Source organism: Amblyomma americanum, chromosome 11 (assembly GCF_052857255.1).
Source record: "Amblyomma americanum isolate KBUSLIRL-KWMA chromosome 11, ASM5285725v1, whole genome shotgun sequence".
In the NCBI taxonomy this organism is placed as follows: domain Eukaryota; kingdom Metazoa; phylum Arthropoda; class Arachnida; order Ixodida; family Ixodidae; genus Amblyomma; species Amblyomma americanum.
Window position 1 is genome coordinate 8,905,696 of NC_135507.1, and position 120,285 is coordinate 9,025,980.

A 120,285-nucleotide genomic window follows, 5' to 3' on the forward strand; every position below is an offset into this window, starting at 1 on the left:
GTCACGCCAAGGACAAGCTTCAGCGTGAAATTATCGAAGCCTTTTTTATTAGGAAAGCCAGTAACAATTGCGTCTGCACGCCTTCACTGTCAATGCTAGGGAATGAAATGGCTTGTTTGGACGATTGTGATTAGGTTTCACCTCATGATAACTGAATGCATTTAAACGCCCAGATTTTTCAAATAAAATCAGTTGGAAGTGCAGCACAGTCCTGTCTTCGTTGTTCCTTGTCTTTTGTGTGCGTTTTATTCATGCTGCGAAACTTGTCTCCATTATGAATAGCAACCAACTAGCCCAAACCACAGTGTTACTATTACAGTTCCGGCCATTGCGAAAAAATCGAACTTATCGACGCCGGCCATTCAACAGTTGACGCTCTACCTACTCCACGCCGAGTATAGTGACCGCACTAATGCGTATGCTGATGGTTCGGGCTCAGCTAAAAGTTCTACTTGCACCATGGTCATTCCTGCGCGACAGTCCAGTATTAACAAGCTAACTTCGCATCGGACAAACTTCGCCGGGTCTTAATTGGCCGCTCTTCGTGCGGCTGTGCAGTACATCGGTGCACAAACACCCCACAAAAGGGCTGTGTTCTGCCACTCAAAAACAGCCCTACAATGTCTTAATTACGCTCTACGTCATGGCGATCACGTACAACTCGTAACTGAATTTAGACATCTTCAACATCAGGCACAGGAAGCGGGTCATGACATCGTCTTCCAGTGGATACCGGGACGGCATCGTCGGAAACGACGCAGCTGACGCCGCAGCTCGATCGGCTCACGGCAGTGACAACATTGTTCAGATACCGTTGACAAGTGCCGAAGCAGCAAGACATCTGCGAATGCTTGGGCGAAAAGAGATTTCAGCGTCATGGTCGTCTCCTGGAAACTCCGCATGCCGTCTGCACAGCCTCGACCCCTTACTTCACCTCAAACATCTGTCAGGCCTCTTAGCGTCTCCTTTGAAACGGGGTGATGGCAGTTGCCACAATGCTCACCTTGTTTTATCCTTTATTTTTGTTTAACTGTGCTGTAAGTCATTAAAAAATCTCCCCGTTTTCTTTAAATACGTCTTCCTACACTTCTAACATTATTTCACCTCTCTGCTTTTCAGTCACCAATGTTCCAATCGCTTTTTGCTCATTTTCCCCGCAGATTTATTTACACGGCTATAGTTACCTCTAAACCCTAGGGCCACAGGAAGAGTGACTGTGCCTGCATGGACATCGAGATGGATACCATCACATTTGAGTATGACGTGTTCTATTCTATTCTTTCTACAGATTTACTACACACAGCACATGTGTAGTCTTCGTTAAATTTCTTTTTGTAGCTGCGCGTTCTAACACACCCTTACCTAGCTTCAAAGAGTAGGGCCCTGCCTCTTGAGTTATCATAAAACGCTTTCTTTCCGATCTGCCTTTTTCAGCATCGATATAGTTATACAATTTGCTTCTTTTACACTGAATTTATCCAATTTTTACCTTCCGCGTTTTTAACCTGTCGTTTAATGCTCTTTCTTTCTCCGTCCTCGTGTATGGCATACCTCCTGGTTAGCTTCCTAGTTCTTTTCTGCCATTGTGAGTCAACGCTCTTTCTGTATAGGTATTTAAATAACTTAGCTGCCCTCGCGGGCGGCGTTGCTTGCCAATGGGGCCCCGGAATAGGGGCTCCACCTAGTACTGTGAGGGGAAAGGGCCAATAGGGTCCTACCCCAATCACCTTTCTGTAAACATTTAATTGCTTATAAATGTTTTTCACCACCACCACCTGTTACCATTCAATTTTCTCGGGCGTTCTTCATACAGTACTTTACTTTGAGCTTCCCGTGCTTCGAACGATGCATAGCCCATATCCCACTGTACTGCCTCGTTTGTGCTTTTCCCGTGGGCACCTAGTGCTAACCTTCCAACAGCTCTCTGATTTACTTCTAATCTCGACTGAACTTCTGCCCTTAAGCACAGAACCGCATTCCCGAAAGTAAGCCCCGACACCATGATTACTTTCTAAATACCTCTCAGTACTTCATATTTGTTGTACCCGCATAATGCCCTATGCTTCATTATCCCGGCGTCTCTTCGCCCTTTTGCAATAAGAGACTGTTTGTGCTTTTCCGTGTACGTCTGCCCTTCGTTTACCTATTCCCCGAGATATTTGTATTCGGATACTCGGGGTATTTCATTGTCTTGTATTGTAAGCACCTGATCAGTTGTATCGTTGAAAATCAGCACACCTGACTTCGTTGCGCTAAAACTTAAACCTAGAGCGTCTCCTTCGTCTCCACAGCAATTAACCAGAGTTTGCAAATCGTCCTGGCTATCTGCTAATAGTACAATATCGGCGTACATTAAACCCGGTAGTCGTTGCTCAGCAACCTTTACGCCTAATCTCTACGACAGATTAAACCGAGATTGCTTCGTTCTAGCCTTATTTTCATAATAATCATGTAAATCATGAACAACAGCGGTGATAGAGAACATCCTTGCCTTAATCCTTTGTCTATCTCGACAGCTCTCTTACTCTTAATTCCTTCCCATGTTATTTCAACTTTAATTTCTCGATATATATCATGTACAAAATCAATTACGTCGTGACCGATACCTTCATCTTTTAATATGCTCCACAGGAGTTTCTTGTTAACGTTGTCGTGTGCACCGCTTATGTCCATGGAGGCGAAATACAGAGGTCTGTTTTACGCCTTAGCTATTTCTATGCATTGGGTAAGCATGAACAGGCTGTCATCTAAGCGCCTACCCTTCCTGAACCCGTTCTGAAGTTCTCCAAGTAATCTATTACTTCCTACCCAAGACTGCATTTTTAATTTCACCGCCTGCATCGGCAGCCTGTATATAACTGATGTTATCGTAATCGGTCGAAAGAATTTTATGTTCACCTTATCGCCTTTCACTTTATAAATCAAATTCATTTTACGCTGTTTCCAGCTGTGCGGAATTTGCTTATTCGTTATGACTTGCTCCAATGCTTTTTTATTAGAGTTTTCTTGCCTCTTGGGCCAAATTAATTAATCAGCCTGCTTGGAATTTCGCCTATCACTGCGATGTGCATTTCGGAATATTTGCTTCCGCGTTTTTCCAGTTAAGACTGGCCAGTTCTAAGCTGTTTTCTATTGTGCTCCCCTGTGTTGCTCTCTCATTCGGGGAGATTACCTATCGTCACTCCTATATGACTCAGCTATAACTGATGCAATGTACTTCACATCATCGTCTCCCTCTAAACATTTTCCCTCAGGATCGTGAATATGTTCCTGCTTTCTTTGATGAGTTTTACCCAGCTAGCTTAGATGGTTCCAGAATTTTCTTGGTCCCCCTTTAGGTGCACCTCGAACTTATGCCAGCCAGCGATCAGAGGACTGCTTTATTTTAGCCTGGACGAGGACCTGCACTTGTTGTTTCTTTTGTCGATAATATTCGCATTTTTGGCCTATTTTCTCATCAGATAACTGCGCCCTCTTTGCTTCTCTGTGTTCCCTTGAAGCCAACCGTCGTTGCTCGATGGCCTTCCTAATTTCCTTATTCCACCAACTTCGTGGCTTCCTCTTTCCTCTCCAGCTGTTTACTCCTTTTACTTGTTTTATTTTTGTACTAATGAGTAGTTCTATCTGATTATAATCCCACTTTTCCAAGAGGCGTTTCTCTATTGCTTCCTCTATGCCGGCCGCTATTAGCGCTATTTGTTCGTCATTCAATTTTGCGTTATCTTTTTGACTTCTCTGCATTTCTCTTTTTATCAGGGCTCCCAACCGTAGACTAATATGCTTATGATCACTTCCCAGGCTGTGCTTCGCCTTTTCGTCTATATTCATTATTGCGAGCTTGCTATGCATCTCCTGCGGCATTAAGCAGTAGCCAATGGTCTTCTGCCTGTTACGGGATTCCCTAGTGATTTGTCCCTCACACTCAGTTTTGCTACAAAAACTAGGTTGTGTCGCTCACAGAAGTCTAGCATTAACTTACCGTTACAATCTGTGTATACATCCAGATCCTCGAAGTGGCCATTCATGTCACCCATCAGAATTATATCACCGTCTCCAAACTGCTTGATATCTTCATTGAGACACTTAACTAGATCCTTGTTTTCTTGCCGGTATTTGTTCCCTGTTCCTTAATAAACTACTCCTAGCCATGTCCTTTTACCGGCAATTGTACCTGATACCGAAACATGTTCTTTGCAAGTTGACTTTATTCTTTGTCAATTTGTTCCTTAATGCATCAGCATACCTACCCCTCCTCTTTTCCTTTCCGTTGTTCTGTTGCTCTCATCCCAGACGTAGCCATCCATAAACGGTGGATCTTCTTGTTCCCTGAGATGTGTCTCGCATTGCGCGTATACACCGACTTCGTCCTTTAACTGGTGTTCTATATCTAACCATTTCGCTCCCTTTCTACCGCCTTGCATCTTTATGTAACTGATCCTGGTGTTAAATTTCTTTTTAGTAGCTTTCTTCCTGGACCTCCCAGTGGTAATTTTGTTAGGCTCAGCCGCCATTGTTAAACTTTCTGCTTCGCTTCTACCTACCCCTACGCTCTGAGCAGCAGTGGACCCCATAGGAAAGCTACTGCCCGGCCTGCCAAGGCGATATCTGCTCCTAGCCTTCCAATGAAATGTATGCCATCTCGTGTAAAGCCCCGCCAAAGCATGCTCTATACACTTCGCTGTTTACGGCTGCCACTTTAAAGCCCTTCTCCTGGCTTAACTTCCGTATCTCACGATTAACAGGTACAACGTCCTCGGCAACCTCTCCGTTCCATCCTTGCACCTCCGGCACTGTGCACACCACAATCTGAACTTGCTGCGCTGTCGCCCTTATATTGTCAACTCCCTCCGCTAATCTTTCCACTATTTGTGCAGTTTCACCATTCAGGACATAATTTATCCCCGCCGCTGCAGCTATAAAATAGCGCTCTGCAACACTCTCAGAAAGTTTATTTTTTGTTTCTCTCAGTACTGCGTCCATTGTCCTGCCTGGGAATGACACGACTGCTACCCGCGTATCAAATTTTGCACGCTCTATTATAGTTGTTCTGCACCTCTCCATGTTTGGGTCACCAGTGATAAGCACTAGGGTATTCTCTCCCTCCCTCCCTCCCTCCCTCCCTCCCTCCCTCCCTCCCTCCCTCCCTCCCAACTTCCAGATTCTGCTGCCCCTTATCAGTGAGTATATGACCTCATTCCTTGTGGTTAGCTCGTTCCCTTTCTCTCCATCGCCTCCAGACTTCCTAGCCGCCACGTGTGCGTAGCTGCTCCTGCCTGACCTACTTTCCTATTGCTGTTCATGCCAGTGCAGGACTCATCCACGTGGCTGGCGCTGAAATGTCCGCAGACGTGACCTCGCATGGCGGTGTCAGCCATTTTTGCGTGCAATAAAATAAGCTGCTCTTGGAGTTTGCGCTTCCCTGCCCTCTCTACCCGTAGCTCTCTTTCTAGAGCATCGATACGTAACGCTAGGTTGGTGTTCACTTCGTCAGCCCTGTCCAGGCGTCCGCTTAATACGCAGCATTTGCAAGTAAAATCCGCGCCTTCGGCCTCCTCTACAGATTCGAACCGCGTTTCCTTCGAATTCACCGACGCCTCCCACTCCTTGCATTTAACCTTCATTTGCTTGACCACCTTAGCAGCCCCCTATTATTGATTGCTACCACGAAATACAAGGACAAAATATTAGAAGAACGCTAGAAAAAGTCCACTTTAAAACATATGCTCAAATAAAATTTGCCTACCGTAAAAGCCGATCACCCAGAAAAGGAATAACTACCTGTCTAAACTAGTTAACTCACAAATGAGCGCTGCAAACCTATAGCTGCCGGCCAGAATAGACCAGGCCGTTAGGCCGCTGACCTGTTATTCTGCCTGCAATTCAACTAACTAGCCTAAATCTAATAACTAGCTTAACTAAATATAATCTCTCAAAATATTAAAACGAAGAACTCATCTGTTTGTCGTAGTCACGGCACTCTCGCAGTCGTCAGTCCGTCCGGTCCCGGCCACCACGAGTAATCCGAAGAGCACTGAAACATACATCCGCACAGCACGGCTGTCAAACTCATGCGATGCTACGTTATTGTGTCGTCTGTGGCTGGGAGCGGCGTTTACAAGTGCTCCCACTTAATCGCAATGGCAGACTCTCCTGCGAGTGAGAACTGCGGGTGCGACGAAACAATAGAGCACCTACTCTGTGACTGCCCTCGGTTTCAGCGTGGGCTTGTTCTCCTGGCTGCTATACTCTGTCGCTTAGATCATCGGCCCCTTACTGAAGCCAAGATTCTGTGTCCTTGGAGTAAACTTTCATCGCAGAGGAGAGCTGTGAAAGCACCTTTCAAGTTCTTGAAGGACTCAGGTCTGAGTGCAAGGTTGTGAACTTAAGTGTGTGCCCTGCGAGTATAACGGCCAACGGACGCGTGGAAAAGGTATCTCCCTTTCCTCTCTTCACTTTCTATCTCTCCGTATGTTCCCGTTTCCTGTAGGGTAGCATACGGGGCGTCGCCTAGTTAACCTCACTGCCTTTCCGTTCGTCTTTCTCTCTCTTAACGTCTCTCCTTCACTTTTATATCCCTTCTCCAATGTAGAGTAGCAAATCGGTCTCTTCATCCTGTAAACCCCGCGCTTTCCTACTCTCTATTTTACCGGGAGATACTTGATTATACAATGTTTGGCCTCGGTACACTGCAGTAGCGGGGGAAGAGCACTGCCTTGAAACTCATAACCTGTAGTACTCGTCATGACAGTCACGACACGGCGCTTACACCTTTATGAAAATGGTTGTAGAATTAACTAAGCAATTACTAACTGGATACTTTTCCTAGAGACGATTACCTTCTTAGCAACTGGAAGTAGCCAAAGTATAACTAGTGAAACTTACTACGTTAAGATGATAGTGAAGTGCATTACATTCACGAACACAAACGTAGTAGTAATTACTGAGACAATGAGTACAAACCGTTTTCGCATGTGTTGCTAGCTTTTAGATCGGTTTTGGCTTGGCTGGTTAATTTCTGTACACACACAAAAATAATAAAAAGCTGTATGTTCAATGAAACTAGTGCCCAACACCAATTAAAGCCACCAGGCTTTGTTGGTCATAAATTATACTCTATGGCTTAGATATACCGGGGGGTTACGTACCATCGGCAACAAATGAAATGCGAGCAGCGGAGCGCGTGGCAAAAGGTCCATTTTACGCCGTGTGTCTGGCGCCATCAGAGACAGGGGCGCACTTCCTGTCTGCGAGAGTTTTACTTCTGTTTTCTTTGACGTTCGTTTTCTCGCTTTGCCACCGGAGCACCTCATTTCTGGTGGCAGTAAGGCGATGAAGCGTTGCTCAGTGCCAGAAGCAAGTGATTCAACAACGGCCACGTCGGACATCAGCCGCTACCCAACCGGTCTTTTTCACTGTTAGCATCGCAACCAGACGCTGATAACCGGGCAATGATACCCAGAAGCAAAATCAAAGCGCTGCAGGCCAGGGAGACGAGAGCGCTCGCTTCACCCACGCGGTCTACAGACGCCGCCGCCAGCCAACAAGCGCTACGCAAGTTGAGATCGGTGGAAAGTACGAATGTGGCGCTCCATTGGCAAACCGAGAAAACGAACGTCAAAGAAAACAGAAGGAAAACAATCGCAAATCGGACGAGCGCGATCATCTCTGATTACGATAGGCAGACAGCGTAAAATGGACCTTTGGCCACGCGTTCTGCTGTTCGCATTTCAGTTGTTGCCGACACGAGACGGCGGCATCACAATAACCCTACCAGGCACACACAAAAGATTTAGAAAGCAAGAAAAGCACATATCAGAAACAGTTGCACAAGCGCGACACGCGTACTGCACGTTGCACGGGTAAATTTTTGTCGATCTTTCATACTCCGTAAATCTGCCTCAGTTACGGGCTAATGACTCTTACTCGTTGAGCTAAGATATACCAGCCTTGAGCATGAGGTCTCGATTGCAGAAAGTGGTTAGTCGGCCTAACCGCCCCACGCTGCATAAATTCTTAATTACAAAACCATTTTATTCACAGAACAGTATGTCAACAATCTTCTACTTTATTTTAGAGTTGGAACAGTTACTAAACAGGTACTAACTAGCGACCTTAAGTAGTTAAAAGGTAGGAAGGGCTGAATTTTACTACATACCTTGAAGGGGAAGTAAATATGTAGTGAAAAATAGTAAAATGCAGCATAATTTAGTAACTGCTGCACCTATTGTTACTGCCGTTTTTTTTTTCTTAAAAGTGTTGCCTAACTACAATCCAGAAACAGGCGGTCCGCGATCGTGTCTGGGCTTCTCTTCTACTTGCACAGGGTGCACCACTCTTACGCCAGCGCGTGGCCCCAATCTTTAGAGATTCATTAAGTGCAACACAGCCGCTCATCGAAGCAAAATGACGCAGGAGAAGATAGAACTTGATGTGGTGCCTCGCGTCATCTGTCAGTTCGCTTCGATGAGCGTCAATATCAGATGCAGTGGCCCTCCAAAGAGCACGGCCATGCGCTCGCGTGTTCGTGCTAAGAGTGGTCGAACCTGAACATGTGCGTGCAAGTACGAGCAATATGGAAGAGGGAGCTACCGAACCCATGCAGATGCGAGCCGATTGCGTGCCTGTGGCTGATCTAAAAATGGAAGGCTTCTTCGGTGCTATGGATGAGAGCGGCTCTAGAAAAAAACAGTTCTAGAAACAACAACCCTTTCCCCTTGACCTGTGTGCAGGATAGCAAAGCGGTTTATTCACCCGGTTAAATGCTGTTTCAAAGGCAGGCGAAAACGCTCGGGCCGTGGCGCAAACACCTTTTTCAGAGTGGCCAGAGCGACGAGGTTCCAACAAGTCGGAAATGTTTCGCCGCACTACTCCCACATCGCGGAAGCTGCGCTATTGCCCAGTAACCGCCTTGACCTCCCCGGGTAAACCATTGGGAAAAACGTTGCGTCTAAACCAAAAACCTTTAGTGCTCGTTGAGTGGCAACTAGCCGCTTACTTCCCTCCAAGCTTTCTAAAACAGGCGGATCCGATCGCGCAACGACGTGTTTTTCACTTCTACATCGGCTACGCTATCACCCTCAGCGACACAAGACTGCATCTGCCACTGCTTCCACCTGTGGCATCTTTTCACGAGTTTCAACTCAATTTTGATGCTAATAAAGACTCGAGGGTTGCAACACTCGCGTATTCATCAATGCGAGTTGCTGAACTGACCCGCCGTAATCGCACTCACCCTTGGTGCTGGGGCTGAAGTTCTGGGAAGGCTCCGTCCACGCAAGCAGAGTTCACTCACTGAAGAGGTGACGCCGAAAACACCGCACTTCGAACACAAGCCAGCAGCGGCACTTTGGCAGTTCTTTCTGCCGCGGTAAACGCGAACAGCCACCGCGGTTGGCGAAGGTCACGCCCACAGCACGCACGAACACGACGCTGTCAGGCGCCGGTAGTAGCCACAGCCTTGGATTTTCTGTCACACCATAACTTCACACAAGAACAAGAAACAGGGCTTCAGCTGACGTTACATTGCGACGCAGGAGGCAAAAAGGCCTCAGTAGACTAATTAGTGAAGGTCATTTTCGAACAACATCACAATTAACTAACGAAATGCCATAACGAAAGAGAGGCCGTGCCGCTTCCGCCTCGTTGCAGTCCGTTAGGGTTAGGTCCAGTCTCGCTAATTCTCGTCCGCTGGCACGCACGAAGCGGGCGGCCGTATCTCGCACGTGCTCCAACTAAGACCATATCGTTTTTTGCTTATTTTTCTTTAATGGTGAACCGCAATGTTTTATCTCTTCTTTAGGCTCTCGTCCTGCCGCGCTTGACTGCTTTGCTTTTTATTTCACGCGCATGCAAGTGCAACGTCACCTGTTCGTAGCGATAGGAAAGACGGAGACAGAGTGTGCTTGCCTATCGCCGAAACTGCTCGGTTACGTGAATGAGCATTCTATAACTTTACAGTTCTATGTCATTACTAGCGTGAAGATCACTTTCCTGAAACGGTGTAACGAAGGTGATGGGTACGAAAGGGCTAGCTTTGATCATGTATTTTTTTTGCCCACCTTATTCGCATAAATGAACTGCTGGGGACCCCTTGATCATGTTAAGCTCAAGAGAGAGAGAGAGAGAAGATTGTTTTGCAGCAGCACGCGGGCTGCACTTCTTAGCGAGATCTTGACGGGGTGCGGGCCTTGCACAAAAGTGGCATTTTAGAGAGCTCGCAGGTGCCCGTTTCTGGCTTGCGTGTTGCCGTCGTCGGCGTAACCAGCACAGATGTTTAGCAACGCAAACAGCATGGCGAACCGGCAAAACTATAACAAGGTGAAGAGCACTGCTAGGGATGAAAGTAGGGCGATAACGAAGGAGGGCGAGAATGAAAAGGCGGAGGATGGGGTAGCGGTGGAAAAGAAAAAGGTGGAAGCGTAAGGTGGAAATTGGAGGAGGGTGTGGTGAGGGTAGGCGAGAGAGGCCGCGCAGTTTGCACCGACTCTTGCGTAATGACTTCCTAAACGCGTTTACAGATAGCCATCATGATTAGAAGGTACACAACGCACAATCACCTGCTCAAAAGCAACTGCGGTGGATTAAAGAGAAGTTCATTTAAACGAGCAAACAAGGTGATATGAGAGTGGAAGAAACAAAGTGTGTCACGAAAAAAAATCGATGAACTGCGCCTTCAGTGTATGAGGCGATAGCGTAATGGGTTAATTCCTACATACGACGAAAGTCATTCTCTACATTCACAGATCCCTCATACCCCTCCTGGCGCAGTGGTGCAGCGGTTAAGCGATGCTCCACTACGCTGCCATGGCAGGTGCTCCCAGTGATGGGCCTTGTGCGACCTACGTTACTCTTCCCAAGCAAGCAATCATTAACTCAACTGCCACGGTGAGCAGGCTGTAATAACGCCGGAGGTCACGTGACTTAGGCGGCTTACCTGACTCTTAGGTTGCTCTCTGGGCACCACCTGCCAGGCTCCTGATTTTTCGCTCAAAACGGGGCCTCACAACGGGTAACAGGGCCTTTAACGCTATCGCGTTAGAACATACTGATCTTGGTGCTGTACCTGAAAATCGGATCTACGAGACTGCACACGGATGAGTTTCAGGTTGAGCTCCACGAATTCGCAAATACCCGCTAGCTTGCGTCCAAGTGGTGGATGCGGTAGCAAGCAGATATCCCCGAAACCTCTCCGTTTCAGGTGGCACACAATGCAGTATTTGCGAAAAATGACCCACTGCCTTATTGAAGTGAAGCCATTGCTTGCGCAAAGAATGTGGGCCCCTTAACTGTCGCACCTGCAGTGTGCATGGCTGATTATGTTCGAATCAGTGCAAGGTCTACCACAATACTGCTAGTCGCAACTTGATTCAGCCATAAATCGGCAATCGAACCGCCAACCATCACATACAGGCATGGGTGTGTATTGGGGCCGTTTGTGGAGTTACCATGGGAAACTGCACGCGCTACTCAGAATGTGTGGGCCATGCGCCCTGTGTCGCTCTCCAAACGAAGACGCATCCTTTTTGGTTTCAGCGTTCCTCCTTAAAGCAATGAGACAAGCACAATGCAACAGTTCTCGCAGGGAGCAGCAAACGCGGGAGTGGACGCAGCAACCGGGCAAGGGTGGTAGCGGGGCACTCTACATCATGCATTGAGGAACGTTCGTTCAGCGCGATAGTGAAGAGGCCTTGCGCGACAGAGGCAATGCTCCACATTGTCTCTTCTCTCAAAGGTAGCTTAAGCGTCGCACCAGCTGTCTGCCTCAATGTATCGCAAAATCAAGCTCCACACAAATTTCGCATTAGAGACTACCGTAATCTCTGGTCACGTTTTATTTCAAATTTTCGGGTGCCAGATGGAGGGGCCGCGGCCCTTACACGGCTGTATACGGTATTCTGCACGACACTCACCAAGCGATCACCTTCACACGGATCCTTACTCTACAGCGACCACTGAAATCTTTTCCTAACACTATAGCGTTGGGTCACCAGTTTTATGATTAGCTATAGCACGACCAACGTCCCATTGTTTGAAAAGCGAGAGTTAGCTCCGTCTGATGCTCGTCAAAACGTGCCCAAGGTGGGCTAACGGCGTGCAAGCTAGGAAAACAGAACGGTGAGCGCCTCATTTCAGCGGCATTCCACGCATAGCCGAGCGTAGAGAAAAAGAGGAAGACGAGGGCAAGGAGATTAAGTTACTGAGCTAAGGAAGAAGAAGGTTAAGTTCCTATTGGCTACCCTGCATGAGGTAAAGGAATGAAAGGGCTCTCAATGAGGACCTTGACGGGGGTTGTTAAGGTTCAGGAGTCCTGCCGGTAGGCTGGGAGCCGTCTTTCGTTACTGAAAATCTTGGCAGGTTTGTATATAACGTGCAACATCAGCAGATAGTCGGGGCCAGAAATACTTGTCTTGAATGCGGCGGAGGGCGCGAGAAAACCCGAGATGCCCAGTTGTCGGCTTGTCGTGTGACGCTTGTAGAACTTCCTCGAAGGCTTGCAGCTACAACAAGGAAGTAAATGGTTTTGTACGATGCGAAGTTCTTCACGAGGGCATCATTCTGTACGCAGAACGATGACAATCCCCGCTTGAACGAGGCTGGGGGTAAAGAAGCCTCCCCTTCCAAGCACTCGATGAGGTGTTGTAGGTCGGGGTCCAAGCGTTGCTGCTGCGCGAAAGTTCTACAGAGCTGATAGGTCCTTGGAAGGAGTCGTCTTGCGCAGATGCATCGACATGAGTCCGTAACAGACAATCAGCGTCCCAATGCCAATTGCGTCCAGACTTGTAAACGACCGCTTCAAATATGGTAATTACTCGTGCGTTGAAGTGAAACTTCGTGCGTACTTGTAATTCTTTTTGTGCACCGCGGCAATCCGTCTTCGATGCTGGCCAAACACACCACGGATGCAGAGCTCTTGACACACGACGTGTACATTACACATGGCGCTGAAGAACCGAGCTGCTTCTTTTCCTGTGGTAGCTACCTTATCCGTATACAAAGCTGTGTGCCTAGAAGAACTTTTGTACTTCCATGAAAATGACATCGACATGTTAAAGCATTTACAGAGGTTATAAAGCCCACTTGTCTTGCATGGCGCAAAGGCACTTCGTAGCGTCCTGGCCCTTTTAGCAGCCTGGCGAAACATGGCGCCTATGTCTGCGTTTGAGAGTACACGTGTGAGCCTGTCTTGATGTGAGAGTATCCTATTTATGTCTGTAAAGGCAAACTGAGCACCTATAGACTTCAGCAACTCATGCAGCTTGGCGACGAAGTGAAGAGAGAGGACTTCACCAGGAAAAAAAAATCTTTATTAACGTCTTCCTTATTAGTTCGTGCTTATACAAACAAACAAACAAAAAAGAAACGGTATCACACGAGGAATTTGCAAAACAAAGGATCGCGCAGAATGGTGGCTGCCATTCTTCTGAGAACACGTGAAGACAACGCAACATATGCACACTACGTCTTGTAGGTGTATCTTAATACACTTCTGTGCATGCCACACAAAAACACACCTCTTTTGACATCCGCCTACTCATATGGTGAATCATAAAGCTCACAGGCTTAGCGCACTTATACACTTTTTCTCTCCCACTTCTCTTTACATTTGCAACAAGTCACATAAATCAGAGTACGAAGCTACACAACAAACTGTGCTTCTTCTTTCAGTTCTTATGCAGTGTCAAATATGGTACAGGGACTCAACTCAATGCTTGGTGCAGTATTTGATAATGACCACAAGCAGCTTGTAATGTGATGTTATGGATTCCACACTGGAAAATTACAGTTTTTGCAAGGATGTTTGATGGCGTGAATTTGCCTGGCAAGCTGTTATTGGTGCCTTTGATGTTGCTATGGTTCACCAAAATGGAGACCACAATGACGCCATCTCCACATCATAAATTCTGGACACCATACAGAACGATTTGATGGAATTGGGGACCTTTGCTCCTCTTAGGAGACGAGTTATAGTTGATAGTGGCGAGTATAGGTGACGCAAACGCATTCTCACGGCTTCAAGAACATGATGAATTGAGACATCAGTGCCCTGTGAGACAATATAGAATAAGGTAAGAATAGTCTCGCCAGTGGCCAGCAATAATGTCAATCACCTCTCGTAGCGAAAGACTAAGCACAGTCTGCAGTGGCTTTCTACTTTTAAAATTTTTACTTTTATGATTAAGACTCCAGCCCTTGCACTGCTTAAGTCATGAAGAATGAAGTGCACAAATACGGTCCAGCATTCATTGTAAACTTCAGTTTTCCTTCTTTTCTGTGTGACTGCAAAGTATTAGAGTGAAAATGAAGGGTACAAAGTAAGCAATTATATAGATATGTGGCTGTAAAACTGATATACCAGCAGGACTTTTCAATTTATTGCAATTCTGCCAGAACATTACCATTTCAGTATTTTACTAGATTTTGCTCTCAATGATGAATGAGGACCATTACTAAGAACAGTGCTAAAAACCAAGAAGTTTCAGATAGTAAAAAGAAAAATTTCTGCCTGTGTGCTCAGGTTTATATTCGTGGCCCGTGTGAGTGCCGACATGTTTGACTTCAAACACATTCATTTTAACATGGTCAAAGACTACATTCAAGTTTTCTGAGGACACCTTTCCATGGCAAAAGAAGCAAACTAATATAGTACAATGGCTGCATATGCAGAGCATATAGCAGAATGAACAAGCAATAAAATCGTGGTGATAATTAAGTAAGACAAAATATTCTTTTCATGTGACAGAAGCACAAAAATGGCACAAAATATAGAAGAGACATATTCTGTATAGAAAGTTTCTCACAGAAATGCAAATTTAAGAACCATGCAACATCTCTATCCATCAGAAAACCAAATGAAGTAGTACTGCATTGCAATTCAAGTGAAGTCACTGACTTAAGGTGGTTCTGCTCAAATCATATGACAGGACGCTAGTGGCATGTGCAACATCAACAAATCTGGTCCCAGAAGCTATGCTTTTCCCTCATTGCTCAGTAATGTCGGCACTGCAACGGATACTTCGAACAGCACCTGAACACCCGAATGCTTTGTCATTTCAATACATTTAAGCACGGACAGTTTGTCATCTTGACTACAATAAAAATTCAGGGCTTAGATAATAAAAAAAATTCTCCTCTCAGAACTAAAGGAATTTCTTAAAGAGTGCACGTGTAAGACAGGACTCAGTAGAAGAAAGATATATTAAATTAAAAAACGTATTCCTAGATACACTTTCAGAGGGAGCACATTGCTGACAAAGTTCATATGCTAGTGTCATACTCTCTTCTCACTTTTATACAATTATATAACCAAAACTTGTGCTGACACAAATGCACCATAAACAAAAATCAACTTTCTCCCCCATTGTTGTGGCGGGTAGAAGAACGAGTACGGCATGCTTGACAGTCGTGGCTTAGCGCTTCTATAAGATAAGCCACAAGGCCTGCCTGAAAAATTGTGAAAAAAATTCAGCCAATCAAGAATTTTACTGGATGTCGAAGCAATTTTATGCAATAGTAACATCTCAAACATGTCAATTTCGTTAGCACCAGCTTTGTATGAAAAACATCATTTATGAGGCGGTGTGTGAAAATAAGTGCCATTGAAGTGCCCTGAGACTATGGTTCTTGACTTTAGTGCAAGATAAAACAACATATACACAATGCAGTAGTAGACAGCAATCTATATTAGAGCCAAATGCAAGTGCAACAGATAGAAAATTGATCACTACAGTACTGATACAGAAAGTGAACTGAGAATGTCAGGACCATCTTTTGTACATCTGTAATGAGCATGAATTTTACACAACTGCAAGCTGGTTTCAAGCGGTAGGCCAAAAGAGTTTAAAACTGCTGCTGGTTTTGGGAAACTTGACATGCTTTACGTTGCTTCAGATTGCTTCAAAAGGGTTCCAGCGCAAAAGACCACAGCAGTGAAGCACACTGAATCGAGATCTGAAGAAATCTGCCACTCACACATGCACATGCATTCACATGGCATCCCAGCACACTCGTTATACCATTCAGTCCTGTTGACACATGCGTTCCCAAGGTGCGAGAACACACTTCCGAATGTATATATTAACATCGCACGAACCCACATCTCAGTGTGAAAATAACCACGCTCTGTCACTTTTCACCACTGAAAGCAACCTTACTTACATTAATAAGAGAAAGGGGCAGCTGCATCAGAACGCGGCCATTAAAGCATCGAGCTTGCTGAGAAAGGAGTACATCCCTGATGGCATCAGGAAGATCATCAGTTAAGCTTGCCCTTATTAAAAGCAGGTCAGGATGCAATGCTGTGAAAATGGCTCTTGAAGACAGCTTTCATGGAGTGCATGTATATGAAATTCCAGACTGCTGTAAAACTTTTTGAACATGGCTACAAGGACCAACATATGTGACAAGACATGCAATACAAATGAGAGCATGTTGAGTACTTGGTCATGTCACCGTTGTTACCAAATCCCAAGAAAATAATAGTCTTGAAACCTAAATTTATTAGCATTAGGCCAGGCTTTATAGCTGCCAGAAAAATAGCTTCAGCCATTACTGCATTTGCAGAGCTTATTTGGCAAAAATAAAGCCTTCCTTCGTTAATGCCAAATTGACTTTCATTTTGGCAAACTGCAGGCTACAAAAAGTAAATGCTGGCGTCTCAAATTTTGCTGGTGTGGCTGGGCAATATGCTGAAAGGATTTAGTACCTCTTAAGATGAATTTTTAGCATAAGAATTTATTTTTGTGAGAGTAACATTACAAGCTTACAGCTCTAAGATTAACTGCCTAATGAAATAGCTTAGGTGACATTTCAAAAAACAGAGACACTGACCAGTAAAATGAAATTATACTGGTCGGCGTCTCAGTTTTCTGAAATGTATCCCCCCGGCCAGACGAGATTATGTCACACTCTCGACTTCATCAGCTTAAGTGACATTTGTTAGATTATAAACGATAATTGAGAGGCGACTAGCTAGATGCGAGGTCATTTTTACTTGATAGCATGATGCGCTAAATGGCATTAATTGGTTTCCTTGACTTAAGCTTGGTAAGAATAAAAAATCTAGAGAGCATAATTTTGCTTTGAAGCCAGGCCAAACACTAGTAAAAAAATATGTTCCAAAGAGAGCCACTGAAGTAAGATTTGCAGACAACGAACAGTCCCCACAGCTCAGATTCTAGTTGCTTACTCGTTGGTCTGAACTAAAAGGTCGCTTAGCTTTGATGCACGTCGGAAAAGAAGGAATAATCCAACAGTGTAAGGAGCAGAAGTTTTCAGAGAGTGTACGTCTCTGTTGCTTCAAACGTATTAAAAATCACTACAGGCTATCTACCTAATCTAGGACAAAGTGCATTTACACAACTTCATGCATTCAGCAATGGTCCACAAAGCTCAGTTAAGTTGCAGCCAAAAACAAAGACCAAGCAAGTTGAAGCTCAGTAAAGAATTTCTGGTGATGATCTAAAACTCACCACAAGTAGCAATCGAGACCTTTACATGTCTGCAAGTGTTTTTCTACCTGAAGGAGTGAGCTTTCCAGATGTGGTTAGATAAAATACGGTTGAAGCACTGACACTTAGAGATGCTAAGGACAATTCAGTGCAATTTTCATACTCAATAAAAGTCACTGTTAGATTATTTGTCCCCATTCTGATTTTTGTTATCTGTATCTCATTTTTTGACCTGCTCTTGCTTAAAGAAGCCTAATTTTCAGCAAAAGCAATATCTTCTTAGAATGTGGCACCTTTTAGTAGATACTGACTTCAAGTAGTCCTCAAAGCCCCCAAACTGCCTCCAAAGTTCACCCTTTCATAATCTTGTACTGATTGTGGTTAGGGTGCATTGTTTGAAGCTAACACTGACCAATTGCATGTATCTGTCACAGTGATAGTGGATGCAACTATTATTATGAGAAGTTAGAAAAGTGTAGTGCAAGATAGCGCACTCACGGATTACTAGTATTGCGGTTGGGAATTTATATTAATGAAGTGTTGTTACATCTGCTTTGAATTTACGCATTCCTTTCCAATCCCTAAACCTCTGTCTAGCCTGGAAAAAATAAGCATGGTAGCCATCGAAGACAGTAGTAGCTGCTGTCCAAGCAAGAAGCTCTGCTGCGACTGGCACTGTCATTTTATGCGGTGTAAGGCACTTCACAAACATTAAAAATATGTGCTCTGTCAAATGCAATTACTGGTTGGCTACCAGTAGTCCACTACAGCTACTTTTGGCACTGCGCTTTTAACACAAGCATATGGTCCACTTTCATAAAAGTTCTATGTATGGCTTCGTGTTCTTCGAAGCAAAATATGTGGTAGCAGTTGCAGCATGGCATAAACAGAGCTCTGCATTCAAGCAGTCTATGCAAAAGTTTCACTGTACGACCTATGCCTAGATACCCAGCTGAGGACTCTGAGGATGCGGTGTGCATACACAGGCTATTGACAAAGACACCTGGTACTGCCATTTGTAATGAAACAAAAAGAAGGAAAGTTTTGTGATGGTTGGGTGGGTATTGAAGGGCTTTTGTTTCACATAAAGGGGCATCGACAGCCACATTACAGTGGGCAAGAACATGCGTGCAGTGCATGGAAACACTGAAAACTCTGCTCTCTACAACATTGGAACTTCCTAATAAGAAAAGGCAGGCTTTCCTTTTCACCTTGTTTCTGTTGCAAACCTTGTTCCTTAAATGCATTGTTTCTTTATGCCATACAGTAGTTCCAGACCTGACCAACTGTTTTCTGCTGTCAACTCGCGCTCTCGTCGAACTATAAAACAATTGATGAATGTGATCATCTTCCTCTCTCACTCAGTCGATTCACTAACACGAGTTTCTCTATGTGCAGATGTATACCAAACATTGACACCAAGTGCTAACTGCCACTGGAAATATTGATGCGGTGCTCCTCGCCTGCAATGTTCTGCTTTTGTTTCCCAGCGGAGAATTCAAATACAATTCCGTTTCAAAGCCTCCATCCGCTGGCTTCGATGGGCATGCAGATAAGACCTCTTTCGCTCCTTCTGAAGTCAACATGCCAAGCTATAGCATCTGAGAAGCCCGCACAACAAGTTTTTCAGGCGTTCTGGGTCCCAACCCAAATATTTTGAGGCAAAGAGCAGAGGGAGAGTGCTGACAAAAACATGCCAGAGACATACCTCGACAGGCAGAAGGAAAAAAAGAAAATGTAATGAAGAGTCAATCCTTTTCAGACACAAGACACAAAATGGCCGCTAAGTATATGGCACTGCCATGAGTGCACCACTGTTCTTCGGTCACAGGTAGCTCACTGTCACACAAGTTGCCGGACGACAGCGTTGAGTTGCAGATGACCCACATGGGAAATGTCTAGTGCTTTAAGCCGCGTGCAACACTGGCATCCCTGCAGCAGGCAAGCCGTTGGTGTTTGTTCCCATAAACACAAGAAAACACATTAACTGATCACATGATGTTGAAGACCATAGATGGTACTTCAGTGCTTCAAAGTCCAAGCCTGCAGTGCTGTGTCTCAATGAAAATGCAAGCAGCCACAGACTGTTAAGCCTAACACAATGAAAAATAAAAATAAGGATAACAATCTCTTTGGTGCATAGCATGTAGTGTGGGCAATGCAGGATACAGCAGTGCTTGCTGTTTCTAAGCAGGTGACTGCCGCTGCCATTTGTTGGTCTGCCAGCTCACTTCTCCAGTCCGTGGTGGCAGTGGCTAAGCAGAGTGTTGGCCTAAACGCGTTCACATCACAGTGTGGACAACGATGCGAAGTACTGACTGTTTCATCTTGTTCTCGTCAGAATGATGTTGAAGCGCACGGCCAGCAGGGCGGTCAGTGCAACGACCCACCGCACTGACGCCAGTGATGAGGCACTGTTCACCAGCTCCTCATTCTTAGGCCTTGTCTCGTTTGGCGATTTGTCTCGGTTCTCTGCAAAAGAAAGTGGAGATGAACAATATTTATAGGTAAATACACACCATTGTCATACAAAAAGCACGTTAGAATATATGGTTGTCAAAGCACAGAAGCAATCACTGTGGGCAGAGCTTGTAAAGAGCGCCTGCATGTGGTGCATAGAGGAACACAAGTGCAGCAGAAGCACTGATGCAGAAGTTGGATACAGCATGGGTCACCTTTACTGTGGTGGCCTAAGTACTTGTGATAAATACAGTATACTGCATTACATTAGAGCCACACAGCAAAAGTGAAATCCAGCTATAGTCTTCCAGTGAAGGCACCTTATAATATAGAAATACAAAATCTGTCAGCAGCACTGAAGGAATTATTGCAGTCAGCCGAGTTCAGCACAGAGATGGATAGTGGCCCCGCTCAGCAGTCTCCAATAACCTCTCTCCTGAACTTGCTACTGCTACCATCTCACACCTGCAAATTGATTACACCACCTGATCTACTGCTGTTTGCTGCTTTCCTCTCTTAATTGGTTCCCTGACTGTCACCTCAAGAGTATACTGGTCATCTCTTGTACATATCACATTTGCCTAAAGTTGACTTCTTTACAATGGATAACACACTGACTCAGAACAACAACAAAAGAAGTTCAGCTCACATTAAAGCTCCTGTCCGTAATTTACTGCTACTAATTTCTATGAATCACAGACTAGCGTGAACCCACACCTGGTTAACTCTATACTTTCCCTTTACTTCCAAGATAATACAATCAGTTAATGTTTGGTGCTTCCTCCTCCATCTGTAGCACCTGATGGAAAATAAAGATTTGATTGATTTATTAATGCTCCTCGCTACTCATCTCTCAGGGTCACTAGTCTCATGCCCTTTCCACTGCTCGCTGCAGTCTTTGGCCTCTCAGCTCGTCCTTTGTTCATAGGGCATCAACGAGCAGTACAATTTAGTACAAAGCTATCTGCTAAAACTTGCCCTAACAGTCCTAACAGTGTAGTGACTGGGGACTGAAGACGAGTGGAGTATATATTTCCAACTATTTTCATTAGTAGAGTAATGGGAAGGAATACTCATTGTTAGTTCACGGGCTTCAATGTCCCAAAGAGACTCTCGCTATGAGGGACACTGTAGTGGAGGGCTCCAGATAATTTCGACTATACCTGGGGTTCTTTTAGATTTCATAGTACACAGGCCTCTAGCATTTCGGTTCTACCAAAATGCGACCGCCACGAACACAGAACCAAAACTGCGTATTTCGGGTTGGTAGCCCGGCACCAACCACTCAGCCATCGCGGTAGCTTTTCAGAACTATAGTTGGTTACAAATAAAAAGCGCAGAGGCCGATGCCCCTCAAGGAAAGACATCCAGCCAATGGTGTGGAACGATTGCCTTGACTTTGTGGTTAATCCCCCTATTCCTGCTAGGGCGACATCACAGGGGGCTGGCAGAAGTAAATGAATTAACAATGATGTCATGAAAGCCGGTTGATGCCATTAACTGGAAGGCCTCTATACAGAGGTACTGGCCACTTCATTCTTATATCCGACTATATATTGTACGACTCTATGTGAGAAACTCGCAGCCGCTGAGCAATCACGAATCAGTACACCGCGCAGAGCGAGTGGGCGCCTGCGACGCGAAAAGGCACCCACTGGCGGTCTTCTTGGAAGACTGCTTCCCGTCGGCCACAGGCACATCCTACGTCTTGATGGGCGGCCTAGCTGTTGGGCGGCGGTCGTGGCGGGAACACGGGCCAGCGCCGGGGCGGGGGTATCGCCGGGTCCTCGCCCGGCAGCGGTGCCGGTACGGCCGTCGGTTGGAGCCACGGTGCCCGAGGCCTTGCCGGGGGGGAGCGCGGGCCGCGTCGCGTTGCTGCCGGCGCCACTTGGCCATGGCCGTCGCCGGTCCGAGGGCAGAAGGTCGTCGCGTGGCACCGACGAGGGCACGGCTGGCGGCAGCGCAGTGCTCGTAGATGTCGACCGCGGCCGGGAGGTCGTCGCGCCTGCGGGCACAAGACCATGGCTCAGCGCTTCGTTCGCTCTCGAGGGCCAGCATGCTATGGGCTAGGCTGGCGGACGCGCATAGACGGCCCACGTGTAGGCGCTTACGGCGAACTTTCCAGTTGCTTTCACTTGGTCACCGAGACCTACTGGACATTTATTCGCAAACTGTGTACGCTCGCACTTATTAGCACGTTTAAATACAGTTTCTTTCCTCTAACTATACGAGGTATGCTCTGAAGCCATAGTGACCTCCAAATTGGCGTACATGGAGCACGGCAAAAGGCTTAACTCATGTCTGATCATCATATCGCCACTTGGCACGGCATGCACCGCTGTAGCTCTGCGTCATACAACAGGATGAGGCCTGTAACGTCCCATGAATACACCGCCTATACCGAGTGTTTCAAATTACTTATTCTATAAGGATTTTATACTGCGAAAACCGTGCTACAGCACCCTCCCCCACCCCCTTGCCCTTCGCCACGAATCTGATGTCTGTTGAAGTGAAGCCTCCAGCTCAACAGCCCTACGGCCACCTTCCGCTAGAAACACCACCCACCCATCGACAGCTTCGATCCACCTCCTACCTCTGCCCATGTTCACCCTCCAGAAGCGCTATTCACCCCCCACCCAACTCTACATTAATTTATCCCCCACAACGCCTCCATCCACTAAATTCGTAGTTACCAGATGCCCCCGGACACGAATTCTGAGTTAGCCAGACGCACTAAGGTGATTGCATTACACGCAAACCACTACAACAAAGACTAGGGCACGTATACTGAAAGATCTGTGCACTTAAACAAGCAAGCCCATAGCACAGACGGCTAGGTTTCTGGTGGAGGCTCCAGTGGTCTAAACTGCACGCACCAATAAACGCATCAATGACAGGTACGAAAAAGCAGCGCAGTGCTCACCTTTGCTAGGGTCGCAGCAGACCTTGAAGATGACCTTCATGTTGTGGGTGGCACACCATCCGCCGATGCGCTGGTTCAGGCCCTCTATGTTTCCCGCTGCATGGGAACGAAGGCGGCGACGTCAGAGGAAGACAGGAAATGCTCTGAAAAAAAAAATGTACCGCAGAGGTCAGGACGCCTATATCTATAGACAGTCCCAACTGCCAGAAGCTGGTGCGCTGTTTTTTAGCGAAAGCTTCATTGGCCAGGAACTTGCGATTTTGCTGTGGCACTCCTGAGGAGGAGGCACAGAGCCGTTGCCTAGCAACGGGTGCAGAAACCACCGCACACTCACTGAATAAAAAAAAGAAACCTGTGTCAAGGCTGGGAATCAAACCAAGGCCTTGGGGGTTTGAGGCGGAGACGCTACCAGTCCGCCATGACGGAACAGGGTTTCATCATGAATAAAGGCGCAGCTAGTGGATGCACGGGTTTCATATATTAACTCTTCCGATCTAGAAGTCGCCGCGCTTTCGCAACGTATATCCTGGCCTAACAGAGCTAGGCCATCAGCAATTTTTTTTTCTTTTTACGGCGGTTACACAGCGACCCATGGGAAAAGGCTAGCGAACCTGCTCACGGAGGTCTGTGGTATCGCGAAGCTGTATCAAAGCCGCGTGACCACGTTGCCTCGTTCGTGCTCTCTCCGTTTTCCCTCGCCCACTGTGATAATGTGGCTTATCAAAGCGCGTTGCACCAGCCACCGGCGAGCATTTCTTCGTTTCCGTTGTCACGGAATAAAGCCGTCCCGTCTGACCTATGCCGCTTTAGCTGTCTAGCTTCAAACACAACACAATGGCGACGAGGATGTCGAGCCGGCGCCGGTGTTACACCCATTGAAGACTTTCGTCACAAGAGCAAGACCTGCAGCATCCACAACAGCCGGAACGCCATCGCGATGACCACTCGTGGGCAAGTTGAACCTTTTGATGATTCTACGACTGATTGGATTTTTTTATGAACAGCGATATTAGAAGCTTATCTGCGTGCTAACAAGGTTTCGAAAGACTTCCGGAAGGTTACGGATGTTTGATCGGTCCGAAAACTTACGCACTCCTCAAGTCACTGACTGTTCTGGATAAGTCGTCGTCTGAACCGTATGCAACGCTTGTAACGCAACTATATACGCAATCGCTTGTCTCCGAAGCCGTCAGTCATTAGCGAAAGAGCAAAATTTCACCGCCGGTCACAGAATGAAACTGAAACCATAACGGAGTTCGTGGCCGAGATAAAATGCCTTGCTCAGACATGCGATTGCAGCGTAGTTTTTGGATCAGTCACTGCGCGACCGGTTTGTGTGTGGCTTGCAGCGCGTAGACATCCAGCGGCATTTGTTTGCCGAAGACAATGCCCTCACTTTCCAAAAAGCTATCGAGCGTGCGTTGTCTTGCGAAGCAGCAGTGCGAAAGGCGACAGAAGTGCACGAAAGGAATGCTGGCATACATAAAATGCCCAGCTTAAGGTCAAAGCTGTCAAGGTCAATGGTGTGCTATCGCTGTGACTCGCCAAAGCACGGAGCTTCAACCTGTCCACTATCGCAAGCAACTTGTTATAAGTGCAAAACAAAAATAGCAGTGGCTTAGCTCGGCTATGCCAGGATATACCTAGCGTAAGCTACGCTGAGCCGCTGAGCAGCAATTTCGCTCTCCTTCTCCATGGCTACACCGCACTGGCAAACGCCCCGCTATATGTATACCCACCTCTGCGCATGCGCACAAAATGAGAGGCGCTATCAATCTGCTCCGATGCAGCGTCAGACTTGGCTACTGCGCAACGGAGGCGCACAGCTGGGCACGTGCCGGCGCCACTGCGTCTGCCACGGCTATGAAGTCACTCCTTTGAAATGCGCCAACCAGCGAGGCGCGCGCGGCGGATGAATGGATGGATCAATGGATGGATAAGGCTGAAACCTTTAAATCGGGCGGTGGTTCAAGCCACGTAGCCATGACTTGCGAAATTTTACTCTTGTCTTGATTTTAGCCGCCAATCAGATATCCTTCGCTTGGTTACTTTTACCAGCTTAAAATCTACTTTCCCTTCACTGTACTTAAACCCCAATGCCTTGGATAAATCAGCCCCGCTGCTTTCCACTGCAAGGTGTAGCCCTTTACAGAAAAGTATGTGTTCAGCCGTTTCCTCCACCTGTCTGCACGCAACGCACAACGTGTCTATCCCGTGGTACCTGACTATACGTCTTAGTCCGCAATCCCGTCCTGGCCTCAAGCAACAAAGAGCTTCCCTTACAATTGTCATAGATATTTTCTTTGGTAATTTCCTGCTTAAATATCCTGTATGTTCCCAGTGCGGCGGCGGCTCCGGCGCGCCAGCTGTGCGCCGTGTGACGTCACTGCACCTCGCGCATGCGCAGCACGGCCTTCCAGGAGCCACGCGACGAAACTGCTCAACCTCGGCCAGTGTAGCTCACGCTACAAAAGGAGGACATTCAACGAGCTTGCAAAAGTCGCCCTCGACGTGGGAAAACGCTCACAGTAAGCCCCGTCAACAAGCAAAAAGAACTTGCACTGAATGACGTAACTTTAGCCGCACGTGAAGCGCCTTTTATGGTAACAGCCAAAGTTAACAGTGTACCGTTACAGATGGAGCTGGGACCGGAGCTGCTGTCTCGATAATTTAGTGGAACCACTGCACGAGGCTTTTTTCCAGACCTGCATCCGCAACGCACCAGTCTTCGACTGCGCACGCACGCGGGCGAAGTAATGAACCCCATTGGAGCACGTGGAAACAAACGGTCAAAAGCAGTTTCTACCGCTCTACGAGGTGCCACAAGACGTACACTCGCCTCTGGGATGAGAATGGCTGCAAAAGATTCAGCTTGACTGGAGCCGAATCTGGGAACTGAACGCCGTTACGAGTTCGCCGCCTGCGACCGAGAAGTCGTCGGAGAAACTTCAGGCCCTGCTGCAAAAGTACGCGCAACTATTCAGCGAACACTTGGGAAAGATAAATGGTGAGAAAGCTGCTCTTTATTTCAAAGACAATCAAGAGCCAAGATTTATGAAGGCGAGGACAGTGCCGTATGCGTTACGACCGGCAGTATAATGTTCTTGTTTTTTTTTTCGGGAGGGGGAATATTGCCATCAGGTGGCCCGACGTAATAATAATAATAATAATAATAATAATAATAATAATAATAATAATAATAATAATAATAATAATAATTGGTTTTTTGGGGAAGGAAATGGCGCAGTATCTGTCTCATATATCGTTGGACACCTGAACCGCGCCGTAAGGGAAGGGTAAAGGAGGGAGTGAAAGAAGAAAGGAAGAGAGAGGTGCCGTAGTGGAGGGCTCCGGAATAATTTCGACCCCCTGGGTATCTTTAACGTGCACTGACATCGCACAGCACACGGGCGCCTTAGCATTTTTCCTCCATAAGAACGCAGCCGCCGCAGTCGGGTTCGAACCCGGGAACTCCGGATCAATAGTCGAGCGCCCTAACCACTGAGCCACCGCGGCGGGGCGCCCGAGGTAGCACCAAAACGGAGACACGTTCACCATCACCAAATCAGGGAGGTCACATAAAGTTAAAAGTGTAGGAAGACGTATTTAAAGAAAATGAAGAATTTTAATAACGTACAACACGTTAAACAAAAAATAAAGGAAAATAAAAGCTGAGCATGGTGGCCACTGCCATCACCGCGTTTCAATAGGGACGCTCCTACCTTCCATGCATCCAACACAAGGAGGTGAAAATTTTGCACGCGCGCCCTGAGTGTTTTTCTGAAAACGCTGACGGTGGCTCGGTATTTTACCTTAATCTGTTCAGTCGTCTTCTTTTTTTCTCCACGCTCGCATAATCCATAGCTCACTGCTTCGTCCGCTATATAGACCTGGGCAAGCATGGACCAAACAGCTAGAGAGGAACTGCAACGGAAATCTTTAGTACAGGCGAAGAGTAAAGCGTCGCGACGGCGTCTACGACAACTGCAAGCTCTCCAGTAAATAACAAAGAGCAACGACGCCACGAAGTGGACGCGTGATCAGCCGCAAACGTTCGTGTGCTCGCCGAAGAGAGACTTTGCGCCGATCGTTAAGTGCTATGTCGTGTTGAAGGTTACTTCAAGGCCCTTAGGATACATCAAAGCATTGTGTCAATTTTCCTTATAAGGATGCATTTTGTTAACGCCGTGAAAGCGACATCAAACTGCAGAAGAGAATGCAGAAGCCTCGTAGCATTTTTCCCTTCGGCACGCGATTCTGCGTAGTCTCTGAACAAAAATCTTAAATAATAATATAATAATTGGTTTTGGGGGAAAGGAAATAGCGCAGTATCCGTCTCATATATCGTTGGACACCCGAACCGCGCCGTAAGGGAAGGGATAAAGGAGGAAGTGAAAGCAGAAAGGAAGAAAGAGGTGTCGTAGTGGAGGGCTCCGGAATAATTTCGACCACATGGGGATCTTTAACGTGCGCTGACATCGCACAGCACACGGGCGCCTTAGCGTCCGTGTGCTTTGCGATGTCAGCGCACGTTAAATGTTATTTTATTTCTATATAGTTGGGATGCAGGTAGCGTGGTCGGGTCGGAGAAGGCACGAAGAGGATCGGAGACGTGGTTACGAAGGAAAAGGGAAGGAAAACTTCATAAAAAGACTATTTACATAATGTACAAGTATGACCAACTGTGAATGCCTCTCAGTAAAAGGGAGCTTCTTAGCAGACGGGATTCTCTTAGGAAGCGAATCTCTCTCTCCGCCAACGGGTCTCTCTCGGTACCAAACCAGCAGTTCGTTAAATACCCTTCGTATTCTTCAGATCCCTGACTGGGGAATACGGTGCGTAGAACGATGTCCAAGCAAACGAGCTGACGTACACACTGGTGGTACCTCCCACAGCAGGTGACGGTGCAGATGCTCTCACAGTTCGCCGAAGAAAAGGGAAAAAACATTCCCCAAACACTGTCACGTCGGAATGTCAAGGTGTTTCCCAGCAGGAGGGTGAACGACGTTCCGTTCCTCGCGTGTTGTCCGAAACGCGGGAAATCTGACGAAGTCGCAGCCTTCCGTCAATTATCCTCCCCAGCCTGACTGATGAAAGCAATGCTCCGTCCGGCGACCCGATGGCATACTCGGCCATGTGGCGCCGCCGTTGTCGCCGCTGCTTCCGCGAATGCAAGTCCAGGCAGCAGCGTTTCTTCAGAAGACTCATTCGCTTTCACATTGATTTTCTTGAAATTCTGGCCGAGAGAGTCCGCGTCTTAAACCATTTGGGCATGAAACGCATATAACAATATCAAGTAACCTACGGCAGCTACAGCTTTGGATGCGGTAAAGTGAGTTCCTGGTTGTGACATGCTCTTTCCCCGTTGTAAACTGATGACTTCTCCCATTTTCGTTAGTCCCTTTATTCTACTTGATTTATTCTACTCGATATTCTACTCGAGCTCAGGCTGTGATGACATCGCAATGTCACGTCACCTCTGTCAACCAGTCAGAGAATTTCGTGACAGAGAACACAAAATTTCTTCGTGAGACGACAACAAAGATACCATAGCATTAAAAAGAAAATATTTTATGAACCCTATATTTACCACGCAAGGGCTCGCAATGTTGCCTGTAAACAAAAAGCTATGTGTATAGTGAGGGCAGCACGTTGCACGCTTATAAAAGGGCGCCATGTTGTGGCATACCTATTTGTATAGAACAGTGCAATGGGAAAAGAACAAGCACTGAAATCGTCCCGGAACGATTCTTTCTGCGGCAGTGACGACAAAAATGAGTAGAGAAATGAGTTAGCGGGAAACTTACAAGTAAATACACATCACTCATATAACCTAAAAGACAAGACCAATCGTAAAATAAGAAACAATGGCGGTCGGCAAATAAACTGAATTGACGCGCAATAATATAAGGATAATCGGTTGTGCATTATGTGGGCATAAAATTAACCGCGCATCAATCTGTCCCACATAAAAGTGGCGTCTTTCACATTTGCAGGTGTTCGCGCCAGCATGTTCTTCATTCGTCATCATTTCTCGTCGCGGTGTATTTCAGATTTTCCAGCGTTTGGTTGGCTCTTATACCCTCCGCAGCGGTTCAGCGGTTACAGCATTCGGCTACTAAGCCGGAGTATCCGGGTTCAAATCTGATTGCAGCAGGGCGAAACGCAAAAGGCTCCCGTTGGCTGTACGGTGTCAGTGCACGTTAAAGATCCCAAGGCGGTCGAAATTATTCCGGAGCCCTCTACTGCGGCGCCTCTTTCTTTCGTTCTTTTCTTATTTCACTCCCTCCTTCATCCCTTCCTTACGGCGCGGTTCAGGTGTCCGCCGAGGTATGTCAGACAGATACTGCGTCATTTCCTTTTCTCAAAAAGCAATTTTCAGTTTTTTCCACACCTGGAACGTGCGACACTACTGGAAGAAAATGAACGGCCGAGGATTGCCGAGGACTCTCTGTCGACCAAAAGTAAACCCTACGGCACCGTTTTCGCCATGACCACGCACTGCATACTGAGCAATGAAAGTTTCACAGATGCTTGTTTCTTGGCAACTGCTCGGTGAGAGTGCACTACTATAAAACATAGCGCGGCACGCACGCGTTTTTACACTCAGGCAATATAGGTGTAACGCGGATTAGACTGCAGTTTTAAGAGCGATAACTCTTTCGTCACAGATGGGCACTGCTTTTTAAAACGCGCCTTAAGTTTTCTAGGTTTCCGCGAAGAATCAGCTACTATGTCCTGTAAGTCAGCTTCACCTCAGGCCTCACTAAGAGTGCTTTGCCGCAATGCATAATATGGTAAATGGTTCATTACTCTAAAGTAAGGCCGCGATTTTGTTGATTTGTGACATGAAACGGCGATTCGATATGTTCTTTCATATTTTATTGCAACGTTCCGAGTGCAGTTATCGTGTTTCAAGAAGATTTTTTAACGTAGGCCGCCCATTGAAAACGCATAGCCCTCCGAAGCAAGTATCAATAGACCGGGCATGCTGTCGATGTACCAAATTCCTGGGCATGTTTAATGCAATGGCATTAGAGGTCGCGCTCTCGGGAGAAGCCGTCGTTACAATGTCGCGAAATTCTTACTGGTAGAGAAGGTCGTGAAGTCATACAACCACCATTACGAAATTTCTCCGAAGAAAGTAGGATGTTCTTGCGGGCGAGTTGGTTCATAGCTCAAAGAATGTTAAAACTGTGCAGTTAAAACGAATCATTGGCCGAATTTAAACATATTTTTACCATGATTTTTTGTGCCCACACTCGCGCCCTTTTTGCCTTTTCATGCGTTTTTCCATTTTTGCAATTCCCGTTTTGAACTTCGTCATTTTCACCTTTACTTTGGTTGACTGTTGGTTTTAGGCTTTTACTCTGGTTGTCTGTTGCTTTGTTTTTCGCCTTCATGTTTTTATTCCCTCACTTTTCGCCCTTTCACCTGTTAATTGTTGAATGACATATGCATCCCTTCCACTTAGCCTTTACTCTGGTTAATTGTTGAATGACATTTGCCTGGTATTCTTATTTGTCATGCTCACTTAATATTCCTTTTATATTTTTTTAAATAAGCGCAGTGTGCCTTTGGCTCAAGTTCTTATATTGTCCTTATATTGTTCTTTAGTATTCAGCAGTATTACACGGTTAGTCAGCTGTGCTCTCACATCTATTTCGTGTGTACATGTGCAAGTGACGAGGCGGTCTTGGGATTGGGTTTTCGCTTGATATAGACGGTGTTGCATTTTCATGAACAAACAGGTGTTTTGTGTGTTCCTCGTTAACTATATCCTCGTATTTTGCGCAGTTTTAACATTTCTTGAGCTCCGAAGAAAGAAAGCAGTTTCCCTTAAAAGAAAGAAGGGGGGGGGGGGGGGGGTCGAGCAGGGATTAGAACCGCTCTCGTTCGGGCCTCGAACTAAGCGCGCTACCTCGACAGCACTGAGGAGTTTTCTTTGCTCTGCTCCATGGAAGTACAACGACACTGACGGGCCTTAATTACTTACTTAATCTTACTTAAGCAGGCCGCATCCCGGAAACCTTCTATACATTGTCACTCCAGCATCCTGCTATCTCTCTGCCCGCAGATCAAAATTCCGGGAGACCCACATATGGATCAAGAGAAGGCAGCCAGACAGGAGGCAGATCATAGCCAACACGTACTCCACAAAACTTCTGAATGGTACGCAAAAACCTCAATCAAACTGATTTGATCAGAACAGAAAAGGGCAACGTCATCAACAAACCAAAGATTTAGTTAGCTTTACGCACAGGTAGCGTTGCACCTGATGAAGTCTAGACGCCACTGGTGAACGCAGATTAAGTGTGGTTGTTTATAGGCATTATGCGACCGCCTAATACCACAAAGTAGACAGCAACCACACAGTGTATTACAGCAAACCTTAATTACGGTCAGAAATAACGAAAGGGGTAAACGCAGAGAAGGGACCTCTAATGCTGACACCCTGTACTCTTAGGGCAGCTTAAGTGTCTCAGTGTTTATTGCCTCGCCCGGCGTTTAAGGCCGCCCAACGAGGGTGCGCTTGCCTGACACTTCTACGTTTTCTTTCACTCCTTTCCTGTAAGTCTCCTCTGCAGGTGTTTTGTTTCCACAGAGCCTGTGATTCATTACTGTAGCCAGTATCTGTTTTCACAGAAACTTCACAGAAGTTTGCGAGGGACAAAAGAAATACTAACACTCATACTTTTCCCTCTGATTCACTGACAGCGCATCATCATCTACAAGATAAACATGACTACGATGCGTCCTCAATCATCAGAAGCTAGTCATGTGGTCCAGGAGTAACTTTGTAAGTTTCCTGTTACTGGTGACTTCCTACCACTGCTACTGCCAAGAAGAAGCCATAGAGATTTGGGCAAATCCCAGCCTTCCCCAAAAGCCTTCAACAAAAGATTGAGCGAACACCAGCCACACACACACCCGTGGCTGTTACGCGAAGTGGGGGCACTCCCCGTTGCGCTGGCGGCTCGTCTGCTCTGGGAAAAAAGGGACGCCATAGCGCTCAACGGAAAACAAATAAAGCTCACGCCGAGAACTGCAAATGCGTGGCAATGATCTCGATCAGTCGATCCGTGCATAGCCTTGAGTAAACCGCCCCCTCTCAGCACTTCCCACGCGCTAGGCTCGAAGGCAAAGAAATGCACGTTACCCTAACGGCAGAAGCCCTTTTCATCTCAAATGGCCACGTAGGCCAAAATCACGTTGTTCAAATCAGACCCTGCCTGTTCGGACTGCTTCTGAGAACTTTATTTAGGGCGATGAAGAAATGAACAGTGCTGCAAGTTACTCTGTTTTATATTTTTACCGTCGTTTCGCCCGACCTCTTTTGTGTTTGATATCCCTCACGTGCTGGACGCTCTTTTGCTTTTTTTGTGTGTGTGTGTTTGTGTGTATTCCTTTTTTTCTGTTAGGACGTGTGGAGTAATACTAACTTAATATTGCCGAAGTCTGGAAGAGGCTATTTGCAGCGCGCTGAGATTTATGCAGAGTGGTTCGCCACCATAAAACCACTCTTCAGCGCGGCGAACGTTTTGTATTTTACGGGCTCAAGGTATTTCTTCCTTTCTGATTTATCCGTAGACTAGCTTTTTTTTTGCGAGGCAGGCGTAGTTTTGAGGGGCTCCGTTTTCGGCTGCGCCGTTCCAATGGCAACGAAGCGTGACTCCATTACTGCGCCGTGCCCATTTCACAGCCTGCGTTTAGATTTCGTCGTTGGCCGTGATAAATGTTGCGAAAGGGGCTTATCGGCATTTCTGTTTTTCGCGATGTTAAGTGCGCACGTGTGCACTTCTCAGCATATTGCGAACTGTAATCAGCACCTAAAATACTGCGCAAAGAATACTCTGGAAAGAGACAAATGAATGCGAAGGCAGGGTCGTTTACGGTATTATTAATGCGAAAGCATTAGATGGCCTATCGACACGAAAATCAGGCGTCGACAAAAATGTGGCGGCGTTAAAAAGTTCGCTATTGGTTGGGACCGTGTGACGCCATTTAAGGCGGGAAAATACGAAATAACAATCAGTAATACTCCGTACTATTACTTAGAGCTTGACCAGCTACAAAGGAATAACATGGGATTGGAATAGAATTAAGCAAAATGCATTTGAATGTTGGGAGAAGCCTCCAACGATGACCAGGGGCCGTTCCCCGACAGACTTTGCGCAGCATCGCTTACATATATGTATGTACTCCTATAGTGACGCATGAGCTTGTCCAGTAATGTGGCTTCGGGTGAAAGACTGCGACTCCGTTGATTGGCGCCCAAATACGGGGCCGGGTGCGTTCGAATCTGCGTGATGTGTAGAGCAGAACTGCTAGTCGTAGTCTGAGTCAACCGTCAAACGGGAGTCGAACCGTCGACCAATAACTGCAAGGGTGAACATGGGAGCAGGTTGGGCTCATAACTTAATATATTTGGTGGACGAAAACCGGTGCTATAGAATTGTAACAAGTAGTTAGCGATTAAGTGCCCCCTGAATAACGTTATGAGCAAACACTTAGGGCGCTAGAGAAATAGAACAAAAAACCGAAATCGGAAAGCATAACCTAAGCCGCTACCGAGAAATATGCACCCGTCCCACCATGAGCAACGCCGCAGAACCCGTGCAAAGGCACCCTATCGAGAGTACGGCCCCGAGCCGAACGCCGTGTGGGCGGACGCTGCTGCACGGCTGAGGGAGCGACCGCAGCCGTGATGGACTCCTCTTCATCGGCCCTCCTCACACTCTACCTCTCCCCCCACACTTCCCCAGAGGCTGCAGGGGAAGCCGCCATTGCAATTGCCATCACCCGCACGCGAGCCCCGTACATATGAACAGACTTTAAAACTGCGATTCTAAATTTTGCGCGAGGCCGAATTCATGTCCCTCTTTTGGCATACTAGGCTCGCCCGGTACACCCCCATCTCGCCAAGTGGAGCTGATATCGGTGCCTGCGCACTCTGGGAGTTCCGAAAGTGAGGCAGCCAACCTTTTAGCCTGGGGTTCTTTAAACCAGGCTCAGGTGGCCTACCACTCCCTAGATAACACCCAGCACTCTGGCGCATACTACAGACACACACTTTCCCCTCACTCTTTACTTTAGTCCACTATCATCGCTCCTTCCCCACTCCTGCCTACACCCTGTGCCCAGAACCCTTCGCCTCTTCCCTTCACATTGTCTCCCTCTGCCCGGCGGACCCTCCCCCGCAAGGGCTAGAGTACTTGAAGACCTGGGAGGACTGAGGGACCCTGCTGCGCTCGCAGAACCCGGCCGTGCAGGCAAGAACTTTAGTAACATAAACACTTGAGTGCAGTGGGGTCGTGCGGTGGCCGAGGGGCATACCCGGAATTCCTTCGTAATAACGATGTTTTTCTCTCTCTTTCAGCGCAGTGTCACTGATCCTGGAATGCGAGAGAATGAATCGTTGAATCGCATGCGCTGAAGGACACCAACAGGAAAGGAGAACATAAGGAGCACACAATCCACGGAGCAGCCAGGCAATTACATAAACGTCAAAACAAAACACAAGCATGTGAGGACCGAACATGCTCTAAAGAACGGAGGTAGCCTAAAGCTGTGAAGAGGAAGCTAGACATAGGTAAAAACCAGATGGATGCATCTATACAGTAGCCAATGTCATCATCATCATCATCATCATCATAATCATCAGCCTGACTACACCCACTGCAGGGCAAATGCCTCTCCCATGTCTCTCCAATTGACCCGGTCCTTTTCCAGCTGCGCCCACCTTATGCCTGAAAACTTCCTGATCTCATCGGCCAACCTAACCTTCTGCTGCCCCCTGATACGCTTGCCTTCTCTTGGAATCCACTCCGTTACCCTTAAGGACCAGCGGTTGTCTTGCCTTCGCATCACATGCCCTGCCCAAGCCCATTTCTTCCTCTTGATTTCGACTAGGATGTCATTAACCCGCGTTTGTTCCCTCAACCACTCTGCCCGCTTCCGGTCTCTTAACGTTACACCTATCATTTTTCTTTCAATAGCTCGCTGCGTTGTCCTTAACTTAATTACGCTGAACTCTTTTCGTCAGCCTCCATGTTTCTACCCCGTAGGTGAGTACCGGCAAGATACAGCTGTTGTACACTTTTGTTTTGAGGGGTATTGGTAAACTGCTATTCATGATCTGAGAGAACCTGCCATATGCGCTCCATGCCATTTTTCCTTCTAGTTATTTCCCTCTCATGATCCGGATAAGCTGTCACTACCTGCCCTAAGTAGACGTATTATTTTACCACTTCCAGCACCCCGCTTCCAATTATGAACTTCTGTTCCCTTGTTAAACTATTGAACATTACTTTGGTTTTCTGCATGTTAATTTTTAGACCCACCATTAGACCCACCCTTCTTAAAAAGGGTAATCTCGACCGTTTGCGCGAGTCCGTAAAGAACTCGGAACGTAGCACGCTTCAAATATTTTTTTATGGTTAAAACCCACAAAATAGGCTTTCCGTTTCGGTGCATAATTTTGGAGAAGGAACCTTGGCAGCTTGTTGTTTCCAGCTACTTACAGAAGGCACTCGCTTCCCTTGCTTTTGAAGACCCTTTCCGAACGCGAAACTTACGTCGTTTTGGAGTACCTTCAGAAGAATAATCCTGTTGACTGTCATGTGTTCAGCGTGGATGTCGAGGATTTGTACTATTCGATTCCTCATGAGTGTTTGAATCGCTTTGTAAGGGAATGTATAAGTGAGGACAATGACGAAGTGCGCTTCCGCAATGTTTGCGGTGTATCTGTTGATGCTTTCCTTGAAGTGCTGTGTATGCGCCTCCGGTCTACCATTGTTGCATGGAATGACAGTGTGTTTATACAGCGTTCCTGAATATGCATTGGGTCTCGCGTGGCTACGCTGCTAAGTGACTTGTTCCTTAGCAGAATCGACAAAGCAATTGCAGGAGAGTTACCGGACGGTGTACTGAAAGTGCACAGATGCGTGGGCGATTACCTCGTTTTTGTAGAAAACGAAGGATGCACGCAGGATGTCGTGAACACATTTGTCAGAAATGGCCAAGGACTTGCTTTCAACATGGAGACCGTTAACCAAGGTAGGATACAGTTCTTGGGTGTGGAGCTGAAACTTGAGTCCGGACATGTTTGCTGGCTGTATTCGCCTCGTTCCGTCAAGCCCTTACTCAGCTTTCAGTCTGGGCATTCTAAGCTGGTAAAGGATGGCATCGCCCTGTTTTGTGTTCGCGCCGCCCTCACAAAGTCATGTGTCCATCTTATTGAGGAAGGCGTGCAAGGCCAAATTTGCAGGCTTAAGGACGCTGGTTTTCCTGAGGCAGCTATCGGAAGGTTATGCGAAAGGCTGATGGCCAAAATCAAATCGGACCATAAGCGTCTTCCTCAGGAAAATTATGTCCCGAAGCGCCGGAAGATTGCTGTCATCCCTTACGCCCACGCATTATCACACCGTCTGAAGAAAGTGGGGCGAAAATTTCAAGTTTATGTTGTATTTTTGTCCCGAAGAAAATTAAGCAACATTTGCCGAGCTGTGCAGCGGTAGCGAGAGTCCCTACAAGGAAGGACGATTGGTGATGGTTGTACCACAGCACAGGTAGAGAGGAGGGTTGAGTGCGTCAAAGGTGTAGTATACAAGATCCCCCTTTCATGCGGTGGAAGGTATGTTGGCCAGACTGGGCGATGTCTTAACGAACGCCTGAGGGAGCATCACAATTCTTTGGACAGGGCAGCCGGCTCGAATTTGGTGCTGAACAGCACGCAACCTAAGCACAAGTGTGCCCCATTGCTTCATCAGACATCCGTCATCTTCAAACATAAAGATCAGATAGTAAGGGAACTAGTAGAGGCATATCACATTGACAAGGGAGGTGAAGCATGCATTAGCAAGCCCTCATTATCAATGGCTAACCGCGAAATCACCTTTTTGGAGCATGCATTTGCAGAAAGGGAATTTAAGATGTTCAGTGATGACGCAATGTTTCTTGAATATTTTTTGTTCTGTTTAGTGTTTGGCGGGAACAGTATATGTACACACGTGCGTAATAAACCACCAGTTGAAAGTCAGCTTTCGTGTCATCGTGTTTGTTTCGTCCTCGTGTTTTTCCGCGCTCTTTTACCATTAATAGTAGTAACCAGCTTGCCCAGCTTTCCGTACTTCTATATCTCCAACTTTGGTTTTCACATTTGCTTTCTAAAGTCAATATTTACGCCTTTAGAAAAATTATCATAATTGCTAATTAGTTAATTGCAAAACAAAAAATTGCCTATGATGCGCAAGCCGACTGGTAGCTGTATGTAAGTGGTTTCCCTGGCCTACCTCAAATATCTTATTTTTTAACCCTTAGCTAAAGTTTGCGTGGACACCCTGTATATGAACGCCAGGTTCCCATACACAATGTAGCAGGAGAAGAAGAAGCGGGCGGTGACGGGGAGAAAACCGCTCGCGCTAGGTCCGTCGGCCATTTAATCATTCCTTCACAATCATCCATGTTTTCATGTTCTTCGGCTTGACGCCCCATTACATTTTGTAGCGAGGTGCTTCTCGTGTGCGATCTGCATTCGCTGCTCAGTCCTGTTTGTTGCAACGCTGATATTTGCATGGGTTGCAGAAATGTTGAATTCTGTGTCTCATCCCTAATGATTTTTAAATGACACACAAGAGATTGTTACAATGCAATATATTAACGATACGTTAAGCAACCATTTGATGCAAATGCTAAATTGTTCTTCGAGACAGATCTGGTAGATTCCACTGTACAGACCGCCGTGAAATATGGCTAGAATGGCGGCTCGCTTTTTCGGGCAGTATGCACCCCATGGGCCCAAGCATTGCCTAGCAAAAACAAATGAGGAGTCTACCAAGCAGGCTGCCCTCGCCGCCCATGTGACTTGGTGGAGCGGTTAGGATAAAAGGTGAAAAGCAACCTGAACGACCCCATTGACCCCCCGAGTCGCACAGTTTAGTTCTTATCTCTTGTACCGGTTCGACCCATCCCCGCCTTGCCGATGAAGAACCCCCCCCCCCCCCCCTTCCTCCTCCCGCCCCTCATCAGAAATAAAAAAATCCATTCAGGTTTAACCCGGGAAGTAATTCGTGGGCCAACGAAATCGAGCCTCCAATTGCCATGGCTGAAAGTGTGTAAATGGAGCCGCCCACCAGGCATCCAAATTAAGGAGTGGCCCATTGTAGACTTTTCTCATTGATGATTTTCGACGTATAATGGCGTTGGCGAGGAGTTCGGAGCTCTCCGCGTCTGGTGAAAGCCTCCGTGAAAGGAAACGAAGTTCTTGCGCAGGCCAACTCCAGTTCAATGGAGTTGGCCGCCTAACTGAATACGCAGAATTAATACGGGCCTTCGAAATGTTGACAGGAATACGGGAGCACGTGGCTGAAGGAATTAATTGTAAGAACTTCCCCTCTGAAACTGGGCGGGGGGGGGGGGGGGGGGATGCTACTGCGCTTAATTTTTGCTCCTGGTTTTTATAACACTACAAAAGCCCTAATAGATACTATATCAAACTATCAGAATGCTTCTTAATTTCAAAATACAAATTTCAATCACATTTTGGTGGAACTAATTTGACTCTTGCAATCTCATCCTTAGGTCACTTCCTTGACATTAAGCCACCCATCCTCAAACAAATTTTTACTCATCAATATATTGATCGACAAACTAATCAATTCATCGCTCACTAATTCACTCATCCATAGACTCATTCAGTCAATCAAGCATTTATTTAGGCAAATACCTTTCTAGGTTTGATGTAAGAGATGCCCCTGCCTAATTTATGCGTGCGTTAATTACAGCACCTGGGTGACACTTGCAGAGGGCACAGTTCCTATTTTTTTCTTCCCTCCCTCCGACATGCAGCTTCTATCGCGGTCAGCCCACTGACAAGTTAGATTCTGGGTTTCGGACGGATAATTCATATATTATAATCACAAAATTTCTGAATCGGTTTAAACGGGTGTCAAAACAGTTTGTCAATGGCTGGGGCCGATGTATTGATCAACGGGAATATTTGATGCGGTGGACAATCACGCATTGCCTATGCGTATGCAAGCAGCTGTCCTCTACCACGGAGCAGCCTTCGTTACAAGGCCATGTCCAGTTTTTTCTGGTTACACCGTGCTTTCGGTGGTCGCATTATCATACCGAAGAGTAAACATTTCTTGAATTGCAACTCAACGGCCTCTGCACAATGCATGTGTTTCTATTTCGTCGCTTGGAGCACTCCAGCCTCCAAACTAATCAGAAGAGAGCAACTTGCAGAAAATTCTTAACCTACAAGGGTGAGGGAGACAGTGAAGAAGTGACAGTGGTCGACATACATCCCTCTCTTAGTTTTAAAATGGCGTATTTCAGATACAACTCCCCTAATTTTATTGTCACTGATGGTGAATTTTTATTGCTCAGAGGTTTAAGAGGACTCATTAGACTCCGTCTCCTTAGATTCAGGTTCCCTGCTATAGTGCTTCTTCTTCAGTTACCCTAACCACCGATGGATGTCCCCTGCGTCGCCCCGCAGAAGCAGGGTGTGCAACGGTGCTGGGAGAGAGGTTTCTCTCAGTTCGACCTCGGCAAATACTCGCGTTCAGACGTTCCAGGGCGGCTTCACTTCTAGACAGCGGGGCTTGGGTAAGGCTTGTAATGCGAAGGCAAGATAGCCGCTGGTCCTTAAGCGTAACAGAGTGGATTCCAAGAGAAGGCAAGCTCAGAATGGGACGGCAGAAAGTTATGAGGGTGGATGACAAAGAAATTTGCGGGGATGCACTGGCCGCAGCTGGTAAAGGACACAGTTAATTGGAGAGGCATGGAAGAGGCTTTTTCCCTGCAGTGGGCGTAGCCAAGCTAATGATGATGATGAATTAAACGCTCGAATTCACGAGCCCTATAATTATGTGTTTTCTATATGGCTCATAAGAAGTACACATGGAACATACGGCGTCAGTATGAACTACATACGGTATGAACGGTCGGCATATAACACATTGTGGTTTATGGTTTATGGGGGTTTAACGTCCCAAAGCGACTCAGGCTATGAGCGAAGCCGTAGGGAAGGGCTCCAGGAATTTCGACCACCTGGGTTTCTTTTACATGCACTGACATCGCACAGCACACGGGCCTCTAGAATTTCGCCTCCATCGAAATTCGACCGCCGTGGCCGGGATCGAACCCGCGTCTTTCGGGCCAGCAGCCAAGTGCTGGTAGCTATGTATACCATCCATATAGCTGGTAGCTATATGGAGGATATGCTAAGCACATACGAAAAGAATATTTAATTTTCATACATTTTACTACATCATACGGACTTCATGTTCCTCTAATTCCCATGAACAGCTCATATGGAACATTTCAGTACTTCCTTCTTGCACGTTACAGTGCAGTTATACGTTAATAAATAAATAGAATACAACTGCCTATTATCAGAGCTCTATGTACTAACACGCATTGTCGTTTTGCACACACAGTTCGATGTAAATTTTTTTCGCGTTCCCTGATGCCACGTACGCCCTCACATTAGAAGCCCTTGGACACTTGAGTAGGCCACTCCACTACGTCATTAGTATAGACATTTCCGGCCACTTTTTAGACTCCCCTAACCCCCTGCTCTTTGTAGACGTTTTCAGCGTGTACGCTGCCAACAAACTGGGCCATTGTTGAAGCGAGCGGGGCTGCGTCGGACAGCAACCGCTCCACGCCAAGCGATGTCGGACGAAAGCGGTCGCTTTTCTTTTCACCAAGCACTTTCCCTCATTGTTAGCGTCTTCCGCGACAACAGTCCCTGTTGCGCAAATGGAGAAAGAGAGAGAGGGCGCTCGACGTTTTTGTACGACATGGGGCTAATCAACTGCCACTACAGGCGCCAGTCAAAAAAGGTGCAAAAATAAACAGAACAAGAACAATCCCAATGCCGCCCATCACGTTCTGGCTGGCTGATTTCGCCTTCTACGGTGGGAACAGATAGCCACAAACACTGCGGGCGGGAAGAATGACAACGATGGCTGGTAAGAATAAACCCAAACGAAGAAAGTGCGAAGAGGCGAGGTAGTAGAAAGCTTGCTTCGATGGGCGCTTTTCTCGGTATACCTTTGCCCTCATGTGTGCACTGAGCCTCAGCCCTTCCCACTCTTCTTGTTGCCGACTGCGCAACACAGCCCTCAGGATCACCGTTGTCGATGTCATCATTATTTTCTGCTTTTGATGTTTTTTGCTTTACCATTATGAGGGCGCGAGTACTAAGACCAAGAATTTAGTCTTGAATGGCTGCCTTAATTAGTCATTGATCTATTTATTGCCTTGATTGAGTGACCTAATTGAGGGAGCGATTGACTTGTCTGTCTGTCTTGACTCACTTGATGTGCTGACTGAATGATCCACTTAAATGAATGCTTAAGAACAGAAGCTTTCTTTCTCCCATCCCTCTATGTGCGCGGTGTGCACGAAATACCGATTTGATCTTATTTTACTTTAAAGATTTAATCATTGACTTTATTAATAGACTGGTTGATCAGTTGGTTAAATTATCTACTTGACTGACCAATTTATCATGATATTCGTCATCACCAAATCATATCAAACTAGATACGTTCACTGCGGCACGAAGACTCCTACTCATCTCCATTTAACATGTCCCACGCCACACGCAAACCAACGAATCCGCGCAAGTTTTCAGGTTTCACCTGCCAAGCTAAGTCTCTGCCGCATACTCTTGCGTTAATCCTCACTTGACATCACTTAGTTAACTATCATCCGCTGGATGTCTGTTCCCAATATTACATGTCCTGGCCATGTCCATTTGCTCTTTATGATTGCACCTTGGATAAAAAATGGATGCTGATTAGCTCAGCTAATCCAGGATATACAAAGCGAGAACTATCGGCGTTCATTGTGTTCATTGGCGTTGACAACTTTCTAGGCGCCGATGTTTTTTTTAGGAAAGGAAGCGTGCATGCGCTATGCTGTTAGCGGCTGCTTCGCGGCGGAGGATATAAGCCGCGGCGCGGCGGCTCGCCTTGGCAGAAGGCGCAATGGAAGAAGGCCACGCGGCTGGTGTCCGCGTGTATAGCAAGCGGCATCTTCAAAGCCTACGGGAAGCTGCTGCTACCGACCCCGAAGTAATTGCCTGGCTTGAGGCTGCCCGTCTACGTAAGAATGAAGAGCGGAGAGCTAAACGCGTGTCGGAGACGCCCGAGGTACGTGAAGAACGTCTCGCCAAGCGTCTTAACCTACCACCAGCCGCGTCGTCTTTTCCATTGCGCCTTCTGCCAAGGCGAGCGGCTGCTCCGCGGCTTATATCTTCCACCGCGGCACAGCCGCTAAGAGGATAGCGCATGCGCAGAGAGGCGCATAGCTAAGATATGACGTCACGCGTGGCAGTGGCTTAGCTTGCTTAGCCTTGGTTAATCTTGACTGCAAGTCCAGGTTAGTCTGGTTGTCTAGCTATGTTGTTGCAGCATTAAAGACGACACATAACGTGCCCGTCTCGCGGCGGCATATTCACGGCGTTTAGCCAGTCGTTCGGCGCGATGTTCCTCTGTTTCCTGGGCGATTCGTTTCCTCTTCATCTCGTTCCGATGTCGATTCCAGGCCTCCTCCTGCTTAGCAGACTTGTCGCCGTCCATACTGCCGCCTCAACTGTGGTTGCAGCACACGCGAGCTCTCCTTTTCAATCCGCCGACATGTTATCAGGCATGCGACACAGCTGGCGAAGCGAGCGGAGGCGAGCGCAACGAGGAAAGCGGTGTGACGTCATGCCAGATGGCGCGGCGAGCGCGCGGCGTCCGCCCAGCTGCGGCGGTTGCTAGGCAACGGCTCAAGGTCTGTCTCTGTGCCTCCTCGGAGCACCGCCCCAGCGAAAACGCAAGTTCGCGGCCAGTAAAGCGTTCGCTTTGAAATAACTCACGTTTGTTGCCTCGCTCGCTCCTGTTTCTTTCTGAATTAAGTTTAACATTACCCCCGTATTTTATTTTAGTGGCACACTCTGTTGCCCTCAATTTATTTTAAGATTCTTTTCTTACCTTACAAGCTTCTTCTAATTAGGCGAGTAAAGGCAAGATGCAGCTATTACATTTTCTTCTAAGAAAGATTGATGCAGGATTTGCGGGATTTATGGAGGATGCAGGGTTGATGCAGACGTTTTACGCTGCGTTCTTCGCATCCCCCGATAGCCAACGTGTTCGCATGATTGAAAAAACAAACACTGATGGAGCTGGAGCAAGTGCATGTCGGGAGAGAGCGGTCCTGTGAAAACCATCTCCTTGCCTATTGCAGCTCAAAACCCTTGCTTGAAAGGCTATCCACCAATCTGATGTTGGGCCAGAATGCCTGCGTCGGTTGTCAAAAGCCCGCCGCATTTTAGCGACCCACACCGCAAAGCCCACAAAGGGAAAGGCTCTGAGAGTGCCAGAAAGAGAGACTCCTTATTGAAAAAAATAAATGTTAGCCTGCGTATAAAAGCTGTCGACGAGCGACTCCATCCGCCGCTCAACGCCACGCACGACGCATCAGTATCCGGTCAGGCTTTTATGTGTTTCGTGTTTGGGCGTCCCAACAGCGTTACCATAAGGCTGCGCCGTACATAGAATACAGCGAGCCGCCTTGCTTTGAATTCTCGCTGCGATTGCGGTTTCGTTGAACGAAACCAAGAAGATGACGAAGTGCCCCAAGATGCGGAACCCATTCCAGTGGCTGACAGCGCTTTGAAAATGGAGAGGGGGTGAAGGGAGTGAAAGAAAGACGGTTGCCGTGGTAGCTTGTTAGTTCAGTCGCCGGTGCATTGTGACCTAAATCCGACTGCCACTCTAAAAAGGGCATTGGAGAGCGCCATTTATCGCGGAGATATTCCCGTTCCTCGTGTGTCTGTTTTTCCGCCCAGTTCTAGCTGTGCGCGCGATTCTCCCTTCCTGCGTTCTCGAGCGATTCTGTACGGTACCACGAAGGCGTCCTGGTCTCTAAAGTCGCACCAGACGTCAGACAAAACGCGACGCGCTGTATGACGTCAGAGTGACATCAACCACTTTACTGCTATTGTCACCACTACAGCTATTATTACCCGGTGAGTTTTAAAAATCTTCGCAAATTTTTATCGCAGGAACCGTAAGAAAGATGTCGGTGCAGTGTGTGCAAATGGACTGAAAACAAGCCGGGCACTATATACGAAATACAGATCGATTCAAAGACGATTAGTTAATTAGGATTCACCACTTAAAACTTTATTTATTGCCTTTAGGGCGAAAGATTAGATTGGGAGATTAACGACAGTCAACATGGAAGGCGAGTCCAGCTTTTAATTTCGGAGTCGTCATTGTGGCTCAAAGTACGAGCGTAAAAAATACGCTTTTGAAGCCTTGTTGAGCTGGCTTTCCGACATTGTCCATTTTTGAAATAGTGGAGCTGCTTGCTGTGTCGTCGCTAAAAGAATTTTTTTCACTTTTACATCATAAAAACACAAGTTGGGCCTATTTTCTGCATTACAATAAGCAATACGCTGCACAGAAAGGCCAACTTCGATATTTGGAACCGCGACGCCGATTCAAAAGATATGAAAACTGGGCTCGCCTTCGATGTTGATGGCCTTGAATTTCTTAATATATCTTGGTCCATGAAAAATTAAAAATGTAATTAGTTCATCTCAATTAACGAATTGTCTTTTAATTTAACACTATCATGATATCCGCCTTACTGCACTGTTCACATGCATATACAGCACCGACACATCTGTCACTGGTTTTAAAATAAATAAACAGAGATAAACATTACCCATATATTACTATGCATATCTCTACCACCACCGTTACTACCACCGGCGCCAGCACCACTGCCACTGCAATCCCCCACATTATAACTATTACTGCTTTCACTGTAGCCTCTTGAGTGAAAACAGCAGTGATAACTTAATGATGATAATGACTTTATGTGCATCAGAAATACACGAATAAGGAATTTGTATCAGAATAGTTGAATGCAGCTGCAACCACTGTTTTTGACTACTACTACCGCAGGCACCACCGTGTGCACTAATCCTTAGCATCAAGATGAGCACTTAGCACCGGCGCCATTGCCAATAGCACTAACACTACCACAACTATCGCTAGCACCTGCTGCGGTGGCTGATAAGTTACGGCGTTCGGCTGCTGGAACGCGAGTTGAAGGGTACAATCCTGGCTGCGGTGGCTGCATTTCGATGGAGGTGAAATACCAGCGCAGTAGGTACGGGAAGATCTGAGACTCTCGATGTACACGAGTTCAAGGTGACGTTGCGACGTCGCCAGTCTGAGTGAAACATAGAAGTAGCGGGTTGAAATGCGGCAGTCGCCTGCAAAGACAGCAGATAACTCATAGACCAGATTCCGAAGGTGTTATATCTGATTGATCCGCAAAATCTTTGACTGAAGCGGATTGGTGATGCAGTACTGTTGAACTCGCACACGATGGAATCTTTTCTATTTACCTCTGCCCCAAAACCGTATCCTTTTTCTCCCAGAATTTTTCCTGGAGTGCCAACAAACCTATGAACACTTTTCCTCCACGGATAACCTCTGCTGTCGAAGCGGCCAATGTACTAACGTAAAAGCAAAGGAGCTCTTCCTACAGAAAAATACGTAATGTACAAGTGCGCCACCGATTCCCGGTGCCCTCGGGGGCTGTTCACAAAAAACGTCCTGACGCGATTCGCAGCTTGCGTAGCAGCTTCATGCCACATCCTTCCGCTGTTCGTGGTCAGCCCGACAAGACGCTCCACCGTATATCCGCACTCGTCGATAACGTCAGACTCGTCGCGCTTCACACCGTCGAACACAATCGAATGCAGCGCCGCTGCACTCATATAGACGCAGCTGTAACGACAGTGTCTACGGCGTGGTAAAAATAATTCGGGCAGCAAGCTACTGCCACCTTTGCTGACTAACTGCTGCTGCTATTGCCGCCACTACTGCTGTTTCCACTGCTGTTACTTCTACTGCTATTGCCACTGCTGCTCGTATACGACTGCCTCTACTACCATTTCAGCTACGCCTACCGCTGACGCTGTTGCTGCTGCTTCTACCGCTGCTACTCCTACTGCTGCCGCCCTACCACGGCTACCGATACTACAACAGCTATCGCTGCTACCACTGATACCCTTGTTACCCCTGTTACCCCTGCTACCAGATGCTACCACTGTTACCATTATTAGCGCTACTGATTCAGCTAGTTGCTATCACTGATAACCTTCATGCCCTTGCTACCGCGGCTGCCGCTACTGATGCAACTACCGCTATTATCGCTGCTCCACTGGTATCCCGGCCACTAATTATACGGCTACTGCTGCTACCCATGTCACCACTGCTACCTCTTTACCGCTGCTACCCCTGCAACCCCTATTACCACTGTTGCCACTACTGCTATCGCGTCATAGCTTTAAGGCGCAGCTTGAGTGTCGCCTGCAATTCTTTTATTTGTATCACTAACATGTTTACCTGGCATTGAACTAGTAGAAACAATGCCTGTCGTAAAAATTATCGTTTTATGGCGGCTTGGTGTGCCCAAACCCTCATGCATAAAATTATTTTTCGGTAATATTAAAACCTGTTAGTGGCCTCGAAATATAACCAGAAAGGCAGCAAAAGAAACGACTCTTCTTTCAATACACAGAAAAAGCAAGACTTCAAAGTTATTAGACTCAACAGGGAAGTAAACCACACATAGTTGCCCAGCCCTAGCAAGTATAGATGAAAAACTCATTTCCCGACTGCGCCTACAACGCAACTTTTTTTTTAAATTTTATCCTTACCTTCTTTCCAAGCCAGTTTAAAACGCTGAAAAATGCTCCTGACATTAAATATAAAAATCCTCCCATCAAGCTCGGAAATTAATAATTCCCCGCACTAAATTATCTATGAATTCTTCTGAACAATTCCGAAATGACTGAGCGCCACACCAGGTACGTTTCAGTTGAAACGACCCATTATGAAAACACATTCGTAATAGGCAGTTAAGCCAACGCACCCTGGGCCCAAGGACTCAGTCGCAGATGTGGCAAAGTACCAGTTATCCAGTCTGCTGCAAATTACGCACAAGCTCAAATGATATACGAAAGTAAATCTGTCTTTTCAGTTCTGTAAACGACGGATGCCGACTTCGTACGCACGCTCTTCCTTTCAATCACTGTTTTTTTCTTTTTCCTCCTTTCCTGGTTTACTTCTTCGTTGTTCTTCTGTATAGAACACCGACACGGTATTTCCTTCTTCGCAGTTTGCCTCGTCAGAATGACCTCGTGTTTTTTCCGCCGATGAAGTCAATACACTAATCCTTGGTCGAACATCAGCGCTGTGTGTATACAGCGGCAATAATCATGCAGCACTACATAAAAACTGCCAACTATAAGAGGCATAAAAAGTGTGCAAATAACTTGGAAACAGATGGCAAGATAAAGTTCAGGCCTAAATAAACATCCACCAGCGACGACGTCAGAAAAAATCACTGAAAAGTTCCTGACAGCCGGCGCAATGCCCGTAGAGGAGGAGGAGGAGGAGAGGCAGGGAGAAAAGTCCGTAGAAACTGCGCAAATTCTATAGGGAACGGTCGGCCTTCCGAGAGAAGCTAATGGGTTCCGATTCGAACGCTGCGAGTGTTCCCACGGTCGCAATGCTCGCACCATACCGAGAAAGAAGGAATCCTAAATGGGCAGCTTTGAGTCAAAAGATGGCAAGTTTTAAGCTCTAGTTGACCGCATATATCTTTAAGTTGGGTTAAAAATGCACCTCCTGCCATGCATTCAAACTACTGGTCGATTTCGAAGATGAAAACATGCAAGGAACGCCATATATAGCAAGGTCCTGTTTAGAAACAATATTGTCGTTACGAAGTACAAGTAAATCAATTAGAGGCGCAAGATTAGTCCAAGCACTCCACCACACAGCGTCGTCACGTTAAAATTGGCCGACAGAGGGCGTAGGCTAAACCGACGGTTCAAACATTGCGTCTCCCGGCACACACTGCAGCTCGCCAACGGAGACGACACTCATTCGACAGTGCAGTAAGCATTTAAAAGAACACAGACACAAAGTTTTGGGCGTCCGTTTTTTTTTTTGCCTTAAATTAGGCCTGCGGGTCTAGTAATCATGGAAGTTATCTCAGAACACCACAACGTGCAGTGTGAATAATTACTCTTGGAAAACAGCGCGAACTACGACGGACAAGCACAAGAAAGACACTGAACGAGCTCCGTCCTTGTTTTTGTCCGTCTTAGCTCGTGCTGTTTCACAAGAATGCATCTGCACCAACTCGCCAAACTGAACGGTCTGCTTACTGAATAATTAGTTACAGACGCTTCTGTACCGGCAATTTCGATCTCCTTAGAAGCCAGCACTGAAGTGCACCGTGACGTCACTGAGGTCGACCGAACAACCTGGGTACCACCATTGTAATGACGTCGGCGTTGCCGGCAAACACTGGTTGTTGCTGAGAACAACCACAGGGTTTGGTGACGTCATATGACAAGTGAACACTGACGTCACTCGATGTTGATGGAAATGCCGTGCGGCTCTTCAGACAACATTCAAAATCATATTAAATCCTATTCTACTCAGCGCATGAAACTAAACCATGCAAGAATTTACCTTCTTGTGCTCATGAAACAGATCATATAGTTTGCGTTCGAAAATTTGTCTGTGTATACCCCTTTAAAATCTCCATTCTGTGCTAGCGATTAATACCTTGTTACCCATGACCCCCGGGTCTAGGCTTTTTTTTTTTTTGGTGCGGATGCGATAGTATGAGAGTAGCCCTTCTTTGCCCTATCCTACTTGATATTTTCAATTTGCAGGGCGCAAAAAAGCTTCCAACCCTACCGCTCAATAGCCTGATGTCGTTTGAGCGTGTGTCTTCGTTCCTACAAGCATTAAAATTCTCTCTCTTTTAGGGCAGGAAGTTGACAGGAAAAATAACCTCTTAAATAAAATCCTTTCGCTAAAGGTAGCCGCTCCGTTTTATAGAATGATTTTGTACCTACCATCACAAGCTCTGCACCGACGGCCTTTTAGGCGCTCGCAATCTTCGCTGACGAGGTCCCTTTTGTTCCGGGAGATGAACGGCTTAATCTTCTCAAAAGCAGCGCTCGATGAATAATGTCTCTCTACGGGACTCGTGCGCGTATGAGGTGATTGAAAGTGCAAACTCTCGCTGCGTGTGTGTGTGCGCTCAGCCGAGAGGGTCCTCGCTTTCCACGCGCCTAATTCCTCACCACATCCTTCATAACCCTCCCCCCCCCCCCCCTCTTCAGGCCCTTTGTAATGAACATCACTGGGCAAGGTGTTCACGGAATACAGCTTTGCAGCTACAGCTTGTAGCTTGCACGTGGCTCGTCATACTTTTCATCTAGAATGCCTTGCTTCGAGAAGTAAACAGGATTAATCAATATTCGTCAAAACTAACTGTCGCCCAAGTGCAAGTACGAACACGAGCCATCGTGTGTGCTTGTCTCTAGGCTATGTTTCCATGAACAGCTTCAGATTAGTTACGCTTTCTCGGATTGTTGAAGAAGCAGACGCATATTTGAGCACTCCTCGCTGGCTAGTTCCAAGAAGGAGCATTTTGAAAGTAAATATGCTGTGCAAATAGGGTCAACAAAGAGGTCAAAATAGAGTCAACAAAAACGAAACCTGGTTGTAGTACCCTATTTGCACAGCATCTCCCACAATTTGAAACGAATAGGCAAAAAAGTGAAGTTGAGAGTATTGTTTTCAGCCCCGGAAAAGCTGTCAAAGCTTTGTAAGCTTACTCAGACGTGTGGTACACCACGTGTGCAGTGCTCCAAAAAACACCGGTCTCCGTTTGTACCTTGTACCAAGGGTGTGGTGTATCAGATTCCGTTATGCTGCGGGAAGGTCTGTATAGGACAATCGGGCCGATGCCTTAACGACCGACTCCGAGAACACAACAATAATTATGACAATCTGCGCAAGAGAAACATACGAGAAGGAAATCTCGCTGTTCACTGCAGCGAATGCAATAAGTGCATACCACGGTTCCAGGATACTACGATTTTAGGTAGAAGCAGCGATCAGACCACGAGGGAGATTATCGAGGCAAAAGCCATCCAACAGAAAGGGGACATGTGCGTCAGCGCTGTGTCCTTAGTACTCCTGGATAAAGAACTTGGATTCTTGCAGGCCGCAGGCGCGCACCTGTAAATTTCAACACTCTTTAAATAATGGGTCCTATGCTGTTTTAGTTAATGTGTTTTATACCGTTTCAGCCCTGTTTTTGTCAATGTATTTTCTTTTATCTTTTATTTTTTTTTGTGACAACGGGAGCCCATATACAGCTTCACCCTGCTTTTGCATTTTGGTATCATAGTTTTTTGGTAGTTTTTTTCGAATGTTGTTCCTTCACCGTTATTGATCATGACACCCTTTAGGTGGTTTAGGCGGCACGTGTCTTTCAGTGTTTTCCATTCGTGTTTTTTCAGGGTTTTTATCTAGAGTATCAGTGATTTTAGATGGCACATGTAGTAGGACGTTTTGACATCTTCTGAGTCACATGTTAAAAATTTTTGTATAAAAGTCGCTTATTTTTCCAATAAAGCTCAGTTGAAAGTCAGCGCTGTGTTTCGTTCCCTTTTCTGTCTGTCCGTGTTTCGTGTGCGCTGCAAACACCTACAGCATGAAAAACCAACTAGCCCAAGAAAAGACGATTCGGAGGGTTAAGATGCCGCCGATACGCGTTTAAAAGCGAACAGGTCCAATGAGCACGGGGTCTGTTAGTAGGAAAGCGGAATCAAGGTATAACTGTAAGTGAATGTCGCCATTTTGTGTACACACTACCGCGTACATCAACCTGTAATACCCAGAAGACATGGTCTTAAATCTGTGGGTGGTGATAGAGGCGTTAAGGGGCAGGCGCGGTAAGCCTTACATTGAGCATGTCAGAAACAACTCGGCTTGTGTCGCGTAGTCTAGAAATACAACTCCTACCACAGCTGCACAGAATCAGTGCCCTCTCAAAATTTTAAAAGTATACCGTGCAGCCACAATCCTCTTAGTGTCCGTGGAACTTCATGGAGCACCACATGAGAATCCCTGACTAGTAACACATTCCATCTACGCACACTCCGGAGGCAAGTGTCACGTTCGTGACAAAACGTGGGCAACCAGGAGAATTTTGGTTTGGTTTATATGGGTTTAACGTCCCAAATCGACTCAGGCTATGAGAGATGCCGTAGTGAAGGGCTGCGGAAATTTCGACAACCTGGGGTTCTATACCGTGCACTGACCTCGCACAGTGCACGGGCCTCTAGAATTTCGCCTCCATCGAAATTCGACCGCCCCGGCCGGGATCGAACCCGCGTCTTTCGGGCCAGCAGCCGAGCGCCATAACCACTCAGCCACCGCGGCGGCTTAGGAGAATTTTGGAAAATAAAAAATACAACTGAAATTTTAGTGTAAACTGAAGTCAGTATGTTCACTTTTCGCCACTGGGTGGTTGGCATATTGCAAGCAATGGCATCCAATGGTGAGGTACGCCCTTGCGAAAATTGTCTATAGACACCCGCCGCGGTGGCTCAGTGGTTAGGGCGCTCGACTACTGATCCGGAGTTGCCGGGTTCGAACCCAACCGCGGCGGCTGCGTTTTTATGGAGGAAAAACGCTAAGGCGCCCGTGTGCTGTGCGATGTCAGTGCACATTAAAAATTCCCAGGTGGTCGAAATTATTCCGGAGCCCTCCACTACGGCACCTACTTCTTCCTTTCTTCTTTCACTTCCTCCCTTATCCCTTCCCATACGGCGCGGTTCAGGTGTCCTACGATATATGAGACAGATACTGCGCCATTTCCTTTCCCAAAAAACCAATTATTAATTATTATCAGTCTAGAGACTTCTCATAGCCTCTATCGCCTTTCTATAGGTATTTGTTTTTGTCTATTCATAGTGTATAGACTGTCTGTAGAAAAAAGTCTACTAAAAGTGTATGGACTTAAATCTATCGATTGTCTATAGACTGTCTATAGGATTTGTATTGTTTATAGACTGTTCTGTAGGGTTTGTCTATATAGAGTCTACAGACTTGATAGACAGAGGTCTATGGACAGTCTATAGACTGTCTAACGACATTTTTGTACGGGTGGTCTCCAACCTCCCAATGGCTGGGTCGCTTCCCGCCGACGCTTGAAAGGCGCAGGTATATTTGAGTGACCAATTGCAGAGGATCTAATGAACACGATATCGACAACAAAAGATGACCAGCTTCTAGAATACAGACCCTGGTCTCGTTCTTACTTGTTTTTTTTTATTGCGCTTGCCTTACAATTCCAGCGAAGCCTGCTGCGCGGCCCAGCACGACTCACAGCTGCGGTGTCATCAAGGCAACAAGGTCGCGGTAATCACACGGCCAGCCTTTTTAATCAGAAGTGTCCAAAATGCTCCACAATGCGTCATTAGTGACCAGCGAAACAAATTAATTCCCAAAGGTAGTTTTGCCGTGTTAACAAGTAATTAGTTCAGCAAGTAATTTTGCCAGCGAGTTCCCGTGAGTTCACTCCTTCTGGTTTACTGAAATAAAGAAAGCAGTAAACTGCACTTATTTTGGCATTTTATACCTCGAGTCTGAAACAGCAATGAATTGACGCAGCGGAGGCGGTGGATGTCTCGCGAAGTGTGGGACGTCAGCACTTTCCTACGCAGCTACATATTTTTGTGATTTTTTGCCAGCGTTCTCACTGCGTCCCCTTCCCCAGCACTCACTTCAGGTTACTGCCTCCCATCTTCTCTCTCCCACTGCTGCAAGGCCGCTATACTTTCCGCTCTGTTTCGATTGCGGACGGTAGAGCAATCAGGAACTTCGCTTTGGAAGCCCTCTCCAGGAAAAGCGTCTAAAGTTCATTGATTTCTTATGTCTCCAGCGCCCCGCTGACGTCAGTAAATGAGGTAAGCACATGTTGACGCTCCTGTTTCCTAATCTTTTGTTTTTTGGAAGGTGCAAGCGTTGAAAAGTGGGGATCAGAGGGACAAAAAACACCCTCTTGCTACGACCCTGCTAATTGCCGGACCTCCTGGAGAGCTAGGTGATGCCGACGAGTGTGTTCCATGCGAAAAGCATCGCTTTTAGCCTCTTTTTAGCGCACTGAAATCTGCTGATGAGGAGCAAGGTGCTGGCCCACGAGCGCAGCGTTTTCACGAAAGAGTTTCCAGCATGTTTGCAAGGTAGCATTTTCCTCAAAATAAAAAACCTAGCTCACCGAGTGCACATCACCACTCCAAACCATTCAGTGAAGTTCAATGGTGAGTAAAGCCCGATATATAGGCCTAAAACTTAACGAGAGAAAACGTCATTAATAGAGAACTAAACACTGTTTTAAACGCACATTTTGCAGGTCCTGTAATCCTTGCTTTCCTCACGGGTAGCGGCTGCGTGTGCCGTGAGAACTAATAGGTATCTAGCATTTCCGGCTCCGGCATCAAAGGCCAGCTTCAGTAATGCCAGTGAGGTAAAAAAAACCGTTAAAATATATGGCCCCAGGGCAGCGTGGACCACAAAGCAAAATCACATCAACGAACGCCCTCAGAAGAACACTTCAAAATGCAGAAAATCCTCAACATACAATGCTGGTGCAAAAACCCCTGGACCAAGAAGTGAAACATGAACATACCAGGCTCTCCGGGGCAACGTTTTATTGTGGAGAAGATCCAAATTATCCTCCCGAAAGCCATAATCGTGCGACAGCTTGAAAGGCATTAGACCTGGCATAAAGCGCGAAGTCTGCATGGCCGCCACCAGGGAGCAACAAGCAACGACGCCCATACGTTTGCATTAGTTCAGCTGTGCCCAATAAAGGAACTGGATCGAACATGATGGTACATTTTTGTTGTTTATTTTGACTATTTTTTCTTATCGATAGCTGTGCCTAAAAGCGGGATACAGTATTCCAGGATAAAGTTTTCGACCACTAAAGGTGGCTCTCCAAATAATAAAAGTTGCTGTTCGGCAACCAGCCAGTCGACCAACGGTTAATTTCTTCATTGAAAGCTTCTTTCGTGCCTATTTAGTTTCTGCAATTTCAAACTGCTAGGTGAATTTTATAATTTCCTCATCACCTCGTTCTGGAATCCTCGCGCCTTTTTATGGCATTTCATTGTTCCTGCCGTGAACGTTCGAAATAAAGCGTTAAATCTAGAAAGCGAGAATTCTCCGTCAGCAGAAGAAGACGTTCGTTGTGGTTTCGTATTTCTCGATGCAGAAAGCCCATGCCACAAGTTCTGTGTTCCCATGGAAACTGAGATGAATAAGTGCACTTCGCTTCAGGTGTTGGCAAATTCCAAAGCTGTTGGCCCCAACGGCTTGCTGTAAATAGCAGTCCAATTTCTAGCCAGCGTTAAGGAATTAACCTGAGAACCTACACCACACCATTAAGTATTATATTAATGTAGTTATCTGCAAAATATAACCATAAACAAGGTTGCTAAACTTGATTTAAATTTCGGCGATCCACGCACACGTAAAGTCTGCCGATTTGTCATACTACCTGCGACACTCGTTAAACAGGCTATAAGGAAGACAAAGATTTTACAACATTGTAAATTGTCTTAAGAGAAACACTGCGGCATAAACGCGTACTCCAGAGCTCGCTTTTTGGTTGGAAGTCAGAAACCGATAAGGTAGCATATTAGCGTCTACTTGGTTTGCTGCACAGGAATGCAGTAAAACGAGTCGACTGATAATACCTTTCAGAAAAGCTGACTGCCAGCCGAAAACAAGTTCTGGTTGGTACATCTCCTCTTTAACAAGTTCCACTGCATGTAACCAAAATGTATGCGGCTGGGGGGGGGGGGGGGGGGGTCTTGTTTTGTACGAAAGACAAGTAGTGGCGCTTATTGAACAGACGTACGCATATTAAACTATCTCCACAAACTATGGAGTTTCTAGTTTATATTGTGACCTCTGAAGAGCGAGACAGTACAATAGTACAACAGCATACAGTACAATAGTATAAACCAAGGTGTCCAGCCCGGACATGCGCTACCATGCATACTCCGATACATCTGCTGAATACTCGCATATCCGTTCATTTGCGTGCATTTCTAGTACAATCTATACCTATTATTCTACCCGCATGCCACCGTAATTTCCTCAATAACAATGATAATATGGTGCAGTTCATGGCAACAAGAATTCCGAAACAAAAAATAGCAAGAACAGCGAGTCATAAGCGTCTAGTAAATTTAACTCATACGCAGATTGTCTGAAAAAATAAAACTGCACTGCTACAAATAATGCCTTTTTTATCTGGGTTTAATGGGCGTTTTTATGTATTTTTTTGCGACCCGCAAGCCTTGGAATAAAGGCGGCACCATAGTGGCGATGAAAAGAAACTCCCAATTCACACGACACCCATTCATTAACTCTTCTGTCAGCGCTAACGAGAAGACATTGTGAGTCCTCGAAAAGACGTTGTCGTTGGGACCTTCCTGAACGAAGAAGAAAGGAAATGCTTTACTCTTTATATAATGTCCAAAGAGGTCGCTTTTGTCGGACGTAAAAGTCGAGATTTCTCTTACTTAGAAGCAATGAACAGCCCGTGGGCTCACAGTCCCTTAAAAAAAAAAAAAAAAGATTGCGAATGCTCGCGAGCATATAAAGAGCGCGCAAGTTTTCTCCCCTATTATTATAACTAATATAACGTGCCAGGCAGCCTCTTTTTCGCCCACGATTTAGTTAATTGCTTCTTTTCTCCTTTTGATGACAGAAGAGACCCTACCCTCACTGCGCGAAATTTGCCACGAACGGAAACCTAGCAAATTCTCTCAAAAAAGCAGTCGGTTTTCATCTTAGTGAACAGGGTTTTCTAACGAGCGTTAGTAAGCACCCTGATGTATTTTAGCTTCGAAAGCTACGTTTTTTGGCGCCTGTCTCAGAGAACTCTAGTCTGAACAGGCAAAAGGGCTGCGAAAATGGATGCAAGCAGACAAACTTGAGAAGAAAGAAATCTTTGCTCGTTATGTTTCAAGGTGGCCGACTAATCGCGACGTGGAGCACAAACGAAAAAGAGGAGAAAGGCTTCGTATTATGGCACTAAGTTAGGCGCGTTTAGGTTAACTTAAGGCGCATTGTCTCGAGAATCTGTTAGCGCTGACGTCATCACTTACAAAACTTATGGTGTTACAGCATAACGAAGCTGAACTCCCGTAGACGTACACCGGATTACCGGACGCTTCCTGCGCACGCGCAGCGGCAAGTGCGGGGCCAGGTGAGGTTCCTGAGCGTCGAAGCCGGCATCCAGTAATGCGGTATATGTCTATGCTAGCGCATGTCTGCTAAGCTATAACTTTCTCTTAGCTATTAAAGCCTACAAACAAAATCAAACCATCAGACGACAGTCGACACTCGCGTACAACCTGGACGAAGATGGCCTGTAACAACCAGCGCAATCGGAGGGTGGTAATGCGACCACGTGATCTAGGAAAAAAAACGGGAAGCTTATTATTTCTCTTTTCTGGACACTGGCCGGCACTCTGCGCTGTCAGGAAGGAAGTTAATAAGCGCAACTACACAACGACGCCTCTCATCGCCTTCCTTAGGAAGGCTTTGCCCAAATGAGGACTTTAATGAGCTATAGTGCGCTGTGCAAAAAGACCCGTTTACGGGCGCTCAGAACCCAACGTCTGCCTCGAGTGCTTATTCTGTTGATGCGACGGCGTGCGGGTACGGCAGTCTGTCACGTGGGCGCCAGCAAACAGCCGTCTTTTTTTTTATACTTGAGGAGCCTTAGCGATCGTTAGCTTACTGCTGACAGCAATGCTTCAAACTCCGGGCCTAAAAGACCTAGATTTTAAAAGCACTTTAGTGCCTTCATAACCGATGTGACTGCTTTTGAATGCCCACTTGAAAACTATTTTTCGGATCTTCACGCTGTTTATGCTAGCCATTATCATTCTGCTGCTTTTTACTACTTATTAGCGCTGCGTTGCGAGAGATTAAACACACTTTTTGCACCCGGTACTTACTTAGGTAACAATTTTTATACCGGTAATTTCGCATTCTTTTTATAGTCTCCTTTTTGGTGCGCATATTGTATATATACCTTTTACTGTCTTTTATGACTACCATGAAGCGTGTGAATATATTGACATAAATGTAATAAACTTTTATGCACCAAATATATCGTTAAGCTAGAAGAACGGGCTGTTCGAAATGTTTTTAAAGAGAAAATTACTTTCAAGCTTGTTATTCTGTTCAGTTGTCCGACGATGGTGCTTGATTTCAGGCATGGTGGGTGAACAGCGCAACAAAGGTAGGACAAAAGCAAGGCAGCGCTTGTCTTGCCTTTGTCTCGCCTTTGTTGCGCTGTTCACCCGCCATTAATGCTTTACCAACTCGGCCAAATTTCAGCTTTACTCAACTTGACTTCAGGCCCTTTCAACAGGTGACCCAATTAAGAACCACGAAGCGAATTTGGAGCAGAACTGTAACAAGTTATTGCACAACTTCACGAGTTTCTCGACCTAGCACGATACTTTATCGACAGAGAATCGCGCGCAACATGAAGCTGTGCATAGCGGTGACGACGACATGCCGTTGCTGTCCGTATTGAACACGCGTAGGCATAGGGCTGAGACACTGAGCTTGGCAAAGCAACAGCTTGTTAAGCATGTACATCATTCTGAGCCATAAGCACGTACCGCGTCTAGCCATAGTCCACAAAAAACGGCCAGTCCAGCCTACTCTAAAGAAAAAAAAATAGGAGCATGAGGCGGAAGGAATGGCTTTGGAACCGGCATTGGAAAGAAGGCCTGGAGAAGGAACGGCATAATATGGTAAAAAAAAAGTACCCTTGCAGTGTCTTATGGCTTATCTGATTCATTGTAGATGCTGCCTTCAAGTATGTCAGGATTCAGCAATTTAGGATGACATTTAGGATGACAATTTAGGCTCACCACGTTACAGGCTCGAATTAAAGGCTAATCAATTCTGCTCATCAATGCCTATCCCTCTTCATCGTCACCCCCCCGAACTCCTAAACTAATGGCACAATCTCGAAAGCAGATGGACAGCAACGTGTATGCTTTTAAAGAAGAGCGTTTTGTGCAAACAGAAAGCACTCTGTTTGCACTAGCGGGCGCTATGGCGCCCGCTAGTGCCGATTAGTTTTGTGTTCCCAACTTGTGCGACTATATATTTCTTGTGGTGCTGGACACCTCCTAAGTGCATATTTGCATCGTTTACTAACGTCCACCTCTACACATCTAAAGATTAAATAAAGATGTTGCTCTCTCTTCTAGCGTTATAGTTTTGGGGCTGTAGCCAACTGGACTCCTCTCCGCTTCGACGGTTCGCTCACATGTTCTTCACGTCCCGTATCTCCAAGTTTCAAATGTATTAATGCATACCGAAGCGAGCATGACTTCTAGGTGTGACCATGAATACGTGATTGCGCAGTTCTGGCCTGTTCTGGCAAAAATTTTACAGCACTCCTCACTTATCACTGCGCAAACGGATCTGGACTGGGAACCATAACTTACGAAACCTTAATCTGTCTAATTTTGCCATTTGAACAGCTTCCGGTCCTACACACAGGAGCGCTTAACAGTAAGTGGTTGCTCCATTTTATGCTGTCGAAACAATAACCTAAAACATAGTCGTACGGTTGTTGTTACGTTTGCGAGTTGCTTTGTTGCTAAGCGAAGTATACTTATTCACCTTACAGGGAGGAAGCAATTAATGAAATCAATTCAAAACAAGTGTTTAATACTATTTTGAATGTCAAGGCGCACTGCGTCGTTGTCGCTGGAGGTTCAACACCAAGAATAACATGTTGTTTTTGTTACTGACAACGGAGTACAACCGCAGATATCTCTAAAAGCTGGCAGTTCTATTCACCAGAAGAGCGCGGCTTCTTATTTTTTTCACGCGCAGGCTTGAGCGCCTGTGTTCTGGCGATAAACCAACCACCCGGCGAAGTAGACGCGTTTAATCTAGTTAAATTTGACCGTATCTGTCTGCACATATACCATGATAGTGACTGGTCGTTATTTGTAGCTTCACATGAAAGAGTGCAAACAGGGCCCTGACTATGTATGCAAATGCCACTGTTAGACACGGCCTGGCTCAACGCTCGTCCTGTGCAATGGTACCTCTCTCTTTTCTCTTCCTTCTTTTTTCACTCTCTCTCTTTCTCTGTTCACTGCGTGCCTCTCTGTCTCGCTCGCTGTGTTTTGTTCCCAATGCTACATCAAGATCTCAACTGTCAGAACTGCAGGCTCTCTGATAGGGCAACCCGCAACAAAGTCCTAGCTTAAGTGGTACATGTACACTGTTTTGTTGTTAATGGTCCGTAATTTTCGTCAGGAACGGATACAGTGGCCAGCAGTCAAAATGCAACGACCTTGCTGAGTAGACAGTTGCAACAGGCTTCCATTCTGCCGCCACAGACGTCACGCGCGTTGAGCAAGAGCTGAATTATAACTGAATACGCTCCCTGCACACACAGAACAACAGGACCGTGCAATGTGATGTCAGCGCGGGCGAAGCCGCGGATCCTTACGTAATGTGTCGTTTTGGCACTACGTTTACCCACCCCTGTTCACACCATCTTCCATCCCCAGCCTTTCCTCTGCTTGCTGAGGCAGAAAGTAGGCGATGCTAATGCCTCGTCTGCAATGAGCAGAACTTCGGGCTCCCAGATTCTTTTTATTGCCGCATCGGTAACCACTGTGCTCCTGACTGGGCTTCTCGGCAACCTTGAAATGAGTTGCGGTATGTGTTTTACTTGCGCATACCCCGCGTCCTTAACTACAAGTGCCGCCTGTACATGAGAAAAACTGATTAGGCTTGCGCTCGCAAATGTATACCCTGCGGATTTTATTTCGTGGTGCTAAAATTTCCCACGTATATTGTTATTGGATTTTTTTATAGATCTATACGTCCCACTTGGAGTCTCGCGCATTGCGAAGATGTGAGTGAGCCTAGCTCTTGCCCGACACACAAGTTCCATTTATTCCAGTTTCAATTTCAGTGTCTCCTTTGAGAGATTTGGAACGTAGGTAATGCATAACAAACCACACAACATGGCCCAGAATTAATCCCTTTGGGCTCTTTACTTTTGAGAAATGGTGTGCATCTTATGGTGAAAGTGAGAGTTTTACGCTAATTCACACTACGAGCCGGTAGCAGCACCGTTTACCTCGCAAAAAGTCTTGTAATAATCAATTACAAAATACAGCAGTAGAATATTTACAGCGAAAAAAATTACTAACTCTCGTAAACACATTAGAAGCGCGCCTTAACCACATTTTTATTTTCCAGAGAAACCAATAATTATTAGGCCTGCAAGGGGCAGATGACTCTTCAAAGAAACCGACGGCTCACCATCTATCGCAATCGATTCCCCGAACACGACTATAGTTGGTGCGAAGGCTGTATGATGCACTGCTCTATGTACCTCAGGCGTGAGTCAATCACCTGTCACATTCACCCAGTTTGAAGAAAGAACCTGCGCCTTTGACTCTCAGCGGCTGTAGTGCTCTATCTGTCAACGTGAGGTCACAGGCAGCTGTATTTTAAGCGTGAAATGATTTTAGGTTCATTTCTCGACCAACTCATGGGTAACCGCGGTGAACCGAAAGGATAACGTGAGGCAGGTGTTGAAGCGAGCTTTGCGAAACATTCCGCCTAAGTTGCATGGAGTTCGGCGCACGCAAAAGCAACCGTGTGCCGCGAGAAATGGCAGTCGGCCGGTTCTTAAAAGTCGCTTCAATTGCAGCGCTGATCGAATTGCTGGCGTCAGCGCGTACCTCTGTGCGAGTTAAAATGAGTCCTCCCCAGAACTCGCAAGCTTCGACACGCACCGCCGTGGAAAGGACTCGGATGTCAAGGGTGCATGGCCGTGGCAACTCTGTAAAGAAGAAATGCAAGCGCGGTGTCAAGTGGCTGGTTGGAAGGCGGGCTGGAATAACCGATTGGCACCACGGTTGTGATCGTTGTGGTTGGCAGGGGAGAGACCTTGAAACGTGGTGCAGTTTGACTCGGGACACGTAAGCTTACAGGTATTTGTCCTTGACTCGTGGACGCGTGACTGTGAGCACATGCGTCGTTTTGCGCTTTAGTGATGTCTGGGGCAAACGTGCTTCGGAGTGCGGTGCTGCCGTTTCAAGAATGTTGTTGCGTGAACTGCTACTCCTCCAGAAAGTTCTCCGCCTGTAGCACAAAGCACTGCGTTCTTATTCTTACCCTGGACGATCAGAGAGTGCGGTTTTTACGGAGCGGAAATGGACCAACTTTCTGATTTCTTGCAACTGCTGTGATTTAAATAAGTTTTTGATGCTGTCCGCAAACGCAAAACATAAAAACGCTTCAACACAGGCTGTAAAATAAATACTAATAGCGGAAAATCTTAGCTAGGGCGCGTCTCGATTGAAGTAAAGTTTTGCATGGCAGTACAAACTTCTCCTGTTGCAGTGTCCAAATAGTTAAGACCCGCGGGAAAAAAAACAACTTCAGCAGGCAAGTCGAAGTCGATTTGTTGCAGTAATACTTCTCCAGAAGCTGCATCCTTAGGGGAAGCGGCAACGGCACACCGGAAAGCGATCGATAGTTTCGGATTCAACACACAACACGCAGAAAGGTGGAACCGCCGGGGTAGGCTTATGAAAGGAACCTAATGATAGGTGGCGCAGTAGGTGTGCCGTCTGACTATCCCTACGCCGTATAAAAGCATAGGGAGAAAATCTCTTGGACAAGGGCAAAGATGCGGCTAGCTATATACCGTAAGCCGGCACCCGGTGTTTAGTCCGCCAGGCTATATTTTGGCTCCATTTTTTTTTTCACTACATTGTCATCCCACCTTGCATAGTCCGAATACAGTGTAAAAATCTGAAATCAAAAAGAAATGAAATGCAAATACACTCGTAGGTGGACACGGCCAACGGAATTTCGGAAAGACCTCCGCCACGCCTGCGACGATACACGCTCTTCTTCGCGTGCTGAGTTTCGTGTTCGACGGACAGCGCAACAAGCACGATCACTGTAAAACAAAACAGCGATTCAATAAACTGAAAGGCTCTTTTTACAAGAAGAACTTCGACCAAACTGCATACGCACACGCTTTAGGCCTAACACCATCAGCGGCTGTTTCAACGCGGCGGAAACGGAGCAGAACCCCTGAAGGTGGAAGTCAGTTACGCTCATCGTGCCATCTCTTGGAGGGGACAGCAACTAAAAGAAGAGTATAGAAGCGTTGCCGGAGGGAGATACATTGTGTTACGCGCTCCGGGAGTAGGGCTCTCCCTACCTCTGGAACGGCGGATTTGTGGGCGACTCTTGCAGGAGGCAATTGGAGTACTCCACTCCAATTGGAGTACTCCACTCCAATTGCCTCCGTGGCCTTATGTGCACACTGATTCCTAGCCCCCTTTATGGTTACAATTCGTCTCTGTGTGATCGGCTGTGGTGGCGCATGACCGCAGCGCACAACCATACGCTTGCCACTCAACGCTGTAAAAGGCATTTCCGATTCGTGACCTCAAAGCATTCCGATTGTGCACAAGGCGTCGCTGAATATTTCGTTGCACTGCCATAACAGTGATAGCCCACTCTAGCGCTAAGAACAGACTCTCTAAACTGTTCAAGCCACTAGCGCCCAGCGACCAATCAGTAAACAGATGGAGAAAAAAGGGTCCCTCCTGCTACCCCTGTTGCTCTCTCTAGACTCCACGTGTGTCTCACACAATGCCTCATACAGATGAGACATTGTACAACATCGCCGGCACTTTCGGCACTGCCCGAAAAGGGGCACACGCACCATCCCTTCTTGTATGTTCCCAACCTGTTCTGCAATTGCCACCACCTTGGAAACATTTTCTCAACATAGGGAAGCTGCAGACTGCAGTACTAGCACAAAACTCTTATCACAAAGGAAAACATTTATGCATGCGTTATCCTGAAGCAGATGCCGAATTGCACTGCTTTGTATGAAAGTGTTTCATAAACGCAACTACTTTTGAATAAACTGAACGCTTAACAGATATGCACACCCTGTCGGCTTTTGTTGATCATGCTAAACATTTACTTTTTGTGAGGATAAATGATCCCTTGTTATATGACGAACTCTAAGCAAGACCGAATGGAAAACATAAATTTAACACCACTCAATCCTTACCATTCACAAGGCAAAATCCATGTTTACATGCAAAACGTAACCTTAATTCTGTAACATAAAATTCCCTGTAACCTAAAACAAAATTATTTCGAAAGTGGGTTAAGCAGATCTCGGCGTACCTTCTGGCAACATTCTGCATTTCTTAAACAGCTTCACACACACACACACACACACACACACACACACACACACACACACACACACACACACACACACACACACACACACACACACACACACACACACACACACACACACACACACACACACACACACACACACACACACACACACACACACCCCTTTCCGTGCTATGCGTTCCCTTGCGTTGCCCACTGAATTAAAAAAAAACGACCCAATCCCCAATCTTTCAGCTGTATTTGGCTTTATGTTTCCGCAGTTACAGAATACCGCTCCGGTAAGGAGCGGAACCTGTACATCAGACAGCATGCTCATAAAGAGACTACAGGACTTTTTGCCACCAGCTAAACATTTTTTTCAGTCGGTAAAATATTGTTAGCAAAATCAGCCTCCTGACTCAGTTTTCCTTCTCTGAGATGTTGACGAGCGCAATCTGACCCTATTGTAAGCAGTCTTTCAAAGACACCGTGCCTAGCACACATGACATGTATTCCTTCCCACAATTTCTTTCAGTGCAACGTTGAGGCTACGAGTTGCATTCGAAAGCATTCAGAGCTGTGTGGTTCGACTCGTGAACGCGCTACTGTAGCTCACTTTCACAAGCTGCCGCCTCACCCTCGTAGTTTCGTAGTATGCGAGGCGGATGCTGAAACAACTAGGCCTGTTTTATAATAGCAGGACACTGAATGTTTCCTCAGAATGTGCTTGAGAATCATTTCCCTTTATCATGTATTTGAGGAAAACGCAGGCGCCCCCAAAAAATAACGTTCTTTCCAGCAAATCATATCTTTGCGCATATGCAATGCGACTTGACAGTGCTCACTGAAATGCAGAGCAGCTTTGCCTTTCTATGTTGCATTCTCTTCTCCGTAGTACGCCCGCCCTCTGAACTTAGCATGCTCCGCTCGGCCGGTTCAGACGCGGTGGCGGCCGCGTGCTTTATCCTCTTGTAGGTGCCAGCCCTCAGTATTCGGTGCGTTCTGTCTTCAAAAATGTGGACCTGTTGATACCTGGCTCTCGTGTTTAAACTAATATTTACGAGACAGTTACTACTTTAAGAAGCTGTATGATGCAATAAGCTCATACGGTCTGTCATACAATGTCACAACTTTAACATGCATATATCATACCAATGTCATATAATCTGACAAAATCATACATTTGTTTCATACACTTGTTTTACAAATGTTATACTATTTGTATAACATTTATATGATAAAGCCTGTATGAGGTTATTGCATAATATTCGTATATCTTTATTGAGCTACTACTGCTATGTCTGATCGTGTAAGTATAAGAAGTTAAAAATAAAATAAACATATTTCCACATTTCTAGTATCATGAGGATGTACTGCTATCCCCACTCTCCCGCCATGCCCCCCCCCCCCCTCCCTCTGCTGAGCTCGTACTTCTAAGCCCACTCAGGATCACATGACCACGATTAGCGCAACTTTTCTAGCGTCTTTCTTTGTTTCCCATTCCCATTTCAGGTCTTCCTGAGTTCTCTGAAGGAAACATTTAAGCCCTGGGTCTTAGAAAAAGGCCAACTGAAAGGCTCTGTTGCAGAAACAGAACGTAAAAAGGTCGACTGAAAGGCTCCGCTATAGAAACAGAACGAAAACCCCTCTGAGCACTTTACTTTCCGTCGCAAGAATAATAAACAACACTCAAGGACGCACGGGAGACGCATCTAACTGCGTCGTCTGCAAAGATCGACCCTTTAAGCGAAAACGATGGCGCATTGCTCGGAGCAGCCACTCGAAGGAAAGGTGCAAAAGCATTCTTTCGGCAAGACACCCGAGCCTTAGGAAAGTCTACCCTGAGACTCGAGAAGTGAAGAGGGGAAACGTCACTGGAAGGAGGCTTTATTTTCTTTTGCTGCAGATGGCAATGTTATGGCTCGCAGCCGGAAACTAAGAGCAGGTTTTGTTGTGCCATCCGCGGTGGTTTGCACATTCGCGTGCAGTTTGCTTCTTGCACGGACAAACGTTATTAAAATTAATGCGAAGGCAATTTAGCAAGTGACCACAACACGCCCTTCGTTGCGCACTTTGTGTGTACTGTACAACTCATCTCCTTAGATCCCTCGTCACGCTCACGTCGACTCCCGGCACTCGTGGTCTGCTGGCCAAAATCCTACTCCCAAATACTTCCCTCATACTCGCCCACCAACAACTCAAGGCCGTCATCCGAAGCCTTCGACAGGCCCGTGCTCATCTTACCCGTCTGCCCTTCTGCTTCACTCGCGAACCGAACAAGCTAGCAAACTTCGCCGCGTACAAAACCCGCCCCTTTCCCTCACCCCTGCTTACACATCTCTTCCTGCAACGCCTCGAACGCCCCACCTGCTTTGACGGAGGAGATACCTTTCCAATCAATACTTCCACTGGTCCTGGTCTGCTACACTTTGCCTTCTGTAGAACTTTATCCGCGTTTTCAGTTCCCACTGCTTAACTTCCTTGCAGCAGTAGGTCTTTCCCTCAGAGTCTCAATACAGGAACTACACCTTAGTTACTTCACTTCATCACATCGAACGACGACTGGAGGCCTAACAGCCTATCTCTTTTAGGCTCCTACAACCTAATCCATTCACCACTGAGTGTACTCTGAGCTCCGAGGCCGCAGAAATAAACGTATTGTTCTCCTCCTTTGGCGTTCAGCCCTGACCCGGAGTTACAACTCCGGGTAGTGGTTTGGGCCCTGGAGGTCGCCAAGAAGCATAGTCTTCAAGCTACCTAGAGCCGTTACGAGGGCCCACGAACCTGTCTAAACCTCATCCCTAACCCCTATCCTCTTTGTCATATGACAAATAAGTGTTTGTTCCTCCTCCTCCTCCTGCCGTTCGCCAAGAAACGAAATTTGGTTTTTAAGGAAAGGAAATGACGCAGCAACTGTCTCACATATCTCGGTGGACTCCACAAGCCGCGCCGTAAGGGAAGGGCTAAAGGAGGGAGCGAGAAAAGAAAGGAAGAAAAAGGTGCGTAGTGGAGGTCTCCGGTTAATTTCGACCACCTGGGGATTTTTAACGTGCACTGGCATGACACAGCACGCGGGCGCCCATCGCGGGGCTTCTAAGTTTTTTGAGCTCCCTCGGTGACGGTTCTGCAGGGCACAGCCCCGTCGTCGCCGTGGTATGTGTTTGTAAGAAACCCGAACGTTCATCTACTCGCTACGGAGATTGCTATTCATCCGAGCCGCGAACGGCCCTCTCATTTATGTGCCCTCACTGGCCAAGTGATTAACACTGGTCTGATCAATACGAGACTTGGCGTAAACTGTTCCGTGATGGGTGAGGTGCACTGGGTGCTTTCGATGATGTGCCTGCACGGTAACAAAACCTAGGTTATTCCCTAGCCTCACAAAAACTTGTGTTGACAGCCAGTGGAGTGTGAGAGCACCTCTCTTAATGGTCGACATGCAGTCAACAAACAGTCATTACAGCTTTTTTGCCGGACTGTGCGATCTTGTTCAGAAGGAAAGTGCAGTGCATTTGTCGCTCAATTAAGGGGGAATGTTGGGAAAAGTCTGAAAAATTGTTAAAAGTTGTCGCGAGCAGCAGTGCGGAGAAAATTCGTTGTAAGCGTCTTCGTGCGAGGTGGATTTCGCATCTGAGTTTCAGCGGGGCAGGTTAGCATCGTAGTTTGCGCCTCTTTCTGTTCTCCCCTTCTAAGTGGCTGCCAAAGAAAAACGCTCGTCAAAGAACAACGCACTGACACTAGAGGACAAAACACGGTTCAGAAAGCACACTGAATCGTCGGGATGACCCATATCGGGTGCTTTCTTCGTGTTTTAACACATTCCAGCAGCACCGTATTACACTATAGGAGAGAAGAACAAACTATACACGCGGCTCCTCATTTGGACCTTGTCTGCCCGGGGGTAGCATAGTCGGCAGTGCAGGACCGCCCGTAGGCGCTCAAAGAAGCGTATCGTCTAGGCGTGTGCTCTACCTCATCAACGCAGAAGGAGACTACGACGACGCCATTGCAACTAATGATGTCGATGGAGCACGAACCGTACGTGCGAGGTAAGAAGGGAGCACAAAAGGCCGAGCCGGATTGCGTGCTTCGTCGAGAAAACTGGCGAGAGGCACGATGACAGACAGTACGAGAAACTAGCTAGCAGGATACTGGGACAACTCCGTCCAATTTTACCCGGCCCTCTCTGGGTACGTTGATGCTTGTCCAGAAACAAAAGATGCATTTATTACTGACAAAATTGCATTTGAAAAGCTTCCAGCAACTCGATTCAAACTCACGATGTCTACACCGAGGAGGTCTCCGTGATCACCTTGTGGTGTAAATGGCGGTTTGGCCCAGCCTCTGAGATCCGCAAAAAAACTGTGTCGACGCCCGTGTTTTAGTTCCGAAAGTGGCCGGTGGCTGCGGCACCTGTGCTTTATTTTTTAATATGTTTTTTTTGCTTTATAAAAGCTTTGCTATCAGTGCAACCATCATCTCTCTCGTTATACAACGTGATGGTTAATCAATGCAGGCCACCTTTAATTTGTCCTCAGGCTCTCTTTACAATGACAGTGTGGGCGGAAAGTTGAAGTGACCTTTTGGGCCGTTGAAGTTGTTACGTTGCCTCAAAGCAGAGGGAAAACGATGACCAAAGAACCTATGAAGTGCAAACATTTCAGCACTCCAGTGACTGTACTTGATTTCACATATTCAGGGAGTAATGAAGGTGCACGCAGCCATATAGAGCACGGCTGCGCAGGTTCGAGACCTTGCCTTTTAATCAGTTCCTCATAGAAAATCTACTCCATATTTGGATATGTAAAGATAAAAGAAACGTAGCACAGGACGACTGAATGTATGGTGAGGGGATCAGAAAATTATGAGGAGATGGTGGTTCCAGCCTGCGCAGATGAGGGCTGTAACTACAAATCACAGGGAGTGAATTTTGTTCTGTTGTAGACGCAAACCTCCGGCCTGATCATGATCATAATGAGGACGATGACGGCTTAGGTGAAGTGGACCAGACAAAGAAAATGGAAAGAAGTGCCGAGGCTTCCGACTCCAATGCACACAAGCACCGCGACGCGTCCCAAATTCACCTTTTTCTAGCGAACACACACAATACACAAACTGCTACGCACTACACAAAACACTACAGAGAACAAGGTGGGACATATAGCCGCCCACCGTGGTGGCTCAGTGGTTAGGGCGCTCGTCTACTGAGCCAGAGTACCCCGGTTCGAACCCGTCCGCGGCGGCCTCATTTCGATGGAAGCGGAGCGCAAAAGGCTCCCGTGTGGTGTGCGATGTCAGTGCACGTTAAAGATCCCTAGGTGGTCGATATTATTACGGAGACCTCCACTACGGCACGTCTTTCTTCCTCTGTTCTCTCACACCCTCCTCTATCTCTTCCCTTACTGTGTGGCTCGGGTGTTCACCGAGATATGTGAGACAGAACTGCGTCATTTTTTTTCCTCGAAAGCCAAAACTAAATCAATACGTAGATATGTAACAGATAGATAAAAACACAACTATGGTGTAGATTGTACTGTGTGGAGTTCACTAGATTAAGATGAATTTAGGAAGCTACTGCCAAGTCCCCAACGAAATCCGTTAGCGGCATGCCGCGTTTCGTTGGAGGCGAAACGCTAAGGCGCCCGTGTGCTGTGCGATGTCAGTGCACGTTAAAGATCCCCAGGTGGTCGAAATTATTCCGGAGCCCTCCACTACGGCACCTCTTTCTTTCTTTCTTCTTTCACTCCCTCCTTTGTTCCTTCCCTTACGGCGCGGTTCAGGTGTCCGCCGATATATGCGACAGACACTGCGCCATTTGCTTTCCCCCAAAACCAATTAAAAAAAATACCGCGCCAGCGGCCCTATGAGCGTGAGCGCACTCTCTCCCGTCTCTGGAGTGTGCGGAAGCGTTTGTTGGATTTGTTGCAGCGTGTGATGTTCGCGACGGAAGACGCTGCAGATAATGTGAGAGGCCGACAACAACCCAGTGAAATACATGCGTTCTCGCTGCAGAAGCAAAGCTCGTCAGTTAGAAAAAGAGAAGGCACGAACTCTAAATTGCTTGTCTGTCCTCTGCGGACAAAGCGTCCGCGCCAACGATTCCTCTTGCTCGCTTCGCCCGTGACATCTCACTCTGCTGACGATCGCAGTGTGCTGAAGAGAGACATGATAAAGGTGTGGAGGTGGGACTGTATAGCTGTGCCTGTTCGGATACTATGCGATAGTGGCTGATAGATGTTCTTTTACTTCCTGAACTTGTGCTGCCATCTCGTGCGTGCGGGATTGGAGAAAAAAAGTCACCCCTCCACTGTGCTTTCAAAGCGCCTGCAGATGCATGCACACATGTAGGTACATACACACGAGTGCTCCTGTTATAACAGAATTGTCAGGCATTTTTCAACTCAGGAAGAACTCAGAACTGGACCAGCCACTGGCTGACCAATCCGGTCTCAAGAGGATGAAATCTTCTTGTGAGACTCAATCGAACATCAAATGGAATGAAAAAATTGCGCTCAGGACGAACAAACCTCTCCATTCAGTCTACTCACTCTGAAATTAAGCTGAGGAGTGAAAGAAATAGCAAACGCCTCGGTAGAGCGCGCAAGGTTGCTGCCTGGGAGATGACCACCGTGTTGTTTAAATAGTAAAATACGCTAATGAATTTCTTGCGATGAATTCGTAAACATCGTTGTCAGGCCTCGCCAACCGATTTGACGGCATCTTTCAGGTATAGTTCAGTCCACCCCTCCTAGTATAATACGCACCAATCTCATGGACTGCTTGAGGTCGCAAACTCCTTTCACCGATTTACTAGTGCCCGCCAAGCGTATTATTTAGGCGCCAAGTTTCCGTGTTGTCAGCCCGTCCTTACCGTGTTACATTATTAAATACCTCTGAAAAATATGGCTGCTGCAAAGCAAACATAGTTTCATCGGAAATGCGTGCTGTGAAATGTTCCATACTTGTAAATAAAAATTACGGGTTCGTCAAACGTTTAGGGAAGTGTCACAAGATAGAGCAGATTTTGTGATTAGAGAGTAATTAATTATTTAGAGAGTTATTTAAGAAATGTTCGAACTTTTCTTCACGAAGTTTCTGTGGAACCTGTACAGCTTTCTTTGGTATTCGTATGGCTGCGTTGAGGTGGCTGCGTTGAGGTGGATGGCCATGAGCAATTATTCCCTAAGCACGAAATCTACTCCAGCTTTGTGGGATTCCCATAAACATCTGACCAGCACTGTTGCCACTTCGAATTACTGGCCAGTTCGCTCTCGCCCTACCGTATGGTAGCCGTCCCAGTTAACTCAGTTAGTAGAGCGACTGCTCCGGTGTAGCGGTGGTCCCGGGATCGAACCGTGGACTCGAATTTTTCTTTGGCTATGAAGTTTCTGTGGAAGCTGTATAGCTGTCCTTGGTTGCCATATGGCTTTGCTTGTGTGGATGCCAATGAGTAATTACTACCTAATAACACAAATTAAGGGTAATCGTTGAAAAATATAAGCACATTTCAAAATTTTGCCTTTTTGAGATTAAAAAGTTCCTCCTTCGCGATCATGCTGGTTGCATTGCAGGTCAACGTAAAGTGTTGAATGAGTTTATTACTTGGCTTAATATACCTACTATCGGTTAATTACCTTTTAATGTATAAAGTTAGGCGTTTGGTCGCAATTAGCGAACGGTAACGGCTCACACATTATGAACAGTTATATGTGGAGAAATGTAATTTCCCTTTGCGCTACGAAGGTAGGAATTTTGGCATGAGAGAGGCGCGTCGCCACTGCGGAGCAACGGTTAAAAGCGGCGTCGGGCGGTACTGCCCTTTAAAAGATTTAGGGGGGGGGGGGGGCAGATAATTTGCATGCACGACAAAGGGACCGCACATGATAGCAACAGGAGACTGGAGGAGAGTATAGTGGGGCAGGAAACAAACACCAGTTAATGATATCAAAATTAAAATAAAGTAGAAGTACATGGAGAGGGCAGGCTGGGTAATACAGAGACCAAGTAACCGATGGCCCCTTTGGGTAACAGAGGGAATTATAAGGAGCCGAGGAAAAGTGAGGGTACAGCAGAGGGCGACAGAGAGTAAGGTGGACATATGAGATCAGTAAGCCCGCGAGGACAGGATGGGCCCCAGCTGGCGCCCGAAAGCGGTAATTAGAGAACTTAGAGATCGATGCGAGAGCCACCTACCCAGCGCAGGACGTAGCTGGGCTTATACAGGTGGAGAATATATGACAGAAACGCTGATTTCAGGCGTTTTTTTTATTATTTACTTGCGCCGAAAGCTTTTCCGAATGGCCTTGATTGCAGACAGTGGTCTTAGAAACTGAGTTATATTCAAGCTGATATGTTAAGCGGCAAGAATAAAGATTTCCTGTGAAATTCCACCAAGCCGGCACATTTCGCGATCCCGCTACACTGCCGATGATTCGAAGCAAGCATAGACGCTCAAAAGTAACGGGACTCGATGGAATAGTAATAGAATGCTTCCGCCCTTCTTCAGGGGACTCTTTTCACTTTTTATCTGCTCATGTTTGGAGATTCTTGAACACTGCGTGTTACGCAGAAAAGCCGCAGGTTTAGAAAAAAAAGAGTAACACAACAAGCTACTTGTTCAAACGATATACGCTAAACTGCCGCTAAGAGCACTAGGCCCCAACGGTAACTTGGAGAAGGACATGACATGACGTAAAAGTCGAACTAGTGGCGTATCGTTAGAAACCGGCGCACGAACGATGGCTCACGATCGGTGCGTCTTTCATTGCAGGATTTATCGACAGTGATTTCGGCAATGGAGGCAATTGAGCAGTTCCGTCTTTTTGTACATGTGCTTATGCTAGCTTTGTTGAATTCGGACGATTTTCAAAACTCGCGCTAAATTAGATCTGCATAAAGAAGGTGTTTGTCTCAGTATTCAGAACTAGCTAAACACTCACTCGTCACGCAGTCAAGCAGCAACATAAAAAATAGGGTACGAAATAAAGTCGGCCTAACCATGACTCCTAAAGAAACAGATTTTACACTAATACAAAAATAAAGTAGAGGAAAACAAATGATATGCGCAAAATATGCAATTATTAGCACTTCACACACGATAATACAACACATCATATCTACTTATACATCTGAATTCGCAGCTAGACATGATATTCTTTCACCATTCCAACACGGTTTTTTCAAAGGCCTGTCAACTACCGCACAACTAATCTCCTTGAATCACTGTATTTCTTCAGTTTTGAAAACGCTGGAGAAATAGACGTAATTTTTCTTGATTTCAGCAAGGAATTCGAGTAGGTTTCACATTCCGGTTTACTGTTGAAACTGAACCACATTGGCAATCGTCACACTTGAGAGAAAGAAGAAACCTTTAATGAAAAAGCAGACATCATCGTACTAGCTCGTGTGAACAGTTCGTCGATCTAGAGAGCAGTCATTTCGATTTAATCCCAATCAATTCCGATATCACACCGGAAAGTGTCCTTGAAGCTTTGTTTTTTTTAATATATATCAATGGTCTAATTACCAGCATCGATGAAAATGTCAGCATGTACTTATTCACGATGACTCCGTGCGCTTCAAGGCTATTCAATCTACCAAAGATCAAGATTCAGAAACGCTAGCCTTGACACCCGTTCAAACTGGTGTTCAAACTAAATCATGATAAAACTGTTTTTCTGCGCATTACAAATAGAACCTACCCGCTTCCCTATCGCTAAGACTCCACGATATCTAAAGCATTCATTTTCGTCTACCTGGGAGTAACGATCACTAATCGCTTCAGTTAGTCCACCCACATTGATATAATTTCTGCTTCGGCCCGTTCACAAGCTAGCTTTACTAAGACACAGATTTAAGTCGCTTCCTCTCGTCGTTAAATTGACGGCTTATAACACACTAATCACATTTCGTCTGGAATAGGCATGCGAAGTCTGGGATCCTTTGATATTGAGAAACTTGAGCAAATACAAAGACTTGCTCGTTTTATATACAATAGCTACCGGCAATTTGATTCTTTTCCTGAACTAATGATACAGAATAGCATCAAGGCCTGAGTATCCCGCAGGAAGCAAACCAGAATAAAAGAATCCCCAGGAATCGCCATCCGCATAAGCGAACTCCTATGCTTGCTCGTACTAAGAGCTTCAAATATTCGTTTTTACAGAAAACTGTTACCGAATGGAACGGTCTGCCCGGTTTTGTTGTTGGAACTGAGAATGTGCTTCAGACGACTGAATAGTTTCAAGAGACGTGAGTTTGTTCATGCGTTCTGCTGTGCTTGCTTTATTCCTGTTCTTCAGTGCAGCAGAAAAAATATTTTTAATAGCGCATGTAACCCAGACCTTTTGTATGTACGCCACGTTTGTTGCTTGGATCACATTTTGGCCTAGAGTGTTTGATAAATAAAATAAATAAACAAATCGAGACGCGTATTTGCTACAAATAGATAGGCAGAATAAGTAGTAACACGCGGTTACTCCCGCGCAAATAAAGCTGCGCTCCGAGCTGCCTCAATTTTGTGAATGCGAAGCGCATACAAATTGCGACGAACACACGTATATGCAAGGCTCAGGATTTCTCGGTAAGCGCACCCTAGGGTAAGCGTACCCTATTGCATTCAAGCTCATACAAGATGAACGGAACTATTTGGGTCCTAATTCGAAGGTGCCATATGGGTTAAATGAAACGCGGGCAGGATAACTGAAACATGGACAAAAAAACACGAAAATATTAGGTGTTGCAGGGGGAATACAGGTTGGGTTTACCAACACTTCCACGCAACGGTTTCCGCGCCATCAAAGTGACAATCAAGTGCACTTGTAGTCATTCTCTTTCCGCTAAATATTCTCTGTTTTGTTATTTAACTTATCACTGCCTTCTTCGCGTTTCATTTGACGCTGACTGTGCAAGCAGAATAAATGCATTATTGTTTATATAAGCTCTCGTCTCTCCCATACACAAGCCACACGGCGTGCTAACGACAGGAGGAGAATGCCCTCGTTAGAAGGGTGCTGACAAACTCTATTACGAAGACGAACGTCACTGAGACAGCAAGAGAAAGAAAAGAAGCCAGCAGTGGAGGGTTGCTTACTGCAGACCAAGCGTTACCGCTGACGACATGACCACAAGGGGAAGGGCAAGCAAGGAGGAGGAGGAAAGCGAGCGAAGGAAAAAGAGCGTCGTTCCGATCTTCTGGGGACGCTCTATAGAAGCAGCAAGCGCGGGAATATTACGTAACTACTTGCGGCTTCGCCGCCTTGCTGACACGCTTCACGCTCTCGCGGTTGTAGACACAGCGGGCTCAATTATCGTTCGGGCTTGCGCAACGCGAGGTTGTGTCCTACTAATGGGGCAGGCTGTCGTAATCGACAGCACAATGGAGGCTCTACGAGTGTAGTTTATTTCTTACAGCTCACCGCTGAGGAAAAGGAGCATTCTCTCACTTTGTCACGAAAAACATGGTTAGAATGAGAAAAATGAACCAACAACAAAAGACTGAAAACAAGTATTTGCGACTTTTTTTTTTATTCCCGCGGGGTGAAGTGACAACGAGTGGAGATTCAATCTTAGAAAGTGTACTTTTGCATGCTCCCCGTTCACCATGTGACCACAAACAGGACATCCCAGGGAGCTCTCACACATAGGGCAACATATTTCTTGCAGCTCAAGACATCTCTCGACATTTGTCACATCTGTCATTAGGCAAGTGGCCACGAGACGCTGCGTGGCATTTTCCCCCTAGGAGGATATACGTCCTAGGTTCCCCCTTTTCCCAACCGCTCTGCCCCGGCTTCCACTCTCAGGCGAAGACAATATCAGGTAACTGAATTCGAACCGGAGGCGATAATTAGGACCGTGATGCAGAATATACTTCCCTTTAACCCCGAAGCCGTCTACTCAGTCCGGGCTAAAGTGGCTATTTGTGTTTCTTTCGGCCGTGAGTTCTTTGACGTTAACATTGTCTTAAATTATTTTGCTACCCCCCCCCCCCCCGGGGGGGCGGGGAGGGGGGGGGGATGAGCGTATGAAATTTTTTTCCGTAAAGAAGGTCATTTCACAAAACTGCATGCTGGAACTCTGCGGCAAAGCTTTTACGTTCTCACTGCATAGATAAGAGTGGAGATTACCGCCCTGGCTATAAAATTTACCCTGAATAAGTGTAAGGAGCATCACTGCCTTTCTAACTGTTCACATTGTAAGTGACCGGGCGGCCGACCCACGACAACGACGGTAGCGCGAGGTACGAACAGCGAGCTAGGAGTTCGAGAGCAAAAAAAAAAAAAAAAAATTGTGGGGACGCTTAAGTAGCTGCAAGAGTGGATTGGGGTAGCATTAAATTTGGTATTTGTCGCTGCTTTTTTTGCAGCACCTGTGTGTGTTCGCGTGTAGTTTCTCTGCAACTGTCGGTCCATTAACAGCCATATTCGTCACATTACATCAATACTAGCTGTCGTAGCAGATACCAGCTACTCAGACACTCGCTAGCCGTTACGTGGTGTGAAATTGTGAAGATATATGTGAAATACGGCTTGAATAGAAATAAAAAAGTCGGTTAATGAGAAAAATAAAGAAACACAACACGTACATGCGGCACGCATACGCTGTGCAGAATATAATTCACATAATTCCTGTTCGAGCTAATCGAATCGTGCGCATCAGTGCCAAAGCCCAGCAGATGTGCGGAGGATCGTTCTAAAATGCAATTGGTAATCATCAACATACTCTTGCGCAGTTCCATACGTATCCTCATACCAATGCAAAACGTTTCTTTCTGATCTTTTCTAGTTGAGGTAGACAAGAATTGGCGATGCAAACACAAGGCACGACTTTGCCACAAAGGCAAAAAGAAGAGACGCGCTGACACTCGAGTCGAGAAGGCGTCGCACTTGAGTAAAGTTGATCCAATCCGATTTGCTTCTCAAAGCTACGCACTGATGAAAAAGTGTCTGACTGTCATACCAACTCGCTCGCCACGGGCTCCCGTTTCTGGGCTGTTCTCCAAAGGCAGTTCGCGAAGTGGTAGGTGGTATCTGAAGGGGCCTGCCTCGCGAGAATTATTGGAGTCTGAGACGACGGATTCCTCCGCTGAACGCGCACGCGGCAACCAAATTTACCTTTTCAATCATACGCAGCCCGCTTATTCTAAGGAGACGACATTCACCAAAAGTCGTATTGCAGAACACTAAATCGTTAATATCCTGGAAAGAAAAGTGTTTTTAAAAAATACGATTTATTGAATGAAAGTCAGTGGGAGGAATAAGAGGATCGATGCATGTTTTTTTTTTTTCATAATGCGATTTCTGTCCTTTTTTCTTTCGTCCCTTTCACAGACGGGGGCAAGTACACACTGCTTCCCGCCCGTTACATGTTGGTAACAAGCTCTTGTGAAGCACTTTGTCCATCAAACGACGTTTTTGCCATCTAATGCCATCTCTGTTAAACTTGAAAAAAAATGGCAGTTGTAATATCTCGTGCGAAAAAACGATTTACACATCCAGTTCTTGCGCTTTTTCACATCAATTCGACCAGTTGGGATTCTTTAACGGGCAGTGATCATCGCACAGCATAGGTGCAATTTTGCATTCCGCTTCCATAGGTGCACGGTCGTCAAGAGCTAGAGCTCAACAGCCACAGCAACGGCTTTTAAATATTAGGGTGCCTTACACGGCTGATTGGGAAGGCTCTAAATGACCCCTGGGGAGAACGTGCATTTTCAATTAACCTTCCAGCAGCAGCTTTGCACTGCACAATCCTGATTCATATACCGCTAGGACGGCGGGGACCACATCATCGTTCACTGCTCGACTTCGTTAGATCAGCGAACCTTTTTTTCATTTATTTAAGCATCCTCGTTACCCATCACTACATACCCTTTTATGTGCTGAGGCAATAAACATCGCTTTAAGAAACCTTCATGATGAACAAACTACCGTTAAGCTATGGAATGTTCGCGTGCTGTGAAACTTTCTTTGTTCTTTTGGAATTTATTAAGCACGGCTAGTGTCAAAGCCCTAAAGGCAAGCCCAAACGAAAAAAAAAATGTCAGCGTGGGGCGCATTATTATTAAAAATTCCAGGTGAGTGCTTTAGTCTGCTTATATGCCGTAATGCGAAAACATTTCTCTTACTGCTGCGATTATATTGCTGCGTGTTCATTTCGTTCTGCCTTCGTCGTTTCTAAGTTGCATTTTCGCTCTAACTTCGGTTCTGCTACATCCGAAGACATGGGTCCCGTTGCTAGAGCGCCTAGTAAGCACTCCAAAATGCTAAATATGAATGAATTCTCAAAATTTATTCAGTAACTGATCCAGTAATTAAGTAATTCTACAATTCCATTAAATTACCCATGAATGCGTAAAGTAATTCACTAACTGAGCTGGTTAACCAAGATGGTCAATTAATTACCTAGTTTAATAATCACTTTATTTAGATAATTACATGTAATTTAACTCAAATGTTTATTTATTCAGTTAATTATTCCAATAATTCATCAATTGGATTAAATTATTGCTTCATTCGATGAGTAATTGTCTAATTATGGTAAATAATTACGTCTGGTTATTAGTTGCTTGTTTATAGTCATATTGGTGACTTATTTATTCATTTATGCTAATTACATAATTATTAATTCAACTATTCTATTGCCCCTATAATGGATGATTCACAATTCGTGAGGACACGCTCTGCCGATACCGCTCTAATGACAGCTCCTGTGCGCGCCACTGATGAGACAAGAAATGCTTTCGCGTTAACAACCATGATGGGAAAAGTCAAATGCCTCTGTGCATAGTTCCGCTTCCGAATGTGTATTCTACGCCTTGCAGAGCTACGGCGTGAGCAGGAATCCGTAATGTATCGTTTAATCGACAGCCAATGTGATTATATTTTCGGCTGCAGCAATAAGCTTGGGCAAGCGCAGCAGACTTCGTTCGCAGCACTGAGGTTGTCAGCGTTAATACAGTAAGCATTAGCGAGATTTTTGAAGGAGTGAAAGAATGCATATTGTTTCCATGAGGGCCATATAAGGAAAGAAAGAAAAAATTGAATAACGCATAAACAAACATAGGAACAGCAACCAAAATGGCAACCACACAAGCAGGAATACATCCGAGAAAAGAGCAATCAAAATACAATCTTTATTTCCTCCCACTATTTGTTTATCTCTTTTGAAAATTGCTGCCAATTTCTGTGATATTCGCGAATTGCAGCAGAATAGTCACATGCAACATCCAAGCCGGGATCTTTTAACCTGTGCCCATTACTACAAGCGTTTGCAATTTCTTTACTGCTATTAAATTTGTCGATAAAATGCAGCGTATTATCAAATGAGTGACGTCCCACGCGATGAGCACGCTGAATGAAACCAGCCTTTTCAGACGTTTCCCAACATTATGATTTATCAGTATTTTTGATATCGCCGAGCAGCAAATTACACCACCTCGAATGGTTTTGCAGATTGCCACTCCTTTTCTCTAATCTGAAAAGACAGCTACTGCCGCTGCTTGAAGGCTCCTCAGAAGATGCAGCCCTTGATTACGTTCGACAACTCTTTTGTTCAATTGATCTATATCAGTTTTAAGGCCTGCATGAATGAGCAGGACCTTAATCACAACCTCGTGCATACTGGTGTTAGGCCTGATGTAGCTGAACGGCATAAAAAACAGAATTTAGCTTCTTTTCCTACGTCTTCGTCACAGGCCCAGGACTACCTTAAACGTCTCTGAGCAGAAGCAGGCGAAAAAGGAGCAGCAAGTGCGAACGCGTTCACTTCAAATTAATCAGCAGATTGGGGGCCAACGATATCATCAGAAGGCAAACGTTATAGCTCAGTTCACAATGAGTTTTTAAATAGCTAATAACTAACCTGTGAAAACGATGATGGTTGGTGCGGATGCGTAGAAGTGGTGCCCTGGCCCGACGCGTCAGCAGAAAAACCGTGATTATGGAAGAGCTGGTCAGCTGGCGTCCTCGCCAGTTGCATGACGACGAACGTGGCCGAATCCAGAATTAGCGGTGGATCGGGAGATGTGTGGCTCGTTGAAAGGCTGCGGTTCTTCAGGATCGCTGGAGTGCTGAATTGGGTGCCGGTGTAACACTCCCACGTGGAGGACATCAGGTAAAGACAGCGGGATAGGCAGTAGCTGGCGCAGCTACAGCAGCACGAGCACCTGTGAAGACATTGGTAGTTGGCGCGGATGCACGGAAATGGGGCCGTGGCTCCGAACTAATGGTGGGCATCCCATGCTGGGGAATGCTCTTCCAAGATTACTGAGATCATACCTTCCGCAAGACGCTGTGGCCTGGGAACTTTTGACCGACCCTTTACGTACATGATTCCAGAGCGCACCGAAAATACTATGACAATAGGTTCAAACGTATGTGAAATGTAAACAATGTTTCTAATGCATCGCTTTATTATAAGTACTTAATAGATTATTTATTTTTCGCTTTCATTGTTTCGTATAAATATAAGTGTACATATGTTCTTCCCTGCTGCCATTCTACTGGGGCTGAGGGCCTTCTATCTGCTCTCTCTAGATTTTGCCAGAACTTGCACCATTTTTTTTCTAAATGTAAATAAATACAAATACAATTGCATACCTTTAATAAAATTCTTTAAAATCAGTGCTGAACTCTGACCCTTGCCGTGTTTTTCACAGCGACAGCTGTTAAAGGCCAGTTTCCGGTTCTGCGGCATCGGCGTGGTTTTCTGCATACCATGACACACTGGTCAGCATGCAGTGCCGTCCGCAACAAACCATGCCGATTTGTCGCATAGAGCGACGTAACGCATGAAGTCATTGCTACACGCCATGGCAATGCACAACGGTAGCTGCTTGGATTACAGTGACACCATGAGTTGCAGCATAGAAGCATCGCGCGAACTCCACCGGAAAAGGTGAAAAATGATATTGAATAAATGATATTATATTCACCCTGGAAGACAACTGTCGCGGAATCTGGCGTAACACGTTGGTAACTGTCCTTTGAGTTGTTTTCCTCAAAGTTAGGCGAATTAGCACCCTAGTAATACAAAAAATTGAGCGCAATTTTCAATTAGCGAATGCTGCACCCAAGAAGGTAGGCGTCCCGGACTTACTAGGAATGCATCCCAGAACTATCATTCATGTCGCCATTGTCAACGTCACCGCATTATTTCGGGGTATACATCTCGCAGTACAAATATTACTAAGTAAACTGCTACACCCTGAGACGAGGCGAGGATGTTGAAGTTACTTAGCGCTGTAAAAAACTATCGAATAACGCAAGGCGTCACTTCATTTCTAGAAAGCTTGCTCGAGGGAACCCCTTGCTGCAAATGCTCCGTTTTCTCACTTTTTATTGTGCTCTTATTTCGCAGAAAGGTGGGTCGAAAATGTAATTATGCAAAAGTGCCCGATGGATACTTTCTGACGTCTTAATACGACCACTCTGGCTCTCGTTGTTGATATTCGCGAAAGTATGTTTTTCTCCAGCTGATAGAGAGATTACGTTGTGAAACTCGGTGTTCCACGGCCGCATGTGCAGCAGTTCATCAACGCCAGCCTTTGGAATCGCTGTATAGCAATGGAAAAAATTAATAAAATCACCGAAACTGCTGCTGTTTCTCTGCGCTAAGAAATCGCAGCGACTGGTACTTTGGTTCACTCTGCCCGAGAGAGATCGTTCGCAATGACAAACGGGCCCCGTGACCATAAAAGCGCTTTGATCATACTAGTTTCATACCTCAGTTTGGAAGTTTGCATTGCCCGTGGCCGCGTTGCGGGGGTCAACTGTGAGCAGCGCCCACTGTGAGCTAGGCAGCCGGCTATCGGTGGCGCCCCCTGCAGCTTATTTCTTCGCTATCTTCGAGTTTTCAGCATATTTTAGCACCTTGCGAACGCTGCAGGTGGCGACACTCTGGTAATCTACTTTTGGCTCATACGGAGCTCTAGATTTTGAGCACGAATTGTTAAAGCTCCCCGGTCTACTTCCCTGCCCCGAACTCCCCTGATTCGCCCTGTGAAGCGTGCTATTCACCTCCGACCTGGAGCAATAGTTGCTCCAGCGGGTAAGCGGAGTCGCAAGATTTTTTGGATCCTTGGACTAAGGTCCCCAGCCAAGAAGACAGGAAGACAGCCTACATTCGTCCTCAATAAAGTTTACTCTTTGTCCGCATCTTTTCAGAGTTTCACAACTAGTAAAATTGAAGAGCTCTGATGAATAACTTTGCAATGTCAAGCCAACAACCTGCATAGCGTTTTTGTTGGTGAACTCGTGAAAGCGTGTTCTTTTACTGCTACATGCTACGACAACTGCGGTGACGCTGCTTGATGAACAGAAAATGACAAAAAAAGGAAAGAAAACGAAACAGGTTTCTTGACACGTTATCTATTTTTGTTTTTGATGCTCTTCTCGTTGGCTTAATAGAGAAATAACGAGACACATCTTGAACGAGGGTAAAAAGGGGTGCTTTCCCTTTCGTTTGCATTTGATACGTGCCTTCTCTGCCTGTTCTTGGAGCATTACGGCTCACTGCACACCTCATCAGTTCTACGAAGTCGTGTTTTACTATGAACGCTGCCTCGTAGTTTGCATTCTTATCTGAGGAAAAAGCTTCAAAGTTTGTTGACATGCATCGTTATCGTGTCGGGCTTTCAGACCGTGGCTTTTGGAGTAGTGCTCTGACTCATGCAAGCACTTACGGCAAACGAGCACGCTTTGCACGACAGACAGAGAGAAAAAGATTCAGAAAGTTTTCAGGATGGAATGAAAATGTTCATGTTTTTTTTCTTTACAAAAGAGCGCTTATGGTGGAGTTGAAGACCGTTGCGTTGCTATGTAGACCGTTATAGAAAGAGAGCCTCTAGGCGGTAAACTTATCACAGCGGGAGTTCTCTATGTAGAGTCACTCCAGAGCCTTTACATCAAACAACGCTTTCACTTTATAACTAATGCTGAAAGAAAAAGAAACCCTGCGCAAAGTCTGCTGTTAAAAAAAAAACATTTCGGCGCCCTCATGTAAGCCTTGTTCCCGTCTATCTTTTTTGTCAACAACATTTGGTCGGCGTTCCTTTTGCTTTCGACATGAGCCTACCACCCGACCAGACGAGATGTCGTCAAACTTAGATATCACCGTACTGATTAAACAGGTCATCCGTTTAAAAAACCCTTAACGTGGATATGAAAAGCACGTGGAGCACGCAGCACTGGAAATATTGAATATAAGTTTACGCTTTAGAAGTCTTGCGTTATCTACGGTTCTCTAATAGTTCTGCCTCCATCGCAGTTAACGGTATATAAGTGGCGCTGACCGAATTGCATTCGCCCGTATCACGTGTTTCGCAAGCCTCTTATAAGTACACACTCCGTAACGCTAACTGCGGAGGGGTGAAAACTAATGAGAAGCGCACGACTCGCACATGTGTGGTGCATCTAGGTAAAATAGATTTGATAAGTGCACTGATATGGGTACGCGCATCAGCTGTATAAAAGAACGTTGTTGTCTGAATAAACAGCAGTTGTCAGCTTGCGATCTGTTTTTCTGTTTTTCGTTTTTCGCCCCCTTGACCGTCGTGTATTCTGTCAGTGGTAGCACGCTAATTGAACACCATGAACAACCAACTAGGCTTATGTTCCTACTTTAAGGCGAAAGCCTTTAATGGCTCATACTCGCACGTCCGGTGTAACGATGACTTCCACTAATAAAGCGGCAACTAATCAGGATAGCAGAAAATAAATGGTAGTATCAGATAGAAGGAACAAAATGTAACCATCACGCCAAGTTTGATGACTGTAGAGTGATTAGTTAACTAATTATAGCCAATTACAGCGAAAAAACACAAAGAACCACATGCGTCGATATAGCGCGGACGTGGATATAGCGACGGGAGAAGGTGACGTCATAACCGAGGTCGTCATGGTAACGGCGCACGCTCGTGGCGCCGTTTGCGCGCCACCACCACAGAAGCCAGAAGCCAGAGAAGAGAATAAGTCCAGAGCAACAGACCACAAGCGCCAACAACGTCGTCTAGATCTAAAGTGTCGCAAGGTAGCTACACTTTGGGAGCCTTTGGAGTGCCCCTGGTATGGTAACCTGCAAAGTCAGAATCACCGTAACCAAGGAAAAAGGCTTTCGCCTTGCTGCACTTTAGATTAGCAAAGTGCTCCCATACATTTTTGCTTGATCTGGTAAGCTTCTTGCAAAAGTTTTGTGTAGCCCTTGAACCCTATATGCGTTGATGTTGATCAGTTGATTTTTGTATGATTTAGCCATACACAACGATTCATTATCAGCAAGAACCGCACCTTTTTCACTTCACGATCAATATAGTTCTTGTAAGGTATTCAGTACGACCGATTAAAGCGTAGCCACTTTTTAAGAAAGACATTAAAAAAATACCTTCACAACTCTGCGGAACTTGAACCGAGGCTTTGCTAAAGAGATGTTACCAATATACCTACTAAAAGATTTTTGCGGACTCATCCACCTTTTGTTCGCTGAGCTGGAATGACGAATCCCTGCCCGGCACAATGGGGTTCTCTCGCGCGACCGAGTGACTCGGGTGACACAAGCATTAGGAAATAAGTGATGGCTGCGATGCTAGGTGAAAAGTTGTGCTTTTACTGTGTATACCAACGCACAACGCACGCGAAAACGCACACAATGGAGTGCTCACAACGTTGGAGAGAAAACGAGAAAAAAATAGCGAGTGAGATGAATGCGATCGGTCACTCTGGTTTGACTAGAGAAACAACCCAACAGTGTCGGGAGCTTTTAGCGGCCGCAGGAGCGAGCAGCAGCATACTTTCGCGCCAAAAATAAAATCATAACAAAGTCTGCTTTTTTGCCTGCGCACTTCATCGTCTCGCTCCCCGGTAAACTAATCCGGGAGCCTGCGAAGAAACACTTTCCATGGCCTGTGCAGCGAGCAGGCTCGAACGACATCGTTGTTGTTGTTTTTTGTAAAACTCTGTTACCGCACGTACACGACCCGCTCTTCCTGGGGGTGCGGACAAAATACATTTTCAAGGGAATGCAGTTAAGGCGCAGGAAAACAAAAAAAAAATTAGCAGCGCAGGAGGAACTTCAATTATAGGCCAACACAATTTACTTCGTTGCATATACCGTAACTTCAGGTATACAGTTTGTGGGCAACACGTGTTTAAAACTGTGGACTACCTTTAAATCCGATCAGCGTGGCATTTATTTTTCAATATTTTCTATAGCGCATAAAATATCCAACACTATTCAACGTACCGCATTCAGGCAACCTACGAAATTTTTTCAGCCAAAATTCTCCTCTGCGACGCACACACTGCGCGCGGACTGTATGTCGTAATTTATGGCACTTTAAGGACCAGGGTTTTGTCAGGATAACACCGTTAGTGTTTTTGTGTGTGTGTTCTACAATTCAAATTTATGAGAGCCTGGCATGCTGCACGTCAGGGGGATGACTGAAGGCATTGTATTGAGGTGCGTGTGTTAAAGGGAAACTTGAGAAAACGAAGTCAGGTTAGACTGATACGATAGCATCATGTGATAGCAAATTCGCCTTTTTTTACTGAAAACAAATGCTTCAATAACCCAGAAAATTGCGTATAAGCTAAGTACGCATGACAGCACAACTTGCGGATTTGTACGAACGTTATTTCGCCTTCAAGGGCCAAATACTGTCCAAATACGAGGGAGGCAGGGCGGGGAGCGTAGCCAAGAATGCGAGGAGTCTCGCAATTAAAACAGCGCAAAACAGACTACAGAGGGAAAAGCTATACACAAACACAAGCACTGGATCTTTGGTTTCGCATTCTGTGCATTCAGGCTGCGTGTGGCCGCTGTAGACAGCAAGTCCGGAACCGCAAGCTCTCAACGGCATTCGCTCTCTATTCTGCTTGCTAGGCGGCCCGGTGAAGCGGTTTCGTTCTCACTTCATCCGTCAAATGCCACTGCGCTAGCAGTGGTTAAGGCGTTCGGCTGCTGACCCGAAAAACGCGGGTTCGATCCCGATCGCTGCGGTCGGATTTCAATGGAGGTGAAATTATACAGGCCCGTGTACAGTATACGATGTCAATGTACGTCAAGAACTCCAGGTGGTCGAAATTTCCGGAGCCCTTCACTACGGCGTCCCTCATAGCCTGAGTCGGTTTGGGACGGTAAATCCCCATAAACCATAAACCATCATCCTTCAAGCGTTATGAAATTGAAAACTGTCTGTTTCTCTTTAAAAAAAAAAACATCTACCGGGGCGAAACGATAGGTATTTATTCCCCGACTGATCTTCAAATAAAAGTACTGACCACAGCTGAGATAACGGGCTGTGACTATCAGCGGGTTATCGTGGTTATTAAAGTGCGTTTTTCAGAATACTCCAGCAGTCACAAAGGAAGAACAAAAGGACGGGCGCGATGCTGCACTTGCAACTGGTATTTAAATCGAAACTCGCGCATTTTATGGCAGAGAGTAATTGACGATCTTCATCTTCATGGAAAGAACGCGTCAACTGTCTCACCTCTCCACCTTATTGTCATTTACTGCGCATGTAGATGTCGGCAAAATTTTGAAAACTATAAAGAATCAATCTTCCAGCATGCGAAGACACGGGTGGTGAAATTCGTTGCTCCTTCGAACGAAACTGCCGCTGAGACAAAGCACGCTTGCGCTCAAACTCGGGTTCCTCTTCCTGTGGGCTCATGCGCTTGTCTGGAGGCTTGCATTTTGAACAGCGCGAAAAACGAGGACAGCGCTTCTTGTGTCAGTGTTTGTGTTTCTTGCTTAGTCCTTGTTTTTTTCGCGCTGTACAAAATGCGAAATGTTCGCCAACTCACCCAGTTTTCGGTTCTGGAGGTTTTATGTGCACTTATTTCCTTTGACACGAGAAGTCGATTTTTTTTTTGCGTTCATGTCAGTCTGTTTTTTATCTGTACTGCTTCCTTTGCACGAAGACAAGTGCGAGACGTTTCAAAAATTCATTCAATGGCGAGTCGAGGTCGTACTTTTGTAATCTTTTTCTGTTTTCTGATACACTCTATTTCGCCGATATTTAAAAAAAAACGGCTGCGGTTCAACGTGGCTTGAGCCTATTTATTTATTTATTTATTTATTTATTTATTTATTTATTTATACAATACTGCAGGCCTTGGCATGGCCCAAGCAGGAGGGGCATACAAATAATAATAATATTTTTTTACGGGGGTTTAACGTCCCAAAGCGACTCAGGCTATGAGGGACGCCGTAGTGAAGGACTCCGGAAATTTCGACCACATGGGGTTGTTTAACGTGCACGGACATCGCACAGTACACGGGCCTCTAGAATTTCACCTCCATCGAAATTCGACTGCCGCGGCCCGGATCAAACCCGCGTCTTTCTGGCCAGCAGTCGAGCGCCATAACCACTCAGCCACCGCGGCGGCTTAATAATAATAGTAATATAGTAGAACAATACGAGGAGAGATGTAGAAAAAAAATATTATTTTACAGTGCATAGAGTACCAAACCAGTCAATCAGCTGTAAAAACAGTTATACGAGCGAAAGCTCTGTTAAGCATGGTCTGCACTGTCTCAAATCAAATTTCAAGGTCAGGTACCCAAAGGTCATATGATCATGTGGTCAAACTACCACAGCTTGGGCCATACCACCACGCAGTTAAGCTCGGTATGACCTTGTGAGGATGTGAAGGTCACTATCGATGTGGCACCACTGTCTCAAATCAAATGTGAAGGCCAAGGGCCAAGGTTAGGTCCCAAATGGTCATAATCAAGCTGTCATACTACCATAGCTTGGGCCATACCACCACACAGTTAAGTTCGCTTTGACCTTGTGAGGCACTAAAGGTCACCGTCTCATCCACATCGAAATTGGAAGTTCTACTGCGAGGAGTAGAGCGCTCTCTCTCTAAATGTTTTCTGGGATAAGATGGCCGCAGTTGGCGCAGAACAGGGTTGATTGAACAGGATTGAACAGGGTTGACAGGCCTTCGTCCCGCAACGGACGCATTTAGGCTGATGATCAGTCATACCATGCCGATTGTACAAACAGCAACCAGCAACAAGGCTCATACCTCTGTCACGCGCTCAAAATAAATTGCGTTGCGTTGGGCTTAATGGCACACAGGCAGCTAAGGCCATTACGCGCCATGCACAAGGCATATAAATGTTTTCTGCAGAATTGTATAAAAAGTGTGATAAGTGATCAGTGGTGTAGTCGGCCTAAAATGTAGATTTTGCTACCTAGTGATGCCGAAGACAAGACATTTTAAAAATGTACATTAGTGAAAGCTGTACAGAAAGTCGGGTAACCTCTGCAGCCATCCTTGCCTGCGCAAGGATGTCGAGGCTCCGAACCAATCAAATAAAGACCTCAGCCGTCTTCTCAGAAATGATAAATTGGCCGAGGTATGGTTAAAAAGTCTCTTGATATAAAACGACTTTATATTATCAGATCTCCATTTTTCTAAGAGGCCTGCTCTCTTTAAAAACATAAAACCTGTGAAATTTGAACAAGTATTTCTTCACCTAAGAGTAATGTTGGGTAGTACGGTATGTGTTCATTGTAAAAAACTGCAAAATCCTTTTTTTCTCAGTGTTTCGAGTTTATTGCATGAAAATAAAACGTGGTTTATCGTTAGGCCATCTTCGCATAATTCGCATTGGGGCTTCTTTTGTTTTGTCAATAGGAAATTATGTGTGAGGTGTGTGTGCCCTATACGAAGACAGCAGATAATCACTTCCTTGAGACGTTTTTGGAGGGTGCAGGACTTCCATTCTCCTAAATCTGGCTTTACCAAGAGTAGTTTGTTGTTTGCTTCATTGTCCCAAGCGGACTGTCATCTTTTCATTATTTCAAAATGTACCAATTTTATGCAATCTCTAAATGGGATATTTAATTTTTTTATTTGCTTGCCACGAGCCTGCGCAGCGCAGAGGTCTGCTCTCTCGTTGCCCCTAATTCTGACATGACTCAGCACCCCGCAAAGTTTTATAGTTTTTCCTTGAGCTATGACTTTTGTTATGTTGTGTATGATGTCACCGAGCATCGGAGTGATTGCATTTCTAGACTGTAGAGCGGTAAGTAAACTGAGGGAGCCTGTGTAAATAATACTGTTTCTGAGGTTCTCATTTAATATTTTTCTTAGGCTAGGCATACAGCGAAATAGTCGGCTGTGAAAATAGACGAACACTGTGGAAGTCTGAATATTTCCGTTTCATGTCCGTGTACTATATACTGCGCTTTCATATAATTGCACTGACGGGGAATGCGCTTCAGCCCCTCTAATGAACTTTACGCTACGCGGTGCTAAACGGGAAAGCAGAGTGCGCCCGTGGATACAGAAATGGCGGCTGGCTAAAAAAGAATATTTCAAAGTAGCGATTAGTAAGCGCAGCCTTCACAATTATGCTCGTTTAGAGCGGTATAGTGTATAAAAATGACCATAATCTAATTTTTGGCCAAGACAGCGTTAAATTTGTTTTATGGTAATAGCGTAACAAGTCAAGCTACTAGCACATCCAGAATCCGAAAAACAAACAACATGCCTGCCCCTTTCCTTCGGGGCAGGCATTAGTGAGATAGGAAAAAAGCTAACCCCGGAGCGTTCCGCATTTCAACTCATCTAACCTCCCAGTTCAATAATATTAATAATTGGTTTTGGGGGGAAAGGAAATGGCGCAGTATCTGTCTCATATATCGTTGGACACCCGAACCGCGCCGTAAGGGAAGGGATAAAGGAGGGAGAGAAAGAAGAAAGGGAGAAGAGGTGCCATAGTGGAGGGCTCCGGAATAATTTCGACCACCTGGGGATCTTTAACGTGCACTGACATCGCACAGCACACGGGCGCCTTAGCGTTTTTCCTCCATAAAAACGCAGCCGCCGCGGTCGGGTTCGAACCCGGGAACTCCGGATCAGTAGTCGAGCGCCCTAACCACTGAGCCACCGCGGCGGGTAACCTCTCAGTGCACTGAACTCGAATCCCGTATGGACCACCATTATCGAGAATTTCGGACGGACTACAGCGTGTTTCAGTGATGTGCTGTTTTGCTGGTCGCAATCATATAACAATTTAATTGCACAAACTAAATATACATTTCACAGGTAAAGGCAACACGTTTTGGCGGGCTAGTTGGTTAAGCATCTTGAATGAACAGCGCGAACAAAGACGAGCACAAAAGACAGCGCCGTGTCGTTCGCTTTCTTGTCTTTTGTGCTCGTCTTTGTTCGCGCTGTTCATTCAAGAAGGTAAAGTCAACTGGTAAAGTAAAGGGCGCATTCTGTTATATATTACATTTTATGCCCAAAAAATCATTGCCGTCGAGGCTACGCACACGACCCTCAAAATATGTTCTATGATCGCACTTCGACTGGAGTGCGCATTTCGGTGAGTGCACTTATGTTACGCCGTTTCGCTGTGCTAGAGTGCAATTTCAGCAAGTGGCACTATTCGTAAGTGCACTTTGTTTTGAGCACTTGGCAGGGGTATTTGGCCGTCGGTCGGTCTGCGAATCTAAAATAAAGTAGGGTGCACTGATACAGCGTTCCGAAGACGCCTGCAGACCAGCAAGAGCAGGCAAGCGTCGTTAACCCCGCTTGCACGAAACGAGCCTGCGAAGACGCGCCTCCGGGCGCATTTTCGCACGGGACACACAGAAAGCCAAAGGGATCACGCAATGAAACGATCTGATGAGGAAAGGAGGCGGGGGCCACCGGAAATTGTCTCGCTTTTACTGGAAACGTTTGCTTTCTGCGCATTCGGCGGTCACGCGTACAGCGCATCGTTCTCTTAGTGTTTGAGCGACACAGATGCGCGAGGTTGAGAACCGGACGCCAGCAGAGGAAAAAACACTTCTCTGGAATAAAACGCGGAGATATCTGCGTGTGTCGGTCAAATATTTAGGGTAAACCACCAAGGGGGAGTAGATTTGTAATAAGGGGGTAATTACTCGTTGGCACCCACCCAAGCGCAGCCATACGGATACAAAGGAAAGCTTTACAGCTTCCTCAGAAACTTCGTCTTGGTCTGGACCAGGACCAGAACGAATTTGACTGCCACCTGCCAGGTTGGCAGGGTGGGCGCACTGCCTGTCAAGTGTGCGGAACGCACTCAACGTTACAGACACCAAGCCGCGTCTAGTTGCCCGACAGACCACAGCCCGCGGAGCCCAAAGCGGCGCCGTTAAGATGGATGAAATTTTTCAAACAGCTATATTGAGCTGTGAAAAAAAATTAAAAATCACATTTTTCTGCTATAATACTGTGAAGAGTTTTATAACAAATAAAAATTGGGAAGAACACTTAAGCTCCGCCTTAAGGGTATGACGCGAGAGAGTAATGGGGTTACTGCTATATATGCAGAATGTCATTCTCTACTTTGCATTCACAGATGCCTGGGAGCCCTTTTAACCCTATTGGCGCAGTGTTGCAGTGGTTAAGCGATGCGCCACTGCCCTGCGATGGTAGATGCTGCCACCGGTTAGCCTTGTGCGACCCAGGTTGCTCTTCTAGAGTGAATAATCATTGATTTACCTGCCACTTACCAGAGTGGGCAGTTTGCTCATAATCCAGTGGGCAGGTTGCGATGACGCAACAATGTCACGTGACCTAGCTTGCCCACCTACTTCTTGGTTGCTTTTCTGGGATTTTTCGCTCACGGTCAGTGACGCCGACAACGTCGAATTTTTCTGCTATCGCTCTCGCGTTAAAGCTGTCAGTGATGAAGCATAATGAGTTTCAGTTTTAACTTGTGGATTGTCTATGTCTGGTGTTATGTCTTATACCGCCACCCTGTGGACAAGTGTGTCGAACTGGGCTTGTTGGTGAATGTTCATACTTAAAACAGCGCGAAAGAAGGGACAAAAGAAGGAGACAACCCAAGAGTCTGTGTCGTCTCCTTTTTTTGTCCCGTTTTTCGCGCTGTTTTAGGTATGAAACCTGTGGACCATAACATACCAAAGTATCTATAGCCCTCCGCTGCCACCGCGTCTTCAGTACTTAGTTCCCGTACTGACTGTGGCTTTCTGTCCGACTCCACGTTACAGTGAGTATCGGCTCCTTCATTCGACCTGTCCCTGGTACCGGAATGAACACGATTAATAAAATCTTAAAGCGGCCATATAAAGGCAATAAAAGGCGTTATAATCGACAGCTGTGGATGCAGTCAATCCACGCATGCATTTGTCAACAGGAAACGGGGCACTGTCAACTAAGTAGGCGGTGCTTACGCCTAGATTGAGTGCCCATCGGAAAATTTTTCGTTTTGATGTTCTTCTTAGCGTCACGACACATTGGACAAAAGCAGAAGGCTCAGGTTTCTTTAGCTCGCCGTGAACACGATGCAAATAAAAAAAAAGAGTACCCCAGTCTTTCAGCATCCGCAACTCTACGCATGCTCTCTGTTACGTGTGACACATATTCCTCGTTTCCTCACAGTAGACTTCTCCGCTGCCGGCGCGCGTGCTGTCCAAGGCCGGTGTCATTCGCTGGAGAAAAGGAAGCCCTCACAGTGACGCTCTTCCTAGCTGTCCGCTTCCGTGTGCGCCGTCTCAATAGAAACGGGTCGGGTAGCCCCCAGACTCCGACTGGGGACGATGGGAACCTCTCTACAGCACTGGCGTCTTCTGTACCGCGGCATACAACGGCCAGTTCTTCGAAGCCTGCTATTATCGTTTATTGTTCTATGTCATTAGGCTGCGGCAGTAGCCCGTTTTCCTTCTAGTAGGAAATCTGCCTTTCATTCCTCCTCAGAGTGTCTCTCGTTACGTATACAGTGGTGGCTTCCCAGCGCCAAAGGCAGTCACCTCTTGCTGGTGTCGTTTGCAGCTTTTTTTTTTCCCCGAGCAGGTTCTTTCGTCATGGTGCATTCAACGCAAAAAAAACAACAACACCGGAATGGAGACGCCAGAAGCTAGCTAACCACCAAGGAGAACATCAGCCTCCGTTATGAACGTAAGGAGGTAGTCAGAAGACGATAAAAAGGCGATGCGTGTTTATGATGGCACCGCATTGAAAAGTGTGTTTCGTCCTATCTTCTGCTTTCCTAGCTAGAAAGAGAGAAGCAGGCCACCAACTTAATGCGTGGTTCGTTATTGTCAAACCATCCTTCAGATATAGATATAGTTCCTCGGCGACACCTACACTGCAATCTCACTACTGTTGCGGAGTGCAGAAGTAGTCTTAAGGCTTACAATCAGTTTCAGTTATTTTCACGTCGCCTAGACTTAATTACGGCTGTTGCATGCTTGCTTCATGATATCTGTGCAATATGTCGCTGTGTTTTTTTCTGGCAACACTGCGTAGTTAACTACTGGTTCATTTTACTTGAAGCACCCTGTACAGCTTCCATAACAGCACCTTTGAAGTCCACCACAGTGATCATCAACAATAAAGGAACGCAGCAATTTACACGCGATAAGGTCGCTAGCTCTGTCGTGAAACCTTGTCTTCGACTTCACTTCACGTGCTGCCTAAATTCTGCCGGAAACTTCCGAGAAGATTATGCGGGCTTAACCATTCACCGATATCAATAGTTGCGTTGCCCATCAAGCCGGAACTGAATGGCAGGAAAGGTATAGTTGCACCACCGTGAATGTTCCAGCTGCCCATTCGCCGAATGCTTGCCAGGCACCTCCTTTCGCAATGCTTGTGCTGTGAAAACCGAATGGTCTGGTTTCATTGCACGGGTGTCTGATATTCCAGTGTAAACACAAGCTCGAGGAGGGAGTGTCATCCCCAGCATGGACGAGATCAGTCTGAGGAGCGCTATAGAAAAGGGGGGGGGGGGGGGGGGGGGGGGGATGGGGTCTGACTTTGTACTTCGTACGATTAGTGCGGCCGCCCTTTGATCCCGACTGCTTTATTGTCAAGTGCGAGCGACGGCCACTATCTTTGTAGAATCACCGGGTGTGTCCTCCCAGGCAGGCCAGTCGTGTACCTTTCGTGCCGAACTCTACACCGGCTTCTGCCCCAGCCCCCTCTATAATACTTGAGCGGTGCCACTATATTGTCCTGGGATAGGTTTTTTTTTTGTACTGTTTGACCTATCCGTATGAGTGCATTTTTGGAAATATTTACCGCAAAATGGGAGTCTAGAGCGCGAACAACAATATCACAGCCCTTCTTATATGACGAGCAGGTATAATATTTAGCGCTCTATCGTTTTTCTCTGCCAGTGTACTTAACGGCAACACAGCAAGGACGGGACTGTCAGCAAACAAAATATTTTCACGTTGACAAGTTAAATAAAAAGGGTAAATGTGTACAGCAAAATGCCTTCAAGCTAAGTCTTTTTTCTCAGCCTGAGGCCTCGCGTATGGGTGGAGGCAAGGATCGCAGGTTTAAACTGAGGACAAAAAGCCGTTAAACACGGCCAGAGGTACACTTTATATATTCTTCCCTGTTATTTCCTTGAAGTTGTTTTGAGTAGTTTTGTTTGTATGGTACTATCTTTTACAATTACGCCCAAGACGCCTAAGGTGTTTTGGTACTGAGCACGAGGTTAAGGAGATCAAGGAAGTGTCGGGACGGCCGCATTTTAAATCACAGGCAATGCAAAGACACCTGCGTATGGACATTAATGTGCATTTAAATAACCCGTGACTGTCAAAATGACGCCGCATCCTACCACTGCGGTATGCTTGGCAGCACAGGCATATCTTCAGCAGCAGATAATGCCGTTAATATTACAGACAGACGGCGGTAATGCATCTACCCATCTTTTTGTTGAACCTTTTTTTTTAAAGCAGCAGCGAAGAGAGCCAAGAGATTCCATTTTTCGGAATATTGCAAGGTATTCATATTCTGTGTTGCAGCTCGCTAATGCCAGAGAAGGCTGGAGAATCCTTAGGATTAATGACGTGCCTAACATGAATAAAGTATCCTCAGCCAATTTTAACTAACGAGTACAGAAAATTTTACTCTGAGTTGTACAGCTAGGAGCGGTTGTTGTTTTCTTTTGTGTGTGAAAAAGTTATATGGAAAGGAAAGGTACTGGGCCTTCAATAGCGAGCTTTAAATAATGAATGCATCGTTAAAACATACGCCAGCCTCGGTTACTGCCTGTACGAACAAAAATCTCACTCGAAAGAAGTGTGCTGTGCGATGTCAGTGAACGTTGAAGATCCCCAGGCGGTCGAAATTATTCCGGAACCTTCCGCTACGGCACCTCTTTCTTCCTTCTTTCTCTCCCTCCTTTATCCCTTCCATTACGACGCGGTTCAGGTGTCCGCCGATATGTGAGACAGATACTGCGCCAGTTCCTTTCCCCAAAAAGCAATTTTAAATTTTCAAGATAATCTAACACTCAATGAAAAAGGACTCGAACACCTCGCTGAGAGCATATTACGTATGCAGCAGTGCAAAGGACGCTATCCCAGCATGGCTAGCCGCAGGAAAAACTACTTCCCGTCCTGTGGTGCCGAACTTTCTGCCTTTGTTTTTCGCGTTATCTTCGGTATAGTGGCTATCGACCAACTACAGCGAAGCTCTTAGCGCTATTATGCCGGCTGGGCACCTTTCTGCAGTCACAGACTGTCGCTAAAAATCGCAAGCTTGCTTTAAGCTAACTTTAATTTAGATCAGTTGTACTCAGAAGCCTGGTATAGTTCGCTGTTCAGCACAGAAACGTCAAACGCCAGAAGCTATAAGTGACTCAACTGCTACAATGCGAATATCAAATCGCCAGTAGAGAAAGTAAATTTAGAATGGAGTGGCAAAAAGTTAATTAGTGATGGAGCCTATTTCTTTCGGTCGAGTGCAGCCGTTAAAAAACCTTTCAGGGCAGCATGAGAAAACCAAGGAGCAGAAAAACAGCAACGCAGCATATAGCACATACACACCGCATTGTCTTCGGAATAAATGACCAATGAAACACCGCAAAAAATCGAAAAACGAATATAATTTACGAGCTTCTTTCTATATTGTTAAATTTGGAAAACGACAGCTGCCATGGACGATGCTTGTGAGTATAAGGACGAACAGCGTCTTTGAAAAAAGCTGGCTGAGTTTTAGCTATTGAAGCCGTTTGAACGCAGAAAACGGGGGGCCAGTGTGCTGTTCAGACAGAAGGCCAGGTGTAGGAACAAAGGAAATAGAAAAGTTTAAGAAATGAAAATTGAAAAAACAGCCAACCAGTGCACCCTCCCACAAGACTGGTAAATTGTTTAGAAACGTTATCAACCTCTTCAAAATATGCTCAGAAAACCCACTCAAGTCCAAAAAAACTTATGCTTTATGCCGCCGAATGGCATTCACTCCTCTCTTTGATTCTTGTCTTTGAACTGCTCTCGCTTATCTTGTTCTTTCTGGCGGGCACAATTACTCCCTAGCCTGCATATATAGAGCTCTATTGTGTTCCCTGGCTGGTGTAATCTTCTCTTTGCAACAATCTTCATATATCTAGAGAATGGGTTTAAAGAGGACGGTGCTATACAAAGGTGAGCCCAAGCTTTTACTAATCTTCGCCTCCGTCCATTTACTTGTAAAGATTGCATCGGCGCAGGGCTGCCTATGCTGTGGCAAAACCACACAAAAGGGTTAGCCCTGATAGGAATCACCGAGCTGGAAAAAGCAGTGGTATGTAACGAGCATCCAGGAAAGCCGAGAAATAAAAAAAAAACAGGCCAGGCGAGAGAAGAATGAACATGTAAAACAAATATATAGAATGCAAACCGGGAAACTGAACTGGGCACCAGATAAGCATCTACAAAAACACAGATTTTGCATGAGGAAACCTGCATATCTGGCTCCTTTTAGGAGCAGAGCAGGCAAGGCCATATGAGTGGCCGCTACAAAAGGAAGTGGCTAGGGAAAATTTTAAAACCTAACCATACTGGCATTCTTGAGTGAAAACGCAGCAACTGTTACGCACACAAAACTATTGATGGAAAAACAGATTAAACCCAACAAGACCAGCTGAGTGGGCGTGGCTGGCATCCACTACACAAACATGATTTGAACAAAAAACAATAGAAGACAAAAGGTTAACATTTGCCATTGGCATTGTCATCCTTTGAGGGGATTTAGGCTGCAAAGCTGTATGACTAAATTTTGTTAACAGCAAATAAATGCATTTTTTGTTATTAGCTCAAACAAAAACAGAAGCTGTGATAAGCGTATTCATGGTCGGTTTGTGAGATAGCATTTGAGCGGCAGTAATTTATCAAATGCTTATTTTTGGCGTATGTGTCTGCAACAAGCTTTGAATGCACCAATTCAAGTGGCTGCACATTGCAACTTGCACCATCAATTTTAGTGCTTTTTCCTTCGCTATTTGAGGCGGCCTCGAATAATCATAAGAATAAGTTTTTATGGGGCAATGAATCAACTCACACGAGCAGCACCAAATGACGCCTGTGAATAGAAAGAAAATTCGCCGGGGTTCATCCCGGCTGAACCTAGTTTACACAGCGGAAGTTCGATTAAGCATGGTAAGACACGGTTTGCTGTGGTTAAACATTTCTTGGTTCTATCACTCGCCAACACGCCCTGTAGACGTTCTTCACCATAAGAATCGTCACATTCAATCAGCCGTCTATGATACAGAGCCGAAGCACTGGTTCCAGCGCGTGACTCCTCTATGGCTATCTGCGAACGTCAAGCAACGTTTCGCGCTTTTACTATCTTATCAGATGAACGGCGAGTCACGGGGTTCAGCGCGACTGCTAGGTGAACGTCGCGTCACGTTGTTCAACGCAGTTGAGAAGGCGAGCGAACGCCGTCGGCTCCGCGGCGCCGCTGCACCGACGCGCAGCGAGTTACATGGTATGTACGATGTCACAGCCACAACCCCGCTGCTCCGCTTGAAGGTCATTCTTCGGAGCGACATGACATTGAGGTTTTGCGTGGGAGTAGTAGTTTCCGCTGTAAAAGTGAAGGTGTCAAGGGAAACGCGCCCGGGTGCACCCATTCATTCACTACCCGTGCAACACAAAGTTAGAAAGCAGAACACATATGAGGAGAGCATTATGTTTACCATCGTTTTTTCGTCACTGTCAACATCATCTCTCAGATGAGACTCATTGCAGAACAAAATAATCTAGAAACGGGGCTCAAGCGTGGAGGGTCCTGCTAGCACTCCGCGGTGCCTTTATGGAACCGCCAAGAATGCTTGTACGTGCTACAAAAAGGAGAACACTTCGCGTACCTACAGGCGTAGAAATCTTAAAATGAATAGTTTTCGTCCGTCATAGCAATGTAAGCTGAAAAACTCAAGAGGAATGATGCCTGTAACGGCCAGAGCGAGACCGTCTAGAGTCACGTGATGTGAATAGACCGTTGTTTCCAGATCAGTACGCCCTATGTTTTGCCCTTGGTGTAACGGCTGCCTTTGAATAGACCCACAGCGACCTGTGACGCAGGCAAGATGTGGTGGCGTTGTGGTCGACGAGGAGGGGATACTGGATGGGATCGCGGAGCATAGAAATGCATGTATGCAAATCCTTTCAAAATTATTTACTTATTTCGGACGGCACATGTGAAGTCGATCGTCCGTTAACAGCTATCGATAGCATCTTAGAAGAGAACGTAAAAATATTGAAACATCATATCGAAGCCGGTATACATGTAGGTTGTCCCAGCTAACTTTGCCCAGGATTTGAATATACGCCGAGGCACTATAAGACGACGTGGCCAAATGCATGCTGCTGGCTATTGTATGGAGCAAGTCGCGCTATTTTTGTAGTGTACTTAATGGCATAATTAGTTGACATTAATTACCCATTTTCGCAAACAACGAAGATAGGCGAAAAAGTCCAATCAGAAAGTTCTAGAACGGTGCACAGATTTTAACTTTCCATCTATCATCAGCTTTTTCTCGATCAATGCAGATGCCCGCGAAATACAAAATAATAAAAGGTGACATGCCCGCTTGCGCCCCGGGATTGCAGTGCTCTCAAACGTTCCGTGTAGGAGCGAACGTATCATTTAGCCCGGTGTGCTGCCGCTTGAAAGGTGACAGGGCAGTGACGTTGCAGCTGACTGTGCGATTTACGCCAGCGGTATGCTTCCCTCGCGGCGCTTGATGACAGCGACAAGCAGACACAGTTCTTATCGCTTGCGCTCGCGTAAATCTCACAGCCAGCGCCACCTTCTAAGCAGCAGCACACCCGGCTAAATGAGCTGTTGGTTGGTTGGGCGAAACGTTTGAGAGCACTACGATCGTTGCGCGCAAGCGGACATGTCACGTGGCATTTTATTTTTGTATTTCGCGGGCATCTGCAGTGAGCGAAGAAAAACCCACACGTAATAGGTGGAATGTTAGAAACTTCAGTGGGACGTTTCGCGGACCGTTCTACAACTTTCCCATTGGCCTTTTTCGCCTATCATCGTTGTTTGCGAAGTTCATTAATTAATATCTACTAAACAATTAAGCCCAATACAAACAAATAGTGCGAGTTGCTTTGGTCCCGTCGTCCTAGAGTGCCGCGGCATATTTTTAAAGTTAGCTGGGACACCCTGTATATTTAAAACATTATTGCCCCCAGGTAGGGGTAATGGGTAGGTGCACCGCTCATTAAAAAGGATAAAACATAATATTTCGAAGTAACTTTCGTATTTCATGCTGCATCATTTAAATCGACCCTTCATTCACAGCCAACGAACGCATCATTGACCGCGATGAGAAAGTGCGGAACGCCATTTCAAAGCATCTCGATTTTTAAACGTGGTGACAAATGCGTGGTGCAACGTCGGACACATCGCCGACAAAGTCGACACGCTGAGTTATCTGAAACGTGACTAATCAAACAGCGATGCCTCCTACATTATTTAAGTGCATTTCCGACTAAGTACCAGTAGCGACATAAGTCTTCAATGGTCAGCTAATCTATTAAAAAAATATTGCAGGCGACCCTGCGCGGGCTACGGTAATTGCATGTCCGCGCCCACATGTTCGGTCGTGAATACTCGCCTCAAGTATGTACGATGTATTGTATTAGCTACGGAAGCAAAACCAAAATGCAATGAACAGTTTCTCAGGTTCTAACAACCACAAGGCAGCAGCTGAGAGAAGCAATACTTATGAAGTTGAGCAGGGATAATAAAGCACGACGAATAGAACAAGGCAAGAGCGGGGGCTAGTCGGTGTTTCATACTGAGGAAAATGCAATAAGTGGTACAGGATGACGTGAGCACACCCAGACGGAGAAGGTGTTTCGTCTGTGTGTGCGCGCTGTCCTGTAGCACTTAGCGCGAATTCCTCAGCAGGACGAACTCAGGTAACGGCGCCGCTCCGCAACCCATTGAACAAGCTACAATTTTGATTTATTGCATGGAAACAACGCAGCAGACGGGATCAAGAAAGGAAGTCACAAACATGGGCACAGAATATCAACAGAAAAATTCATTGCAAAAGCTTTCGTTGATTATACAAAGGAAGTCGTCTACGATATTTCTTTATCGTGTGGATCAGCATACATAGGACAAACTGGGCGCTGTTTGACTGACAGGCTCAGAGAGCATAATAAAGATATAAAAGACGGCGCAAGGAAGAACTTGCCTGAACACATGACCTCATGCCAGTGCACTGCTACTTTGGACAAGACCAAGGTTCTTAAACGATTCAAGCACCAGCTTGACCGCGAACTTTTTGAGGCGTATGTCATTCATCAACGAGGGGAGAAGTGCGTCAGCACTCCTGTCAACTTGAAAAGAAATCAGATTTATAATGACTGATTAGAAGAATCTTGTCACCTAGTTTTAAGGTTTCATGCTTTTATCATATGTATGGGTTTTGTGTATTAACGTTGCTGCAATAAATTTCTTTCAGTTGATAGTCAGCGCCCTTGTGTGTCTTCCTTTCTTGGTCCCGTCTGCTGCGCTGTTTCCATGCAAAGAATGTACAGTACCAACTAGCCCGGCTTACTCCTTTGTTGGATAATTTTGAACCTGCTTTACTGAACGACCAGCAGGGAACTGAGATGAACAAGCACTCACTTAACGGCCGAGGCACGAGGGTCCAGGCTGCGTATCAGCTGACGTGCAGTCCATCACACACGTGCGGAGCGGTGCGACGGGCGCACCGAACTGCGGGTGCTAGGCCTCGCGGCAGCCACCGGGATCGAGATCGCACGGTCAAAAGCGCGGCCGGGATACAGGCCCGCGTGATAAGTGCCGGCTCTGTATCTCTGAAAGAACACTGATAGCGACTGATCCGCGAACGCGCATGACAAAGCACGCATGTTCACGGCGTTATCGCATCGCACGAGGCAAACTGCGAGCTAAGCTGCAAGCAGTGTGGTGGCAGCGTGACGTGTTCCCGGCTCACTCGGGAGCGCTATTTCAGTGATTAACAGCCAGTGCTCGCGACCCGCACGTTGCCTGAATCTCGGTCGGCCGCGAATGTCGAAGTGTCCATGCTTGAGGCACAAATTGCGAATTGATTTCTAACCACGGTGACGGCTTAAAGGCGTCGCCGTTCTCAACGAATGTGTACTATCACGGGTAAATGTCGCTGGACCGTCCCGTACGGCTGTCGCGTATAACCGCAGCGTAACGGCGCCGTGGCCGCGCGCTATCGCGGCGGCGCCTGGTGACAAGGTCGTCGCTCTGCATGCGTCAGCTAGCATGCCGATTTTCTGGCTCCTAACCACTGCTCATCGGATGTCGTGTGCGTGCCGCTAGGCGCCGTTGTGGCAGCGCAGCGCTGCTTACTTATCGGCGCTGACACGCGATTTGTCGCTCGCTTGCCAAGGCGCTGGCACACGACTGCGATAACGCTCCTCGCTCGTCTTTGCCGCTTTTCAGTTCAGCGTATTAGAAGACATACTAAAGAAATAAAGCAACAAATACAACGCCGCAAAAAAATGCATTTCCAGAGTTCCAGTCGCGCTCTGCTGCCGCTTCAATTTTACAGGTCAGACAAGACGCTATGGACTTGAGGGAGCACTGAGGAGCGCCTGTATACAATGCGGAAACAGTAAGTCAGGAAGCCAGAAAAATTTCCCTCTGAGAGACTCTTTCTCGGAAAAAAAAAAGAAAGTGGTAAGGTTTTGTCGTAGTTAAAGTGATAGTGAATAAGAACTCTGCCGCGGCGATTTCTGGCCGGAATGGTGGCTATAACAATAAGAGTGATCAAAAGAACATTGTTTTGAAACGGCAACCAGCAGAATATGGTCACTTTGATTATTATTTAGTAAACCGCCGCACACAGCGGCCGCCTGTGAATGCTCGCACAATACAAAATATGACAAGAGCCTTACCCGCCGCAAGCTATAGCCAGGGGGGAGGGGGGGGGGGTGAAATTTCGTGTATCTCCCAGCGGGCACGAATTCCAGTCGGTAGCGCCAATTCCTGCTTCAGTTACGTTCATAACGGTTGCGTCTCAGTTACGTTGCATTAATCTCCATCGGACAACCGAAACACGCACGCGCGTGGGGTGTTCGCATGACATCGGCTTCCTTCCCGGAGTGTTCCAAAATAAAAAAAAAACGTTAATGCGGGTAGCAATTCAGCAAACTCTACCTTGACGGCGTCTTTGTATAAAAGATGAGACCTCCGTGCTCCCTATAGCTATGTACGAGAAGTTGCGTAAGTAACTATGTAAGTACTTACATTAGTAATTGCATATCATTCTATAAGTAAATTCAAGTGACGTCATTCCTTATTTGTACAGTTATCCGCACAGTGCTTAAGCCGTGTTTCGCTGTTTAGCACAAGATGGGAGTTTCGATTTCTAGTTAGACATCAAGGCACGTTTTTAAGGAGCAAATAGGTAAAAGACGCCAGGTGCCCAATCCTGCTTGAGTAACGCCGGAGTCGTCCAAATTGACGCCGGAATTTCTTCTGCATCTCTTTCAGTATCTCCAGAGGACAGTTAATACGTATTTTTAATCCATATCGACGTGAAACATTGTTAAATCATTTAAGTGACCACTGACATGGCTATGTTAGCAGCGACGGCGCGAGTAAATCATTATGGCATGACTCTGAGGAAAGGAGGCCACCTACAGTAATCTGGCAGTATAGAATGTGAATAAAAGGCTGCAATATATTAGGGCATTTACATTGTTAAGTGATACATGACACTTCTGGGTCTTTAAGTACGGGTTCATTTAGAAACCACTTCTCTTGCATAACAGAGGTTAAGCGCACTTTCTGCTATAGCTTTCAGAAGCTTTCCTCTCCTCCATCTTAATCGCCTGTGAGTGCCGAGCAGCTTGCCAAGTTTGTATATTCTTGGCCCTGCTGAGTTATTGCAGTAATAGTTGTCATTTTGGGAATAAGGGAGCAAGAAATTACTCGCTCAATCAATGAATCGATCTATCAATTAACGAGTGTCAACTACTGAATGAATCAATACATCGAATAATTCATATGTAACCAATAGACTAAATATTTCATCATGGAACCACCTTCGAATACTGGCTGTTCAATTCATTTGTCTGAATGACTGAGATCCTTCAGGAATTTGATCTAATACTTCAATAGTTAATCTCCTCTAGAATACCGGCATTTTTCAATTATATTTCCTTGCCCCAATCACTCCTAGGTCCCGACGACCGTCACGGCAGATCGGAAACGCGTTTCAAAGGTAGGTTGCGGCCGCAGCAATCCGCTCCTCGCAGGCCGTCGGCAATCCCGGCGCTTTTGTCTTTTCTGTTCCAACTGCTTGCGAGGCCGTCTCTCGCTGCTCATCACTTCCTCACTTTCGGTCGGGAAATTGCGGTCGTCGCCACTGGATGCCGCTCCGGACGCTGTTGCTTCTTTATGCTGCTTCGGCTGTTCACGCCGCCCTTTCCAAGGTCTATAGCATCGCAGAGATGACCTCCGCGTTTTGCCTTGCCGAATTTTCGCTCTCGCTTGTGGCATCCCGGATTCGGAGCTCTCGTCTCACTCTGTCCATTTTCCCTTTCTATTCTACCAGCGAGTGCTCTGACAGTAGCTCTGGCAACGAGTGGGTTCGGGAGCGGCAGTGCTCCCAATGCTCTTCACATCGGTGAAGCGTGCCGATCCCGGAGATTGGAGGGGACTTCCATTACCACGGACCCCAGTGCGAGCGTGAATTCAAGCGACGTAGTGTCCGCTCTTCCATCGGTTTGAATGTGCACGTCGCCGTGACACTGAGCGATCAGGCCGCCCATCCACCCGCGAAACGAATAGTACGTTAACATTCTCCCTCTCTACCTCTTTTTTTCATCCTTTCTTCTTCTGACCCTCTCTCTGGAAAAGCATGAAAACTGAATGACCCTCGCCCCTCCTCATCTCGCCCATCTTTACATACCAAGGCTCGGGTGTCGCGGTTTTCGCCTAAAGCCTCTGACAAATTTTGCGGGGTGCGTTTACAGAAGACTCAGTTTCGCATTTCAGCCGAACACTTCATTCTGGCTGCTCTATAGATGCGTCCTTTACCAACATATCCTTCCTCAATACCTCATTATCTGTCTTACTCTCTCGATGGTCTAAAACCTAATCATCGTGTCGGTAGTCGGCACTGTCTGTACCCCGCGGACTATCCACTCGGTTTAAGTATCCTTGAGCTTCGGATTGCTTTGGGTCTGCCCAACTCGAAACGTTCGCACTCAAGGCCGTCAGAGCCGAACAACGAGTGCTTTTTTTTATCTATCTGTACTTTATTTTTCCGTCTCTTCAAAATGCGCTAAGAGATTCAGTTGCATTAGTTAGCTGGCTTACAATAGGCCTCGTGCCGTTTTCAATATTTCTCTTTCATGCGTACTCATGCCCTGGCTTTCTCATTTTGTGTTTCAAGTACCATAACTGAATAAGTTTTTCCTTTTATTTTTAATTGACGTGCTTATTCTCAACACACGGAGAGAGCCGCGGGAGATCCTCATACTAGGATATGCATTTTTTACGACAGTCACAGTCTCTCTGCAGAGGATACTGGCAAAACTCTTTTTTTTAGGAGCCGTTTAGAACTCCTACACTTTGAGGCACTGAAGGACACCTCTTTGTTATCCGAACTAGCTGCATGGTATTGCATTTACTTTGCAATTGTGCTGTCAGGGACTGAACATTAATGTACAAGGTCCCAAGTGGTGTTTCTCTGCGATATTGTACTAATACTGAGCAAAAGCATCTTGAAGCTGAAAGAATCCCTCGTATCAGAAGACTTTCCCAGTGGCCATTTCAACGGTACTGCGTTCCCAATTAAAACTAGAGCAACAATTTAGGCTGCACAGCTCTGCGCACGAGCGGCCTGCATCTCGCAAGCTTGTGCACAGAGGCGCTCCCAAATTCTTTTTCCCGCACGAAGCCTGAAATGCCCATTGCTAGCTGAGGGCATTGCCGTTCACTGCGTTGACCACAATTTCAGGCTTGTCATAATACACCTTTCAAGCCGCCTTCAAGAGACTATGAGGCCAGATATTACAAAGCAGTTTACTCTCTGAATGCATTAGTCGTGTATTCTGAAAAACAATATGACGTATATTAGCACTGCTCTGATCACTCATTGACATTGCAGACGCAACACAAAGAAGAAAAATAATAATAATTGGTTTTTGGGGAAAGGAAATGGCGCGGTATCTGTCTCATATATCGTTGGGCACATGTACCGCGCCGTAAGGGAAGGGATAAAGGAGGGAGTGAAAGAAGAAAGGAAGAAAGAGGTGCCGTAGTGGAGGGCTTCGGAATAATTTGGACCACCTGGGGATCTTTAACGTGCACTGACATCGCACAGCACACGGGCGCTTTAGCGTTTTGCCTCCATAAAAACGCAGCCGCCGCGGTCGGGTTCGAACCCGGGAACTCCGGATCAGTAGCCGAACGCTGTAACCACTGAACCACCGCGGCAGGCCACAAAGAAGAAATGCCGGACGCAGTGTGAAGACACATGGTACACACATGTACTTTCTTCTCTCCCCTTCACTACTTTCCTCCTTTCTATCAATGATAAGTTCCGCTGTCCACGTTGAGTGAAACAGTTGAAGCGTGTTTCCTTTTCAATAGCCTAACCCAACCAAAACCAACTTAACTAAACTTATCAGGGCGTGAATGCGTTGGCATTAAAGGGGCCCAGAAAGGGGGTCTCAATAAAGGCGCGATATGTCTGGGATGTTAAAAGGTGACGGTTCATAACTATCCACCAGCAAGAATTATTCTAATGCGTTTTGTGGAAGCTGAGTTATATGCAGACAAAATTTGAACTTCTGCGTCTTCGCGCAGTTCCCTCTCCTCTCGCACGCCAAAACGGCGGCGCTCCTCCATCTAGTATGTGTCTCCTGCAACCTACTCTCGACGCAATAAATGTTTTACAATCAATCAATCAATCCGCCGGCCCCACTCAATCGGCTCCTCCCCTACCTCCGCCGGCTGTGGCGCGCGCGGAGTGGCCGCGGCCGCGGCAGCGCGTGACATCTGACTGAATTTGGCGCTGTGAACCAATGATAACCCCCGGCAGTTGACGTCATTTGCAAGACTTGACGTCGTCTGCCAGGCTTTGACGCGAAAGCCCGGCACATCGCGTCGCGGCGAGGCGCGAAAGCGGGAATTTAAAAAAAAATATATTGTAAATTTCCCGCTCGCTTTTGAGGTCTCGTACGCGGCATGGACACTCGGTGGCTTGTACTCTACATAGTGCAAGCATTTTAAAGCCAAGCTCAAACACCCCTTTTGTGGCCTCTTAAGTTAGGAAATATGCCGACGCCGCTTTACCACAGGCAGTATACTTTATTGACCAGTCAATATAAAAGGAACATATAGAAGAAAATAAATGTCTCATGAAGATGCTGGTCACGGCGTTTCTACGCTTGTCACGTAGGAAAGCGCGATCGCGTTCTTGTCTTTTATTATGCCCTGCACTCTTTAATAATCAATTACGACGATCTGTTTTCAAGATCAAAGCAAAGTTTTTTCGGCACATAGCTCCGTGCAATGATATATGAGGCATTTGCACTACTCTTAGGAAGAATTGTACAATCCCTGCACTGCAGTTCATATTGTCCCTGCCGCACCTTTATGGCCCAAATCTTTCTACACGAGCATGGCTTTTGGCCGCCGCCGCCTGATAAATGCTTGCGAATAAGTACTGCGTAGTCAGTCTGAAAGAAAATGTGTCTCTGTCTAAAGGCCGGTTCACATGATTCTCTTTGGGTTTTTTGCAACAGTTTATTGATTTGTCATCTTCTTAATGGAAGAGCATGCTTTTTCTGCATTTCCTGGCAAAGCGATGGGACACACCGAAACATTAAAGAACACTACGCGAGAGGGACGCAATATCAAATCATTCTGCGAGTATGATAAGCGTGGCGCACACTGTGTGTACAGCGATGTGCATGGCGCCTTTGTCCTCCATTTTCTTGCTGCTATTAGGAGCCGGCCAGCCAAACTTGAACGCACGCCTTTGCTAGATCATAAACTTTCCTGTTAATCGCACCGAGCTCCTAGTCTTTATTTACATTCGCACTATGCTCGCTTGTTCATCAGGCAGGCGGACAGGCGCACAGGAGATAAGAGCAGTATAGCAGCAGCAGAAGATCAGCAGTGGCAGCAAACTCTGCATATATGCTAATCGTCTATATACCTTCTCAAGCCGAGCGACCGTGGGTAGCAGCCTAAGACAGCGTCTCCAGCGTTTCCAGACCCCACAAGCGTAATACAACATGGCATTTGCATAGCACACGAAGAATCGCTTCCGATCGTACCTTTTCCTTTTGTTCGTATGCGAGCGCGTAATGCTAACGCCGACAATGACGACGTTGGATGCAGAGTGACGAGCAAGTGATAGATGAAAGGCACCATAGGTATGACACGTGTTAGCAGACAGTAACTTAGAAGGACTTTGGTGTAGGCCAGTTGGTATGACATCATGAAGAGCAAAACCGCAAAACAGGATGGGACTAAGGCAGGCGACAACACAGGGCGGTACTGACAACTGAACATTTATTGAAACACAGCAGAGCTTATAAGGATCAATCGCGCGTGTAATCTGGAAAGCAATCATAAATCATAAAAAGAAGATGAAGCATGTAGAAACAATTCAATGGCAACCATGACGGAAACATTCAATGTGGCGAAAGGAATGAAACCGAGCAAGAATGATACAACTAACCTGCGCAAAACTAAGCAAAAAACAACCTAGTGAAACGCTGACAAAAATGCTAACTCTTTCTGAAAAATACACACAGAAGGCGTGCTGACACACTTATCTGGCTCCAATTTTCAATAAATGTTCAGTTGTCAGTACCGCCCTGTGTTGTCGCCTGCCTTAGTCCCGTCCTGTTTTGCGGTTTTGCTCTTCATGTTAGCAGACAGTGCAGTTTTCTAGTTTTCCTTAGTTAGTCCGCTTCCAGCTATGGCTTTCGTATTCCAGTTCGGTTCTAAAATTTATCCTTCTCTTTCGATCTTTCCTGCTGTTTTTAAGTTCGTTTATAACTTTTTTTTCCCCAGGTGTTACACCCCCTCTGACGTGGCTGCTCTATTCGGTCTTTACTTTCTCAGCGGCATCGTCATCCCCATCATCAGCACAGTCAGATGTAACGCACTGCTGTTGGCGTGAGTGAGAAGCAAGGATTATTTCATTTCCAGGCTTCTCCCTTTTCGTAATGCACCATGAAAATTTCACGGTTGTTTTAGAAGCGATGCTGCTCGTTTTGAACCGACGGGTTGTTGTTGTTGTTGTTTGCCTATCAAAAGATGGCACATACCCACACTGGGGGATCGGCCAAGAATCGCGTGGCTGTTCACCTGAACGCAGATAATAAAAAGGAAAAGCACGTGGGAGCGCAACACCGATGAATTCTTCCTCATGAACAGAAAAGGGATGAGTGTTTTGATTTCAAAATTATAAGAATAATAATAAAGAGAGGGATTAAATAATAATGATTAAGTCCAAATGTAATAATTGATAGAAAAGAAAAGTTTGGAACACTTAGCAAGGCAGTCGGTGAGATTCTATCAGGAAATTTAGAACAGCGGTACAAACAGATCTGTGGCTGAACCCAAATGGGGTGGCGCCAAATGATAGCAAGAGCGGGCTGCTCAAACTATGGCCAAGATGCTGCAAGGGCTCCTCCAGCAACCTTTTTCTCAGAGAGTTGAATCGGCGACAATACAGCCAAAAATGTTCTATAGATTCAGGCTCACGGCAAAATGCACAAAGGGGAGAGAGCGCCAAACCCGACTTGTGTAAATAGAAATTTAGATGGGGGATGCGGCAGCGCAGCCTTGTCAGTGATACTTCAAGCTGCCCAGGGCAACAAATTTTCCTGTTCCAATAATATTTAAGGTGCTGATAATCCACCGATGTTAGAAGTGTTGTGTCTTGCGTGCTTAAAAACGCACGTCGGCGAAATCTAGATGCTGTAATATAGGCTGTAGCCGGGATGATTGGCAACACGGGGCCGCTGAGGGAAGCCTTTGCGAGATTATCAGCAATCTCACTTACTGTCACACTGCTGTGACCGGGAACCCATACTAAATGAACAAGGCTCAAATGCGGAGGAAGTAGGGACAAGAAAGTTGTTAAAATGGGACCGTCAACATGTGCAGCGAGGGACGAACACAAAGGTAAAGAATCAGTAATTACTGCAACTGCTGTAATAGGGGGGTCTAGCTTGCGTAGAGCAAGTAAAACTGCTAGAAACTCTGCTTGAAAAATAGGGGTGAAATCTGGAAGGCGCAGTGAAAAGGACCAGTCTAAATGCGAACAAAATATTCCCACACCTGCTTTTTCATTGCATTGCGATGCGTCAGTGGCTATTGCTATATCTGTAGGTAGGGTCCTCAGATGATCTTCAAGAAAAAATAATACACGTCCATATATGGAAAAAACTTCCGACTGCTCGATTTTGGGATCCATGACAGACCACTCTTCTTAAATGTCGGTGCGCTGGAAATGGTCTCTTGAAGGATTGGGTCACTCAAAGTAAGTCCACTTCCCCATGTCTCCAAGTAAACAGCGTAAAACAAAGAGAATAAAAAATCCTACACAAAAGTATTTGGATGAAAGGGAAAGAAAACAGAGCAGAAGATAAGGCACGTTCACCAATTTTCCCGTTTCAACCTTTCTGGCAACAGCTCTTGTATTTTGCCTGCGCCGACCGGGTCCGCTCTGAAACAATGTGATTTGGACGAAGCGGCAGTTTAAGGGGAAAGAAGTCTTTTTGTTTATATAGAGCGGCAAGCATTTCTTTGCCCTCCAGCCAAGTACTCCTAGGTGCCGAGAGCGACGCTATTGGCGCAAGGCTGGCTGTTCACGAATCGACTGGTCGACATTCTAGTCGAATCTACTCCGCGCATTTCGAATGTTGGCTCTCTTTCCTCAAAACATACTTCGGAGAGAATTCCCTGCGCTTTCACCTCCAGTTCAAGGTTCAGTCGTTGATTTATTCGTTAGGATCTAGTGCATGCTTATCCGGGAGTGGGCTTCTGGAAGCCAGGCGACACAATTTAGCGCCGGTGAAGAAGCTTTCTGGGGCTGTTTTCTCCAAGTGAAAGACAACTCGCGCTGGCAAATTTCTACAAACAGCGAAGCAACCAAAGGCGATTGTTATAACACCAAGTATTATAATTTACCGCGATTTCCGTTACTGCGTTGTCAAGTCTACTCATACCCAGCAATTCTGGGCAAAAAAGAAAGCAGTTTATGAACGCAATTTTTTCATATATTGTGAGATTTCACTAAAACAATCAATATATGCTCACATCTCCCGTCGGCACGCTTGAATTTTTTTTTTGCTGTTAACGTGCTTGCTATCGTCAAAAGCATTCCCAATTAGTTTTCTATGGCTGGGTTAACTGCTCGATGCAAGTGATGGAAACACAATAACAACCTTTTGCAACATAACGGAAGAATGAACCATTATCTTTAATATTTATACAAGTACCATGCAGTTTTCCAGTATTCAAAATTTTTGTCGAAGAATGTTTGATATGAATGCGCCATTGTCAGTAAGTCGGATTTTGTACACCGTACAAAGCTGAATGGCGAGAAGACTGCAACACGCAGTATACACACAATGCTGAAAGGACAGCTCTCAAAGTTTGGTTTGGTTTACATCCAAAAGTTACTCGTGCTATGAGAGACGCCGTAGTGAAGGGCTAAGGAAATTTCTACCACCTGGGATTTTTTAACGTGCACTGCCAAGACCAGCCAAGGTTAGCCAAGCCCTAATGGAAAGAAGGGTAGAGTCTGAAAAAAAAAAGCACAGGAACTGTCTCATTCTGGGTGGATACCTGAGGAAGGTTGGAAGGGGGTATAAAGGAAAGAACAAATTTCAAGTGCAGCATGTGTACAGGTGGCCAACATTAGCTGACCTTAGGCAAAAAGAACTTTTGAATATTGCGCGCTGTCTTCTGTTGCTAAGGCTCGAAGGTTTCCTTTTCAATCCGTTCACCAAGCTTACGGAACGCGGTCGCAAAGGTTCTCATTCAGCTTACCTACGCTTCCAAAAATGATACCAAAGCATCCCGCAGTAGTTACCATCCTTGCGACTAACAACCACCAATAATTTCACAGTCTGGCCGAGGCATTTCAAATCAAACAAACCTTAAGGCAGAGTATAGATGACACTAAAACCGATTAACCACCGCCCCTACATGGGCGATCTAAGCGAAACGCATGAAAGTTGATAATAATCTTTTTTGAGATGAAAGCTAGCACTCTTGAAGTAAGATATTGACACGTGTACTTATCTTTATCGGGCGACCACGTTTCGCCGCCTAACAAGTGTTATCGCACAGCGCGGGACGCGCCTGCATCTGTCCGAAGTTTCTGGCAAGTCATCGATGCTTCTGTTCGCTGTCTGTTGTAGCCGAACCTTATGTTATCTGATTTCATCGCCTGACGCGAATGGTGTAGAACTTTGTGGAAGGCACGCGGGTCCCAACGATTAGTCTGGAACATTCGACGACTGCTATATAACAGCCGACGCGCTTGACCCGCGGATCAGATTTTCGACGATCGCCGACCGTGTTCGCCGCTACCGTTGTGTTGTAAGTGTAGCCTCTTTGGTGGGCACAGGTTCGCGCAATAAAAGTTAGTTTTGTCTTTCACAGTATTGCTACTGTGTTATTCAACGTCACCACCTCGTGACAATATTGTCAGGATGGAATGTGAGAGCCAAATAGAGGAGATCGTCGAAACCACGAGTTTTTGAGCGGCCGTTTCATTGCAAAATTTTCGAGGAGCCTATGCTTTCTCAAATAGCACTCATCAGCACATCACACACCTGTAGTTAATTGATCTTAGAAGGCTGATTTGGCCATTTTTGAAGAGGGAGCTACTTCACTCATTGAAAGCTGCAGCGGGTCTCCATCCAGAAGTACTGGCGCCCAGGGAGCTAGGTGCCTTAGGAGGATCTGTAGAAGGAGCAACAGGGGCTTAATTGTTGAGAGGAGCTTGGATGTCGGAGACCAATATCACAGCAGGGATTACAGGGGCACTGGCTGTCAGAGGTTTGAAAAAAAAAAGCCATCCTTGTCATGAGAATCTATGAAAAGAGTAAAAAAAAAAAAGAAAACGCTACTCTATACAAGCATGACGGAAGCGAACAGTCACCGAAACCAAGGAGCATGGGGGGGATGTTTTATTTTTGTAATTTGTGGTGTTCATCAGGGGGAGATTAGCAGAGCAAATATTTTAAAGGTAACTGATTAGAAAGCAGAAGAAAAAACAACCACATGCCGCCCGTGCGATACCAATCCACGATCTCCGAATTTCGCGTCCGGTGCTCTACCAACTCAGCTACGGCGACGGCTGCCTAATCTTCTGCTTTCGGGGTATTTATGTGTAGTGTGACTGAACATTGACAGTGCTCGCCAGCGCCACACAGGCGATGCAGCAGACACCAAAGTTAGCCAAGGGCGGTGGTAGAAGCTGGTTTTTCGGCGCTTTCGCAGCTCTGTTTGCGAGGCACAGGAGATATCTGTGACCGCAAAAAGCAGGTAACCAGCGGTCGCGATCGATGCGGGGGTTGCCTACATGATCGTTTATTGACGGAGTGGCTGTCGCGGTGAGAGTGAGGTCTCGTAAATGATGAACACAGAGAGAAGAGATGGAACAGGCAATTGCAGAGACACGTGTTTGTTTCCTGCTCTGCACCTTCCTCGCAGTCATCAAATGCTGTGCCCTAACAGCTTTCACATATGGATGTTGTGATACGGACGGAACAATGAGCTTGCATGAGAGCAGAGAGGCATTGTAAACAAATACAGCATGAATATAGCACGAGCCCTGTGTACATCTCCACGCTCAAAACGACGATTACACGCTGGTGTTCTAACTTGCGTGTGAACCTGCCTGCGCATGAACCACTACTTACCGCTACTCTTGTGAAGAATGCGTGGTTCGCTTATTAGCAGCTTAACTAGTAAAACTGCCCAGTATTGCTGAGTTCATGTTCTCCGCGTCGTGCCTTGAAGTGCAGTAAAATATTTGTAATCGTTTGTGGGAGAGCTGCTTTTTTTACTCATGAATTTATTAAAATCAAAGCGAATAACTTTTTTCTGCCTTTCAGTGCCTGATTTAAAAGATTCTTAGAATGTAGTGTTCTTCTGTTCTTCTTCTGTAAGACCATCACTGATGAATAACCGATCACTTTAAATTTTGTTGCAAGGATTTACAAAAACACAGTAAGAAAATAAAATAAGTATAATGTTTTTAAGGCGTGCGTGAAAGCATTATGCAAGTGACAACTGATGCGCATGTCCAAAGGAATGTGGCGCACGTTCATCGAAAATAGTGCAGAAAATAACGTGGCATTCATTTTATGTCAGTGACAAGAATACGATGACCATAGATTTGTCGTGAAGTAAAATGCTAAAAATGGGATGGTGTTGAAGTCCTTCACCAGGACAAATGCGAACCTCATTTATATCTATTCTTCGGAAGAAAAACTAGTAATGACTTTTTGATTAACACGCTGAATCGTCGATAATGAACAAACCTGCTTAAACAGACTAGCGCAAATCGTTCCGAAAACGCAAGAAACATTTTCACATCCTGAAAAAAAAAATCCTCGAGGCTCAAATCAAGTCTAATAGCGGTAAATTGCATGGCATGATGCAACAACAGACAGATAAAGAGGAGGAGGGAAAGACAGGGATGTTAACCAGAAAGGGGTTCCGGTTGGCTACCCTGCACTGGGGAAGAGGAAATAGGGGACTAAAAGGAGGAAGAGAGAAGGGGAAAAAGGCATAACACACACACACACACACACACGCACGCACGCACGCACACACACACACACACATACACACACACACACACACACACACACACACACACACACACACACACACACACACACACACACACACACACACACACACACACACACACACACACACACACACGCACACACGCACACACACACACACAACGCTGTCACAATTTGTCACTCAATCCAGTCGCTCTCAGGTAGGCAAAGAGTGCCTTGTATGCCTTGAGGGCAGTCGACTTCTGTGGCCACGGACCGAGGATCTTTTGTTCTGTTAATGTGCGAGGATTGAGGCGGTCCAGGGCACAACACAGTGCCCTGTGTTTTGCATAGTGGTGGTAAATCATAGTGGTTGGTAAAAGCAACACCGATCCATAAACGGCATAACAATGTTGCTTCGCGACGTGCTAAGTTACGTGGAAGACGAAGGCGCAGTCCAAGGTCCAGTGCCTTGAGGCGGAGGTTGCAAAACTCTCCCGTGCTGCAACAACAAAAGTGATTTATTATTGTGATAGCTTTAAGGAGCTTGTGTCGGAGAAAATTAGGCGTCGTCGACGTCGGCGTCGACGACCGTGAGTGAAAAATCCACGAAAAATCCCCAGAGAAGCAACCAAGGATGCAGGTGGGCCAAATATGTCACGAAAACTTGCGGAGTCATCACAATCAGGCCAACGGATTGTGAGTAAACTGCCCTCTGTGGGACGAGGCAGGTAAATCATTTATTGGTCGCGAGAGGTTGTTTGGAAAGAGCAATCTGAGTCACACAAGCCCCACCGGTGGCAGCACCTGCCATCGCAGGGCAGTTGTGCATAGCTTAACCACCGCACCACTGCACCACTGCGCCAGGAGTGGTATCGGGAAGTATAGAGGAAGAGGAGAAACGTTAATGACACAGGAGAGGTCTGCCTGGTTGTCCAATTGTGCGCAAATGGACATTAACCCATTAACACTATTGCGTCATATCCTTAAGGCAGAGCTTAAATGCTCCTTCCAAGTTTTTATAGAAAGTTAATAGCAACATCAGTGCGACATCAGACACTCGCCTGTGTACCTGCAAATTTTCCTCTTACTTGCCGCCGCAGGACTTCTATATGCATTGTACTTGTGAGCATTTCTAGAGGACAGAACTTTTACAAAGTATTCGGAAGAGCAGTATGCAGTGCCACTTATCAACTCTGTGGTCAAGAAAGAAATGAATTTAAGTCTACGCTTCCCTTAGTTCTATTTCTGTCCGCTTAAGCCGTTTTGCGTACGAACAGCTGTGCTTTAAGATAAATAATCGAGGAGCCCTCATACACATTCCTACAAAACAAACACGGCATAGCCGTCCCTCGTATACTTAAACATTCGTCTTAGATTTACAATGATATATAACTTGTCTTAGGTATCGCAACCAAAATGCATTGCAGATCCTTATTATTTATAAGGGCTTTCGAGGCCTCGCGTAAAATGGAAACGGCTCTAAGGCGCATTGCTGAAGAATTTCACACCTGCTGCACATTGCGCCGAGCGCCCGTGGCTCAAGCCTGAAACGGCACAACCGCGGAGTAGCAGAGCGCAGGCATTTTTCCACCTCCTGCTCCAGCGGTGGGCAAAACAAACGTGCACAAAGCAGTTTTGCGGATCGATTTGCCGCAGGTAAACAAATATGCTTCTAGCTATCTCCTTCAATGCTAGACCAGACAACGGCCTTCAGCCTGGAAAGTGCAAAGGATGCCCCTCTGAATGGTAAGAATTTACGATATCCAGAACACTACTCCAGCCTTTGTATCCTCATGGATTCACAGCAGTGCTCATATCATAAATGTTCATCACCCAAGGCATGTTACTAATCTGGTGCAAAGAAACGGTTTTAGGGCTTGTTTTTCCTCATCTGCAATAGTTCAACTCCCCATCACTACAAAGCAGTCATTTGTTACACAAATCATTGCTATCGATAATTATTGATGATCATGATGGATTTTTATGGCGCAAGGGCATCTGTGGCCAGAGAGCGCCATGCCACAAGGTGTTTTCGACTACGCAAGGTGGAGTCAAAGACCCATTTCCAAAGCACTTCACCCTAAAGAAGTCGATAACCAGACCAGAGGAAAGCCTGTGCCCATTGTATCACTGGTGGGTACCCGACGGCACTGAGGATCGAACCCCTCACCTTGCACATGCGAGGCGGGTGCTCAGACCACTAGGCCACCGGTGCGGAGCCCACTGATAACTATTGATTACGGTCCCGACAATAGAGTTCTGCAAGTTAAATGCCTTTCCCCTACGCAGCTGAGCATTGTATTAAGGCGGCAATTAAACTAGACATCTGGAGTTTTCTGTGTTCAAAAGTGTTTAAGCATATTTTTTTCTATTAATGGCTCGACAAAACAAACTACACGAGCAACGTTTTATGAGACTAACAACGTCGCACTAGCTTCGATTTCACATTGTTTAGTACTATAATAATACATTTTTTTAATATTTATTTCAGAATACTGCAGGCCACTGCTTGGCTTAGGTTGCAGAGCTGCGCTGTAGGCACCGTTTCATGACGTATTCGAAAGGTTAGAACAAAATTCAACCAAGATTTTTTTTTTTACCATTGCACATGAATGTCCGTGCATTTCGCGTTCCTCTAAGATGAAAAGTTGGCTTCCACTTAGAAGTGAAATTCCTGCGGCAATGCAAGCTTCGCAATAGTGTTTTCGTGATTGGAGAAACTAGTGAGCCCGTTAGCGGGGTTTGTTCTAACTGAAAAAAAATTACTGATTAATCACAATTCGTTGATCAACCTATTTCTTTAACCAGGGCTCCAATTTGAAGAAAGTAAGCTTTTTTCAGACCAAGACTGTGGTGTGGAGCGTTTCAAATTTGTTCCATGGTTTCACACATTAAGGAGACTCAAATGATGATGGACGGTTAGTTGATCTCAGTTAAAGGGGTAGGCTGTTTTCAAGTCGAACAAAAATGACAAAAAATTCAGCTTTTCAAAAGTGATGGTATCCGCTTGTATGACTGTTTAATTTTCTGAAATCTGCTCACACGTACTCCAAAAATTGTTTTATCGACCGCGGACCGCGGTAGGCGCTGCTGAATATCTTGAGCCGTCAAAAAAGATGCATTTTTTTTAAAACCTGGTATCTGTGCGGAGACGCAACCAAGGGGCGCTTTATTAGGCTTTCCGGAAAATTAGTTTCTTCATCTTCAAATCCGGTGCCTCAGCTTTATTTTAAGGGCAGAAGTAAACACACAATAAGCAAAAGTTTCAACGCCCCCCGGTGTGACCGCTACCCGTTAGCAATGGCATTCGCATTGGTCTCCTCCGCGGTTGCCCCTAGCAACCGGCACTGTTTCCTCGGGAACATAGAGAAAGGCGCCTGCTCTTGTGCTCAGCTAAAAGGCGAGCGCTTGCTCGACCATCTCGAGAAATATTCTTTAGTTCGAACTTCAGCGCTCATGAACTGAGGTTCCTTCAAAAAAAAAAAAAACGACCAAACGACGCACTTTTTCGGCAGACGTGCGAGAGGTGGCCATTGGCAATGAATCGTCGAAGAACCTCTGCGCTAGCTGCTGCGAGTGAATTTACAGCGGAGTACATCGCGAGCGTACATCCCAGCACTTCAGGCTCTGCGGGTAGTGTATCTGCAAAAAGTGCAGGCTTCATCAGTGATACAAAGCGCGCGGTGGACCCAACGGATGCGCATCCGAGTTCTTCGGGAGCTTTTGCTAGTTTGCAGCAGCCCACTGCAAGCAGGTGAAATGGTCGCCACGTTCAGACAGAAGCACCCAAGAAACACTGCCTACAAATGGAGAGCGGTAGTCCTTGATACCTTAGAAATCAGCAAATGTGGTTTACATGTGCGAATGCTTTTCCTCATTCTTGTTTTAATGCAACAGCGTTAAAAGCCCCATAGGGCTAAAATGCGTTGTCGGTCATAAAACTCGCCCATTGGATGAAGGGAATCGATATCACTAAACCGGATCACTCTCACTGGCTGGAGTCGTGACGTCAGCAGACCGGAATATTCCCACTGGTTGGAAGGAAGTTGCTTCACCAGACGGTAGCGTTCTCATTGGCTAGAGAGAAGTGACGTCGCGAGACGGATGTGGCTTCACCGGACCGGAAGTGTCGTCATTTCCGCTAACAGCATCAGGAGCCATTAAAGCTATCGCATTGCCACCACATAGTGGAATAAAGCATCCCTGAAGCAGAATTGACATCTGAGCTAGTTGGTTTTTCAATTTTATATAATTTTTGAAAAAAAAAAAGCATCCCTGCGTTGAATGCTCCAGTCGGTCTTTCTCGGTTGTTCACTTTGAGCAGCGGATATCTTCGCGACATTTTTGTTTATTTTGACAGCGTTTGTTTTTTTTTTTTCACTACTAGAACGAAAATTCTGGTCGATACTTTCTTCATGTTTGAAATTTGTCGTTTAAGAATCCCTGGTGCAAAATTTTCTTGTCACTCTACACATGTTTAGCCAAGTACGCGTAAAAAATTCAAAAGAAAAAAAATTGTGCACTCTGAAAAAAAAAAACATCAGCATGTCACGTCCTGTACATACATGCTTGTAGAACTGCAACGAGCGCTGAATTAACCTTCTGCAACATTTCATTAACTTTTCATGGTTTTCACAAGGCTCAAAAGGAAAATAAATAGTAGGAAACATATCATAAATGCAAAAGAGTGATGTTTTTGGCCATCACATCATTTTTAATACGGTCAATAAGTTTCGTGTCAATTAAGGAATAAGAAAAACTTTGCTGGAAGCAGCGTTCCCTCTTAAATTTCAGCTTTACTCTTGCACAGATTTTCTTACAGCTTTTAGCGAATTAATAAAGTGAGAAGCCCGGCCTGCGCCGTTTTAATAAATACTGATTATATTCAGATGAAGAGATTCGTTAGAACGACAGTATTTTCGGTTGTTCTTTCAGGAGCACACGGGAGAAATGATCCCTCTTATGCTCATTAGCTGAGGCTTCTATGCTACAGTTTGCTTTGTAAAGCTTGCGATTGCTCTGAAGACAACAATAAAAAATTACAAGAAGAAAACGAGACTGTAGTTTTTCGCGAAAGCTGATCCCTCGTCTGGATTTCAAATTAGCCTATAGGTATATGCTTCCCAATAGTTTCTATTTCCCTTGCTTTAAAGCAGCTAATGAGAGTGCTGTTCCTTTTCTGCTGGGGACATTCGATAGAGCCTTCCGTCGGAAATATAAGAAATGTTTTTGCTCCAGAAGACAAGCGTATTTTTATGTGCAGTGTTACAGCAGAAGAAACGATTTCGTTGAGCTGTATTCACAACTCCACTCAGCGCAAGAATCAAGAAATAGGGACAACTCGGAAACACCTCTCCGTCCTTTTTTAAGCAATAAGAGAAGCCAACAAAAGCACACGTTAGTCATTGTCACCTCAACCATGCCCATCTTGAAACAGGTGATCAGTGGGAACTCTCCGGCTAAGGAGAATAACTGCCTGATGATTATTAAATGAGTTCTGGAGTGCTTTGCCACAAGTTGCGATGATGGCAGCGAAAACTCCGCATAAGGCAGTGAGAGACCGCGAGAAAGAAGGGAAGGCGGGCAGGATAAGCAGACAATGTTCACTTGGCTACCGAACACGAAGGGGGGGGGGGGGGGGGATGCAAGGAGCCAAAGAAAATAGAATAGGAAAGTGCAGTTCATTTCGTTGTATGGAGCCTGTTCTTGCCATTTGGTCACATTGAAGGATAGGGGTACGAAAGCCAACAGCTCTACCTTAAAACAAGTCTTCTGTTCTATAGCGGCCAATGTGAGAACAGCTTTATTTTCTAGAGCCGCCGCGGTGGCTCAGTGGTTAGGGCGCTCGACTACCGATCCGGAGTTCCCGGGTTCGAACCCGACCGCGGCGGCTGCGTTTTTATGGAGGAAAAACGCCAAGGCGCCCGTGTGCTGTGCGATGTCAGTGCACGTTAAAGATCCCCAGGTGGTCGAAATTATTCCGGAGCCCTGCACTACGGCACCTCCTTCTTCCTTTCTTCTTTCACTCCCTCCTTTATCCCTTCCCTTACGGCGCGGTTCAGGTGTCCAACGATGTATGAGACAGATACTGCGCCAATTCCTTCCCCCCCAAAAAACCAATATTATTATTATTATTTTCTAGTTGCATTTTTAAATAAATGTTTGGTTTTGCATAGATTACGAGAGGTTTGTCAGCAGAAGCAACATCTTCAGTCAGTCTGCTTGCACCATCTAGAACATTCAGACGCCAAACTCCCATCCAAGGATCTTCGCAGCTATTGGCTCTTGTTTAACTTCAAGAGAAATACCGATGTATCAAGGTTGTCAATGGCGACGCCAATCACAATTTCGCCGTTCATTGTCCGAAGTAAAACAAAGGGAACGGTTCAGGAAATGGTGCCTGAAGAGAAGGACTTAATGAGATCAATTCACAGGAGCGCTCCAAAAGAGTCACACATTGTTGTTAACAGACCAGATATATTCAGCACTTTAGAGCACTTATGCACCTTGCAAAAGGTCTACAGGATTGATTTTGAAGATAGAGCGCTGACATGTCTCAACTATACCTCAAAGACAAACAGAAAACCGGTGCGGGCGGTTCAGGTTAAGAACGCGCTTTATAGCATAATCTGCAAGCTGGTCAGACAGAAGGGATACCAAGAGAAAAAGTTACATGACGTTTACGCTTCTCGTTAACGTGATTTTTGAGCGCAGCTGGTGCGGTACTTGACCCGTGGGCGACTGCGTATGGAACACGATGCGCCGAACGGAGGCGGATCTGGGTTTCGGCTTGGGCAGCGCGCACAGCCTCGCCTCGGGCGCACGAATGGCGGCGCGCGCTACTCTAGCGCCATCCTGGCGGAATGTCGCCGCGGAGGCGGTGCCCATCTTCGGGATGCCGCCGTCCCTTCCTCCTCATCTTCGTCCTCGCACTACTGTAGTCTTTCGTCATTCGCTGCGCTCCGCGTTCGCTCTCTTTCATCCTCTACTGTGCTCCTCGTTCGCTCGGTCATGACAAGGCACGCCACTCAGCGGAGGAACGGGACGCTGTGAAAGGTACGGAAGTAGTCCGTACGGAAAAATAAAGGGATGCGTGTTAGTCCGCGCTTGTTCTTAGCCCGAGTGGTCTAAGGCACGGGAAAGCGACGGCTTGTCGTCAGCCGT

The 120,285-nt window shown here is 46.1% G+C and overlaps 1 protein-coding gene and 1 long non-coding RNA gene across 4 annotated transcripts; one reads left to right on the plus strand and one right to left on the minus strand.

The window, feature by feature from the left end:
* Positions 1–13,286: 13,286 nt before the first annotated feature.
* LOC144110188 (uncharacterized) lies at positions 13,287–100,047 on the minus strand. 3 transcript variants are annotated; one of them, XM_077643023.1, is made up of 5 exons: positions 99,956–100,047; positions 78,921–79,224; positions 22,831–22,973; positions 21,563–21,912; positions 13,287–19,919 (listed from the first exon to the last, which is right to left on the minus strand). In XM_077643023.1, exons 3-5 carry the CDS (start codon positions 22,868–22,870, stop codon positions 19,866–19,868), a joined length of 444 nt encoding a protein of 147 aa, XP_077499149.1. In that variant the 5' UTR covers positions 22,871–22,973; positions 78,921–79,224; positions 99,956–100,047; the 3' UTR covers positions 13,287–19,865. The 3 variants fall into 3 exon arrangements, 1 of the variants encoding a protein (XP_077499149.1); XR_013309762.1 differs by having other exon boundaries at positions 13,297–18,835; positions 21,124–21,912; XR_013309761.1 differs by having other exon boundaries at positions 13,297–18,835; positions 21,124–21,912; positions 22,831–22,926; positions 78,917–79,224.
* On the plus strand, positions 25,493–31,721 carry LOC144111501 (uncharacterized). Its single transcript, XR_013310068.1, has 3 exons — positions 25,493–25,837; positions 30,908–31,002; positions 31,549–31,721. It is a non-coding gene; the product is annotated as an uncharacterized LOC144111501 (long non-coding RNA).
* Positions 100,048–120,285: the final 20,238 nt, after the last annotated feature.

Coding starts and splice junctions, on each gene's coding strand:
- LOC144110188 (XM_077643023.1), bottom strand. CDS start 22,870: ATGAAGGTCATCTTCAAGGTCTGCTGCGACCCTAGCAAAG. Junction 21,913..22,830: donor CTGCTGCGACCCTAGCAAAG/GTGAGCACTGCG, acceptor TTGTGCCCGCAG/GCGCGACGACCTCCCGGCCG. Junction 19,920..21,562: donor GTCTTCCAAGAAGACCGCCA/GTGGGTGCCTTT, acceptor TTTCTTTTGCAG/AGAACCGAGACAAATCGCCA.